General features: G+C 44.7%; 2 protein-coding genes across 2 annotated transcripts; one reads left to right on the forward strand and one right to left on the reverse strand.

Annotated features, from left to right (window-relative positions):
• Positions 1 to 8,911: 8,911 nt before the first annotated feature.
• Positions 8,912 to 67,717, reverse strand: plekhh2 (pleckstrin homology domain containing, family H (with MyTH4 domain) member 2). Its single transcript, XM_014154132.2, is given in 31 exon segments — positions 8,912 to 12,120; positions 12,348 to 12,497; positions 12,608 to 12,694; positions 13,374 to 13,503; positions 13,838 to 13,983; positions 14,352 to 14,493; positions 14,611 to 14,708; positions 15,234 to 15,389; positions 15,989 to 16,166; positions 16,298 to 16,395; positions 17,239 to 17,418; positions 17,611 to 17,723; positions 17,896 to 18,004; positions 19,899 to 20,078; positions 20,186 to 20,266; positions 20,787 to 20,945; positions 21,075 to 21,161; positions 21,682 to 21,795; positions 26,912 to 27,048; positions 28,448 to 28,628; positions 28,811 to 28,905; positions 29,013 to 29,088; positions 29,170 to 29,914; positions 29,916 to 30,057; positions 31,902 to 32,081; positions 32,181 to 32,262; positions 32,502 to 32,585; positions 32,822 to 32,971; positions 33,698 to 33,760; positions 57,503 to 57,646; positions 67,547 to 67,717. Coding segments are annotated over 30 exon segments (4,452 nt in total). The 5' UTR covers positions 57,626 to 57,646; positions 67,547 to 67,717; the 3' UTR covers positions 8,912 to 11,934.
• Positions 67,718 to 67,904: 187 nt separating this feature from the next.
• On the forward strand, positions 67,905 to 110,883 carry LOC106576760 (thyroid adenoma-associated protein homolog). The gene is given in 30 exon segments (XM_014154131.2): positions 67,905 to 68,059; positions 68,884 to 68,963; positions 69,061 to 69,170; positions 76,036 to 76,169; positions 76,496 to 76,650; positions 76,738 to 76,770; positions 76,897 to 76,945; positions 77,175 to 77,368; positions 77,647 to 77,741; positions 77,895 to 78,118; positions 78,285 to 79,003; positions 80,369 to 80,520; positions 81,817 to 81,972; positions 82,152 to 82,259; positions 82,414 to 82,537; positions 82,626 to 82,774; positions 83,083 to 83,314; positions 83,520 to 83,655; positions 83,760 to 83,896; positions 84,060 to 84,212; positions 84,511 to 84,671; positions 91,584 to 91,693; positions 96,858 to 96,990; positions 97,843 to 97,965; positions 98,312 to 98,422; positions 98,424 to 98,435; positions 98,601 to 98,692; positions 103,331 to 103,420; positions 107,103 to 107,234; positions 110,709 to 110,883. Coding segments are annotated over 29 exon segments (4,272 nt in total). The 5' UTR covers positions 67,905 to 68,059; positions 68,884 to 68,890.
• Positions 110,884 to 129,971: the final 19,088 nt, after the last annotated feature.

Below are 129,971 nucleotides of genomic sequence, written 5' to 3' on the forward strand. Positions count from 1 at the left end.
CTGGTCTCTGCTCCATGTGTGTCACGCGTTCAGTATTGGTTATACTCTGTTAGAAATGCCACTGAGTGTCTGGTCTTTATAGACCTTACTATCATGGGATCATTGATACTTTTTGTGGGGGCTTTTGAAAGTATGCCTGTATTTTTACTTACATTTGTATGTTGACTTCTCCATTGATGTTTTTAAGTTTTCGCAGACTTTTCTTAGCGGATGTACGATCGTCGCGAATTGAATTATGGGCAGTTTCGGGCCCCGGAGTGAATATAATCCTACACTCGCAAAGCCGACTAAAAACGAATGCTGAGGGGCTAACGTTGCAAACTTCCCTTGCTTGGCTAATCATTTGGACCGCCCTCCAAGATGGCGATGGGGATTCCCCCAAGGGAATAAGGCGAGGGTAAGTGGACGAGGTTATGTCTTTTAAGTGTTTGGACCGCAGCCCCTGGGACTAAGCACCTCCCTCTGCAAATGGATCCTGGACTTCCTGATGGGCCGACCCCAGGTGGTGAGGGTAGGTAACAACACATTCGCCACGCTGATCCTCAACACAGGGGCCCCTCAGGGGTGCGTGCTCAGTCCCCTCCTGTACTCCCTGTTCACTCTTGACTGCACAGCCAGGCATGACTCCAACACCATCATTAAGTTTGCCGATGACACAACAGTGGTAGGCCTGATCACCGACAACGACGAGACAACCTATAGGGAGGAGGTCAGAGACCTGACCGTGTGGTGCAAGGACAACAACCTCTCCCTCAACGTGATCAAGACAAAGGAGATGATTGTGGACTACAGGAAAAGGAGGACCGAGCACGCCCCCATTCTCATCGAAGGGGCTGTAGTGGAGCAGGTTGAGAGCTTCAAGTTCCTTGGCGTCCACATCACTAAAACTAACATAGTCCAAGCACACCAAGACAGTTGTGAAGAGGGCACGACAAAACCTATTCCCCCTCAGGAGACTGAAAAGATTTGGCATGGGTCCTCAGATCCTCAAAAGGTTCTACAGCTGCACCATTGAGAGCATCCTGACGGGTTGCATCACATCACCGGGGCCAAGCTTTCTGCCATCCAGGACCTCTATACCAGGCAGTGTCAGAGGAAGGCCCTAAAAGTTGTCAAAGACTCCAGCCAACCTAGTCATATACTGTTCTCTCTGCTACTGCACGGCAAGCGGTACCGGAGCGCCAAGTCTAGGTCCAAGAGGCTTCTAAGCAGCTTCTACACCCAAGCCATAAGACTCCTGAACATCTAATCAAATGGCTACCCAGACTATTTGCATTGCCTGCCCCCCCCCCCTTTACGCTGCTGCTACTCTCTGTTATTATCTATGCATAGTCACTTTAATAACTCTACCTACATGTACATATTACCTCAATTACTGCAACTAACCGGTGCCCCCGCACATTGACTCTGCACCCCCTGTAAATAGCCTCGTTATTATTTTACTGCTGCTCTTTAATTATTTGTTAATTTATTTGAATTTTTTGTACTTTTCTTAAAACTGCATTGTTGGTTAAGTAAGTAAGCATTTCACTGTAAGGTCTACACCTGTTGTATTCGTTGCATGTGACAAATAACAATTGATTTGATTTGAATTGAATAGTATAGTATATCTACATCTGAGAGAGAGATTATTAGCCAAATTGCCAAGGGTTACAATTGACCTTCTTAAACAGTGATGCATTTGAAAGGTGCAGGGAAAGAGATCATTTCCACATTATTAACACCAGAAGCTAACTACGGAAAACCTGTCTCAGCTTACTCACATTGTTGGGTTTGGTGTTTGGTTCTGGAGATTCGTCTTTTACTAGCAGTATGGCTACGAATAAGTAGCATTTTAATGTGTTTCCAGGTGTCAACATCGATTAACCAATGAATTGGACACCTGTCTGTAAAACTGTTATAATCATGCATTTGGTACATGACTTATTGACAAAGGACTTCCTTTCTCACTGGAGTTTCTCTTACTCCTTAAAACAAAAACACTACACAAATATACAAAAATAGCCTTAAAAATTAATAATTGCCATTTTCAATAGTCATTACAAATTGCTTTCCCTATGTTTCCCATTAAACTCTTCTTCTACTGTTTTCCTCCTCTCCTAAGCAAACACAAAGTGCCTCTCTAACTAGTTTAGACAGGTTTGGGTGTCATATATTCCCCTTCCGCCCACTGTTCCTGGAATGAGGGTGTGTCAGTTCCCCGAAAGGCCCTATTGAAAGCTCCACAGCATCAGCCACAGAGAGAACAACAGTCAATATTGTATATTTTGGAACAGGTTTTTTGAAATAAGTCTGTTTTAATAGGATAATTACACTGTTTGCGCTGAACAACATTGCTTTAAATGGCTGCAGGCAGTCGGTTAACCCTGGACCATCTCTGTGGGGATTCCAACTTCCCGTCTGAAGCACAACTCCAAGGGTGTCAGTTTGCCAATGGCGTTTATTTAAATATTTGTACAATAATGACAATTTTAAAAGATGAATTCTACATATATTTATATAAAATGTATGGCATATCAAAATAAATAACTAAGTCATACAGTATAAGCTTGTATTTGGGAATGACACGCAGCATGAACAGCAAAACACATTTACGTCATTTAGCAGACGCTCTTATCCAGAGCGACTTACAGTAGTGAATGCATACATTTCATACAATTTCATACATTTCATACATTTTTTATCTGTGCTGGCCCCCCGTGGGAAACGAACCCACAATCCTGGTGTTGCAAACACCATGCTCTACCAACTGAGCTACAGGGAAGGCTGTATGAGAAACACGCATGAGAAACAAGTAACATACAGTTCAAAATGGGTTCAGATTCTAATGAACTATCATACTGATCTAAAAATATGCTTTCCAGTTCATCTTTAAAGTAACGTCATGCAAAATGGAACAAATGGGTCATGCTTTGGTTTAAATTCAATTTATCAACTGTCACACCCTCCCAAACTCCTTCCACTGTAATACAAAAACTGCACTCCTTTACTTTTTCCCCCTCACAGGCCCACAACACATACTGAATACTGGTAAGTAGTTTCCTCATTCTTCATCCTGGCTGTTCTGAAAGGATAAGTGAAAAAAGGATAAGAAAGTATAAGCGAAAACAACATGGTGGTCACTGGTCACCTACCAGTAATCTAGGTTGAGTTTTGGACCGTTTTAGTTTCCCCACACAACCGGCCACTCAGTAACCAAGAAGTAATAGAGTGGTGGTGAGTAGGAGTCGACCGTGTCCGGTAGAAACTTCCACCATTCATTTTCTGTATTCAGGGTTGACTCTAACATTGTTTTAACCGTTGTTTTACTATTGACAGTTACAGCTGATTTCAGGATTGTAATATCGATTCTCTCTCCTTAAATATAAATCATCTGATTTATTCATTTCAGTCTGGTTAAATAAAGGTTAAATGTTAAAAAAATAAAAAAATATGTTTCAGGTCTCTGAACTGTTTAATCAACATTTTAGTGTGCATTGGTGCACATGCACAACTGGCCCGAGCTGGTTTTCCCTGGCTAAACTATACTAGTTTTCATCCTCATTGCCAAGCTTCATAATAAATACATTTTATTTTAACTAGGCAAGTCAGTTAAGAACAAATTCTTATTTACAATGACGGCCTACACCGCCCAAACCTGGACGACGCTGGGCCAATTGTGTGCCGCTCTATGGGACTCCCAATCACGGCCGGTTGTGATACAGCCTGGATTCAAACCAGGGTGTCTGTAGTGACGCCTCTAGCACTGAGATGCAGTGCCGTAGACCGCTGCGCCACTCGGGACTCCATAAATAATGCAACTTCAAAATCCCTTTGCTAGTTATACAATCATTTAACTAAGACATTCGCTGGAATGCAACAACGTTATCCTTCGCCACCGCCATCTTAAGACGGATCTTAAACCAGTCATGACTATTCAACAAAACAATAAATCATTTTGAAGTTACTTTCCAGCAAATATCTTAGTTACATGATTGTATAACGAGCAAGGGAGTTTTGAAGTTGATGCAGTATTTCCTCACCACTTCATATTAACCCAATAAGTTGGGTTAATTTTGGCCCATTCCTCCTGACAGAGCTGGTGTAACAGTAAGGTTTGTAGGTCTTCATTCTCGCACATGCTTTTTCAGTTCTGCCCATTTTTCTATAGGATTGAGGTGAGGGCTTTGTGATGGCCACTCAATACCTTGACTTTGTCCATAAGCCATGTTGCCACAACTTTGGAAGTATGCTTGGGGCATTGTCCATTTGCGACCAAGCTTTAACTTCCTGACTGAACATGCTTCAATATTTTCATGATGCCATCTATTTGGAAGTGCACCAGTCCCTTCTGCAGCAAAGCACCCCCACGCTTCACGGTTGGGATGGTGTTCTTCGGCTTGCAAGCTTCCCCCTTTTTCCTCCAACTGTAACGATGGTCATTATGGCCAAACAGTTCTATTTTTGTTTCATCAGACTAGAGGACATTTCTCAAAAGTGATCTTTGTCCCCATGTGCAATTGCAAACCGTAGTCATAATTTATGGCAGTTTTGGAGCAGTGGTTTCTTCCTTGCTGAGCGTGAGCGGCCTTTAAGGTTGTCTACTTTTGTACACGTTTCCTCCAGCATCTTCACAAGGTCCTTTGCTGTTCTGGGATTGATTTGCACTTCGCACCAAAATACGTTCCTCTCTAAGAGAACGCATCGCCTTGCTGAGCGATATGACGGCTGCGTGGTCCCATGGTGTTTATACTTGCATACTATTGTTGGTACAGATGAACTAGGTACCTTGAGGCATTTGGAAACTGCTCCCAAGGATGAACCAGACTTGTGGAGGTCTACACACTTTTTTTTTTAGGTCTTGGCTGACTTCTTTTGATTTTCCCATGATGTCAAGTGACGAGTCACTGAGTTTGATGGTAGGCCTTGAAATACAGGTACACCTCCAATTGACTCATGTCAGTTATCTATCAGAAGCTTCTAAAGCCATGACATCATTTTCTGGAATTTTCCAAGCTGTTTAAAGGCAGTCAACATGGTGTAGGTAAACTTCTGACCCACTGGAATTGTGATAGTGAAATGTCTAAACAATTGTTGGAATAATTACTTATGCACAAAGTAGATGTCCTAACCAACTTGCCAAAGCTATAGTTACATTTGTGGAGTGGTTGAAATGAGTTTTAATGACTCCAACCTAAGTGTATGTAAACTTCCGACTTCAAATAATGAAGGTGTCTGTCGCTACCCTAGCAATAGGGATTCGTTGTCCAGAGCAGAATGGCGGGCTGTCAAGCGCCTGCCTATTCCTCTTTGGATTGGTGGATACATGTTTCAATATTTGAGGGGTGTTAGCTGCCTGTATTCAGTGGAGAGCTACTATGCTACTAGCCACATGAATATGCATAGCCATCTCGACAACGCTAATCTTTTCAAAGTTGCCAGGATGTTGGGTGTCCTGTATCAGTACACAAGCTAAATATTACAAAACTTCTATTTGATCAAATAAACCTCATGTAGCAAATATGCCATTTTGTCACAACGCAATGCCACATATCTCAAGTTGAGGGAGCGTGCAATTGTTATGCCGACTGTAGGAATGTGCACCAGGGCTGTTGCCAGAGAATTGAATCTTCATTTCTCTACCATAAGCCACCATCGTTTTCGAGAATTTGGCAGTACGTCCAACCGGCCTCACAATCGCAGACCATGTGTATAGCGTCATGGGTGCGAGCGGTTTGCTGATGTCAACATTTTGAACAGAGTGGCCCATGGTGGCGGTTGAGTTATGGTATGGGCAGACAAGCTACAAACACAATTGCATTTTAATCAATGGCAATTTGAATGCACTGAAATGCCATGAGATCCAGAAGTCCATATCTTTCAAGATATCTGTGACAAACAGATGCATATCTGTATTCCTAGTCGTGAAATTCATAGATTAGGGCCTCATGAATTTATTTCAATTGTCTGATTTCCTCATATGAACTGTTACTCACTAAAATTGTAGAATTTGTTGCATGTAGGCATTTATATTATTAAGTATATGTAAACATTGTTACCTCTAAACATAATTGTATGGCTAGTATTGGTCTTTGTAAACATGGCACTTTACTGAACCTCAGCCATGCCCATTCACACACCTCTGACTTGATCCCAGCTGAGCTCAGGCAGTGAAGAAACGGGAACCACTGAGCATGTTTACACACATTGTACAGTGTTCAAACATGTTATCTGAAGTATACAAACTACTTTTCTGGGTGCGTATCTGGATAGGCTGCCAAATAGGACTGTTAATCCATGTTATGTGGAAATTGCTTCCATCTTTCTCTATAGTTTCTCTGTAGTGCCCCCATTTCTCTTTTTGACCCCACTGCCCACAAGTCCTGAGTATGTCAGTCAATCCAGTAGAAAACCTAACTATGGTTTTAGTTAACTTTGTTTACATTCAGAGACAGTTTTGTTATTCTCCCCAGGTGAAAAGACTCAATAGGGCGTGGTAACCTCTGGTCTCTGCTCCATGTGTGTCACGCGTTCAGTATTGGTTATACTCTGTTAGAAATGCCACTGAGTGTCTGGTCTTTATAGACCTTACTATCATGGGATCATTGATACTTTTTGTGGGGGCTTTTGAAAGTATGCCTGTATTTTTACTTACATTTGTATGTTGACTTCTCCATTGATGTTTTTAAGTTTTCGCAGACTTTTCTTAGCGGATGTACGATCGTCGCGAATTGAATTATGGGCAGTTTCGGGCCCCGGAGTGAATATAATCCTACACTCGCAAAGCCGACTAAAAACGAATGCTGAGGGGCTAACGTTGCCAACTTCCCTTGCTTGGCTAATCATTTGGACCGCCCTCCAAGATGGCGATGGGGGATTCCCCCAAGGGAATAAGGCGAGGGTAAGTGGACGAGGTTATGTCTTTTAAGTGTTTGGACCGCAGCCCCTGGGACTAAGCACCTCCCTCTGCAAATGGATCCTGGACTTCCTGATGGGCCGACCCCAGGTGGTGAGGGTAGGTAACAACACATTCGCCACGCTGATCCTCAACACAGGGGCCCCTCAGGGGTGCGTGCTCAGTCCCCTCCTGTACTCCCTGTTCACTCTTGACTGCACAGCCAGGCATGACTCCAACACCATCATTAAGTTTGCCGATGACACAACAGTGGTAGGCCTGATCACCGACAACGACGAGACAACCTATAGGGAGGAGGTCAGAGACCTGACCGTGTGGTGCAAGGACAACAACCTCTCCCTCAACGTGATCAAGACAAAGGAGATGATTGTGGACTACAGGAAAAGGAGGACCGAGCACGCCCCCATTCTCATCGAAGGGGCTGTAGTGGAGCAGGTTGAGAGCTTCAAGTTCCTTGGCGTCCACATCACTAAAACTAACATAGTCCAAGCACACCAAGACAGTTGTGAAGAGGGCACGACAAAACCTATTCCCCCTCAGGAGACTGAAAAGATTTGGCATGGGTCCTCAGATCCTCAAAAGGTTCTACAGCTGCACCATTGAGAGCATCCTGACGGGTTGCATCACATCACCGGGGCCAAGCTTTCTGCCATCCAGGACCTCTATACCAGGCAGTGTCAGAGGAAGGCCCTAAAAGTTGTCAAAGACTCCAGCCAACCTAGTCATATACTGTTCTCTCTGCTACTGCACGGCAAGCGGTACCGGAGCGCCAAGTCTAGGTCCAAGAGGCTTCTAAGCAGCTTCTACACCCAAGCCATAAGACTCCTGAACATCTAATCAAATGGCTACCCAGACTATTTGCATTGCCTGCCCCCCCCCCCTTTACGCTGCTGCTACTCTCTCTTATTATCTATGCATAGTCCCTTTAATAACTCTACCTACATGTACATATTACCTCAATTACTGCAACTAACCGGTGCCCCCGCACATTGACTCTGCACCCCCTGTAAATAGCCTCGTTATTATTTTACTGCTGCTCTTTAATTATTTGTTAATTTATTTGAATTTTTTGTACTTTTCTTAAAACTGCATTGTTGGTTAAGTAAGTAAGCATTTCACTGTAAGGTCTACACCTGTTGTATTTGTTGCATGTGACAAATAACAATTGATTTGATTTGAATTGAATAGTATAGTATATCTACATCTGAGAGAGAGATTATTAGCCAAATTGCCAAGGGTTACAATTGACCTTCTTAAACAGTGATGCATTTGAAAGGTGCAGGGAAAGAGATCATTTCCACATTATTAACACCAGAAGCTAACTACGGAAAACCTGTCTCAGCTTACTCACATTGTTGGGTTTGGTGTTTGGTTCTGGAGATTCGTCTTTTACTAGCAGTATGGCTACGAATAAGTAGCATTTTAATGTGTTTCCAGGTGTCAACATCGATTAACCAATGAATTGGACACCTGTCTGTAAAACTGTTATAATCATGCATTTGGTACATGACTTATTGACAAAGGACTTCCTTTCTCACTGGAGTTTCTCTTACTCCTTAAAACAAAAACTAAAATACTACACAAATATACAAAAATAGCCTTAAAAATTAATAATTGCCATTTTCAATAGTCATTACAAATTGCTTTCCCTATGTTTCCCATTAAACTCTTCTTCTACTGTTTTCCTCCTCTCCTAAGCAAACACAAAGTGCCTCTCTAACTAGTTTAGACAGGTTTGGGTGTCATATATTCCCCTTCCGCCCACTGTTCCTGGAATGAGGGTGTGTCAGTTCCCCGAAAGGCCCTATTGAAAGCTCCACAGCATCAGCCACAGAGAGAACAACAGTCAATATTGTATATTTTGGAACAGGTTTTTTGAAATAAGTCTGTTTTAATAGGATAATTACACTGTTTGCGCTGAACAACATTGCTTTAAATGGCTGCAGGCAGTCGGTTAACCCTGGACCATCTCTGTGGGGATTCCAACTTCCCGTCTGAAGCACAACTCCAAGGGTGTCAGTTTGCCAATGGCGTTTATTTAAATATTTGTACAATAATGACAATTTTAAAAGATGAATTCTACATATATTTATATAAAATGTATGGCATATCAAAATAAATAACTAAGTCATACAGTATAAGCTTGTATTTGGGAATGACACGCAGCATGAACAGCAAAACACGCATGAGAAACAAGTAACATACAGTTCAAAATGGGTTCAGATTCTAATGAACTATCATACTGATCTAAAAATATGCTTTCCAGTTCATCTTTAAAGTAACGTCATGCAAAATGGAACAAATGGGTCATGCTTTGGTTTAAATTCAATTTATCAACTGTCACACCCTCCCAAACTCCTTCCACTGTAATACAAAAACTGCACTCCTTTACTTTTTCCCCCTCACAGGCCCACAACACATACTGAATACTGGTAAGTAGTTTCCTCATTCTTCATCCTGGCTGTTCTGAAAGGATAAGTGAAAAAAGGATAAGAAAGTATAAGCGAAAACAACATGGTGGTCACTGGTCACCTACCAGTAATCTAGGTTGAGTTTTGGACCGTTTTAGTTTCCCCACACAACCGGCCACTCAGTAACCAAGAAGTAATAGAGTGGTGGTGGGTAGGAGTCGACCGTGTCCGGTAGAAACTTCCACCATTCATTTTCTGTATTCAGGGTTGACTCTAACATTGTTTTAACCGTTGTTTTACTATTGACAGTTACAGCTGATTTCAGGATTGTAATATCGATTCTCTCTCCTTAAATATAAATCATCTGATTTATTCATTTCAGTCTGGTTAAATAAAGGTTAAATGTTAAAAAAATAAAAAAATATGTTTCAGGTCTCTGAACTGTTTAATCAACATTTTAGTGTGCATTGGTGCACATGCACAACTGGCCCGAGCTGGTTTTCCCTGGCTAAACTATACTAGTTTTCATCCTCATTGCCAAGCTTCATAATAAATACATTTTATTTTAACTAGGCAAGTCAGTTAAGAACAAATTCTTATTTACAATGACGGCCTACACCGCCCAAACCTGGACGACGCTGGGCCAATTGTGTGCCGCTCTATGGGACTCCCAATCACGGCCGGTTGTGATACAGCCTGGATTCAAACCAGGGTGTCTGTAGTGACGCCTCTAGCACTGAGATGCAGTGCCGTAGACCGCTGCGCCACTCGGGACTCCATAAATAATGCAACTTCAAAATCCCTTTGCTAGTTATACAATCATTTAACTAAGACATTCGCTGGAATGCAACAACGTTATCCTTCGCCACCGCCATCTTAAGACGGATCTTAAACCAGTCATGACTATTCAACAAAACAATAAATCATTTTGAAGTTACTTTCCAGCAAATATCTTAGTTACATGATTGTATAACGAGCAAGGGAGTTTTGAAGTTGATGCAGTATTTCCTCACCACTTCATATGGCTCGACCATCTTTTAAAGGGGCAGTGCAGTCTAAAACATGATTTCCCTGTGTTTATATATATTTCCACACTATAAAGGTTGGAATAATACTGTGAAATTGTGAAAATGCCCTTTTAGTGTAAGGGCTGTTTTAAAAGGATGCCTGACATTTCAGCTTGTTTGACTGGGTGGGATTTTGGACCGCCAAGCGACATCACCAGGCGAGATAAGTTAATAGACCAATAACAAAGAGAGTTTGCCCTCATCTCTGTCAATAAAAGCTGGTTTTAAGGTCCCACATCCCTCCCATTAGGCTCCTCCAATTAGGCCCCTCACTCAGGCCACTCTCAGACAGTCCTAGCAACATTCTTGCTGGAGAAATATCATTTTTCTAAGAATCTGCTGTTGTTCCTTTTTAACCATTTTAATTGAAAACAATCACAGTAAGGTACTTAATTGTTACCCAGAAATGGGTATTGAGATTTTAAAAAAAATGGCTGCATTGGACTTTTAACATACCAACTACTCATAAAGCAGTCTTTCTCAATACTGTACGGTGTCACTTCCACTTACCCAATCATGTGCATCAATCACTTCCATTGCATTCTTTCCAATGTCTCCACAAACTAGCCACTTACACCACTCCCTTTCCTCAATCTCTGTACTGTCCATGCAACCAACTGTGCATGAAGGATGCTCATTCATCTCTCCACTCCAACCATAGTGGGCCAGTTGGCTAAAACAGCAGCCAACCACAACGTCCTACGTTATCCTATATCCTTTCAATAATCCTGTTCTACATGGCACTTGTTTTTAAGGCTATATCATAGGCTGATCGTGTTGGTTTCCTTTACCTTATTTCACACCCAGAAATATGAACAAAAAAAAAAAGGTCCTCTGTTGGAAACTGGCATTATACGTCACCGTAGTAACAGAAGAAAAATATCTAGAGGCGCTATACAATGGCGACCCTGGCCGTGACCCCACTCCTTGTGGGTGTCTAATGGGGAGTTGGGATATGCAACAAACAAAAAACATTTGGAGTACACACTTGTGTGTAACAGGACAAATATAAGCACCCTCCAAATTATTATTATTATTATAATAATAGAGGTACAAAAGTTAAAAGGCAGGAAGTAAACTGTGTACAAAGTTACAAAGAATAGAAAACAAGCAATAGAAAATACTGTAAAGCTTAAACTAGAGAAGGCTTTGGAGTTTAAGGCTGTCTGTCAATAAATAACACTGACCTTGCTCTTTGGTGAGCGAACAGAAGAATCTACAGCTGATTAATTAAAGTGCACCGGGATGAGAAAAAGCTCACTATGGACCATTGTACCATGTACCCACTGTACCATGCCATAAGTCTCTGCACTGGAGTTCGTCAGTCCCCTGTCACGTGATCAGAGACGAGACTGGGTGGCGTCATTACGCCACAATGTAGCAAAACGTTTTGCAATGGGAAAAATAAATGGTTGTTTCTTATTGGACAGGTTAAGATTGAACCCCCCCTGTTTCACTCCATTTCGCACCTACTGAACACAACCCTGATTCCATGTACTCTGCTGATCCCCTGGCCTGATATAAATGTATGTAGCTGTACTTGCAGCTTGTAGAAGGGCGATCACAGGAGAGTAGGTGCCTTGCTAGGTCTGCCCGCCGCTGGTGGTGATTTACTCCTTAGCTCTTTGCTCTTGAGATTGACAGGCTGAGCCACCAGCAAGGCAGGGGCAGAGAGGTGGTGGGTGGCGGCTTTCTGTTGATGGGCACTGTTGATGTAACTGGAGATGAGGAGGGTCATCTCCCTGTTCTGCAAAACAAAACAGAACCTCTTTACATAAGTGCAAATCTACCTGCACATCGTTAACCTGAGCCTCTGAAATCGGAAATGGCTGTTGAGAGAGTAGGAGAGTGAGAGTGCGCAAGGGAGTGAGTGAGAGAGCGAGGGAGAGAGAGAGCGAAAGAAAGAGAGAGAGAGAGAGAGAGAGAGAGAGAGGGGGGATAGGGAGAGTGTGTTCTTGTGTGCCTCACACTAACCTTGGAGGTGGCCATAGTGAACAGGTGTTTCTCTGTGGGCTTGTCTTTGGTAGCATTACTGCCAATGCTCTGGCTTACCACGAGCATAAAGTCCTGCCTGCAGCCTCCAAACGTCATCAGGTTCTTATAAGGGTGGGACACCAGCAGTTTCTACACGGTAAAGGGGAACATGGAGAGTGATGGCGTAGTGAGCAGAGAGACTAGTGGGAAACCACAGGAAACCATGCAAAAAATCTAAAGATGGTAGCAGAAATGCTTACAATGGAGTTGTGCTCCAGCACGCTGATGCCATCCTCGTGCACTGCCAGCCACAGGCGGGCACCCTGCTCTGGAGAGGGTGTGATGGACTGAACGATCACAGGGTCAGAGAGACAAATCAGGGGAGAGCACAGAGAAAGAGTGATAGGTGGTTAACATCTTCATTCAATGCAAGGAACACATATATATGCCTGATTACCGACAACGATGAGACAGCCTATAGGGAGGAGGTCAGAGACCTGGCCGTGTGGTGCCAGGACAACAACCTCTCCCTCAATGTGATCAAGACAAAGGAGATGATTATGGACTATAGGAAAAGGAGGGCCGAACAGGCCCCCCATTAACATCGACGGGGCTGTAGTGGAGCGGGTCAAGAGTTTCAAGTTCCTTGGTGTCCACATCACCAACAAACTATCATGGTCCAAACACACCAAGACAGTCATTAAAAGGGCACGACAACACCTTTTCCCCCTCAGGAGACTGAAAAGATTTGGCATGGGTCCCCAGATCCTCGAAAAGTTCTACAGCTGCACCATCGAGAGCATCCTGACCGGTTGCATCAACGCCTGGTATGGCAACTGCTCGGTATCTGACCATAAGGTGCTACCGAGGGTAGTGCGTACGGCCCAGTACATCACTGGGGCCAAGCTTCCTGCCATTCAGGACCTCTATATACTAGGCGGTGTCAGAGGAAGGCCCAAAGCCTCGTTATTGTGACCGAGTCAGTGTGTGGGGGTACAGGTTTGTCAAGGTAATTTGTACACGCACCTCTGCTTCAAACAGCTTGGCCCCGAAGAAGGGCCACTTCCTGGCCACAGTCAGGTAGATGCGTACACACTCGGATGAACTTCGACCCCTCAGCGATGCCCATCGGGTGGACAGACGCTGGTGCAGTTGCCTGGGGGGGGGGGAGAAAGGGTAGTTTATCAATGACAGAGTGTGTGTGAGGGGGATGAATAAATAACTGAAAGTATGTGAATCAGACCAAGAGAGAATAATAATTACCCATCGAGAGGTGTGTGAAACTTGGGTAAAGAAGGAAATAATAGCATACCTGGATCCAAACACTATTTGAAATCTTTCAAATACGTTTAGCATTTGCTTTAGCGTGCCCCGAGTGGCATATGGGCGGGCTCTGCACTTTTAAAACTATTCTACGGGTTCCATTGTGTCAATCAAGTCCAGACAAACGTTTTTTAATATGTATAATATAACACATTCTAACAGCTTACCTGAGTTGTTCCTCAGTGGATGTCCTGCGGTAGTGTTTTGGGTAGAACCTCTCCAGTACCTGTTTCAGGGTCTGGTTGGACTTGGTCTGGGCTGAGTTTGGGCTGGCTGGGGTGGAGAACGGACGCTCAAAATCTCCAAACTCCACCTGAAACCAAAAACAATGACATTAACATTTGAAAAGGAGACACTAGGCTTTACAGTGCGATACCGTCTAATATCCACTACTGTCAGGGAATACATTAAATGGTTCCCATTAAACCTGTCTATATTTTACAACTCTGAATACACTGTTGACTTTCAAAACAAGGTGAGACAATGACAAGTTGGCAAACTGCTCACACCCGGGCTAAGGCTACTGCAATGGCATTCAATATAATTGCAAATTCCCCATTCAACACATAAACAAAGGCAGCATTGACGATACGTCATTTACAATGGGAGGAGAGAGAAAATACGCCAATGATGTGTAGAACTTGTGTGATTATATACAGTAGGCATATGGACGTCACAGACCTGAGCAAGCAGGGCAGACATCTCCAGGGCGAGCTCCTTGTTGACAGGGAAGTGTCCTGCTGCGATGGCCTCGTTGGCCTGATAAGCCAGGAGCAGCCTCTCTCTCTCGGACTCACCTCTCACCTGAAGAGAGAAGTAGAGCCTGCACACAGACAGACAGAGACACACACGCACGCACGCACCCAGACACAGAGTGTTACAAAACGTTAACTGGTGGCAAACGTACAAACAGTATGCGAATGTAAAGTGTGAAATCTACCTGTTCTTGTAGGTGAGCCTGACAGTCCTGGTGTTCTCAGACTTGCCCGTGTGCTGCTCCTTGGAGGCCTGCTCCCATTTGGAGATGATGTCACAGATCTGCGAGAGAGGAAGACATGCAACTTTTGTGACGAAGGCTTTGTTGAAAACAAATCAATAAAGAACCCGGAAAAGGCACCAATTTCTCCAGCACAATAACAGTGTCTACACGTGAAAACGGTATATTTTTACGTTTTGTACAAACAAATATCAGGTTCAAAATTTCTACCCAATAAAATGATCAAAAGTTGAAACATTGTAAAAACAGTGATTTTCAAACACAATGAGATTCGCGTTGATGTGGGCAGCATGAAAATACCCTCCCTCTGGCTAGAAACTTTGGAAAAATCATTTAGAAGCATTTTATAGGACCTTTATCTGATCTTTTAACCACAGATCATAGAAACACGCCATTTTTACATATGTAGACACTGGTATAGTGCTGGAGATAATGAATATGAGGTTGAATTGGCAGAATTGCCCTTTAAGTGCTTTTCTACTAAACACAGAAGATATTGTCCCAATAAAGTCCTTTATTTTATTTGTGTGTTGATTCTGTGAATGTGGCCAGCTATTCAGTCTGACCTTGATGCCCCCCTGTAGACAGTGCTCCAGCTCTCGTCCAGTAGGGTCGTCCGTGTAGAGGCTGAAGCCTGATTGAGCAGTTTTCCTCATGCCTGTGTCCTGGTTCAGTCTGCACTGAAATTCCTCGACTGTGGTAGAGGCATCAAAGCCCACTACCTGTATGGGGTAAAATACACTGTAAATGTGTGTGTGTGTGTGTGTGTGTGTGTGTGTGTGTGTGTGTGTGTGTGTGTGTGTGTGTGTGTGTGTGTGTGTGTGTGTGTGCGCACTAGGGTTGCATAGGGAGGGTATATTACTTGAAACGTTTTTTTTTTTTATCAGGTGACATCTAGTGGCCTTTTTTGGTACTTCAGATTATCACAGGTGTCTGTAATTATCTCTGGCCCACTGTGTGGCCTTATCACGTGTAGAATATATAAAATAATCAAATAAGATGATTTAGTGAATACCATTGGTGTTTAATATATATTTTATATATTTTACTATGTCAATATTTCTTTGTTGTAAATGTTTTGATACCAAACTGGTGGCAGTTGTGAAAAAAGTAAACAGTTGAAAGTGTTGCAGAGTTAAAAAGTTATTTAAGTATAAATGACCAAAGTTACCATAGACTGCCATATATTACCTGTTAATTCCCAAAATTACAGAAGATTCCGTTACCTTTGGTAAATTACCGGTAGCTTTGCAACCCTAGCATGCACACCTGTGTCTCTCTCCCTGTGTACACCAACTGGTAGAGAGAGTATGTGTTGTACCTGGTATGTATTGTTGAGGAAGTGAACAGGTACACTGAAGGGCAGTGAGTGGTGGTATGGGTTCCTGAGAAGGATGGACAGGATCTCCATACGAGACGCCCTGGCCTGACGCTCACCCTTTTGCTGTGTCCGCTCGACCGACCTCTGACAGTAGATGGCGTATTTACCCACCTCTGTTCTGAGAGAGACACAGGGGGAAAGTACAGTCAAATCGCAGGTAAACACCGGGTTGGGTTAGCGAATGAGCAACTAGGAAGTCAGACTAGGGACAATTTGCATGCGTGCGTGAGTGTGTGTGTGTGTGCTCACCTTGAGTCTCCATGCCTCTTAAGGTGTACCTGCAGCAGCCAAAGGAAGGGGTGCTGGGGCAGAAAGAGACCCACACACAGAGCCAGGAACTGCCAGCCCTGTAGAAGACCATACAAACATACACTCCGATTTGTTAACTCCGTATACCAGACATTAGGAACACCTTCCTAATATTGCGTTGTAAACCCAGCCGCGTTGTAGTTCTTGACACAAATCGGTATGCCTGGCACCTACTACCATACTCAGTTCAAAGGCACGTAAATCCTTTGTCTAGTCCATTCACCCTCTGAATGGCACACATACACAATCCATGTCTCAGTTGTCTCGAGGCCTAAAAATCCTTCTTTAACCTGTCTCCTCCCCTTCATCTCCACTGATTGAAGTGGATGTAATAAGTGCCATCAATAAGGGATCAAAACTTTCACCCGTATTCACCTGGTCAGTCTATGTCATGGAAAGAGCAGATGTTCTTAATGTTTTGTATACTCAGTGGATAAGGGCAAACTCTGTTTAAATCCATTGCAGTTCACTAGTTAATATTCAAATACATACTCTGCATGCTACAGTTTAATGCATTCACAACAATCTATTCATGACCGCCACAAGCCATTGTATTTGTCAGGTGTGGACTGTATGTAGTTTTACATGTACTCCTGCTGCCCCCGGGTGGTGTAAGAGTGTGTATGTGTACCTGTAAGGGCCAGGGCTGCCCCCGGGTGGCGTAAGAGTGTGTATGTGTACCTGTAAGGGCCAGGGCTGCCCCCGGGTGGCGTAAGAGTGTGTATGTGTACCTGTAAGGGCCAGGGCTGCCCCCGGGTGGCGTAAGAGTGTGTATGTGTACCTGTAAGGGCCAGGGCTGTCCCCGGGTGGCGTAAGAGTGTGTATGTGTACCTGTAAGGGCCAGGGCTGCCCCCGGGTGGCGTAAGAGTGTGTATGTGTACCTGTAAGGGCCAGGGCTGCCCTTGGGGCTGTCTCTTGGTTGTCTGTTTGATGAACTGACAGAATAACTCGTTCTGTAGCTCCGGGTGGGTCAGGCACACCTGCAAAGCACTCTGGGCCAGGGACACGTGGTAGTCAATGGCTGGAGCATCGATGGCCACGTTGATGAAGAGCTGGCATGTCTGGAAGAGTGGGAGAGAGGGGGACAGAAAGAGAGAGAGAGAGAAAGAGAAAGGGGGAGAGAGTCATTGGAAAAAACGGACATAGCTCTTTGAATATTATTTGTTGTCAAACGATTGCAATGCTAACTAACTCTCTTTGGCGTGTACATGTCTGTGTGTGTGCGTGAGTGTTTGTGTGCGTGTATATCTTACCTTAAACAACTTGATGGCCTCAGTCTGCAGGGCCTGAGAGGGCAGGGTGGTGAGCGGAGAGGACAGACCCTCTTTACTGAAACACAGCATCGGGTGTCTCCAGATCTGAGAGTCTGAACGAAAGAGCAAGAGAAAAAGAGCAAGTTAGGAAAGCGCAGTCCAAATTATTGACATACTGAAGAGAAGTCTTGCACGCCCGACTTATAGGCTCTTCAGCTGTTGAAAGTGAATAACTGTTGAGATACTAAGTCAGACAAAAGTCAGGAAGAGCAGTATGACACTCACTTGGTTCTCCCTCCACATTGAGCAGTTTGCCCAGCAACTGCTCAAACTCTGTGCCCACCTTTCCCAAAGTGGTGCCCGCTGCCACCGACAGGTGATACAGCCAAGCCTCCTAAAGAAACCAGAAGACAGGACAAAACTTTTACATAGGCACTGTAGCTTTAGCGGTGTGGCTATCAAGTGTTCATCCCCGTTGGATTTTTTCACACTGAAATGGATTTAACTGTGATTTTATGTCACCGATCTACACAAAATACTCCATAACGTCAAAGTGAAAAGAAAATTATATAAATGTTTACAAATGTATAAAAATAAAATGTATTAACCCACTTTGTTATGGCAAACCTAAATAAGTTCAGGAGTAAAAATGTGCTTAACAAATCATTTTTTTGTAATTTTTTTTTTACCTTTATTTAACTAGGCAAGTCCATTAAGAACAAATTCTTATTTACAATGACGGCCTACACCGGCCAAACTCAGACGACGCTGGGCCAATTGTGCGCCGCCCTATCACGGCCGGTTGTGATACAGCCTGGATTCGAACCAGGTTGTCTGTAGTAGTGACGCCTCTAGCACTGAGCTGCAGTGTCTTAGACCACTGCGCCACTTGGGAGCAACATAAGTTGCATGGACTCATTCTGTGTGCAATAATAGTGGTTAACATGATTTCTGAATGACTACCCCATCTCTGTACCCCCCACACATATAATTATCTGTAAGGTCCCTCAGTCGATTCATGAATTTCAAGCACAGAGTAAACCACAAAGAGCCGGGAGCTTTTCCAATGCCTTGCAAAGAAGGGCAACGATTGGTAGACGGGTAAAAAAAAAACAGACGCTGAATATCTCTTTGAGCGTGATGAAGTTATTACACTTTGGATGGTGCATCAATACACCCAGTTACTACAAAGATACAGGAGTCCTTACAAACTGAGTTGCCGGAGAGAAAGAAACCGCTCAGGGTTTTCACCATGAGGTCAATGGTGATTTTAAAACATATACAGAGTTTAACGGCTGTGATGGGAGAAAACTGGATCGATCAACTACATTGTAGTTATTCCACAATACAAATGAAAAAGAAGCCTATACAGAATAAAAATATTCCAAAACATGCATCCTGTTTACAACAAGGCATTATAGTAATACAGCAAAACAATAAAAAAAAGTGGCAAAGGAATTAACTTTCTGTCCTGAATATAAAGCATTATGTTTGGGGCAAATCCAACATAGCACCATAGAGTACCACTCTCCATATTTTCAAGCATGGTGGCTGCATTATGTTATGGGTATGCTTGTCATCGGCAAGGTCTGGAGACAATAACCTAAAACACAAGGTCAAATCTACACTTGCGTTGCTTACCAAGAAGACAGTGAATGTTCCTGAGTGGTCTAGTTACAGTTTTGACTTAAATCCGCTTGAAAATATATGGCAAGACTTGAAGATGGCTGTCTAGCAATAATCAACAACAAACTTGACAGAGCTTGAAGAATTTGAAAAGAACAATGCTCAAATATTGCACAATCCAGGTGTGCAAAGATTTTAGCGACTTAGCGAACCAAAATACTCACAGCTGTAATTGCTGAAAAAGGTGCCTCTAACATGTATTGAATTAGGGGGTGAATACCTATTTAAATGTGTGTTTTATAAAAATAAAAATAAATCCAACTTTGACATTACAGAGTGTTTTGTGTAGATCTTTGACCATTTTGTCCCTATTAAATACATTTAAATCCCACTTTGTAACATAATAAAATGTGAAGAAATCTGAGCGGGGGGGGGGGTACTTATGATAGGCACTGTACAGTATATTGGCTAAATACGGCAGCATTAGCAGTATCTACCAGTTGGGTGAAGCACGGCGCTTGCAAAACCACAGTTGTGGGTTTGATTGATTAAAATGTATTCACTGTAGGTAATATTTGTGTCTGTGTGACCATACTGTATTGGCTTTTTATCATGGGATGTTCTCTACCATGCATCCATACTTATTTTGGCTCCTCTCATACCTTCTCATGTCGGGATTCAATGAGCAGGTAGGTGGGGCCCTGCTCCTGGGGATGGACAGCTATGGTGTGGGGCGTGGCCTGTAAGCCCCTCCCGCATGACTTCAGCTCCTCATCCGAGTCACGTGACCTGTCCACCTCCTCCACCCGAGCCTCCCACAGCTTGATCTGACCTAGGGGGAACTGAGGGGGCACACAAGCACGCACACATGCACACTGCGTGTTAGTATGGTGAACGGGAAGATAGATGAGAGTAGAGCGTGTGAGTATAAGGTGAATGAGTTGCGTACTTTGTCTTCCTGACTGCGGAAGTAGTAGAGGGTTTTACCGATGAGGGCACACCACACCCGCTTGGAGTAGCCATGTTTCACCTGACAGAGATACAAAAAAAAGTTACCTTCACTTCAATGAGGCACTGGTCATTGGTAACCACCACCTTAGTCAACCAAATGTCAACAGTCAACTCATAGAGTCATAGTTCAAATAGAGAGTTTAAGGGTCAATCTGCAGTTCAAACAATAACAAAGCCTTGCACCTGGCCACTGTTTTGGAAAACAGGGCTGCAGAAATGCAACCACTCTAAAATGTATGGACAGAGCTATGGATGCAAGGGCTGATCATCCATGATATCAAAATGCTAGTTTTAACAACGTTTTGAGGCTATACAAGGTTTGTTTACAATCGCATTGTTTATAAACAGAGGAGTAAAAAAAAGCTTATATTTTGGGTTCTGATTGGGTTAGACAGTTGAACTAAGCTCATGAGGCATTTATAAGTTATATTCTTCAAGAACCAATGGATATATATTATGAATTTTAAAAAGTAACAAAATGGATGTAGCCCCTTTAAAGTTCATGGCTATCAGAGATATTTAGTCATGTAAGTCAGAACCTTGATGAGGTGGCCCTTCATCCCGGGTCGTATCTCAGGCTGAGCGAACAGTGGGCTGGCTGTTTTGACCCTCAGAACACTCTGTAGAACCCTCAGCCACTCCTCTAGCAGGTTGGGAGAGTCTGCCTTCAGATAGTATACCCTCTTCCCTGTAACAATCTGAGATAACACACGCACAGCACGCACACAAACACATACAGGAAATGATAGTTAATGCTAAAAATGTGCAGGCAAATATCCACATGAACACACTCTCCTGCTCTCTCGCTCACACACACACAGTAGTACCTGGAGCACTTGCTTCTCGTCACCGCGGGCGATACTACTGGTGGCGTTGACCTCAATCTGACCTTGTGGTCTCCGGATAACATCACTCTGGGAAGACCAATAACATGGGCTTGTTCAGTAAATGACATTAGTGAGTGTTACAGTTCACTGAACCAAATCATCAGAGCAGTCATGAGAGCTACAGACCTAGATCTTCATTTGATCACTCTTTTGTTGATGTGAGTTGTATTCAAGGTTTAAAAAGGCTTCTAAAGTTTATAATTTCCACTTTAAATGTCAGACTTCATTTGGCCTAACAAAAGATGTATAAACCCCGAATTTTTTAAATATTAATTATAATCCACATAATAATTCACATTTCCTGTTGCTACAGGTTTATTTGAGCAAACTGGCTCAAATTAAGATCCGTTTTCTGTAGACCTGAGCCTGTACAAGGAGACATGGCAGAAAAGCACTCACACTAAATATAACCTCAGATATACACAAACCCATAAATAACAGATCCAAACAGTGTCAGTCCACATTAATTGCAAGGCAAACTCTTGAGGACAGTTGGTATACGTGATTTGAGCGAGTGTGTGTGACTGTGTGAGTTTCTTTAACTGACCGGTGACTTGTAATAGAGCAGCTCTCCATCTTTGAGGACAAACCAGCGTCTCTTCCAAGTCTTCTTCCACGTCTTCACCATCTTCAGGAGGTACCCTGACTTCTCCATGGGCTCCTAGAAACCCACGAGGTGTGTGTGTATAGTATCAGCTGTAAGGTATACAGTGCATTCGGAAAGTATTCAAACCCCTTGACTTTTTCCACATTTTGTTACGTTACAGCCTTATTCTAAAATTGATTAAATAATTTTCCCCCCACATCAATCTACACAATACCTCATAAAGACAAAGCAAAAACAGGTGTTTAGAAATAAAAAACAGAAATATTATATTTACATAAGTATACAGACCCCTTACTTAGTACTTTGTTGAAGCATCTTTGGCAGCGATTACAGCCTCGAGTCTTCTTGGGTATGGCGCTACAAGCTTGACACACCTGTATTTGGGGAGTGTCACCCATTCTTCTCTGCATATCCTCTCAATGCTCTGTCAGGTTGAATGTGGAGCGTCGCTGCACAGCTATTTTCAGGTTTCTCCAGAGATGTCCGATCGGGTTCAAGTCCGGGCTCTGGCTGGGCCACTCAAGGACATTCAGAGACTTGTCCTGAAGCCACTCCTGCATTGTCTTGTCTGTGTACTTAGGGTCGTTGACCTGTTGGAAGGTTAACCTTCGCCCCCAGTCGGAGGTCCTGAGTGCTCTGGAGCAGGTTTACATCAAGGATCTCTCTGTACTTTGCTCCGTTCACCTTTCCCTCAATTCTGACTAGTCTCCCAGTCTCTGCCGCTGAAAAACATCCCCACAGCATGATGCTGCCACCACCATGCTTCACTGTAGGGATGGTGCAAGGTTTCCTCCAGACATGACGCTTGGCATTCAGGCCAAAGGCCAATCTTGGTTTCATTAGATCAGAGAATCTTGTTTCTCATAATCTGAAAGTCCATTAGGTGCCTTTTGGCAAACTCCAAGTGGGCTATCATGTGCCTTTTACTGAGGAGTGGCTTCTGTCTGACCACTCTCCGGAAGGTTCTCCCATCTTCACAGAGGAACTCTGGAGCTCTGTGAGAGTGACCATTGGGTTCTTGGTCACCTCCCTGACCAAGGCCCTTCTCCCCCAATTGCTCAGTCTTCCATTTAAGAATGATGGAGGCCACTGTGTTCTTGGGGACCTTCAATGCTGCAGAAATGTTTTGGTACCCTTCTTCAGATTGTCACAGGTCAGGTTTTCTCCCTTGAGTGTACTACCTGTGGTTGCCACTGAAGAGCACCCTTGGGTTTATTCTAGTATCCAACTGGCACAGTCCACAGATGAACTTAAATAGTCATCCAGCAGGTGATCCCAATAAGCCCAATCAGGGTCACCTGGATACTAGAAGAAACCCAAGGGTGCTCTCCAGTGGCAACCACAGGTAGTACACTCAATGGAGAAAACCTGACCTGTGACAGGAGCTTATCGTTCTGGCCATCCGGATTGACAACCGGCTTCGGGAACGTCGTCATGAGCGGACCCGAGTCGGTTCCAGTGTTTCGGGCCCCGCTGAGGTGGATGCCTCTGACGTTCATCCCTGTGCCTTCTTCTCCAGGCGTCTCACGCCAGCGGAGAGGAACTATGATGTCAGCAATCGGGAGCTTCTTGCGGTCAAACTGGCTTTGGAGGAATGGCGGCACTGGTTGGAGGGCTCGGAACATCCCTTTATGGTTTGGACTGACCACAAGAACCTGGCCTACATCCAGGAGGCTAAATGCCTCAACCCCCGACAGGCTCGTTGGGCTGTCTTCTTCACTCGGTTCAGATTCACGTTATCTTACCGTCCGGGGTCTAAGAACGTGAAGCCAGATGCCCTTTCTCGCCAGGTCCCCAACTCCAGTGAGGATTGGCTGCTTGAATCCATCATTCCCAGGTTGCTCATCCTCGCGCCGGTGTCCTGGGGTATAGAGACTGTTGTGAGGGAGGCGCAAGGTAGGGAGGCAGTTCCAGACGGCTGTCCACCTAACCTACTTTTTGTTCCTCTTGGGGCACGGTCCAAGGTACTTCAGTGGGCTCACTCGTCGCGTCTCACCTCTCATCCGGGAGGGCAGCAAATGCTATAATTTTTGAGGAGGAGGTGTTGGTGGCTCTTGGCGGAGGTTGGACACTCAGACCTTTGTGGCTGTCTGTCCGACATGCGCACGGAACAAGACTCCTCGTCAGCAGTCTCTGGGGCTTCTTCAACTGCTGCCAACACCTTCTCGACCTTGGTCCCATCTCTCTATGGATTTCATCACGGGCCTTCCATCCTCAGAGGGACACACGGTCATCCTGGTCATTGTGGACCACTTTTCCAAGGCGGCACATTTCATTCCGCTGCCTAAGCTTCCATTTGCCCGTGAGACTGCTCAGCTAGTCATTCAGCATGTTTTCCGTACTCTTCTGGGGTCATCAGCCAGTCTGTCCTCGGGTTATCACCCTCAGTCCAACGGTCAAACTGAGCAAGTGAACCAGAATCTGGAGACCGTTTTACAGTACTGTGTGTCCACCAACCCCGCCACTTGGAGTCAGCACCTTCCCTGGGTGGAGTATGCACACAACACTCTTCAGTGTTCCTCCACTGGCCTGTCACCATTCCAGGTGTTGTACGGTTACCAGCCCCTCGTTTCCAGATCAGGAGATTGAAGTGACGGTTCCTTCCGCTCAACGCCTCCTCTCTCGTTGCCGCCGGACCTGGAAGAGGGCTCGGTCAGCGCTCCTGAGGTCCTCAGCTTGGGTTCAACGACAGGCCAACCATCATCACCGCCCGAGTCCCCTCCTGCGTCCAGGCCAGATGGTCTGGTTGTCTACTAGGGATCTGCCTCTACACGTGGAATCTAGGAAGTTGGCTCCCCGGTACGTTGGGCCATTCAAGGTTCTACGGCGCATTAATCCAATGGTCTATCGTCTTCGTTTTCCCCAGTCAATGAGGAATCATCCTACCTTCCACATCTCCAGACTCAAGCCTGTGGTGTTCAGTCCTCTGGTTCCGGCCACTCGGTCTCCACCTCCGCCTCATACGATAGCGGGACAGCCAGCCTACACGGTGCGACGAATCCTCTCCAGTCGTCGGTTCTGGCGAGCGACTCAGTATTACGTGGACTGGGAGGGTTACGGGCCTGAGGAACGTTCCTGGGTTCTGGCCCGGGACATTTTGGACCCTGGACTCATTCAGGTCTTCCGTTGACGTTCAGCTACCCCTGGTGGAACGACGGGAGCCGTTCCTTGAGGGGGGGGGGTCCTGTCACAGGTCAGGTTTTCTCCCTTGAGTGTACTACCTGTGGTTGCCACTGGCGAGCACCTTTGGGTTTCTTCTAGTATTCAGGTGACCATGATTGGGCTTAATGGGATCACCTGCTGGATGACTATTTAGGTTCTTCTGTGGACTGGACCAGTTGCTCAGCTCTCATGTTTTGTTCAGTGTTCATGTGTGCCCTTGCTTTGTTGTTTTACCCTTACCTCTGCCTGCTGTGTTTCTCTGCGCCTGGGTCCAAGTTCGTACTAGCACTAATGTCACACAGATCTGTGCCTCGACACAATCCTGTCTCGGAGCTCTACGGACAATTCCTTTGACCTCATGGCTTTGTTTTTGCTCTGACATGCACTGTAAACTGTGTGACCTTATATAGACAGGTGTGTGCCTTTCCAAATTATGTCCAATCAATTGAATTTACCACAGGCGGACTCCAATCAAGTTGTAGAAACATCTCAAGGATGATCAATGGAAACAGGATGCGCCTGAGCTCAATTTCGGGTCTCATAGCAAAGGGTCTGAATACTTATGTAAATAAGGTATCCATTTTTTTTTATATCTATTTTTTATATAAAAAATATTTCTCATCGCTCTAACTCCCCAACGGGCTCGGGAGAGGCGAAGGTTGAGCAATGCGTCCTCCGAAACATGACCCGCCAAGTCGCGCTTCTTAACACCCGCTCGCTTAACCCGGAAGCCAGTTGCACCAATGTTTCCTGACCGAAGACATCCTGCAGGCGCCCGGCCCGCCACAAGGAGTCACTAGAGCGCGATAAGCCAAGTAAAGCCCCCCCCCGGCCAAACCCTCCCTTAACCTGGACGATGTCAATTGTGCGCCACCTTATGGGACTCCCGTTCATGGCCGGTTGTGACATAGCCTGGGATCGAACCCCAGGCTGTAGTGACTCCGCAACACTGCAATGAAGTGCCTTAGACCGCTGCATCTCTGAGGAGGCCCCTATTTCTTTTTTTTATAAAGTTGCTAACATTTCTAAAAACCTGTTTTCGCTTTGTGATTATGGGGTATTGTGTGTAGATTGCTGATTATTTATTTTAATCCATTTTAGAATAAGGCTGTAACGTAACAAAATGTGGAACAAGTCAAGGGGACTGAATACTTTCTGAATGCACTCGGTGTTGGCTACGTCACTGTATTGAAAGAAAAAAAACTGTCACTGTTCTTACATCCAACCATTTCATGCGCATGAATTACCTGACTTGAAATGTCACGACAGGGCTGATGGAAACAGGAAATGTCGGTACAATGTGATAAATGTTAACAGACAATTTGTTCATTTCGACATGGTGGGATCTTTTTGTGTCTGTAAAATGTATTATGTGGAGAGAAATGGAGGTGGAAACACCTTTATTTGCAAATATTGATATAATAACCATCAATTCGAAGTAAACTTGGAGTCACACGATGATATGTCACGGTGTCGGCCTACCACCATGACGTGGAAAAGCATGAAAAGTTTATCAGCGGATGAAATAAGTTACGGACTTTACATGGTGATTAACTATAGGTGATCATACAAATTTCCAATAGGCTAAATATCGAGGGTAGGCTATTATTTGATTGCTGGTGACATGATGATCGGTGCTTGGTTGCCAATAATCAAATAAAATGATTATCCATATTTCATCATATAACCTGTCCACTTTATCAGCAAACTCTTGTCAAGAGAGCATCGGTAGAGTTGAAAATGCAATGGAAACACACATAACTTAGATTTTTTTTATTTGGTACATACATGGGAACTTAACTGCTAAAGTGTTTTCTATGTGCAGTACGTCATCACGCAGTGCCTTTTTATCTGCAACGAGTCAGTTTGATGGAAACACCCCTCTGGTGGCATATTGTTTCATGCAGATTTTAGAATATTGGAATGAAAATCTGTCGCCAGTTGGATGGAAACCTAGCTATAGAGAGAGAAACGTGGTTTGTGTTCAACAAAAAGACAATGTTCTTACACTCTTTCCGTTGTCGAGGGTGCTGGAGCAGGTCTTGGGCAGTTTCTGCTCTGGCTCAGAACACTCTGTGTCAGTAGAGTAGGCATCAGGAGGAATGGCATAGTCACTCTCTGATGTCATGGACGACATGGACACTGCTGGACAAGCAGGGACAACACAGACAGTCATGAGAACATGGTAATAAACATGTATGGATTTGGTTTTAACCTCTCTTGGGTAGGGGGCAGTATTTCCACAGCCGGATGAAAAACGTACCCAAATTAGAGTCTTTAGAACCTAGTTTCAGGCTTTTGCAGTGAACAGAGAGCGAACAAGAAGGCCGGGGAGTTGGTGACTCAGGGAAGGACATGAGTTCATTGGCGCGTTCACGTGATGAGGTAGCTGTGTTCCAAAACGTTTTTCAAGACATTGGAATTGTCTGGTTGGAATATTATTGAAGTTCTATGTTAAAAAGGCTCTAAAGATTGATGCTATACAACGTTTGACATGTTTCACCGAACGTAAATATAACTTTTAAAAAACTTTTCATTGTGAAATTGTGGGCGCGCTTCCTACATTTGGAGTAGCTTACTGACCGCGCAAACAACAAGGAGGTATTTGGACATAAATTATGGACTTTATCGAACAAAACAACATTTATTGTGGACCTGGGATTCCTGGAAGTGCCTTCTGATGAAGATCATCAAAGGTAAGTGAATATTTATAATGCTATTTATGATTTTAGATGACTCCAAAATGGCGGGTATCTGTATTGCCTAGTGTATGTTTCTGAGCGCCGTACTCATATTATTGCAAAGTGTGCTTTCCCCGTGAAGCTTTTTTCAAATCTGTCACAGCGGTTGCATAAAGGAGATGTTCATCTATAATTCTTTGAATAGCAGTTCAATATTTTAATCAACGTTTATGATGAGTATTTTTGTAAATTGTTGTGCTGATTCACCGGCAGTATTGGAGGCAAAATATTTTCTAAACATCAAGCGCCAATGTAAAATGCTGTTTTGGGAAATAAATATGAACTTTATCGAACAAAACATACATGTATTGTCTAACATTGAGTCCTAGGAGTGTCATCTGATGAATATCGTCAAAGGTTAGTGCTTAATTTTAGCTGAATTTCTGGTATTTGTGACCCCTCTCTTGCGTGGAAAATGGCTGTGTGGTTTTTGTTGTGTTGTACCTGTCCTAACATAATCTAACTTTATGCTTTTGCCGTAAAGCCTTTTTGAAATCGGACAATGTGGTTACATTAAGGAGAAGTGTACCTTTGAAATGGTGTAAAATAGTCGTATGTTTGAGAACTTTGAATTATGACATTTTGTTGATTTGAATTTAACGCTCTGATTTTTCACTGGCTGTTGAATAGTGTGAACCGTGGGCTAGCGTCCCACCTGCCCAAGAGAGGTTAATATGAAGCAATGTGAGATGCGTACTCTTGTGTGAGTTTTCTTGTGGTGTGTGTGTGAGGTATCTGACCGTGTGTGTGTGCGTGTGTGTGTGTGAGTCTGTATTTATGAAGTGTCCGTGTGTGTGCAGTACCTCTCTTGAGGGAGCGGGGGCTGCCGGGGTTGCTGTTCTTGCGGGGGCCGGATCTAGAGGGGTGTGAGCTACATTTAGATGCTTCCTCTACTTCTGAGCTGGACGACGACTCTGAGCTGGATGACTCCTCTGAGCTGCACGACTCCTCTGAGAATGGACTACTGCTCAGCAGAGTGGCTTTCTAGAGAAGGTAATACACACCATCAGCTTGACACACACATACACACTAGAGGGTCACATTAAAACAGGACTTCTGTGGGTGACACACACACACACACACACACACACACACACACACACACACACACACACACACACACACAGTATATTTGCACACTCACACGTACATACGCACACACCTACCCCCTTCAGCGTAGTGTAAACAGGCGTGGTCATGTTTTTATAGATGAGGGATGTGTAGAGCACAAAAGCAGGATACGAGGGCTGGAGGGAGGGGTCTGGAACAGAGATGACAGTTCAATCAGCCAATCACAGAGCCTTCTCCAAAACACAGGGCCAATGGCAGAACGGTACTGACCCGGGAATTTCGTCTTCTCTCGCTCACCTTTGCTTGTCTGGTCTGTACATGAGGTCTCTGACAGCCTGATGCCAGACTTAGCCACTGCATATATCCGGCTTTCCTAAAGGAACAGTCGACACAAGTAAAGCATAAAACACTCAAAGTATGTACAATAAAAAGGTAAATAGAACTTAGTGCTCACCCAGGAGGGGAACCTGTGTAAAGGGGGTGTTGGTGGCTTGCTCCCTGGCACAATGGGAGGGGGGTCTGGGCTCTCTGGGGGCTCCTCTTTGTCCGTGGCGAGTGAGGCTGGTGAGGTGCGCAAGGTTGGCTTGGTGGCTGGCTGAGGCAGCGTGTCTCTACTTCTCTCCATGCTGACCTCCTGTTCCTGATCCAGGTCGGTCTCCTGGGGCCTAAGGGGGCGGAGCATGCTGATGGCGTTGCGCGTCCGTCCATGAGCCGCCTCCGTGCTGATTGGCGGCTGGCTCAGGTGTCTCTTGGCCAGGGCCACACTCATCACGCCAAATCCAGCGGGCGTCCGCAGGCGGGGCTGCTTGGGAGATGCAGGGAGGTCTCTGGAGTCCTGGGTGGAGGTGGGGCGCTTGGGGGTGAGGGTGGGGGTGAGGATGGGGCTCGGGGTGTTGGAGGGATCACTGGAGGAGGACGAAGAGTCTAGTCTCTGGGACTGGAAGCGTTTGTTGAGTTCGTCCGAGGAGCAGTCCTCAAGCTTCCTCTCCCTGACCCCGTCCTTCTCCGCCAGCCCCACCTCCCCGGACCCCGGCAGGTGGAAGTGGGGGCACTTAGTACGCTCCATGTCATCGTCGAACAGAGAGCTGCTGTCATCGGACGCCGTGAGGTAGGTATCGCTGCCGGGACGGCTGTACTTCAGCGGACACCCCCCCTCCCTCACTGAAACGTCCACCCTCGCCCTCTGAAGCAGCAACGGAGAGCACAGAGGACACACATCGAAACTCTGGGCCTGCTGCGCTCTCACACACACGCTCAGTCTCCTCCTCTGAGGTAGCGTCCGCTGGTCTGTGGCCTCCACTCTCTGCCCCGGAGGAGACTGATGTCTGGTTAGTGGCATTATCTGTCAAAGTAAACAAACACACTCCATGTAAATATCATGTACCAAATAACATACCAAATCAATGTTCTTCAACCCTGGTACTGGGGACCCACAGACTATGCTGTGCAGGCTTTTGTTTCAGCCCAGTACTAACACGCCTGATTCAACTAATCAAAGGAATTATGATTAGTTAAGCTTCATAAGGCACGTTAGCGCAAAACTATGAAATAACACATATGGAATCATGTAGTAACCAAGAAAGGGTTAAACAAATCAAATATATTTTATATTTGAGATTCTTCAAAGTAGCCATCCTTTCCCTTGATGTCAGCTTTGGTTACTCCATGATTCCATATGTGTTATTTCATAGTTTTGATGTCTTCACTATTATTCTACAATGTAGAAAATAGTAAAAATAAAGAAAAACCCTTGAATGAGTAGGAGTGCCCAAACATTTGACATGAAGCCATTCCAATAGAACCATTTTGAATGGGATGTATGGGACACGATACTAAGGCTACCATTACTTATCATACAAGCACTGTTTTGGTACAAATTATATATATATATATCATTCTAATCCACAGATATCACACAATATCTTTTAATCATTCAAAATATATATAAATCATCAAATTTGATCTTCTCAATTTCCACCACATTTCGGCATACGTTTACAGGACACATACATAAGGGATACTTGGTTCATTTTATTGTGTTCTCCACACCACCTCAAACATTTTAAGCCATCATTGGGCTGTATATGTACTAATTATTATTAAGAGTTTTTTTTCTTCCCTCTGGTTGCACGTGCTGGTAGAAGTGAGGTAAAACGGACGTAAGTTCGCCTGCATTAAAGTCCCCGGCCACTAGGCGCGCCGCTTCCCAATGAGCATTTTCGTGTTTACTTATGGCCTTATACAGCTCCTTGAGTGCGGTCTTAGTGCCAGCGTTGGTTTGTGGTGGTAAATAGATGGCTAAGAAAAATATAGATGAAAACTCTCTTGGTAGATAGAGTACCTCATGATAAGCTGTAGACCATACTACCTCAGGCAAGCAATACCTCGAGACTACCTTAATATTAGACATTGCACACCAGCTGTTATTGACAAATAGACACAAACTCCCACCCCTCGTCTTACCGAACGTAGCTGTTCTGTCCTGCCGATGCATGGAAAACCCAGTCAACTGTATATTATCTATGTCGTCGTTCAGCCACGACTCGATGAAACATAAGATTTTACTGTTTTTAATGTCGGTGCTCATCCAGTTTATTCTCCAGTGATTGCACATTGGCCAATAGAACGGATGGTAGAGGCTTTCTTCTACCAGGAAATCCACATGGCAGTAATTTTATTAAAATGGCCACCCTGAATGACTGACAGGCTTCCCAGATAGCCTCAATCTTTAAAATGTTCCTTAAGGTATCTAGTATTAGTGTAACAAGTTTGATACTTGTATCATAAAATGGAACAATCATTTCACCTATCCACTGGACTAGTGGTTTTCCTGGACCAGAAGTGAAGAACATAAGATGTAGGATCTTAATTTGATCACTCTTTTGTTGCTAAGAATTGTCCTGTAGAGCAGGAAATGCAAACGTGTAGTATATTCAAAGTTTAAAAAGGCTTTTAAAGTTTGTAATTTCCACTTAAATGTCAGACATGATTTGCCTTAACAAACAATGTATCAACCCCTACAAAAATCTCCATGAATTATAATTCACATTTCCTGTTGCTGCAGGACTATTTTTCTGCTGTAGAAAACGGGCTCAAATTAAGATCCTACATCTGTAGTACGACATTGATAGTCATAGAAATTATCAGTGATGGTCATCCAGTAGATATGAGGAGGTAGGGACTGACCAGTGTTGTTACCCCCTTCGGCCTCGGGCTGGGTTCTGAGGGTCCTCTGGACGGGCTCGGGGCCTGTTAGGACCTGGGGGTTCTTCCCTCGTACCTGGAAACAGCCAAATGTCAGGCTGCTGAGACGCTGGGCTTCCCCGGGCTTAGACTGGACACCAACTCCTCGCTTTTGCTCCAGGGCTGGAACACATACATGAAACAGAGACTTTAAAATGTCTAGCCAGGAGACTTGGGTATGTGTGTGTGTGTGTGTGTGCGTGTCTTTCCTGTGGTCCTTACCCTGCATCTGTTTCTGTAACTCCTGGATCTGAGCCTCCTGCTGAATGTTGGTCTCTCTCAGAGCAGCATTCTCCACCTCAAACTAAGAACAGCACAAACTCTTGTAACACCAAAAAGCATCAACACTAATACTATACAAATACACACATGCTTGTTTTACTTTCCTTGTGGTGACCAAACAATTGATTCCCATTGAAAATCCTATTTCCCTAACCCTAATTGCAACCCTAAGCCTAAAATAGCATTATTCCTTGTGGAGACTAGCAATATGCTTTCCTTGTTTTGCTATCCTTGTGAGGACACACACTTCATGTACTGTACCTCACACAGCTTCAGCATCACCCACTCTTTGATCTTCGCTGCTTTCTCCTCCACAGTCTTAGCATCCTGGGCTCGGATCTGTTTCTGGTAAGGGAGAGAGACAGACATCAACACTGATCTAGGATCAGCATACCATCCCCACAATCCTAACCTTAACCATTACGGCGGAAAATAACAAAACTGACCTTAGATCACTGTCTAGTGGCAGCTCTTTACCTACTCCTCCAGCTGTAGTCACAAACACTGTTCTAGGATCAGCTTACCCTCTCACAATCCTAAACCTAATCATTAGGGGAGAAAGTCTAGGGACAACTGTTTACCTGCTCCTCCAGTTGTGTCTCCAGCAGGGCGATGACATCATCCTTCTCCTGTAGGAGAGACTGTAGGTCCTGACAGCGTTTGAACAACCGCACCTCAGAGTCACCTGACTGACCGTCTGGAGCCTTCACCTTCTCCTCCATCCACTGCACCTGAGAGAGACACACACACTGTTATGAAGAGTACGCATGCGCACTCATCACACATAATAGAATGTGCTCAAGAACTATACAGGTAACTTCCCAAATAAAGGAAACACCTAAAGTAAATGAGGGATTCAAAGTATGTCAAAAGCAGGTGCTTCCACACAGGTGTGGCTCCTGAGTTAATTAAGCAATTAAACATCCCATCATGCTTATGGTCATGTATAAAAATGCTGGGCAGGCCAGTATTTTGGCTACCATGGCTATGCCCCCATAGGATGAAAAAGCCCCCATCCACGAGTGGTCACTGAATGGTTTGACGAGCATGAAAACGTGTTAACCATATGCCATGTCTCAGTCACCGGATCTCAACCCAACTGAACACTTATGGGAGATACTGGAGTGGCGCCTGAGACGACGGTTTCCACCACCATCAACAAAACACCAAATGATGGAATTTTTCAGGCAAGAATGGTGTTGCGTCCCTCCAGTAGAGTTCCAGACATGTGTAGAATCTATGTCAAGGTGGATTGAAGCTGTTCTAACACCCTATTAAGACACTTTATGTTGGTGTTGCCTTTATTTTGGCATTTATCTGTACATGTAACACACACACACACACACACACACACACACACACACACACACACACACACACACACACACACACACACACACACACACACACACACACACACACACACACACACACACACACACACACACCTCATTTACCTGCTGGTGAGCTTTGAAGGCACGCTTCTCTGCCTCTATCACCTGTGTCTCCAGCTGCTGAATCTGTAAGAGGGAGAATGATGGACACATCACGTTTATGTTCCATGTTTACATACACAGTCACTGACTACATCCTCAGTCCCACTCCCCTCACTTGCACTGAATGACGTGAACGAGACCATTCATTTCCCTCTTGGTCTAACACATTAAAACAGTCTTAGAGGAGAAAGATCAAACCCAAATGCAACAACTACATCCAAATAAAGAACGGGAGGTGGTGCATACTGGACATAGTGAGTGTCATTACTGATAACACTTCCTGATTTATGTTCCTAAATGGAAAAGGGAACAGTTACATTCCCCAAATGCTCTTGCATTGAGCATCCATTGTCAAATATATTTTGCGTTAGATTTTTAAAATGCGACTAATAAAAAAAAAAAGTTTCGATGTCATCACTTGTAACTACTAAACCTGTATAGTAAAGACTAACTCTTTGCCTACTTATGTGAGACTTGACTCCCGTTGTACTGCCCCTCTTGGTTACGGCTACAGTGTGTTACACGGAAGTCTGGTTGGACGTGAAAGTGCACTGGTGTCAAGTCTCACGGTTACAGCCGGTCCTTTGTGTGCCCTGGCCAGAGAGGACTCTAAGAAAGCTGTCAGGCTCGTGTTAAACCACAGAGACACAGAGAGCGCCATTAATACCAGAGAACACCACTGTTTACACTGCAACGAGACGCCTAACAGATCTAGTGCACTTCGCACGCCACTTGGTCACAGTTACAGTGGAAACACGCACGCACGCACAGGCACGCACGCACACGCATACGCATACATACACACACACAAAGGAAAGAACGCACTGACGCGCACACAGACACAGCTTTGTGGGAACGGGGAATGTGGAAGAATTTATGAGTAACATTCCTCTCAAATGCCTCAGCTCAAAGTGGCGGAAGTGGCAGAGAAACCAATGTCTTCTGAGGAGGCACACGAAGAATCCCAAGCCCTCTGACAAACACGGCCTTTGAATGTGCAGCAACAAGACAACCACCCTTCCACAAAGTTCTATTACAGCAGCGGCATTCTGTCACACACACACACACACACACACACACACACACACACACACACACACACAGTCCAGTATTCTGGGATCATGACATCATGGCGAGGCTATAGTGGAGCCTGTATGGACTGGAGAGCTGGCTCCAGAGTTGCTGTTGGACTCTCATTGCTCTGGCACTGGTTCTACTCAGCAATGTGTTTCCCTTTAGTTCTAGTAACTGGGAAATGGACCCAGCCCAGCCGGACCCAGAGGTTAGCTGATGCTATGCCCTTACACACACACACACACACACACACACACACACAGAGTTTCCATTGCAGGAGAATAATACATTTGGAAGACTCTCTATGTGGATCAAAACTGTATGTATAGGTTTCCGAGCAAGAACCAAGGACGTTGTTTTATGGACATTTCAGTAGACCTAAAAGCCTAGTGAAATATTTTAAAAGGGCAGTCAGTGAAGCCAGTGGTACACAGCAAATCCTGTCTGAACCAGTCGGGTCCACTCTGTCTTCCAACTCCGGCTGAGGGAAGGAAGGCCTGGAGCCTATTCACAGCAGGGGCAGACTGTACACAATTGTACACACACACTACCCTAACTGTGGCCAGTGGTGCGCCAGCTGGACCAAAGGGTGTGTTCAGATCAAAAACACACATGAAACCTGCAGAGGGGTTGGGTTAAATGTGGAAGATACATTTCGGTTGAATGCATTGAGTTGTGCAACTGAACCCTTTCCCCTTTCCAATACATCACCACACACACACACACACACACACACACACACACAGGGCATAAGCGACATCATTTTTTTTGGTACTTATTTTTACTCAGTCAGGGATTCAACTCATTTTCAGATTGATAAATTAGTCTAGCCAGCTATCTAAAAGTAATCATGACAGATTTATAGACCGGGCACGTGCTCAGGGGCCCTGACCTCCAGGGGCCCTGATTTTGTTAGTCATTCTCACTCCGATATTACATTAATATGGTATAAGTTATGGCAAAATTTCAGGAAATTAGCTTTAAAACTTCAACAATTTCTCCCCATCCCATGGCAAAATGTGCAGGAAATTGGATGTAAAACTGCTAATTTATCTCTCCGCGCCATGGCAAAGTATATATAGAGAGTATAATTGCATGAAATTAGTTATACATTTGCTAAATGTTCTCCCACCCCATGGCAAAATATGTAGAACTTCAGAAAACTTGCTTTAAAAGTGCAAAATGTTATCCATGCCCCATGACAAAATATGAAGAACAGCAGGAAATTGAAGCTAAAACTTCGTCAAGAGGGGGGCCACTTAAATGTTTCGCCCACGAGGTGGGGGCCCCCCAACCAAATCTCGCTTATGGTCAGCCTTGCACACACATATAAATGTACACACGCACATGCACACAAAGAGGCAGGCAAGCACTCACGAACACACACACACACACACACACACACACACACACACACACACACACACACACACACACACACACACACACACACACACACACACACACACACACACTTAGCCACATCTTCTTCGGAAGGATTCTCCAGAGCCCAAGGTCGTCCACAAATGACAAACCACAGCTTTCTCTCAATGCACAGATATAGCATCAGGCAGAGAATAGAACTGTAATTACAGGCAGGCAATTCGATGGTGGCATAATGAGGCTGAGACTCCGATTTTTCACTTTAAAAGTATGCCAAACAAAAACCATCGATTGCAAAGTTAACCCTTTATACTCGTGGGAATTGGCCGATATGCATAGGGCTAAATTGAGATGTTCCTTACAGAGGAAATATAAAAAGCATATGCATAAACATGGTAGCGATTGAAAAGGAACAGTTTCGAGATTATAGGAAAATTATTTGACCAAAAGGTGAGAACACAACAGTTCACCTGACACAAGACCGAATCCAAAAATTACACTTTTGATTTTGTTCATTTTACAATTTCACTGTACTTTTCGTTGCATTTGTTGATAAAGAAATCAGAAAATAATCTGGATACATTCAGTTAATGATAAGAATATTCCTGGAAAATGTGGGGTAGGTGCAACAAAAGACAAAATAATTCCAAGGGTTCTCAGTGAGAGGACTAACTGGTGTCTCCCAGTGGTCACACACACCTCTCCAAAAAGCCTGTTCTATTGTCAATTTATAAAATACAATGTCACAGTGTTAAGCTTTCACAATGCAATTCAGGGAAACAGATCAACATTTTGGTGCACATAGAATGGAGTCGTGAGTGCATTCAGCGATTGTCCTTCGCAACAGACGAACATAGGCTCATTCTGTTCAGAACGACCCAGGGTATGACGCCATGTCATCTTGTTACTCTACATCACACGTAGTGATCATAAACGTTGACACTGGATAGGACATCAGTTTTATGATACGGAAATGTGATGTGGACATTTGGACTCACAAATCCTCAATGTCTCATCTTTCTAAATACATAGAGTCCTCTTTATTTACAGCATTTTCCTCTCTCAGACAACAAAACGTGCAAACGTTGCCCAATTAGCGGGAGGGATGGGGGCAATTTGTTGTCCCGCGAGGTGCTCAAGTTCAGAACAGCTGTCAGTCAAAACCCATCCAGCGCTGTGAAGCTCAGTCAGAGCACTGACGTGATGTATAGCATGTTACTGTACAGCCACTGCGCTCCAAATCTGCCATTTTAAACCGTATACTGGTACAAGTGTAAAGGGCTACACAAGCCACACAACTCCATGCACAAGCCACACAACTCCATGCACAAGCCACACAACTCCATGCACAAGCCACACAACTCCATGCACAAGCCACACAACTCCATGCACAAGCCACACAACTCCATGCACAAGCCACACAACTCCATGCACAAGCCACACAACTCCATGCACAAGCCACACAACTCCATGCACAAGCCACACAACTCCATGCACAAGCACTACTTTTAACAATTTCCAATGAAAATCTCCCTCAATTGTGACCATGTCTTCCAAGAACTGTTAAATATCTACACCGAATTAAGATTCAAAGATGTCTGCAGAAAGAATGGGGTGTCAGCTGTGACATGACACCTTAAGTTTCTAAAAATGTATTTTGGTTGAACTACAGTAAGTGAAGTGGATTAACACCCGGTAATAAAATGACATCCCTGATCTATACTATACACAAATGCATAATTATGAACGTCAATTCATGGTGATGTATCCTGAATGGGTACACAAACATAGAAAAATGCAATATCCTCCTTTGCATGTTTTGGTATTATTCTCCCCCAAAACAAGACCAAATCTGGTTGGTCCGGACCGCATCAAATCTGTACCAATCATAGACGTCTATGTTTCACAAGTTTGGACATCACGGTACAGGACAGTAAAGTACAGTACAGCAGAGCAGAGTAGAGTTCAGTTCAGCCTGGTTTTGGTCGGTGCTCAGTGGGTGACAGGGCTGGTTACAGTGAATGGAAAGAGAGAGGGTTCATGGGTAGGTGCCAGTAAGAGCCGGGGGAGGTGACATTAACTGAAGAGAAGAGAGAGAGAGAGGGACGGGTTGTTCAAACTGTTTTCACACACTTTCTTTGACCACCACACGACAGAAAGAGAAAGAAAACCATTATGAGGTGAATATAACAGTATCCCAGTGGAAGGCAGGACAGTAGGATGCAGTGTGTTCGAGACCACCTAAAGCGAGACGATTCAAGACCAAGACCGCAGAGGGGGCGAGAGTGTCAAGACCGAGAACGGAAGGGGGAAGAGAAGTCAGAGACAAGACCGATACCAGAAAAATGCGAGTCCAATTCAAGATCATGACTGTAATTTTGTCAAATTGTTACCATAAAAGTGTTCAAAATGTCCTGTATTTCTGTGTTCATATTTCAGAACAACATATGGATTCTCTAGACATTCAGAACGGTGAAAAAAATGCATGCTGAGGGAAAATACAACCACTCCACAAATTTTTACAAACCCAAACACAGTGGGGAACAATGAGGGCCTTCTACAATTTCAGAGAAAGGCTAAGGATTTATAAAATAATAAAAAATAATTAGAATTATAGATTATTAGTTTCAATTATGTTCTGATTTAATCGCTTCAGTTTTGTTATAAAGGAAAAGGTTAACGTTGAAGACAAACAAATATTTAACCAGAATTTTTCTTTGGTAGTTTCTGGGTAGATACATTTAGTTTCAGGCTGCTTACCACTCTCTCCCAAAATACATCATCCAGGAGGATCCTCTTGATGGGGCAGACTGTGATATGGCCATTTCTTGGAGAGACTCCTTCCCCTCCAGGAGACTGTCAAACATGATGACAACACCACCCCAACGGTTGTTGCTGGGTAGCTTCAATGTGGTGCTCTTATTCTTCTCACTGTGCTTGGTGAGGTAGATTGCTGCTATAACTTGATGACCCTTCAGATACCTAACCATTTCCTTGGCTCTCTTGTAGAATGTATCCATTGTTTTTAGTGCCATGATGTCCTTGAGGAGCAGATTCAATGCATGAGCAGCACAGCCAATGGGTGTAATGTGATGGTAGGACTCCTCCACTTTAGACCAAGCAGCCTTCATGTTCGCAGCATTGTCTGTCACCAGTGCAAATACCTTCTGTGGTCTAAGGTCATTGATGACTGCCTTCAGCTCATCTGCAACGTAGAGACCGGGGTGTCTGTTGTCCCTTGTGTCTGTGCTCTTGTAGAATACTGGTTGAGGGGTAGAGATGTAGTTAATTATTCCTTGCCCAAAAACATTTGACCACCCATCAGAGATGTTTGCAATACAGTCTGCTTTCTCTATGATTTGCTTGACCTTCACTTGAACTCTGCATCCAGCAAATGAGTAGATAAAGCATGTCTGGTTGGAGGGGTGTATGCTGGGAGAAGAACATTCAGAAATCTCTTCCAATACATATTGCCTGTGAGCATCAGAGGTGAACCAGTTGCATACACAGCTAGAGCAAGACATTCATCAGCAGTTATCTGACTACGTTGCTCCATTGAGTCAAAGAAAACTTCCGATTCCAGGAGGACCATGAGCTGTTGCTATCGATAAGGTGTCTGATTCATCATTTTCACCTCGAATAGGAGTAGAGGGACTTTTGTCAGAGGTTGCTTGTTGTGAGCGCTGAGGGAACTTTATGCACTTGGCCAGATGATTCTGCGTCTTTGCATTCTTCACATATGATTTGGCACAGTATTTGCAAATGTACACAGCTTTTCCTTCTACATTAGCGGCAGTGAAATGTCTCCACACATCAGATAATGCCCGTGGCATTTTCCTGTAAAGATTAGAAACTATTTTGTAAAAAAAAAAAAGAAATACAATTCCATGTACAAATAAATCGTTAAGCAGTTAGATTAAACAACTCCTTTGTAAGATAAATGTTTTAAAATTAAACATGTTTGGAAACAGGTGAATTAACACTTCTCAGTTAGCAGGCTCAAGCAAGCTAAAACCAACATGGTAGCAAAAACTAACTAGCTGTCACGCCCTGACCATAGAGAGCCTTTTATTCTCTATGTTGGTTAGGTCAGGGTGTGACTAGGGTTGCCTGGTATGGTTCCCAATCAGAGGCAGCTGTTTATTGTTGTCTCTGATTGGGGATCATATTTATGCAGCTATTTCCCCACTGTGTTTTGTGGGATCTTATTTTGAGTAAGTGCATGTAGCACCTCTGTCGTCACGGTTTGTTGTTTGGAACTCAGAGCACGCTGCGCCTTGGTCCATCTCTACACACAAAGGTGACACTAGCAGAAATTGTTAACAAGTTAGACATTATTTAAACACACTTTGCTGTAGGCTACTACACTGCGTGCACAATTATTAGGCAAGTGAGTATTCTGATCTTATCATTATTTCTATTCACATTTTCGAAGTCCAAACCATATAAACTTCAATGTTTATTGGATTTAATCATTTTCAGGTGATATGTATTTGTGTAATGAGGGAGGGTGTGGCAAAGTGAATAACACCTTATATCAAGGTGTGCATAATTATTAGGCAGCCTCATTAGCTCAGGTAAAATGGGCCAAAAAATAGATTTAACTGACACTGAAAAGCCAAAAATGTAAAATGCCTTTCAGACGGATGCGACACTCTTTAAATAGCTCAACTATTGAGGCGTGAACACCGGACAATCAAACGTTTTGTTGCGAATAGTCAACTGGGGCGCAAAAAACATATGGGGAAGAAAAGGCGCAAATTAACTGCAAAAGACTTGAGAAGAATTAAACGTCAAACTACCAGCAACCCATTATCCTCCAGTGCCACCGTATTCCAGAACTGCAACCTACCTGGAGAGTTCAGAAGTACAAGGTGTCAAGTGCTCAGAGACATGGCCAAGGTCAAGAAGACTGAAACAAGACCCCCACTGAATAAGATTCACAAGTTGAAGCGTCAAGATTGGGCAAAGAAATACCTGAACACAGATTTTTCAAAGGTTTTATGGACAGATGAAATGAAAGTGACTCTTGATGGACCAAATTGATGGGCCCGTGGCTGGATCAGTAATGGACACAGGGCACCACTTTGAGTCAGGTGCCAGCAAGGTGAAGGAGGGGTACTGGTATGGACTGCTATCATTGAGGATGAGGTAGTTGGACCTTTTCGGGTTGAAGATGGACTGAAACTCAACTCCCAAACCTACTGCCAGTTTCTGGAAGATTCTTTCGTCAAACAGTGGTACAGGAAGACGTCCTCAGCACTCTAGAAGGCAATGATCTTTATGCAGGACAATGCTCCATCACATGCATCCAAGTACTCCACTACTTGACTAGCCAGCAAGGGCCTCAGAAATGCCTGAATAACGTCCTGGCCTCCTTCCTTGTGGGCCCTTCTCAAACGTGAGATTTACAGGGAGGGAAGACAATACACCTCTTTGAACAGCATTTGGGAGGCTGTGGTTGCTGCTTCGGCGAAAATTGATCGTGAACAGATCAACAAACTGACAGACTCCATGGATGGAAGGCTCGTGGCAGTTATTGAACATAAGGGTGGCTATATTGGTCACTGAATGTTATATAATTGTCATTTTGTGTTACTTATCTGTTACACTTACTCTAAAAATTGAGAATCAACAAGTGAGTTGAGAGAAATTATTTTTGTAATTTAGTTGCCTAATAATTCTGCACACTAATAGTTGCCTAATAATTGTGAACACTTATATATTTCCCTGAGAAAGACAATACTCACTTTTCCTTTGTTAAACATTCAGGTTTGAGGTTCAATAACATTTTGGATTGACTGAGAGCATTGTGTTTGTTCAACAATAAAATTAATCCTGAGGAATATAATTTGCCTAATAATTGTGTACGCAGTGTATTTACTAGTTAACAAAAAATATTGTCATATAAAATATATTCACCTCACCCAGTATTGTTATCAAATCTTACCAGAAAGAATGTAGTCCTTGGCTCAGACAGTGTAGTAGTGTGGGCTCAATAGCATCTCATTAGTGTGCAAGATCTTGAGAATCAGCTGTATATGTGATGGAAGAGTGCACTGCACATGTGATGGATTAATGCACTGTGCATGCACAGGGTTGCAATTCCATTGAATTGGGGATAGTTTAACCAAAATATGCCACAAAACCTAGAATTGCCATATGTGTATCCCACAAAAAAGGTTCACTGTTATAAGCTAACTTATTTGATGAATTTAAGCAAAATTCCCCAAATTCTAGGGCTTAACTTCCCATGGAAAATCTCCGGAAAAACTCTGTAACCATAAAGTTTCCAACCCCAATTATACTACATAATTAATAAGTTGTATGCCTCCATTACACTACTTTGATACGCAACAGAAGGGATTAAGAAGTGAGTATAGCAATGCCCACTGAAAAAAAGTGGGTATAGGGTGTATACCTGTGTATAGCCTCCACTTCCTTTGTTTTACCAAGAAGTGCACTCTCCTACATCAATCAATCCCATTTCTAAAGCCATTTTTACATCAGCCGATGTCACAAAGTGCTGTACAGAAACCCAGCCTAACAACCCAAACAGCAAGCAATGTAGATGTAGAAGCACGGTGGCTAGGAAAAACTCCCTAGAAAGGCAGGAACCAAGGAAGAAACCTAGAGAGGAACCAGGCTCTGAGGGGTGGCCAGTCCTCACTACATGAGTGCGCTGGTTTTACGGTTGGTGTCCTTTTAGCATCACGAGCCCGTCACACGCTGAAGGCCTATGTCCAAAAGGTTCGCCACAGCACATACATGTCTATAATAGATATAAAGATCTACAATTTCCCTGTTTACTATTAGTAAGCGCGCAACTTTCCCCCACTCTTCCCTACCAGCGAGTCAAGGAAATTCAGACAAAGAGGATATTTTTCAATGAAAGTAAAGGACAGTAATGTTACGAGTAAAGTAGGAATCCCAGGTTTCAATAGGCATCTCTGACACGCAGACATCTTCTTCTTTGATGAGTTTTAACGGCGGTTGGCATCCAATAAATGTTGCATTACCGCCCCCTACTACACTGGAGTATATATATTTTTTACAAATACCCTACCATCTAACAACACACTCACAAAAACATTTAAATAATAGAAAATAACACCACCCTACTCCACTATTTAAATCTACATAGTCCTACCTCAGGCCAACAACCTGAAAGGAAGGGACACCACCACTCAACACACCCTGTAACTATTCTGATGTCAAGTCTCGCACACCCAAATATCTCTCTGCAGCTGTCACCAAAACCTGTTTTTTTGTGACTTACATTCCATCCCTGTGGTAGTTGATAACCATTGCTATAAATGCTAAAAATCTAATCTTATTGAAACATCTATCACTTGTTGGCCTATCCCTCTGTACTGGTACAGATCTACTACTCACACCACTCCTCTCAGGATCCCTCCCCTTGACCCATCATCTACTTTCTTCAATAAACTGGACAGTTTTAGCTCCATCTCTTCATTCAAAGACTTAATCATGGACACTCTTACTGACAGTTGTGGCTGCTTTGTGTGATGTATTGTTGTCTCTACCTTCTTGATCTTTGTGCCCAATAATGTTTGTACCATGTTTTGTGCTGCTACCATGTTGTGTTTCTACCATGGTGTTGTTTTGTTGTGTTGCTACCATGCTGTGTTGTGTTTCTACCATGCTGTGTTGTGTTGCTACCATGCTGTGTTGTCATGTGTTACTGCCATGCTAAGTTGTTGTCTTAGGTCTCTCTTTATGTAGTGTTGTGGTGTCTCTCTTGTCGTGATGTGTGTTTTGTCCTATATTTATATTTTATTGTTTTATTTTTAAACCCAGCCCCCGTCCCCGCAGGAGGCCTTTTGCCTTTTGGTAGGCCGTCATTGTAAATAAGAATTTGTTCTTAACTGACTTGCCTAGTTAAATAAAGGTAAAACATTTTTTTTCATTCACTGCCTCAGCATATGACCACTTCTGCACTACTCTTAACTGTGGAAACCTCAACCTGCCTCTCTTACACAGAACATTTCTGATCACCAGCCACATGGGCACCTCTACAATTAACACAAACCACTACACATTCCTTTGTCTCATGCCCTTCTGCACACTTCTCACACCTAGGAACCTCCCTCCTACATACTGCTGCCACATGCCCATAAGCTTGACACCTGGAACAACGTAATGTATTCGGCACAAAAGCTCGTACGGGATAACTTATACTATATCCTAACAACATCAAAACTCAAAAGAACAGATGATGACTCTTCTGTTTCACCATTCTCGCCACCCTGTCTCTGTCGCACCAAACGACAAACATCACAAACACAGGGAATCCTCCCCTTCAGTTGGTCAACTTTTACATTTACCGCTACCCCAGTAATCACTCCTTTCAATGGCGCCATTTTCTTGAGAGCAAAACAATTCACATCTCTTGTCCCCATTTGTTTAACTCGGAGAGCCGGCTCCCTCTGACCAGCAGAAACACAAACAATTATCACAAGAACACTTCTGGTTACCCTCCCCGATTCCACAGCACCCAACTCTGTTTTCACCCACCCTGAAACCACAAATAGATCAGCCAAAAGGCAAGAGTCCACTTTTTCCAAAAACGTCACTCCTACTGTCACTGACTCATATTTATCCTGACCCTCGGTACAAGCCTCGTGCTCCGAGAACTTCACCACACCTACCACCTCCGATACTTTGACCTCATTCACTTCCATCTCTCCTCCTGTCTTCATCTCACTGCTCACATTTTCTACCATTCCTCTTTAACAAACATCTCCATTTTCCCCCAAAATTTTTAACCGACTCAAGCTCACCCTCTTCCTCCCCCTCTCTCTCTTAGACCTCCTCTGCCTCTCTTTTCCCCTCCATTCCTCCTCTGTATTCCAAGTATACCTCTCCTTCTGATAATACTGCACTTCTCCTGACATCTTGTTCTTGGCTTGTCAAGGGACGCCATTTAACCGGCTGTCACAATCTCCGTCCAATCAGCACGGACCCATCAGGATGTAGCGCTCAACAGTGCATCCCACTTAAAAAGCAGCTGCTTCATCTTGATGTTTTTCTTTTTCCAAAAACTACCGCGACGCTTTTCCATTTTAATTAAGCGCACTCTTCCACCCACCATCTCACCCTAGACTCGAACTTACGATGGTGACTCCATTTTCTCTGTGGGTTGGTTGGGCTGCCACGCCTGGCACCCAGACAAGACCCTCAATATGTGGTCTGGAGACCGGACTCCTACAACCCTGGTAGCAGGTGAACCAACTTTGGCTTATGACTACTATGACTCCCCATTGTAGTCAATTCAGTTGCAGTCATTCTGTTACAGATTTTTGATGGTTGAACAATTTATATATGCCTTAAAAAAAAAGAAGAAAATGGATTCTTAGCTTTCATTTGATTGACACCACATTTGATGTGACCGGGCCATATATCGAGTACAGCTGTGTACACACACACACACACACACACACACACACACACACACACACACACACACACACACACTTGTGTAAGGACACATCACTGTCCATCATTTCCTGAGCAGCTCTGATGGGACTTTGTTACTGGAATTTACACTGTGGTAATCTGTGTTATGGTCCATTACCAAGTCCCTGAAATAAACTTCCAGTCAGACAGCTATAATCACAACGTCTAAATAACATGAACACACAACGTTTACACACTTGAAACACACACAAAAAAAGGGGCTCAACAGAAGCCATGTCAATGCACATAACCCCTAACATCTCTCCATCACGCCACCCTTCAACCTCCTCACTGGATCCAAATTCCAGTTTTCCTAGCATTCCTGGAATTCCGGGCCTGCCTCGTTGTGGCCAGCCAACCAGCACCCCACACACCCTCCCAACACACACACACACACACACACACACACACACACACACACACACACACACACACACACACACACACACACACACACACACACACACACACACACACACACACACACACACACACAACACTCCATCCACAGCCCAGCCAGCTCACAAAGCCTCCCTCTGTAGACACCAGGCCTACATATTTACTCCGTAGTAGCTCAACATCGTAGCAGCTAAACACTACAGTAAAGCGATGGTAATAACTGATTTCCGTGCAGTGGCTCCATCAGATATAGAGTCCTTCCACACAGCAGACACTTGACTACTGGTGTGCTGAGGGGATAGAACTGTAGCTCTCACACATCTCAGTGACTACAGCAGACACAGAGCCCCTTTGAGTCGCCTACACACATGCACAAACACATGCATTCAAGCACACACACACACACACACAGACACATGCATAGATGCAGACACACACACACACACGTCTGTCATGAGGAGAAAACCGGTGGAGAAAGGAGCAAATATCTCAAGGTTAGAGACGTAGGCGGAATCCCATCTTGAGATTGGTGGCGGCTGGGCCTGCTCTGAAATTGGAAGCATATGTCTGTGTGAACAGTGCAGGGGGGTGTGAAGAGGCAGCACAGTCTTACTAAAGAGATACAACTGGCTTTTCTCTCTGAGTGTTTGTGTTAGTGCGTGTGCATGTTTGTTTGTGTGCTTATATGTGTGTGTGTGTGTGTGTGTGTGTGTGTGTGTGTGTGTGTGTGTATATATGTTTACAATAACAGACTACTCTTTTGCCACGGAGTTTGCGGATGCTATTGCCATCCTACTGTAAGTACAACAGTGTGTCCATCGGTAAGGCAAACTATGATGGTCCACTCTACTTACTTCACATCCTTGAGTGTGATTGACATGCCCTTGTCAGAGAGATGATTGGTCCACGTGACATTTAACCCCAACACCCCCACAGGAGGCCACCACCCACATAAATGTGGAATCAATCTGGGAGTGAAAGGCAGGAAGTGGGGGGAATGCTAAAACCAGAGCACATCTCTCCACCCCAAATGTGGTTCCTGTCTTTTAACATGTGTGTGTGGGGATCTGGACCATAAAAGTAGGCCATTGTGAACGTCCAGGTCCCAAATACTTCATCCTCCCTTTCTGTGTCGACTCTACTGCTCAAGGTTCTACTGTAGTGGTGAGTAGACTTACTCGTGCAGTAAGAAGGCGACATCAGAGAGTCATAGTAGTATTAAAAAGGGCCTAGCCTGTGTGAGAGAGAGAGTGAGCTTGAGTATATGAGACAGAGAGTGAGTATAGGAGACAGAGAGAGAGAGAGAGAGAGAGAGAGAGAGAGAGAGAGAGAGAGAGAGAGAGAGAGAGAGAGAGAGAGAGAGAGAGAGAGAGAGAGAGAGAGAGAGAGAGAGAGAGAGAGAGAGAGAGAGAGAGAGAGAGAGAGAGAGCGCGAGACAGAAGCGTGAGAGAGAGACTGAAGGGGGTAGGGAGAGAGGGTGCAAAGCAGCATCCTGGGAAAATAAAACACACATGGTCTCTTTGTCTCCAGTATGAGCTGTGTGGACCACTGTTCCAGCTGGCTAGTTCAGGGGCCAAAACCAACGCCCCACCTAGCCCTCCACTACCTCCCCAAAATACCACAGGCAAGGTGTGGGCGAAAGGAAAGCATTACAGAGAGTGAGAGAAGAAAGGGAGAGAGTGAGGGAAAGTTAGGTCAAAATAGAGTGAGAAGAAAATGTAAGTGTGGGAGGGTGAAGGAGGGTGAGAAAAAAAGACTGCAGAGAGAGACAGACACAGGGAGGAAGAGAGAGAGAGAGAGAGAGAGAGGAGAAAAACTAGTTGTGACCCACATCCCTCCATCGTTCCAAACATGGAGAAGTGTAGACTGTCTCTCTCTCTGCCTCGGTCACTTCCTGTGCAACACGCTCTCTGTTTACAAACCCAGGAATTTCCTCCCCTGGGCCGCCAAATGATTACAAGAGCGTTTATTTCTACTCCGTCTCTCCGTTCCCTCTTTCTTTACCTTCACTCTCCTACTTGACCATCGTTCCAGGTTTTCCTACTAACTTGTACCTTCTCTCTATTCCCTTAGTGAGATACTCAGAGCTTTCTGGTATCGGTGATGACATCAGTATGGCTGGTGGTCTTTCTTTATCTTGATGCTTCATCTCGTTTCACCTTGCCAGCACACCCCTCCGGATCTCAAGTCCTCTATTAACGAGAGAAAAGCTCCACTCCACTCACATCTCGCTAACACAACTGTAGAGCACTGTACCACAAAAAGATACACACCTTCAACCTGGGCCACATTAATACTGCACCCACCCACTGCCCATTCAGCAAACTAGCACACACACCCCCACACAAACTGGTGGCAGGTTGCCTAGCGGTTAGAGCCAGTAAACGAAAGGTCGCAGGATAGAGTCTCCGAGCCGACAAGGTGAAAAATCTGTCGATGTGCTCTTGAGCAAGGCACTTAACCCTAATTGTTCCTGTAAGTCGCTCTGGATAAGAGTGTCTGCTAAATATATAAAATGTAAATCCACACACACACACACACACACACACACACACACACACACACACACACACACACACACACACACACACACACAATTTAGGTGCCTGCAATTCACCAAACAGATGAGAAAGTGGGAGATTAATGAGATTCTTTGAGGTATACGTGCACCCCCACACACTGATGCTTGGTTTAAAACAACAGGCGCTGACGCATCACGAGCCAAGTACAGAGGAACAAAAACACACTGGGATGACTGCATGGGGATTTTCACTTGATGAGCTCATCTCGCTGCAGTAGGAAATCCAGTAGGAGTGAGGTCAAAGGTCACAGGAGGAAAACCAGGCTGACTCCACTCAGGGCCGGACCACAGAGAGAGGGAAGGAGGATAATGAGGTCAGACTCTACTAGTGAGAGTGACCCGTCAGCCCTGACTGGGGCTGATTGAATATTTCCCCGATAATTTACAAAATGTTCCATCCTGAGAATAAATCACTTTTCCCCCTGGAGTATTTCCCGCCAAAACCAGAAGTGTCATTCTAAAGCATATAAATATAACTGGGTTTTGATTTGAGCTTTTATCGGCTTGAAAATTCAACCCTGATGCTACCTGATCTTGATGAGCCATACATTAAATGCCTTTTATGAGCCCTATATTAAAGACATTTTATGAGCCCAAGCCCAAAAAAGCCCAAATGATTGTGCCATTATCCAATAGGCCAACATTGCCTATAATATATAGGCTACCACACTTCACACAAGTTACAACAGAAAAACATAGAAGCCCATAGATGTAGCTATGCTCTCTTGGGTAAATAAATGATACAAGCTCCAGTAGGCTAATCTTTTTGAAGGTGGACTGTATAGACTGTATTAGACTACTTCTTCCTTCTCTCTCCATTGTTGCTTCATTACTTCCTCGCTTTCAACAGTTAAATGAAATATGTTCCGTGGTCCTTATCTTCATCGTTGTAATGACACGCTTGAATAATTAAGGACTAGAACAAGATGCAGACGGCTTTCACTTCTCTTCAGGAAGATCGAATGGTTATGGGTGACGGGTCTAAATAAATAACTGACACAGCCATCACGCATTCGCTCTTCTCCCTATGAGTTCTACTGGCTGCTGAAAACAAGAGCTTGCATCCCTCTTCGAATAGCCTTTTAGTAGTCTATAAGAAATGCACACAAACAAATTCCAGCAAGCTATTCTCGTCTAGCTTTTTGTGGGACTAAGAGCTAAAGAGCATTTTTTTAAAGTCCAGCGGTGTACAGGTGCGGATTGCACAAGAGACAGAGGCTATACACCTATGTATAGCCCATCATTCATTAGATATATGGCTAATACCGCATTGAATGAATTACCTGAAAGGGGTAGGCTAGGACATCTGTATGAAAAGGATGATCTATTTTGGATGCAAATGGAATGGAATTGTTGGAGAGAGAGAAAGACTGCGAGAGCATGCTCCTGTAAATCTACGTAGTTCTGTCCTTGAGCTGTTCTTGTCTATTAATGTTCTGTATTATGTCATGTTTCATGTTTTGTGTGGACCCCGGGAAGAATAGCCGCTGCTTTTGCAACAGCTAATGGGGATCCTAATAAAATACCAAATACCATATGCACTGATTTAAAGCAACTATATTCGAGTGAAATAAATAAAATGTACAATAAAAAAAATAAGGTGGCTCCCAAAAAGCAGATGGAGATGTGTAAATTAGATGCGCATTCAGTCATTATATTACGGTATCATAGGCTATGCTGCAGCAAATATAGGCCTACCTGTCACAAGAAAGAAAGTGACCATGTTGAGATGAAACATGCATTGTGAACGGCGCTCCTCCTGAGATGCGCTGTCTGTCCCCACCCTGAGCGTTGATGATTGATCATGCAGAGAGAAGGCCGTAGAGAAGCCAGATTTAGACGTCTTAAATAATTTAACAGTTCCATTTCACATCATGCTGTTCATATAAATCATTTATTGTAATTTACCCGTTTCTCACAGTTATTTATCCCGGGAAAGGGGAGTGGGTTTGGGCGGGAAATATTGGTATATCTCGTTAACCCGTTATCCGATATTCAACCCTACCCCTGAACCCTGGCGTACGTTTATGGTGTTTTAATTTTAAATTTTTATTTAACCTTTATTTAACTAGGCAAGTCAGTTAAAAACACATTCTTATTTACAATTTAGAAGGAGAGTTACACTGTTATGAGGCCTACATTACACATACAGTGCCTTGCAAAAGTATTTATCCCCCTTGGCATTTTTCATATTTTGTTGCATTACAACCTGTAATTTAAATTGATTTTTATTTGGATTTCATGTAATGGACAAAATAGTCCAAATTGGTGAAGTGAAATGAAAAAAATTACTTGTTTTAAAAAAAAAAAATCTAATGGAAAAGTGGTGCTATGAAGCCCTTAAATAAGATCTGGTGCAACGAATTACCTTCAGAAGTCACATAATTAGTTAAATGAAGTACACCTGTGTGCAATCTCAGTGTCACATGATCTGTCACATGATCTCAGTATATATACACCTGTTCTGAAAGGCCCCAGAGTCTGCAACACCACTAAGCAAGGGGCACCACCAAGCAAGCGGCACCATGAAGACCAAGGAGCTCTCCATATAGGTCAGGGACAAAGCTGTGGAGAAGTACAGATCAGGGTTGGGTTATAAAAAAGTATCAGAAACTTTGAACATCACACGGAGCACCATTAAAACCATTATAAAAAAAATGGAAAGAATATGGCACCACAACAAACCTGCCAAGAGAGGGTCGCCCACCAAAACTCATGGACCAGGCAAGGAGGGCATTAATCAGAGGCAACAAAAAGACCAAATATAACCCTGAAGGAGCTGCAAAGCTCCACAGCGGAGATTGGAGAATCTGTCCATAGGACCACTTTAAGCCGTACACTCCACAGAGCTGGGCTTTACGGAAGAGTGTCCAGAAAAAAGCCATTTCTTAAAGAAAAAAATAAGCAAACATGTTTGCTGTTCACCAAAAGGCATGTGGGAGACTCCCCAAACATATGGAAGAAGGTACTCTGATCAGATGAGACTAAAATTGAGCTTTTGGCAATCAAGGAAAACACTATGTCTGGCACAAACCCAACACCTCTCATCACCCCGAGAAAACCATGCCCAAAGTGAAGCATGGTGGTGGCAGCATCATGCTGTGGGGATGTTTTTCATTGGCAGGGACTGGGAAACTGGTCAGAATTGAAGGAATGATGGATGGTGCTAAATACAGGGAAATTCTTGAGGGAAACCTGTTTCAGTCTTCCAGAGATTTGAGACTGGGACAGAGGTTCACCTTCCAGCAGGACTATGACCCTAAGCATACTGCTAAAGCAACACTCGAGTGGTTTAAGGGGAGTGGTTTGACCCCGTCTAGTCAAAGCCCAGACCTCAATCCAATTGAGAATCTGTGGTATGACTTAAAATTGCTGTATATCACCAGAACTCATCCAACTTGAAGGAGCTGGAGCAGTTTTGCCTTGAAGAATGGGCAAAAATCCCAGTGGCTAGATGTGCCAAGCTTAGAGACTTACCCCAAGAGACTTGCAGCTGTAATTGCTGCAAAAGATGGCTCTACAAAGTATTGACTTTGGGGGTGGGGAGGGGAATAGTTATGAACGATCAAGTTCTGTTTTTTTGTGTGTCTTATTTCTTGTTTGTTTCACAAAGAAAAATATTTTGCATCTTCACAGTGGTAGGCATGTTGTGTAAATCAAATGATACAACCCCCCAAAAAAATCTATTTTAATTCCAGGTTGTAAGGCAACAAAAATCGGAAAAATGCCAAGGGGGGTGAATACTTTCGCAAGCCACTGTATATTACATGGTTAATGATGAAATATGGGAAAGATATCTTTCTTTCAAATAGTTAAATTCTTCAAAATGCACCCAATCAACTTCAATATACCATAGGCCTAAACAAAAGCACAAGCATTTTCCCAAAGATTGTTTGGCTCAACAACTGAGCGGTAACTGTAATTCAATAAAGTCAGTGGCATCCCAGAATGCATTGCGTGATGGAGCCCTGTGGTCAGGCTGCTGTTTACATTAACCTCTAATCAGGCCTCCCTGGAGACCTCAGAACTAGGCCAGCGAACTACAGGGGCCAGGCAGGCCCACCCCACCATGCAGGCCAGACCAGACCATGGCTTGGGCCGTCTCTCTCTCTCTTTCGCTCACTCTGAATCTCTCTCTCTCTCTGGGTCGTTCCACCTCAAAAGCACAAGAAAGAGAATTTCGACATTCACCATCTCAGATTGTTCTGAAAGAGTTCCTGTTCTTAGAAACAGACAAGATTAGCTAGCATTCCTTCAACATTATTTTGTTGAAATATAATTTGATCTCTGAGAAATGAAGCAAATTTGATTGCATCCAAATTGGCCATTTTAATTTACAGGTTATTCAATAAGTACACCTAGTGTCCTAATATTGAGTTGCACCCTCTTTTCCCCTCAGAACAGCCTCAATTCGCCAGTCGTGGACTCTACAAGGTGTCAAAAGCGTTCCACTTGATACACACGGGAAACTGTTGAGTGTGAAAAACCCACACTCAAACCAGTGGGCCTGGCACCTACTACCATTCCCCGTTCAAAAAGGCACTTACAGTACATTCGGAAAGTATTCAGAACAATTCCCTTTTCCCACATTTTGCTACGTTACAGCCTTATTCTTAAATTGATTAAATGAAATGTTTTCCTCATCAATCTACACACAATACCCCATAATGACAAAGCAAAAGCAGGTTTTTAGATTTTTTTTTCAAATAAAAAAACGGATTCCTTATGTAAATAAGTATTTAGACCCTTTGCTATGAGACTCGAAATTGAGCTCAGGTGCATCCTGTTTCCATCCATTTGTCATCCTTGAGATGTTTCTACAACTTGATTGGAGTCCACCTGTGATAAATTCAATTGATTGGACATGATTTGGAAAAGCATCCAGCCAAGACCATGCAGGAGTGGCTTTGGGACAAGTCTCTGAATGTCCTTGAGTGGCCCAGCCAGAGCCCGGACTTGAACCCGATCTAACATATCTGTAGAGACCTGAAAATAGCTATGCAGCGACGTTCCCCATCCAACCTGACAGAGCTTGAGAGGATCTGCAGAGAAGAATGGGAGAAACTCCCCAAATACAGGTGTGCCAAGCTTGTAGCGTCATACCCAAGAAAACGTGAGGCTGTAATCGTTGCCAAAGGTGCTTCAACAAAGTACTGAGTAAAGGGTCTGAATACTTATGTAAATGTGATATTTCAGTTTTTTTAATTTAAAAAAAATATTTTTTAAATATGCCCCAAAAAATAAAAACCTGTTTTTGCTTTGTCATTATGGGGTATTGTGTGGAGATTGATGAGGGGGGAAAAAAATGATTTAATCAATTTTAGAATAAGGCTGTAACGTAAATAAATTACCCTCTGAATGGCACACATACACAACCCATGTCTCAATTGTCTCAAGATTTAAAATTCCTTCTTCAACCTGTCTCCTCCCCTTCATCTACACCAGGGCTGCCCAACCCTCTTCCTGGAGATCTACTGTCCTGTAGGTTTTCAGTTCAACCCTAATTTAGCATATTTGATTCAGCTAGTTAAGGTCTTGTTGAGTAGCTAATTAGTAGAAGCAGGTGAGTTAAATTAGGGTTGGACTGAAAACCCACAGGACGTTAGATCTCCAGGAAGAGGGTTGGACTGAAAACCCACAGAACGGTAGATCTCCAAGAAGAGGACTGGACTGAAAACCCACAGAACGGTAGATCTCCAGGAAGAGGGTTGGACTGAAAACCCACAGGACGGTAGATCTCCAGGAAGAGGGTTGGACTGAAAACCCACAGGACAGTAGATCTCCAGGAAGAGGGTTGGACTGAAAACCCACAGGACAGTAGATCTCCAGGAAGCGGGTTGGACTGAAAACCTACAGGACAGTAGATCTCCACGAAGAGTGTTGGACTGAAAACCTACAGGACAGTAGATCTCCAAGAAGAGGGCTGGACTGAAAACCCACAGGACGGTAGATCTCCAGGAAGAGGGTTGGACTGAAAATCCACAGGACAGTAGATCTCCAGGAAGCGGGTTGGACTGAAAACCTACAGGACGGTAGATCTCCAGGAAGAGGGTTGGACTGAAAACCTACAGGACGGTAGCTCTCCAGGAAGAGGGTTGGGCAACCCTGCTCTATACTGATTGAAGTGGATTCAACAAGTAACATCAATAAGGGACCATAGCTTTCACCTGGATTCAGGTGTTCCTAATGTTCCTAACAATGAGTTAAGACATGAGGAATCCAAAGGAATGGTCAACAACAAAAAAACACGGACCCCCCTACGCATATCCCACCCCAACAACAAGTATATAGTATCAGTTCTCTGTCTGACAAGTAGTATGGAGATGCAGCTCAGAGTATTGTTTCCTTATCCTCTGTAATGTATTCTCAGTGAATTTGGTCATGTTTCTTTCCAGCTGTTCAGAGAAATGACTCAATGAAGTTGATAGGTTTATGTCCTTCTAGGCAGAGCTGCAAAGAAAAAGCCATATCTCAGACTGGCCAATAAAAATAAAAGATTAAGATGGGCAAAGGAACACAGACACTGGACAGAGATATGGCTTTTTCTTTGCAACTCTGCCTAGAAGGCCAGCATCCCGGAGTCGCCTCTTCACTGTTGACGTTGAGACTGGTGTTTTGCGGATACTACTTAATGAAGCTGCCAGTTGAGGACATGTGAGGCGTCTGTTTCTCAAACTAGACACTCTAATGTACTTGTCCTCTTGCTCAGTTGTGCACCGGGGCCTCCCACTCCCATTTTTATTCTGGTTTAGAGCCAGTTTGCGCTGTTCTGTGAAGGGAGTAGTACACAGCATTGTACGAGATCTTCAGTTTCTTGGCAATTTCTCGCATGGAATAGCCTTCATTTCTCAGAACAAGAATAGACTGATGAGTTTCAGAAGAAAGTAATTTGTTTCTGGCCATTTTGAGTCTGTAATCGAACCCACAAATGCTGATGCTCCAGATACTCAACTAGTCTAAAGACTGCCAGTTGTATTGCTTCTTTAATCAGTACAACAGTTTTCAGCTGTGCTAACATAATTGGAAAAAGGTTTTCTAATGATCAATTAGCTTTTTAAAATACTAAACTTGGATTAGCTAACACAACGTGCCATTGGAACACAGGAGTGATGGTTGCTGATAATGGGCCTGTGTAGATATTCCATTAAAAACAAATCTGCCGTTTCCAGCTACAATAGTCATTTACAACATTAACAATGTTTACACTGTATTTCGGATCAATTTGATGTTATTTTTATGGACAAAAAATGTGCTTTTCTTTAAAAAACAAGGACATTTTTAAGTGACCCCAAGCTTTTGAACGGTAATGTATATATATCTTTAACTCTGCATTTTTGGAAAAGGACCAGTAAGTAAACCTTTCACTGTTAGTCTGTTGTTTATGAAGCATGTGACAAATTCAATTAGACTAGATAAAGGCTAAAAACTTAGCATTTGAAGGAAACCAATTTGGGTACACTATCCCTTTAACGTTGAGGGGGGGTTCTTAAAAAAAAAAAAAAATGGTAATATCAGCATGTAGAATGGGACATAAACCTAACAACTTCAATGACAAATTTCTCTGAAAAGGTGGGAAAATAAACATCACCAAATTCACTACATTACATAGGATGAACCAACAATATTCAGAGCCACAGCTCCATACAACTAGTCAGGCATAAAGGACTGATACTGTCGAGTTGCTGTTGGTTTGGGATTGGCGTGGGGGGGTCCGTAGGTGGCTTTCTTTGAATTCCTCATGTCTTACTCATTGTAAGAAAAAGTTTGGTCCAAATCAGATGTTAGTACTATATTTATTGACTATTATATGAATCCTATGAATAAAAAATTGACAATTTGGCTCCAACCAATTGGCTTAATTTCTCAGATATGAAATTATATTTCAACAAAATAATGTCGCAGGAATGCTAATCTTATCTGTTTCTAACTATAGAAACAATCTCAGAACATTCTGAGATGGTGGGTGTCATGGCTTCCTGGAATGAGAGACACACACACACACACACACACACACACACACACACACACACACACACACACACACACACACACACACACACACACACACACACACTTGCTGCGGGCCACATAGGATGATGAAGACTTGTCTATCTCATTCTTGCTCTCTCTCCCTTTCTCACAGTTCTACATTACTGCACACACACAAGCACACACAAACCATACCCCACCACTCCATAACCTAGATAGTAAAACACTATTCCACACCATACATGGACTGGTGTTTAAGAAGATTCTGCACTTCAACACAAAGTGAGAGATGGAGAGAGTGTGTTTGTGTACGAGAGAGAGAGAGCCTAGGAAAGAACAGCTCTCCCAATTGACCTTTCCCCACAGCATATACTCAACAGACGCTTCAAAGTCTGACTGACTTTAATAGAGATGGCAGTTCATTTAGAGCCAGGCTCCAAACAGAGGTCCTCGGGCAACAGGATGTGCCTCTCCAACATGGGAGGAAGCCCGTGGATAAAACCACTTCCTTGTTCTGTAACAGTAACAGTTAATAACAGCTCCAAATGAGGGAATGTGGTTGAGATGGAATATTTTGCTCAGTCAGCATGAGATAAGCTGTGAAACAGCCAGTTAAGAGCGCTAATGAGAAAAGATGAAGGACTGGCTGCTTGGAATGGTAATGGATGATATTCCTGTGACTGTTTTGGGGGGTTTGAGAGTGTTATGGTCTTCTACTTTAGCAGATGCGTTACTGCTGATGTGTTTGCTTTAGTTTGCGTCCTCTAGGAGAGCCTGGGATGTAAGGCTACTTGGGATCATTTAACAACATACAGGTTAGATTTGTTAGAATTTGACACAACTTGTTACTTAGGACCAACCTTGTCTGCTGTTAGCTCTCTGATCTTGATGATCTGCACCCGGAACTTCATGAGCAGGGCTTCCAGGACGAAACACTTCTCCTTCCAGTCCTCCTGTCCCAGGGCCTCCTCTGCCTCAGCCATGGCCCCTGTCCCCTCCAGCCCCTGTGGAACACAGAGAAAGATACATTCATGACAATGGTGCAGTCACCTCTACTTAGTATTGTTACTTGGGAATTCTGATAAGAATGGCAGAATCGTCCTTCCGTTAAGATCCTTTCCCCTACGTCGTGGACTGTGAAAGAGAGGGTAGATGAGATGCATACAGCTGAGGCGGATAGACAGAGAGTAGCCAACACTGACACAGAGTAGCTGTTGTTTTGAAACTGTAACTGTATTTCCCATCTGGCACCCCTCAAATGTTCCAAGGATGGGCTTGACTAGGCTGGACTGGACACAACTGGTAGTCAAAAAGAGCAACGTGAGAGAAACGTGTATGGGCAATTCCACGTTAACAGAATTACACTTTGACTCAGGTTTTTTTAAATGTAAAATGTACGCCAAACAAGGACTACTTTTAACAACAAGAAAACTTGATACAAAGATTAAGGCAGAGACTATTTCATTGTATAGTAGAAAACTCTTTAATAAGGCAGTTGCGAGGGAGATCTACAGTATCTCTGGTTTCACAGGGAAGAACTCCAAGAGTAAATGGTAACATGCCACTTATATAGTGGGAGGTGATAATACAATCATATTGTTATTTTATACAAGCAACAGTTCAGGAACAAAATGCCCTTGTGTTAGGGTACAGACATACCAGGAGTCTATGAAAGGCATAACATCACAGTCCAACACAGAACACATCCCTTAAGAAGTGAAAACAGCTCACCCCAAATTCTGCCACTACAAGATGCAAACTTTGTAATATAGATGGCATCATAAGGGAGGAAAATTTGGTGGATATATTGACGCAACATCTCAAGACATCAGTCAGGAGTTAAGGCTTGGTCACAAATGGGTCTTCCAAATGGACAATGACCCGAAGCATACTTTCAAAGTGGTGGCAAAATGGCTTAAGGACAACAAAGTCAAGGTATTGGAGTGGCCATCACAAAGCCCTGACCTCAATCCCATAGAAAATGTGTGGGCAGAACTGAAAACGTGTGTGGGAGCAAGGAGGCCTACAAACCTGACTCAGTTACACCAGCTCTGTCAGGAGGAATGGGCCAAAAGTCTTCCAACTTATTGTGGAAGCTTGTGGAAGGCTACCCGAAACATTTGACCCAAGTTAAACAATTTAAAGGCAATGATACCAAATACTAATTGAGTGTATGTAAACTTCTGACCCACTGGGAATGTGATGAAAGAAATAAAAGCTGAAATAAATCATTCTCTCTACTATTATTCTAACATTTCACATTCTTACAATAAAGTGACCTAAGACAGAGAATATTTACTAGGATTAAATGTTAGGAATTGTGAAAAACTGAGTTTGAATGTATTTGGCTAAGGTGTATGTAAACTTCCGACTTCAACTGTATATATTAAGTAAAGAAGTGGCCCAAGGCAGTTACTCCGCAGTATTCCAAGGTTTAAACATGAGGGGAAGAAAACAACCCATTGATATAGGTTCACTGTTTCCTGTCAGTTAGATATGACTGTTCCCAATTTAATGCTACCTCCTTAAACCCATAATGCAATAATTGTGTCAACATTATTTAAACGACCCATTAAATCAAATGCTGCACTAAAATAAAAAAAATAATACACCCACAAACCTGCCGTTATCCATAGTACTGAGCCACTGGTCAGTAATGTAAACCTATTTAGTGGTAGTAGAATGTTTTTTGCGATAAGCATGCTGATTGGCTGTGATCAGACTGTTCTTTTCCATGTACTCCCATATTTGTCTACTCACAATACCATCCAATATCTTACTGAGTGAAGGGAGTAGACTAATTGGTCGACTATCGGCAGGAGTAATGGGTTCTTTGCTCTCTTTCGGGATTGGACACAGTTTAGCATGCTTCCCTACATTTGGAAATGTCCCATTTTCCAGTGACCAATTAAATATTCAGTGGAGCTGCAATCTGGGGAGCAGCATAGCGAAGTAAAAACACTGTCCATAAGATCATAACCTGTAGATTTACCATCGGGTAATGCCTTCAATAGGTTTAACACCTCCTCTACTGACACCATATGTAGACTAAAAGAGCAGGTTTTTTGGCTCATAATATGATCATCAATCTATTGGACAATAGCTTGTTTGGAAGAATGGGTGTTTACATTATCGCTCAGTAAATTAATTTTCTTTGTAAAAAGAAAAATCAGCAAAACGATTGGCAATATCAGCTGGTTTTGTTATTGTTCTCCCGTCAACCTTCACACTAGATGGGCATGATGAAATAGATGTCCCAAGTAAACCCTTGACAATCAATAAAAGCATTTAGTAAAATAACGTTTTTTTTCTTACGATTTAATTTAACTGCCTGATTACATAGTGTTCAACAATTCTGTCAATCAATTTCTGGTTTAGATTTGGCTGCTAAGACTTCTTTGACAAAATGCCTCACCCATGCAGTTGATCGTCAATCCATGGAGATGGACGAGCCCCAACGGTACTCTTTTTTACGGGTGCATGATGGTCCATTACCTCAGTGAGCATATCAATAAAACATTCTGTAGCGTGATTTAAATCATCCTCTAGATAAATCCGCTCCCAGGGTACAGCAGCCAAATCATTTTGAAATAGCTCATGATTAAATGTATCTTGACCACAATCCTTGGGGGTTTCTTTGGAACCTTTGTGTTCATGGCTATGGTCACAATATTATGGTCTGTCCAGCCCACTGGCATTGATCTGGCTTTTAAGCATTGCAATGGTATACTAGGACACCTTAGAGCTAGGAGGTCTATACACTCATCCTACCAATATGGCTGCCTGGTGAGGCAGATGTACTTGAGCCCATAGTGCCTCTATTTGACATACATTAAGGTCATCCCTCCTCTTACAAGGTATATGATTCCACCATTCCTATTCCTGTCCCTTCTCAGTAGACTATATTCATGGATGTTCATTTGTCCATCATTTACAGATGCATCCAAATGCGTTTCGGTCAAAGCTAAAATATGAATATTATTTCTGTTGACCAAGTTAAAAACCTCACGTCTTTTGTTAGGAAGGCTACATACATTAACCTGAGCTATATGCAGCCCTTTCCTTGTCAAGTGGAGAACAATTGAACAAATGTATTCGTTATAGTTGAAGTTGTCATGACACACTACAACACACAAACTCAGATTTGAACATGAGATTAAAATAGCCAGGGAGTTACTCTAGAGTCCCGATACAGTTGCCCGTTGATGTAAAGTTTATCCATCACCAAAGAGACTCGTTGGTTCAGGCAACACTTTTCTTTCATGATGGGATACAGTTTTTTTTCTCCTTTCATTGATCTCCGTGAGGAAGTGATCATTCATTCCAAAATCCGTGTTCCTGAGTTCCCTGCCACTGCTCTTCGCCATTTCCTTTGCTTAAAATGTTCAAAACATGGAATAATAGCCCATGGCCTATTCCCAGAGGCATTACCCATTCTATGGACTCTATGGTTCTATGAATGATGATTCTATGGACTCTGGAGAAAGTGACATTACGCACAACATCTGTGGGCAGTTTCAGCTGAGTTGATAAAGTCTCGGGCAGTGTCCTCACAGCTTCTGCTGTTGTCATTCTCCGGTATCCCTGATTGATCGACTGTACATCAAGCAAGGTTTCTTTAAGTTGTTTGTTCTCCCTTTGCACCACCTCCACCTTGCCTTGAATAGTCTACAGTACCTTTCAGCACTGTGTTCTCTGTGTGTTCTCTGGCTGAATTCTCTCTGACATTGGCTGAATTCTAGACTGGCACATAATGCATTGATGTCCTCTCGTAGTATATCCAAGATATCAAGTTTGGCAAGCCTTTCATTGATGGATTTCAACAAGTCAACATCCATATCCGTAAACCTCTCCCCACGCGCGCCCTCTTGCTTGGGGAAGGTTTGATGCCATCGTTGATACCGCTTGGCCAACTTGGCTTTGGTTTGTTTTGTTGATTGGGTTTGTTGACCTTAACAGTGCTTGAATCCTCCAAAACCAGTGACATGTTTCTTTGAGCTCGTATCTCTCGTCAATGAATCGTTCATGCCCTTCAATGGATTCTGAATCATCCAGAATGTTTGCAGACTCTACTCACTTTATAGTACTGTGTACTCACTTTACAGTATTGTGCTGTAGTGTACTGTGCTCTATTCACTGTTCTGTATTATACTGTCCAAACAAGGGCTGGGCGGTATACCGTATTTTACTATATACCGGTATATACGCACTGACCGGTTTGGGTTTTTAACTTTACCTTCTATAACGGTATTTGAATGTGTTAGGGTTGAAGTGGCTATTTGTATGCATAACCTTTATAATATACTGGGGAAGCTACGCTAAGTACATAAACTACGAGTAAATCAACTGTTGAAGACAAGAAGAACTACAACCGGCAACAGGAAGTGCGTCACGACGCTGGGATCAGCCTACACGCCGACGACAGGAGGAGCAAGTTTAAACCACGCTCCTCCTCCCTCGGACAGGCCAGCATTGAGCGGGAAATATCTCTCAGTATAAAAGAGAGAATAGGAGGTGTCACAGAGAGACCGTATACGAACGACATATTTACCATACACGTGTTTGCATTAATTAAAGTACAGATAAATTAGAAGTTACTATGTGCTGACTATTTTGTTCTGATACCAAAAACGAACTGTCGCAACATTAACAAATGTTTGGCTTGTTAAAATGTGAGACGCCGTGTGTAATGTCCATTTGTATAGTTTACTCCGCTACTTGAGGCATCCCTCTCCGCTCTCTCTCTCCATGCCGCTTTCAACACAGACCTAGTCCACCCCGTCACACAAGAGCATTTGTTGTTGCTTGACCACGAGACATTATCCTTCAGTCTGCATGGTCAATGCAGCACATGCAACAATGTTGATGACAACGATGTTGTTTCTATTTTGATGTTAATATCAATCCACAAGCGTTCTATAATTACACTATTAGTTTGTGTTTCTTACATCTGCAAAAAGCTAGTTTGCATTTTCTTAGCAAGGTAAGCTAAATTGTGTTAGCCACTAATACTAATCGCTAACTAACTAGCTAATAAAAGTACTGAGTCAGAGCAAATGTCGCTATCTAATACAGCCTAATACCAATACTGGTGGAGGCTTAAATCTGCATGTTGGTTGTGCAACAGTATCTTCTAAATCAAAGAGGAATAGCCGAAGCATCAACATTTTGTCTACATGGATATAGATTTAATGTAGCCAACGATTATAGGGTCCCCTAGGAAACCCTGAACATCACTTTGGTTCCTACCCAGTCACAATAACTCGTCCATGGCATTTTCATTCGTTGTCATGTCAAATAACACTGTATTCAAAGAGCCCTCTATTATTTATATTCTAACTATAGAATTAGAATATACATTCTATTTCAATGATTCCAAAAGTTCATCCAAGTGTTTTGATCTAAATCGCAATTGCAACATTTGGTTAAAAATAAGGCCTAGTTTTTTTTGCCCATATCGTGGCAGTGTGGAAATGATCTCAAATGAGTGCAGGAAATGCAAGAAATTGATGGAAAAGGAGGAAATTATTTTAGGTTGAAGTTGAATTGAACAGTATAAAACAATCAGAATGGAGAAAGACCAATTGAAATAATGTAGATTATATGTGTTGCCACCCTAGGGTCACTAATTGGTAGGTGTACCACTATGTGTTACTTCTGTGAACTTTCCTTATCCTCCCTCCCTCATGAGGGAGAGAAACAAAATAACATCTTCAAGATTTGTGGGTTTTTGGTAACGGAATTACAAAGCACAAGGCAATCTTTTTTAAACTTACAGAAGGTAAACAACTTCTCCAAAAATAAAATATCCATTTTGATATTAGTTGGCAGGGGTCTTTAAGTCAACATTATTGTGTTTTGATGTATTTCTGATACCTTTTAAGACCTTTTCCATCTACAGCGTTTATCCAGAAATCAAAGCCTTTACGTACGTCAAATTTTTAAGATGGGAAATGATTGAAAAATGTTCCAAAAAACATTGATTCTTAGCTTTAATTTGACACCCGATATGACATGCACCTATGAACTTCACGTGTTGGTGCTCATGGGTCCTTTTCCATGGAAATACCCTTATCATGAAAAACACATGTTTTTCTAACATGTTAGTGGGGCAAACAAGAGAGAGGGAAAGAGAGGATTGAGAGAGAGAGAGAGAGAGAGAGAGAGAGTGAGCAAGAGAGGGAAGCAGAGAGATAGAATGGGAAAGAGAAGAAAAAAACAATAAAGAAAAAGAGATAGTGAGTAAGAAAGACTAAGTAACTTTTATACTATAATAACCTCTCATTATAGCCTTGGGCTCCACACAAAGGGAGCACAAACATGTGTGGAAGGCAATTAACTCATTTCCGCTGGCTGTTTTTGTTGGGTGTATGTTGTGGTAAACAATGACTAAGACCCGGACTTTGGGTCTGTATCAGTCTGAAAGAAAACAACGTAATGTGCCAGTGAAAGAAGAATAACATACCATTTCTGTTATTCTGTATCAAAGAAGAACAATTAGTGTGTATTACCAACATCTAAAAACTCATTATCCTAAAAGCCCTTATAGAAAACCCTAAATCCTATTCTCTCATAGGTCTGCACCTCTTAAAACAATCCATAATAATCCTTGGCCTCCACATGGCTCTCGCTTGGTAATACTTTCTGATGAGCCTGATAAGCCCATTTCTCCAAAGAGCTATGACGTTTCCCATATCTTCTTCCTATATCTGGCCTCACATCACAAATCTGTCTTCCATGTGTCTGCCTCCTCTCCATCACTCTTACCACGTCTCACTGATTCTGCCTCTCCTTCACTCCCTGGCGCTCTCTCATTTACTCCTTCCCTCTCTCCTTCACTCCTTCCCTCTCTCCTTCACTCCCTGGTGCTCTCTCCTTTACTCCTTCCCTCTCTCCTTCACTCCCTGGTGCTCTCTCCTTTACTCCTTCCCTCTCTCCTTCACTCCCTGGCGCTCTCTCATTTACTCCTTCCCTCTCTCCTTCACTCCTTCCCTCTCTCCTTCACTCCCTGGCGCTCTCTCATTTACTCCTTCCCTCTCTCCTTCACTCCTTCCCTCTCTCCTTCACTCCCTGGTGCTCTCTCCTTTACTCCTTCCCTCTCTCCTTCACTCCCTGGTGCTCTCTCCTTTACTCCTTCCCTCTCTCCTTCACTCCCTGCTGCTCTCTCCTTTACTCCTTCCCTCTCTCCTTCACTCCTTGGTGCTCTCTCCTTTACTCCTTCCCTCTCTCCTTCACTCCCTGCTGCTCTCTCCTTTACTCCTTCCCTCTCTCCTTCACTCCTTGGTGCTCTCTCCTTTACTCCTTCCCTCTATCCTTCACTCCTTCCCTCTCTCCATCACTCCCTGCTGCTCTCTCCTTTACTCCTTCCCTCCCTCCTTCACTCCTTGGTGCTCTCTCCTTTACTCCTTCCCTCTATCCTTCACTCCTTCCCTCTCTCCTTCACTCCCTGCTGCTCTCTCCTTTACTCCTTCCCTCTCTCCTTCACTCCCTGCTGCTCTCTCCTTTACTCCTTCCCTCTCTCCTTCCCACTCTGCTTCCCTCCCGTGCGTTCTCTCGTTCACTCCCTCGTTCAATTCCACATTGCGTGTCTGTACATGTGCATGTGTGTGTGATGAGGTGATGTGGGGAGCGGAGGACATCAAAGGACAGTTGACCCTCGGCCCCCAGGGAAAGGGAGGAGAGCTGTCTCTCTATCTCCACTCGCTTCCTGTGAGGAAAGCCAGAGCAGCCCAGAGAGAGACAAGTGATGATGTAGTACACCATTAGTGACATCGGTGCACATACTGAGATCTTGTTCGTAGTTTTCAGTTAAAGATCTGGTGCTTACATTGATCCAAGATGTCATTGAAGAACGTTCTCTGTACGGCAACGTTTTTTATTTTAAGTATCATGTAATAATATTTACTGAAATAACATTAGTCTCTATGACACTGTGTTGACTATTTAATGATTGTGTACAATCATTTTGTATTGGATTGTGTATTGTATATGGATTGTGTATTATTATATTGAATCCATAGGGCATCCTACAGTAAGTCAGAAAACACTAACAAAACCCATTTAAAAACGATGTTTTAAAAAAAAGTTACTTAGTTAGTTACTCTCATACATTCACAGATCATGTCAAATCACTTCTGTTTTAGGGTATTTAAACAAACACATTTCGGCAGTTTTAGTGCTATACATAGCCTTCAGAAAGTATTCACACGCCTTTACTTTTTCCATATTATGTTGTGTTACAGCCTGAATTTGTAATTGATTAAATTGCGATTTTTTTGTCACTGATGGAATTTCGCTTGTCGAACATTTTTGAAATTAATACAAAATGTAAAGCTGAAATGTCTTAGGTCAATAAGTATTCAACCCATTTGTTATGGCAAGTCTAAATAAGTTCAGGAATAAAAATGTGCTTAACAAATTACATAAGTTGCATGGATTCAGTGTTCAATAACAATGTTTAACATGATTTGTGAATGACTACTCCATCTCTGTACTGCAGACATACAATTATCTGTAACGACTACCAATCGAGTAGTGAAATTCAAGCACAGATTCAACCACAAAGACCAGGGAGGTTTTTCAATGCCTCACAAATAAGGGCACCAGCGATTGGTAGATTTGTAAAAATAGAAAAAGATGCTGAATATCCCTTTGAGCATGATGAAGTTATTAATTAAGCTTAAGTGTAACGTACCAATACACCCAGTCACTACAAAAATACAGGCGTCCTTCCTAAGTCAGTTGCCGGAGAGAAAGGAAACTGCTCAGGGATTTCACCATGAGGCCAATTGGGATTTTAAAACAGCTACAGAGTTTAATGGCAGTGATATGAGAAAACTGATGGATCAACAACATTGTAGTTACTCCAGAATACTAACCTAAATGACAGAGTGAAAAGAAGGAAGCCTGTACATAATAAAAAAAATATTCCAAAACATAAATCCTGTTTGCAACAAGGCACTAAAGTAATTCTACAACAAACGTGGCAAAGAAATTAACTTTTTGTCCTGAATACAAAGCGTTATGTTTGGGGCAAATCCAACACAACACATCACTGAGTACCACTCTTCATATTTTCAAGCATGGTGGTGGCTGCATCATGTTATGGTTATGCTTGTCATCGGCAAGGACTAGGGAGTTTTGGGGGGGATACAAATAAATGGAATACAGCTATAAGCACAGGCAAAATCCTAGAGGAAAACCTAGTTCAGTCTGTTTTCCACCAGACACTGGGAGATGAATTCACCTTTCAGCAGGACAATAACCTAAAACACAAGGACAAATCTACACTGGAGTTGCTTACCAAGATGACATTGAATGTTCCTCAGTGGCCTAATTACAGTTTTGGCTTGAAAATCTATGGCAAGACTTGAAAATGGCTTTTTAAAGAATAATGGGCAAATATTGTATAATCCAGGTGTGCAAAGCTCTTACCCAAAAGATTCACAGATGTAATCACCCCCAAAGGTGCTTCTACAAAGTATTGACTCAGGGGTGTGAATACTTATATAAATTACATATTTCTGTACTTCATTTTCAATACATTTGCAAACATTTCTAAAAACATGTTGTTTTCACTTTGTCACTATGGGATATTGTTTGTAGATGGGTGAGGAAAAAAAGTATTTGATCCTTTTAGAATTCAGGCTGTAAAACAATGAAATGTGTAATAAGTGAAGAGTTATGAATACTTTCTGAAGGCAGTGTATAATTCTCTCATTATGCTAGTCTATACACAAGATTGTTATCATTAAAATAAATGTATGTCAAAACTTAATTCCTACAGTACAGTTCTACAACGCCAGATATAGCTAGCGAGCAAATGACACTCAGATTGATAGCTCTCCTCCATCTCTCCAATAAAGAGAAAAAAGCATCAATATTCTTCTACATTCTTGTCTTACCCTGAAAATGGTTGACGAAAGACAGACGGTGAGAGAGATGTTACTCCATATCAGCTATTCCATCCATATTCCCCTTGTTGTTCATGTCGTATTATCCTAATAACGAAATAAAATCGAAGAGTTTTCTTCCTTTCCAAGTTTTCATTTCATCACTAAGTTGAAAGAGGGTTGGCTCTGGCTCCAAGGCGTGTTTTCCAACAGTTTCGTCCAATCGAATGTTGTAAAAGCGTGGTCATGTAAATTTAAACAAGTAACGTATCCAATATGATCGACATATTTTTCAACCAATGAACGCTGTCAATTTTGTTCTAACAAAATTATTGACCAATAAGGAATCCTCAGGTCGGGGTTATGGAAACTCCGGAATTGACGTTATACACGTGTAGCATGATGGTGGCTAGCAGCAGCTGAGAGAAGCCACATAAAATATTATTTGTGATATCAGGTTGTTAGTTGCAATTTTGCATGTTTATTAAAAAGTCCTTCCCTAAACGTGAAATCACTCAAGTTCTGGTGAGTGGGTATTTTACGCTACGTTAGCTTTAGTAGCTCCCTCTCTTTTTGCATGCTAACGTGTAACGTTAACGTTACCTCTAGCTCATGGGTAAAGTGAACTTACATGTATGTTTCATTGAGCATAATTTAGCTAGCTATTCATGATATCTAAGATTTTTTTTTTTAAGTTATCAAATATAATATGTTACCGAAAAGTATAGCTATAGTATAAGTATAGTCTTGCAATTAAGAAGACCTAGCTAGCTAGTTGTGCTGCGTTCCTAACCTTGTGGGAAGGTGGTAATTCCAAGTTGTGAAGCGTTAAATACCAGTTTAATGCATTCACCTGTTTTGTTTGTTTTGGTTGAGAAACGCCGATTGTCTTATAGTCAACAAGCTGCGTCAACCATAATAAAAGTACAGCTATCATGCTTGTAAACAAATGATAGTGCTCAGAAACCGTTTTAATAGATACATTTTTATAAATGTTTTGTTGCATTTAACTGCCGATAATGCTGTTATTGAGGTCATTCCCTTAGTAGTTGAGGTCAGAGGTCAGCATGTGGGAGAAGTCTGGGCTCAGGGAGTTATAGATTAGTTTCCCACTAATAATTACCAGTTGGAGGGGCGTGAATGAGGATTTCCCATTTGTATGAGGTAAATACCAACTTCCCACTTGGTTATGAACACCGCATTATTCACTAGGATAGTCGCTCTCTAGAAAGTGTCTGGGTGTATTTTCAATGTATGGCAGTGGTCACCAATCCTGTCCCTGGAGAGCTACATCCAGAGTGTGCACTGTGCTGGCTGTTGTTTCACTCTTCACCTGGTTGTCCTGTCAGGGGAGTCATGGTGACAAAGAAGAAAACGATGAAAGTGGAGGCTGTGGTATTGGACAAGGACAGACTTGACAAGTTGATAGGTGAGAGGATGGAATTGGTGTTAGCTACTGATTATTGTAACTGTGGTAGTGTTTTTTTCTGCTGTGTAAAGTGATTTTCTGTATGTGTGTTTTTCAGTGTCGCTCTCTGTGGATGGAGGAGATGAGTGGATCAGACAGCTTGCCCAGACCTTGCAGGACTGTCTGGCATTGACTGACCCAATGCAGCAGATCCAACTGGTCAAGAAGGTTGGTGTCCATTCTCCCTCATTACCTCAACTAACTGATAGTGTTTGGTATTTTAGATTTGGGTCACACCTAGTGCCGGGACGATACCAATATGGCGATGCTCGTTAGTTTCGTGGCAAGGAAACAAAACACAAAGCGGATTTAACTTGTTATGGAAAACAGGCCAAATGTTGGAAACGGACATCATTATCCAGTCACATTTCTTAAATCAAATTGTGTTTGACACATGCTTCGTAAACAACAGGTGTAAACCTACGGGCCCTTCCTAACAATGCAGAGGAAAAAAATATGAATAATTGAAGAATAAATACACAGTGTGCGACGATAACTTGTCTATATAAACGGGGTATGTCGATGTGCAGGGGTACAAGGTAATGGAGGTTGATATGTACAGTGCATTTGGAAAGTAATCAGCCCCATTGACTTGACTTTTAACACATTTTGTTACGTTACATCCTTATTATAAAATGTATTAAATAAATGTTTTCCCTCATCAATCTACACACAATACCCCATAATGAAAAAGCGAAAAAAGGTTTTTAGAAATTGTTGCAAATATGAAAAAAGTTATTTCAGTTTTTTATTCAAGTATTCAGACCCTTTGCTATGAGACTTGAAATTGAGCTCAGGTGCAGCCTGTTTCCATTGATCATCCTTAGGATATTTCAATAACTTGACTGGAGTCTACCTGTGATAAATTAAATTGATTGGACATGATTAGGAAAGGCACACAGACAGAAGCCACTCCTCAGTAAAAGGCACATGACAGCCCACACAGAGTGAGTCCATGCAACTTATTATGGCACACACCTGTCTATGTAAGGTCCAACAGTTGACAGTGCATGTCAGAGCAAAAGCCAAGCCATGAGGTTGAAGGAATTGTCCTTAGAGATCCGAGACAGGATTGTGTCGAGACACAGATCTCAGATCTGGGGAAGGGTACCAAAACATTTCTGCAGCATTGAAGGTCCCCAAGAACACATTGACCTCCATCATTCTTAAATGGAAGAAGTTTGTAACCACCAAGACTCTTCCCAAGCTGGCTGCCTGGACAAACTGAGCAATCAGGGGAGAAGGGCCTTGGTCAGGGAGGTGACCAAGAACCCAATGGTCACTCTGAGGAGATAGGAAACTTTCCACAAGGACAACCATCTTTGCACCACTCCACCAATCAGGCCTTTTATGGTAGAGTGGCCAGACAGAAGCCATTCATCAGTAAAAGGCACATGACAGCCCGATTGGAGTGTGCCAAAAAGCACGTAAAAGACTCTGACCATGAGAAACAAGATTATTTGTCAGAGGAAGGCCCTAAAAATTGTCAGACTCCAGCCACCTTAGTCATAGACTGTTCTCTCTGCTACCACACGGCAAGCAGTACCGGAGCGCAAGTCTAGGTCCAAAAGGCTTTTTAACAGCTTCTACCCCCAAGCCATAAGACTGCTGAACAGCTAACCAAATGGCTACCTGGGCTATTTGCATTGACACCCCCCTTTTTTACACTGCTGCTACTTGCTGTTTATTATCTGTGCATAGTCACTTTACCCCTACCTACATGTACAAATTACCTCAGGTACCTTGACTGACCTGTACTCCCACACATTGACTCTGTACCGGTACCCCCTGTATATAGCCTCGTTATTGTTATTTTATTGTTGCTCTTACATTTTTTTTTTTACTTTAGTTTATTTAGTTTCTTAACAAAAATTATTCTGCATGTGACAAATATAATTTGATTTGATGAAACCAAGATTGAACTCTTTGGCCTGAATGCCAAGCATCACGTCTGGAAGAAACCTGGCAACATCCCTACGGTGAAGCATGTTTTTCAGCGGCAGGGACTGGGAGACTAGTCAGGATTAGAGGTCGACCGATTATGATTTTTCAATGCCGATACCGATTGTTTGGAGGACCCAAAAAAGCCGATGCCGATTTTTATTTATTTGTAATAATGACAATTACAACAATACTGAATGAACACTTATTTTAACTGAATATAATACATCAATAAAATCAATTTAGCCTCAAATAAATAATGAAACATGTTCAATTTGGTTTAAATAATGCAAAAACTAAATGTTGGAGAAGAAAGTAAAAGTGCAATATGTGCCATGTAAAAACGTTTAAGTTCCTTGCTCAGAACATGGGAACATATGAAAGCTGGTGGTTCCTTTTTAACATGAGTCTTCAATATTCCCAGGTAAGATGTTTTAGGTTGTAGATATTATAGGAATTAAAGGACTATTTCTCTCTATATGATTTGTATTTCATATACCTTTGACTATTGGATGTTCTTATAGGCACTTTAGTCTTGCCAGTGTAACAGTATAGCTTCCGTCCCTCTCCTCGCTCCTACCTGGGCTTGAACCAGGAACACATCGACAACAGCCACCCTCGAAGCAGCCTTACCCACGTAGAGGAAGGGAAACAACCACTCCCAAGTCTCAGAGCGAGTGACGTTTGAAACGCTATTAGCGCCCACCCCGCTAACTAGCTAGCCATTTCACATCGGTTACACCAGCCTAATCTTGGGAGTTGACAGGCTTGAAGTCATAAACAGCACAATGCATTGCGAAGAGCTGCTGGCAAAACGCATGAAAGTGCTATTTTGAATGAATGCTTATGAGTCTGCTGCTGCCTACCACCGCTCAGTCAGACTGCTCTATCAAATCATAGACTTAATTATAACATAATAACACACAGAAATACGAGCCTTAGGTCATTAATATGGTCGAATCCGGAAACTATCATCTTGAAAACAAAACGTTATTCCTGTTACATTGCACAATCTTCCAACGTTATCTCATAATTGCGAACTAATTTGCCAGAATTTTACGTAACGAGCCATGCGACCCAAACTGTTGCATATACACTGACTGCGTGCAATGAATGCAAAATGACACAATTTCACCTGGTTAATATTGCCTGCTAACCTGGATTTCTTTTAGCTAAATATGCAGGTTTAAAAATATATACTTGTGTATTGATTTTAAGAAAGGCATTGATGTTTATGGTTGGAGCAACGTGTACCTAAGCGATTACATGCAACGCAGGACTAGTAATATCATCAACCATCAACTAGTGATTATGATTGATTGATTGTTTTTTATAAGATAAGTTTAATGCTAGCTAGCAACTTACCTTAGCTTACTGCATTCGCGTAACCTCGTGGAGTGCAATGTAAAGCAGGTGGTTAGAGCGTTGGACTAGTTAACCATAAGGTTGCAAGATTGAATCCCTGTGCTGACAAGGTAAAGATCTCGTTCTGCCCCTGAACAAGGCAGTTAACCCACCGTTCCTAGGCCGTCATTGAAAATAAGAATGTGTTCTTAACTGACTTGCCTAGTTAAATAAAGGTCTAAAAAAACAAACAAAAAAAATGGCCAAATCGACGTCCAAAAATACCGTTTTCCGATTGTTATGAAAACTTGAAATCGGCCCTAATTAATCGGCCATTCCGATTAATCGGTCGACCTCTAGTCAGGATTGTGGGAAAGATGAATGGAGCAAAGTACAGAGAGATCCTTGATGAAAACCTGCTCCAGAGCGCTCAGGACCTGAGACTGGGGAGAAGGTTCACCTTCCAACAGGACAACGACCCTAAGCACACAGCCAAGACAATGCAGCAGTGGCTTCGGGACAAGTCTCTGAATGTCCTTGAGTGGCCCAGACTTGAATACGATCGAACATCTCTAGAGAGACCTGAAAAAAGCTGTGCAGTATCACTCCCCATCCAACCTGACAGAGCTTGAGAGGATCTGCAGAGAAGAATACAGGTGTGCCAAGCATGTGTCATATCCAGTAAGACTCGAGGCTGTAATCGCTGTCAGAGGTGCTTCAACAAAGTACTGAGTAAAGGGTCTGAATACTTATGTAAATATGATATTTTTAAAATTTTTATAAATTAGCTAAAATTTCAAAAAATATGTTTTGCTTTGTCATTACTCTGTCAATTAGTTTACTAATGTAGAGTAATTATAATGTTGATCGAACTGCAGATAATTGTATGTGTGGAGTATGGAGATGAGGTTGTTATTAAAAAATCATGTTAAACACTTGCTCACAGTGAGTCCATGCAACTTATGTGACTTGTAAACTACATTGAATACTTGACTCGACATTTCAGCTTTTCCTTTTTTATTAATTTGTAAACATTTCTAAAAAGAGAATTCCACATTATGGGATATTATGTTTAGGACAGTGACAAACAAACCTCAATTTAATAGATTTTACATTCAGGCTGTAACAAAAAGTCAAGGGGTGTGAATACTTTCTTTAGGCACGAACTATACTGAACAAAAATATAAACGCAACATGTAAAGTGTGCGTGTGTGTCACGTTTCATGAGCTGAAATAAAAGATCCCAGAAATGTTCCATTAGCACAAAAAGCTTATTTCTCTAAAATGTCGTGCACAAATTTGTTTACATCCCTGTTTAGTGAGTATTTCTCCATTGCCAAGATAATCCATCACCTGACAGGTGTTGCATATCAAGAAGCTGATTAAACAGCATGATCATTACACAGGTGCACCTTGTGCTGGGGACAATTTAAAGGCCACTTTAAAAATTGCAGTTTTGTTAAACAATGCAATGCCACAGATGTCTCAATTTTTGAGGGAGCATGCAATTGACATGCTGACTGCAGGAATGTCCACCAGAGCTGTTGCCAGAGAATTGAATGTTCATTTCTCTACCATAAGCCGCCTCCGTTTTACAGAATTTGGCAGTATGTCCAACCGACCTCACAACCGCAGACCACGTGTATGGCGTGGTGTGGGCGAGCGCTTTGCTGATGTCAACATTGTGAACAGAGTTCCCCATGGTGGGGTTATGGTATGGGTAGGCATAAGCTACAGACAACAAACGCAATTGCATTTTATCGATGGCAATTTGAATGGACAGAGATGCAGTGACGAGATCTGAGGCCCATTGTCGTGCCATTCATCCGTCGCCATCACCTCATGTTTCAGCATGATAATTCACAGCCCTATGTAGCAAGGTTCTGTACACAATTCCTGGAAACTGAACATTTCCCAGTTCTTCCATGGCCTGCATACTCACCAGACATGTCACCCGTTGAGCACGTTTGGGATGCTCTGGATCGACATGTACGACAGCATGTTCCAGTTCCCGCCAATATCCAGGAACTTCACATAACCATTGAAGAGGAGTGGGGCAACATTCCACAGGCCACAATCAACAGCCTGATCAACTCTATGAGAAGGGGATGTGTCACACTGCATGAGGCAAATGGTGGTCACACCAGATGCTGACTGGTTTTCTGATCCACTCCCCTACCTTCTTTTTTTGTTTAGGTATCTGTGACCAACAGATGCATATCTGTATTCCCAGTCATGTGAAATCCATCGATAAGGGCCTAATGAATTTATTTCAGTTGACTGATTTCCTTGTATGAACTGTAACTCAATTAAATATTTTACATTTTAGTTTTTATATATTTTTATTCAGTATATTTAGCAGTCTTATGGCTTGGGGCTAGATGCTGTTCAGGGTCCTTTTTGTTCCAGACTTGGTGCATCAGTAGCGTTATGACTGAAGTGGCTGGAGTCTGACAATTTTTAAGGCCTTCCTCTGACACCGCCTAGTATAGAGTTCCTGGATGGCAGGGAGCTCGGCCCCAGTGATGTATGCACTACCGTCTTTAGTGCCTTGTGGTCTGCTGCCAAGCAGTTGCCATACCAAGCGATGATGCAGCTCGTCAAGATGCTCTCAATTGTGCAGCTGTGGAACTTTTTGAGGATCTGAGGGCCCATGCCAAATCTTTTTAGCCTCCTGAAGGGGAAGAGGCGTTGTCGTGTTTTCTTCACGACTGTGTTGGTGTGTGTCGACCATGATAGATCCTTAGTGATGTGGACACCAAGGACCTTGAAGCTCTTGACCCGCTCCACGACAGCCCCGTCGATGTGGATGGGGGCGTGGCTCTGTTTCCTGTAGTCCACGATCAGCTCCTTTTCTGTTTTTTTGTCTCGCTGACGTTGAGGTCACTGCCAGGTCACCACCTACCTACAGGCTGTCTCATGGTCGTCGGTGATCAGGCCAACCACCGTCAGCAAACTTAATGATGGTGTTGGAGTCGTGCACTGCCACGCAGTCGTGGGTGAACAGGTGGGGACTAAGCATGCACCCCTGTGTTGAGGGTTAGTGTGGCAGGTGTGTTGTGGCCTACCCTCACCACCTGAGGGCTTCCCGTCAGGATGTCCAGGATCCAGTTGCATAGGGAGGTGTTCAGTCCCAAGGTCCTGAGTTTAGCGAGGAACTTGGAGGGGCACTGTGGTGTTGAACGCTGAGCTGTAGTCAATGAACAGCATTCTCACATAGGTGTTCCTCTTGTCCAGGTGGGAGAGGGCAGTGTGGAGTGGAATAGAGATTGCGTCATCTGTGAATCTTTTGGGGCGGTATTTCTTTATTTTACAAGATATAGCACATAATATTTTACACACAGCTGGTTTTTAAAGGGTCGAGTAGTTTGGTCTGCTTTGTTTTCATTTTTGCCATGAATTCTTTTTGTTGTAATAGTGGTGTCTTCACAGGCCTAGTCACACCTCTGGTTGTCTGTGGGTTGGGTTGACATAAACAGGCAGAGATGAGAGAACTGGCTCAGAAGCACGTCAACTCAACCTGCACTGCAACAGAGAAGACACCAATATTGAGATGACTGTCAACCTTTAAGTCCTACATGATGCAGAACATTAGGCGTACAATACTGTAGCTCTATGCCGGGCCAAAAAACAACAACAATACTGTCATCCAATTAACTCCTGCACATGCGTTTTCATCTCTGCATGTTTGTCCACCCCTCCCAGGTTTTCCTGGCTGGTCTAATCATGTCCGTGTGTCTCTCTCCAGGCAGGATCTCAGTTGGAGCTGCTGAGTGAGGAGGAAACTTCCCGTGGGCCTCTCCTCCAGGCCTGTCTGCACACCATGGCCCTCATCTACACCTCCCTGCTGGCCAAGAACCCCCTCCGTAGGGCCAGCGCCAGGTACACCTCTCCTCAGCACATCTTCCTCTCCCTCAGTCTCTGGCCCTGGAGAGCTACAGGGTGTGCAGGCTTTTGTTCCAGCCCAGCGCACCCACAACCGATTCAACTACGCAGCTGCTGATCGACACCTTAATGAGTTGAACAGGTGTGTTAGTGCTGGGTTGGAAGTGGAACAAAAGCCCACACATCCAGGACCAAGGATTGTGAACACAGCTCTACTCTTTAAAAAAAAAAAAGTAAAATGTATTTTAAAAGTAGATTAGCAAACAAGGTATAGAATCGCTACAATAACGTAAACACTGAATCTGCTTGTTCTCTCTCGGCAGTGCCCTAAGCTCTGTACCGGACTGGCTGCAGGAGCAGACTGTCAGCTGTCTGTCCGCGTGCCTGTCGGACAGACTGTCCACTGTGGGCTCAGACCACACGTCGTACTCACACCTAATAGACTCTATCACAGCTTGTCTAGATGCCTTTCCTCTTGGTACGTATGGAATCCCCTCGTTTAGACTCTCTTGTGTTTGGTATCGTTTGAGTAAGATACACGTTTTAATGCTCTATTGCCTTTCAGGTGAGAGGTGTATACACAGGCTGCTAGCAGAGGGTGAGTGCTTTGTTGATCTGTTTTTAGGTTTTTATCAAGCCTGCTCAGGATGGTGAGCTCAAACACAGAAACATAGTTCATTGATGTCTTTGGATAATAGGCCTCTCCTTCTGTTCTTCTCCCCAGTGTTACCGTTCCTCCATAAGGCCTTGAGTGAATACCTCCAACTGAACAGGTAAGACAGCCTGTGCTGCTAAATCCCACAGGACAGCAGGCCTTTCTTCCAGACCGGTACTAAAACACCCGATTCAACTAATAAAGGACTTCATTTGTTGATTAGTTCAATTAGCTGGGTTAGTGCTGGGCTAAAACAAAAGCCTGCACCCCCCCAAGTATCAGGATTGAAAAACGTGTAGTGTGTCGCCACTGACTGACTGTGTGTTTGTCGCCCCCTGCTGTCTCAGTGGTCTAGCAGGTCGCCATGTGGTCCAGGCCCAGCTCATGCACTCGTGTCTGGCTGCGGTCAAGGCCTCCATGCTGGTGGTGCAGAGGTCCCAGGAGCTCATCAGCGCCGTCCTACAGGCCGTTCATCCTCACTGCACCCTGCAGCTCACCCTCAGTGGCCTACTGGACTGCTACACACACATCCTCACAGATGGTGAGGACCGTGTTACACCAGGGGTTTATTCACTAGGAACCAAACGGAAGTCAACAGAACGAAACGTGGAGGGACCTACCTGAATTTTTCCAATAGAAACTCTCGTTTCCGTTGCAAAACGTTTTGCAACTGTTTGCTGTGGCTTGGTCTGAATGAATACAGCCCTGGTGACTCAACATCAGCTCATAAAGTCTGGGAACTGAGCATCCGACTCTTTCCATATATCTCTCTCCTTATCTCCCCTCTCTCTCTCATCTGTTCTCTCTCCCCCCCGCCAGAGGACTTCCTGCAGTCGGTCCAGAGCACGGCTGGCATGGCAGTGGTCCTCCTGACCCGGTCTGTCATGGGGAGTGGAGATGGAGTGGCCGCGGTGGTGAGTGACCCCTACACCCGATACACAAGTACCCCGAATGAATTATTTTTGGTTGTTCATTTATACTAGTAATGGCCATGATGTTGAATGATGGAACTTTTTGTCTTGTCTATTTCTGTATGTTTTTCTGTCTCTGTCCATCTGCCTGTCCAGGTGGCAGGTCTCCTGCAAGGTTCAGAGCAGAGTGGCGAGTGCGCCCCCATGTGGCTGAGACAGAGCTGTACGGGGCTGTATGACAGTGGCCGTCCCGCGGGGGTGTCCCTCTACCTGTGTCATGGGGCCCTGGCTATGCTAAACTGGAGAGGGGCAACCCAGGGGCCACAGAGGGAACAGCTACTGCTGCTGGTTCCCCACACACTGCTGGCGCTGGACACCAGGTTAGACAGGAGCTAGCACGCAGACACGCCACACAGACACACGTATGCAAACATACACACACTTGTGCGATTGCTACCACCCAAATGGTTGTCATTTTGGTTGACTATTGTTCTGTCTGTCTCTCTGTGCGCGCGCGTCTGCATGCGTACATGTATGTGTTTGTAGTGTGAAGGAGTCCAGCACAGCCATGGTGGTAGCCCGCGTGCTGACCCTGTGGAGCGGAGCCGCCTTGGACAGCCTGCAGGGTGGGCTGTCGTCTCCCCCAGGCCTGCTTCAAGACTCCCTCCGCGGGGGCTCAGAGCTCCAGGGGCAGCTGCTGGAGCACGTCTACACCCACTGGGAGCACCCCTTGGATGGGGTCCGCCACCAGACCCGCGCCCTCTTCAAGAACCTCCTCCTCCTGCACCAGCACAGCAGCCCTCTAGCCTTTTCTGACCCCTACAGGGACCCATACTTTACCCAGCTAACCCACAACCTGCTGGGCCTGGAGTGGCACCAGAGAGGGAAGTATGGCTCTTTGGCCTGCCTGGTGGAGCTCCTAGGGGCAGGGTACCTGTTGGCTCTGGACCCCCAGCTGCCCTCACGTCTCCTGGGCTTGATGGGGGACCAGACCCTGGCACCTTACGCTAGCGACCTGCTAGAGAGGCTGTTTGTCAGTCACAAGGCCCAGCTGGTTGAGGAAGGTGGCACAGGGGGCACAGAGGCGGGCATGGAGAGGTGGCACCAGACCTGGGTGACCCCATTGCTTCAGGTGCTGTGTAGAGCCAGGCTGGACCAGACCACCTATATCCTGGACTATTTCCTTCCCAAGTTGCTGCGCTGTTCCCCCTCCAGTCTGGCCCACATGGTACAGGCCCTACAGGACACCCCACCCTGCAGCTCAGGTAGATGTAAATGTACACACACATGCACACATACCAGCGGTCGTGATAACGCAGGATTCTGTGTTTTTCACGCAGAAAGGGAAAGATATATGTTGCTGTGTTTTTATAAACGCAAATATAAAATGTTTCTTGTTGTAAATTCTGTTCGGCTTCAGTCAGAGTTCACTCCAAATCATACATGTAGAAGGACTAATTTCGTGCTTCAGTTGCACTTCTCCACAGAGATTAAATATATTTATTTTATTTATTTTTATTTAACCTTTATTTAACCAGGTAGGCCAGTTGAGAACAAGTTCTCATTTACAACTGCGTCCTGGCCAAGATAAAGCAAAGCAGTGCGACACAAACAACAGAGTTACACATGGAATGAACAAGCGTACAGTCAATAACACAATAGAGAAAAAAAGTCTATATACAGTGTGTGCAAATGGAGTGAGGTAAGGCAATAAATAGGCCATATTAGCGAAGTAATTACAATTTATCAAATTAACACTGGAATGAATGATGTGCAGATGATGATGTGCAAGTAGAAATACTGGTGTGCAAAAGAGCAGAAAAGTAAATAAAAACAATATGGGGATGAGGTAGGTAGATTGGATGGGCTATTTACAGATGGGCTGTGTACAGCTGCAGTGATCGGTAAGCTGCTCAGATAGCTGATGTTTAAAGTTAGTGAGGGAAATAGAAGTCTCCAGCTTCAGCGATTTTTGAAATTCGTTCCAGTGATTGGCAGCAGAGAACTGGAAGGAAAGGCAGCCAAAAGAGGTCTCATCACGTGATCATTTTCTATGCTACTTTTCTCCGGTGTAGTTTTTCTCGGGTAGAAAAGTTAAAATGCAGGTAACTTCAACCAAAACATTAGGAAATGTAACTGGCTAAATTCTTTCTATGATAAACATTAGAAATATGATGGCCATTAATCGTTTTTGCAAAAAATACCTTGCTTTTTCATCGTAAGTACATTTATGTGTGGCTGCTAGCCAAATGGCTTTGCACTTACATTTACGTCATTTAGCAGACGCTCTTATCCAGAGCGACTTACAAATTGGTGCATTCACCTCATCTGATGAAAACGATTTTCTGCCGAATGTGTTGCGCTTAATGTATTTTGTGTGAAGGAAAACTGGAGCTGCACACCCGTTATTACTCTATTTAAGCCAAAAAACACTGACTGTCAATATGAAATGCAGGTGAAATAGTTTAAAACAAAGATTCTTTTGTTGGTCTGTGTTTTGAAAATGCACATTTCTGAAAGCTAATGTGACCCATGCATACACGTCCCTATATATATATATATATATATACACACAAAATGTCAATATTTTCTGAAACATTGATAGAATTTTTGTCATGGTGTATGTTTAGGACCTCCGGGCAGTAGGGGTGCTTTGGGTGCTCTGATGACATGTCTGCGTGCAGCACGGTCCCAGGGGGTGGTCCAGTCAGAGGAGGGGCTGTGGGGGGGACTTGTACCCCTGTTTCTGCTGCGTCAGGCTCTGGTTCACAAACACGACCAGGTGAGGAGAGAGCTGTGTCTGTGTATATCAAACTATAGTTTTGGCAAGTCCGTTAGGACATCTACTTTGTGCATGACAAGTAATTTTTCCAACAATTGTTTACAAACAGATTATTTCACTTACAATTCACTGTATCACAATTCCAGTGGGTCAGAAGTTTACATAAACTAAGTTGACTGTGCCTTTAAACAACTTGGAAAATTCCAGAAAATGATGTCATGGCTTTAGAAGCTTCTGATAGGCTAATTGACATAATTTGAGTCAATTGGAGGGTACCTGTGGATGTATTTCAAGGCCTACCATTAAACTCAGTACCTCTTTGCTTGACATCATGGGAAAATCAAAAGAAATCAGCCAAGACCTCAGAAAACAATTTGTAGACCACAAGTCTGGTTCATCCTTGGGAGCAATTTCCAAATGCCTGAAGGTACCACGTTCATCTGTACAAACAATAGCACGCAAGTATAAACACCATGGGACCACGTAGCCGTCATACCGCTCAGGAAGGAGACGTGTTCTGTCTCCTAGAGATGAACGTACTTTGGTGAGAAAAGTGCAAATCAATCCCAGAACAACAGCAAAGGACATTGTGAAGATTCTGGAGGAAACGAGTACAAAAGTATCTATATCCACAGTAAAACGAGTCCTATATCGACAACCTGAAAGGCCGCTCAGCAAGGAAGAAACCGCTGCTCCAAAACCACCATAAAAAAGCCGGACTACGGTTTGCAACTGCACATGGGGACGAAGATCGTACTTTTTGTAGAAATGTCCTCTGGTCTGATGAAACAAAAATATAACTTTTTGGCCATAATGACCATCGTTACTTTACGTGGTACCTTCAGGCACTGAGTTTGAAGGTAGGCCTTTAAATACATCCACAGGTACACCTCCAATAGGCTAATTGACATCATTTGAGTCAATCAGAAGCTTCTAAAGCCATGACATAATTTTCTGGAATTTTCCAAGCTGTTTAAAGGCACAGTCAACTTAGTGTATATAAACTTCTGACCTGCTGGAATTGTGATACAGTGAAATAATCTGTCTGTAAACAATTGTTAGAAAAATTACTTGTCATGCACAAAGTAGATGTCTTAACCGACTTGCCAAAACTTTAGTTGAACAAGAAATTTGTACAGTGGTTGATACAGTTAGTTTGGAGTCATTAAAACTCGTTTATGTAAACTTCTGACTTCAACTTTACATACATACATACATACATACATACATGCATACATACATACATACATACATATACACTGTGTGTGTGAGTAACGTCATTCTTTGTCTTCTCAGGTGCGAATGGACGCTCTTGGGTTATTGTGCGAGAGTCATCGTCGCACAGAGGTTCTGACCTCGCAGGAAATGGAGCTGCTTCAACACTTCCTGCCCTCCAGTCTGAACAGCCAATCACCAGGAGTCAGGCAGCTGACCGTCAGCCTGCTCAAAAAGGTCAGACACTGCTTTTTAATCCAGCATTGTGTTCTGCATGAATGGGCATTGCAGAGACACAGATTGAGATGAAGCCTGCTCCTGGACTAAAGCACTTCCAATGAATTTCCCATTAAAAGTCATTTTTAGTCTAGGTGTAGACTGACAAGTAGATTTGATCTATTGATTTGTGTGTGTAGCTGCTGTGCAGAGTGAAGGATAGTGGTCAGTCATTGCAGCGGAGGCTGGTCCAGGAGAGAGGCCAGGGACAGAAGGACAGAGACCGACACATCCTGGACACGTACAAGGTACACTATGATCATGGGTTGAGTTATATAGGGCTCAAAGATCTGTACCATGTATCCTAAGCGGGGAAGACACTGATGGGAATGTTTGTGGAGATGGGAGGGAGAGTTTCAACCTAAAATGCTCTGTGTACAACGTGTGTGAATGTGTGCTCAGGAGTTCCTGTGCTGGCTGTGTGAGAGTCTGTTCGGTGTGCTTCTCCCCGGGGCCTCCTTCTCCACCTGTCTGACAGCCCTCCACCTGCTGTGTCAGCTGGCCCACCTCTTCACCTTCAACACCGGTACTGTATACACACCACACACACACACACTTACTTTCCATCATTATCATTCTTATCACTGTAATCATACACCTCGTCTCTGTCTCAGGGTCTGATGATGTGTTTGCTCTGGGAGAGATGGTGACCCCTGCACACGCGCAGAATGTCCTCTACTGCATCGCCAGCAACTTCCTGGAGGTCAAGCAGCTGGCCTCTGCGTTGCTACGGCAACTCCCTCCATCTGCCGTGGGGCTGCAGGTCAGTGAGACGAGCTTCGATGGTTCCGTAGACCCGCCCTTGGTCACTCTGCATACAGAGTCGTGTACTCTATGCTATATCTCACTTTAGGTACACACAACACATACACCTTCACATTGCAGTGAACTTGGTAGTGGGACATTAACCTGTACCTCTAAACTCAAGTCTGGATTGAAACTTAGAGATCCTGGTTTAATCAAAGAGTTGGCCGACTGGAGAGCTTGAATGTGTGTGTCAGATTGAAGTTGTGGTGTAATGATGGCTGCTTTATCCATTACCCCCCCCCCCCCCCCCCTCTTCCCCCATAGGAGCCAGGTAGGATGCTGTCTCTGCTCCAGGCAGCTCTGGACCTCAGCACCAGCACCAAGCCTTTTGACAGTGTCACGGCTGCCCACCTCTTCAACCTATTCCTCCACCAGCCTGCCCTGCCCCAGGCCCTGTTGCTCTGTGCCCAGGAGCAGGGCCTCTCCTTCCAGCCTCCTGCTCTAACCCAGCCCCAGGCTTTTGAGGCCCTCACCCTGGAGACGAACACTCTGGCAGGTAATGCTGATATTGATTTGGTTTATTTTCTTAAACGCAAAGCAATTTACATTGTATGGGGTTGCATTTAAGTTATTTCTGCGCCAAACGCTAACTGCACCGGCTGTCATTTTCCTCATCTCACAGATAATGCTCAGTGCTTGCAGTAATTGACATGACCATGCTATACTGCTGTGTGTGGTGTGATTGTGTGTGTGTGTTTCAGTGGTGCAGTTCTTGTTGCTGTGTCTGAAGGCTGAGGTGGTGAAGGCAGAGTCGTCTCTCCTGCTGGCGGCAGCCTCCTACCCTCTCTACGGCCGAGCCCACTGTATCACTGCTGCCTTACAGCAACTCAACACCGGGTGAGGACACACACACACACACACACACACACACACACACACACATTTGTCTTAGCCAGTCTGTGTGTATTGTTTATCCTGTTTGTTGCTGTGTGTGTGTCCAGGTGTCTGACTCTGACAGGCCAGTGGAGGAGTGTGGTGTCAGAGCTCATCACAGTGTCCTATAGGATGTCTGACGTGGTGTCACCTGTCGTCCAGAGCTCCTCCCCCGAAGGCCTCATCCCCATGGATACCGACTCAGGTCAGCACCTCTGGTTTAGATTAGCGAGTGACGATGCCTCATAACTAGTGCCCGGAGTTGGTTTTTGGTAAGGGGAAAAACACCTGACCCTGCACAAGGCAGATGGTGTGTTTTTAAAAGAAGTGTGTTAAAAGTGTGTGTGTGTGTGTGTACCTCTTCTCAGAAACGTCCGCTGGTCTGCAGAGGATCCTGCAGGAGATCCAGCCTCGCGACACCAACGACTTTTTCACCAGCGCTAGAGAGCTGGACACCGAGCCGCCTGGACAGGAGAACGGACCGGCGGCCCCCACAGACAGACCACAGCATGACAGCACAGGTCAGCAAATACACATTTCCACTCATATATCATGTTGTGCTGCTGCCGTGTCTTGTGTGTTCTATCAGACACAGCCGATGAGGGGTGAAACACTGACCCCACCAGGACAGAACCGGTACTACAGCCATCTGTGTTTCACCACCCCTCACCTGCTGGGACAGGTGTTATGCACTAATAGTGGATACAACACACAGTGAAAATACAATTCGTTTGGCATTACCCATTCCAGAAAGCTTTTGGTTGGGCCGTGTGTTGTGGTGTTCAGTGTGTTTTCAGTGCGCATCTGCGTGTGTTGTAGGTGGTAGTGGTGAGGGCTACAGGGTGACAGCTCAGATGGTGTTGGTGTGCTGCTGGAGGAGTATGAAGGAGGTGTCCATGGTGCTGGGTCAAGTGTGTCAGAGCCTCCCCTTGCGGACCTCCAGCAAACACTCTGACCAGGGGCTCATCACCGAGGAGCAGGTGAGACACACACACACACTTAAACGTGAACTCAATGGCATCTCTTTTACCCTAGTATGTAAAGACAGCCTGACACCCAGCGAATACCTGCTTGAACAAAATACCAGTAAAACACACAATCCCAGTTGACTGTATGTTGTTTATATCCAGACATACACACTCTGGTTTTCCCAGCATGGATGTGGGCCTGGAGGTGGTGTTTGGGGATGGCAACCCGTGTTTACTGTAGTGAAAATCTTCAATTAGCATCCGCCCTCATTAGCGGAACGCTTTCATTTTAGGACGACCTGCTGTTTAACGGCCACGATTGCCTCGGTTCCCAACTTCCCTCGCATTCTTTCCAAATCACTTCCACTACCGCCCGACCCTCCCCTGAATAGATAAACGCTAACAACACGCCCCGCCCCCCGTTCTCTCTGGCCACATAGCAAAACACGAACAGACAGCCTGCTCAGTGCTCAGACACCCCCTACCTCACTCCCTTACCCCAGGCCAGCGCTGTCAAATAGGCTGTAGCGTTTATGTCCGCTTGATCTCATGTTGTCTCTTTTTGGTCTCGTCTCCTCCTGTGCTGTGTGCACCTTCCCATTTACACCAGAGATCTGAATATAACGAAGAGATGCTCATGTCTCCGCCCTAACAATGGGAGTCATCCCAAAGGCTTTGGTCCAAAACCATAGAAACACATTGGGCTTGTTTTGGGCAGATTTTGGCGAGGGTGAAACTTCTCGCTTTGCTTTTTCCTCTCAGTTTATATTCACACCAAGTCCCTCCCGCTGCCACTCACGCCAACAAAGTTGAGAGATCACGTCTTCCTCTCTGACGTGCGGTTTCAACTCGCTACTTGCATTTGAGGCTTGGTCCAACAGAATCGGTCACATGGACTCCGAAACACATTGAGGCGTTATTTTACTGTTATAGATGAGAGGACAACCTTTCTAATGATAAACTGTTTGTCTCAACCACTCAAATAGTAGCGTCTACTCTGCGCGCTAAAACAAGAGTATTAATGAACATTGATTCTGGAAAATGAATGCTCAGGTTGTGGCCCGCAGCATTGCGATTCCATCTACCGCTAGCAGCATTTTAGCCAAATACTGTTATACTAGTTGTCTAGTATGTGTTTTATAAATGTGCAGTAAGTGTAAAATACATTTATATAAGGATTTGGCACCTCCACATTCTGAGAAAAAATGTATTCATCTTGATTTGTGGACAGGTTAGCATGCTGTTCAAACAGTTGGAGAAAGACAGTCTTGAAGGAGTTCCCACATATGCTGAGCCCTTGTTTGCTGCTTTTCCTTAACTCTGCGGTCCAACTTATCCTAAACCATCTCAATTGGGTTGAGGTCGGGTGATTGTGGGGGCCAGGTCATCTGATTCAGGACTCCACATTGCGTTGTGCATAAGAACAGCCCTTAGCCGTGGTATATTGGCCATATACCACACCCCCTCGTGCCTTATTGCTTAAATATACAGTACGAGTCAAAAGTTTGGTCACAACTACTCATTCAAGGGTTTTTCTTTATTTTTACTATTTTCTACATTGTAGAATAATAGTGAAGACATCAAAACTATGAAATAACACATGGAATCATGTAGTAACCCAAAAAAGAGTTAAACAAGTCAAAATATATTTGAGATTCTTCAAAGTAGCCACCCTTTGCCTTGATGACAACGTTGCACACTCTTGGCATTCTCTCAACCAGCTTCATGAGGTAGTCACCTGGAATGCGTTTCAATTAACAGGTGTGCCTTGTTAACAGTTCATTTGTGGACTTTCTTTCCTTAATGTGTTTGAGCCAATCAGTTGTGTTGTGACAAGGTAGGGGTGGTATACAGAAGATAGCCCTATTTGTTCAAAGACCAAGTCCATATTATGGCAAGAACAGCTCAAATAAGCAAAGAGAAACGGCAGTCCATTATTACTTTAAGACATGAAGGTCATTCGTTATCATTAGTAGGCTTGGTATAGTATCCTTGTATAACCACCCTCAAGCTGTAGGCCTAAGAGCGCGTCCTGTTTAGTCTTAATACCGTGACTTACTTAGGCCTATTTCAATCAATCATTCATTCGTTCATGCCATCACACAGCATAGTAGACATTCATGCTTTGAAATGAAATCAAGCATTTAAGCGAAATTAAATAACAGATTTGAATAATTATCCTAAACAATAAATGAACCGCAAGTCATGCAAATGTGTTTCATGTTAAGAGAGCAAGGCTTGAGGGAGTAGGGAATGTTTTTCCTTAACAAATGAGGATTTCAGAAACAGAACTTCAGTCGGAAACAAGTAAGAAAGGAAATGGCTGAAATGAAGTAGCAGCTTCAGCATGGACAGAGTAATAAACACTAGCTGTGGTGCCTTTTTGTTGCAGTAGGGAGGAGAGGGCGACAACATGTGCCAGTCACACAGGCACTCGCTGTCAAGAACAGGACGACTCTTGGTGGACCAAGATATTTTTAGTCGAGGACAGCCGAGAGAGCGAATATTGCCAATAAGTTTGAAAAAAATCTAGATTTTTTTTTTTGGACATCGCCTAGTTCAATCCAGTTTTCTGTGTTTGTAGAATGGGTCTTGTCTGCGCAGACATAGACCCTGTCTAACCTGCCACAGAGGTTGGCACGCTCAGGCAATACTACTGTGTGTGTGATACATCTTTCTAACACTCGTGTAGTCAACCTCCCCTGGCCTACGGCAGCGCGCTGTTTTGAGTTCTGGTTGCCATGGCGACGTGGCAGATGTTTCTGTGCCTGGTCGGCGCCATAGCAACTTAAACGTTAGTCATAGTGGCTGGCCGATGGTGTTTAATCCTTCATATTCATGGCACTGCCTGGGCTTCAAATGGTAGACAGAGCCAGGAGGACAGTTTCCACCCTGGGAGGCATTCTGGGATATGTCTCCTCCATCTTGGGAGGCCCCCGTAGTCTGTAGAGATGTGTGTTCTGTGAGACGGGAGTAGAATGGGACCCTGGTGGCGATGTGACTGCTCGTCTTTCTGTGTGCTTGGTGCCGGTGTGAATCACAGCTGTACTGTTTGTTTGGTCTGGCCTGGAATAGATGGACAGTTTGGTCTTCAGTGGAGACACAGCCATCAGTGTGGCCTCTCGGGACTGTGACACTTCCCCTCATTCTCTCTTTTAGCATTTTACTATTTCTGATAACATCTGTTATTGTGTGGCTCATGTTTCCCCAAACACCATTTTTATAAGAAACAGGAACAAGGGTAAGGGTGGGAGTATGGATCATTGCTTTCCTGGAAGTGTTGTTGGTGGGATTTTATCCACACTAAAACATTGGTGTGAAGCATTGCATATACTCCATGTGCAGTCATTGAACCGTTTTTTTTTTTTACCCAACCCAGGAATGACAAATCAACCCATCTGACCTCATTGTCCCAAACTGTGATCCTACACCCTGCTGTATAGCAGTGCATTACCAACGTAACCACTGCAGTACCAACCCAATGAGTGTCCCATCAGACCTACTCATTCACAACCCTGAGTCTAGAGTGCAACCTGAGGACAGAGCTGACCTCACTGCAGTAAATTTCTAGTGAAAGCCACTCGGGGAGGGCAGTGACCTAACCGCCGTGCAGTGCTGAGCTGGGCCCTCGCTGTGGCCGAGAGTGGGGCAGCTATTTAAGGTTTAAGGCGTTTGTGTAATCGTTAAATTTCCACAGGGGTTCCTGGTTGGTGGGGGAACTTTAATTTAGATGGGACACTTCCTGTTTGCAACGCTCCCACTTCTCAGAAAAGCTTCCTTGTTTCCCAACGTCCTAATTACACAGAGCCGTGTCAGTGACCCAAAATAGCTGCTCTTCCTCCTGACGACTGGGCATGCTGCCGGGCCTGGACTGGCGGTGGGTATGAGAGCCTTAAGGAGGGAAACGTGTTGCTGATGTGCTACTGTTGTTGATCTGATGCCATTGACTGGAGGGCCCGTGGGGATTATGCAACAGGCTAAGAGAGCAGGGCAATCAAGGAAGTAAGACCATAGAAATACTCAACATTGACATTGGCTGTAGCGCTACACATATTCATACTGAATCGTTCGGTACGGGGACCTCTGTTCTCACTGTGAACCCGAATGAATATATAACACTAGGCCTATGGGCTCTGCCTACGCTGCGTTTGTGTGCTATTGCCTCGTGAGTAAATCTGAGCTGAAAAAAAACCTTCCGTGTGAATTCCGTTGAAACAACTACAGCCTACGCACACAATGTAATCAAAATTCTAATCTTAACTGGCGCATTTCAAACTGTCCTTTTGTGAGACTCAGCCCGGGAACTTGGTAGGTGGCGAGTGGCGGGATCGATTTAAACCATCGTTTAAATCTCCCGTTTGGAAACATTTTGGCTTCACAGTTGATTGCAACTGCGGATGGACAGAGATTGCGGATTAAAAGTTGACAGTATGTTTGCTTAACGAGAATAGCCTCTGCAGAGTGCCGCGTGGAGCTTGTTGTTGGCCTCCGTGTGTGGCAAAGCAAGGTAGAAGATAAAAAAATATATATATATAAAAATAGAAGACTAAAAATTCTGGAATATAATGTTTTATGAGAACTGTAGGCTACAACGAACAAGAGCCAACAGTTAGGCTGCTATTTAAAAATCTGAAAAAAGGTATTGTTATTTAACTGTAGGAGAGGAAGAAAGTGCATGCAGACTCAATTTGGCTAGCTAACGTAGCTAGCTGTTTCAGCCAGCTCGCTTCTCTAGGTTTGATGCAGTCAAGACGGGTGTACTACTACATCATATTGGATGATAAATAACCGAGCTATGACAAGCTCGAAGTTAGTCTACCTGTGCAAGTCGGATCGGTTGCTGCCTCTCCCTCCCTTTTGGCTCCCGTTTCACTCGCTCACAGTACACATACCGCAAGGCAACCTCCCTCGTGCTGTATCGGCTGTGGTTAATCGAATATCTTACAAATGGACTTTTCTGCTGCTTCCCTCAATCTTATCCGACCACGTCCATATGGAACTGGTCGTCCTCGAGCCCGTTCGGAACGGGTCTCTATATTGAAAAAAGTATATGTGCATATTTTTCCCGGTTCAGAAAGCCCCAGGTCCATTTCGGAATGGGTCCACATTTTTAAACCTCTACTTGAGGCCCAACATGAGTCCCTGTCACAACAAACAATGCCAGGAACATTATTCACAATGTCACAGAAACTGGTTTTGGGCCGCAAATAGTATGCTTTTAAATTTGTCTTATTTGCCAAATAAACGAAATATTACAGTAACTGTTGGAATTAAAATTTTCCACTTTACCGTAACCAAACCGCCACCCCAAAACCACAATATGTACCGAACCGTGGGTTTGGCGAACTGCTACACCACATACAATGTTGACCGCAGCACAACTTAAGTCAGGGTCAAGGTTCAGGGAAAGTCCATAGGGGCTGTTGTGTAGATGACCAACACCAAGTCACAGAGCTTCCATCCCAGAGAAAGAGCAGAATTCGTACTATTCATTCCATTAAACTAGGATGTATAATATGTGTGAAACGGAGGACGCATGAAAATTGACCGTGGGAAAAGCGTCCTCCGTTCGCTATTCAAGTGCATACAGATGCCAAGTCTTTTATACCACCTGCCCCTGTTCTGACCGGTGCATGATCAAAACAAATTTCACCCACATCATTTAGTATATGTAAAGAGGAGATTACATTGAGAATAGTCTGATGGGTGAGAATATTAGCACTTGTGAGTGATGCCCAGCGTGTGCCCTGAGCACACCTCTGCAGCGTCGTTGCGTTTTGGTACACCGGAAGTACATTCATTTCCAATGGACAGCTGTGTTTGCCTTGCAGCACTGCGTTGCAGAGGCGGATGCGTTCTGTGTGGTGCACACGTTGGATTTATCAAACGAGTGCTTCAAACTGTATGTGTAGACGGCTTGACAGAAATGGCAGCAGAAGGTGATTGTTGAACTTGTGTTGCACACATCCAGATGCTGCGTACCATTTTTTGCGCAATGACGCTGTTGGTGTGATCGAGGCGTAAGGTAAGAAACCGCATGGATTTTTTTTGGGTGTAGCCCACAGCCGTATGGCATAGCCAGATCAGGGCCTAACATAAGGACAACTCAGTATGCTATTCTGTTCTTCTGAAATGGGCTACATTTTCTTCATATCATAATGTTTATTTAGATTTGCCTAAAATAAAGAATAGATAATTTTGTGATGGTGTAGGCTATATTAAATGGTTTAATTTGACTTATTTTAAATGTAGTTTTCCAAAGGACCCAGAAAGTGCTAGACGTATTCATGCTAAAGGTCAATTGCTGTGAGTACTGGCAGTTATTTGCGTGACAGGTACCGGCTGACAAAATGTCATGACCGTCACAGCCCCCCCCCCCCACCCCTCCCTGTGCCCTCTGTGCCACCCCAGGCTGGCGTAGCGCCTGGGTCCAGCCTGTGGTAGAGATGCCACAGTGTAATGACAGGGCGAGGAGGCCTCAGCCTGCTCCACCCTGCTCTACCTCACCTGGTTTACCCCCACATGTTGACTAACTACAGCAACACGTGTGGGCTGTGTTCATATGCTGTAACGTTATGAGGGTTTAGTTAATTACATGACCACGTCATTTTATGTTGTAGCTAATGACTGACTTATCTGTTTTAATGCTATTGAAATATGTCAATCAAGACCAATTTCTGTATGTTTGTTTACCTAACCACTTGTAAATCATCCAGAGGAATGAACAACTGTCTTATGTTCCCATACGCCACACCCTCTCTTTCTCTCTTCTCATGCCTCTTCCCTTCTACACTCTCTCTACCTCTCTCTGCCTCTCTCTACACCTCTCTCTCTACCTCTCTCTACACCTCTCTCTCTACCTCTCTCTCTACCTCTCTCTACACCTCTCTCTCTCTACCTCTCTATACCGCTCTCCTATCCCAGGTGGAGGGGGTGGGCATGTACTTCCGTCAGCAGCTCCTCCAGTCTCGTCACCGAGGGGCCTTTGAGCTGGCCTACGTGGGCTTTGTACGCCTCACCGACATGCTGTGCAGGTGAGTTAGAGAGACAGATTGTGTGCGCATGCTCTATCTATATCAATGCCAAAGCGCACACTTGGGAGGTGCAGCTGGGGAGGAATGTGCCCTCCTGTTGTGAAAAGGGCTGCTGTTTTTCCAGGGGCAGTGGACCAAGCTGGCCAGATCAAACAATCCACTGTGTAGGATGGGCAGAGGACAAGGCACACACACCACACACACACACACACACACACCCTGCCATATCCCAGAGCCCAGTTGAACATACCACCCCAGAAACAAAACCGAGCTTCAAAAGGTGGGCAGTGAGGCACCCCATAACCAACAACCCCAAAACCCTACTCCGTGTATTTAATCCAGACTACTGTTTCCACCCTAGCGCTCTGGCTCACAACACACACACACACACACACACACACCCTAGTTCCGACACCAACCTACAAGAACATTCCCCTCATCAAATCACTCAGGCATTTAGATGTATTTATTCAGCATATACGCTTCGCTTTTGAAAGGGCAAGATGTTCTCCAAAGCTTTTCAGGTTCAGTGCTTCGATCTATGGCACAAAATCAATCCGATAGGAGATCTGGTCTGGGAGCAGTTTTTAAACGAATAGAGCTGGGACGATAAACTTCAAATGACCGACACTGACATTGCCTTCCTCTTTCCGAAGCATCTTGCTTACGTCTGTAATTTCCAGTGATTTAGCTACACAACGGTCCTGTAGATTGTTCTAAAACCATAATTTGGTCAACAGTAATAGACTATACCTTGTTCATTCCTTCCATGAAAGTATCTGCCTGTCCCCGTTTTGCTTTCGGCTGCTGATTCATTCTCTTGCTGCAGGTGATTCTCTGATCCACCTCTACGCAGTCGACACCATTCTGTATACATCTGGCCCTTCTTTGGACACTGTTAACAAACCTCCAAACGAGCTTCAACGCCATACAACTCTCCTTCCGTGGCCTCCAACTGCTCTTAAACGCTAGTAAAACTAAGTGCATGCTTTTCAACCATTCGCTGCCCGCATCCTCCCGTCTGACTAGTATCACTACTCTGGACGGTTCTGACTTAGAATATGTGGACAACTACAAATACCTAGGTGTCTGGCTAGACTATAAACTCTCCTTCCAGACTCATATTAAACATCTCCAATCCAAATTTAAATCTAGAATCGGCTTCCTATTTCGCAACAAAGCCTCCTTCACTCATGTCGCCAAACATACCCTCCTAAACTGACCATCCTACCGATCCTCGACTTTGGCGACGTCATTTACAAAATAGCTTCAAACACTCTACTCAGCAAATTGGATGCAGTCTATCACAGTGCCATCCGTTTTGTCACCATAGCCCCATACACCACCCACCACTGCGACCTTTATGCTCTCGCTCGCTACATATTCGTCGCCAGACCCACTGGCTCCAGGTCATCTACAAGTATTTGCTAGGTAAAGCTCCGCCTTATCTCAGCTCACTGGTAACCATAACAACACCCACCCGTAGCACGTGCTCCAGTAGGTATATCTCACTGGTCATCCCCAAAGCCAACACCTCCTTTGGCCGCCTTTCCTTTCAGTTCTCTGCTGCCAATGACTGGAACGAATTGCAAAAATCGCTGAAGTTGGGGACTTATCCCTCACTAACTTTAAACATCAGCTATCTGAGCAGCTAACCGATCGCTGCAGCTGTACACAGCCCATCTGTAAATAGCCCACCCAATCTACCTACCTCATCCCCATATTGATTTGATTTACTTTTTGTACACCAGTATTTCTACTTGCACATCATCATCTGCACATCTATCACTCCAGTGTTAATTTGGTAAATTGTAATTACTTCGCTACTATGGTCTATTTATTGCCTTACCTCCTCACGCCATTTGCACACACTGTATATAGACTTTTTAAAATGTTATATTATTGACTGTATGTTTGTTCATTCCATGCTTTCTTGGCCAGGACGCAGTTGTAAATGAGAACTTATTCTCAACTGGCCTACCTGGTTAAATAAAGGTGGAGTAAAAAGAAAGAAAAATCCCTCTCCTCACTGTGCGCACGGAGGAGGGAGAGATGCGTTCTGAGAAGCAGAAGCATATTGTTTAAAATGCTAAAAAGACCGTTTTCAAAGCAACTACTACTCTAGTTACAGAAGAGTCGCACACTGTCTGTGAGTATGTCATGCGTTTCTCACCTCTTAATATTGAGTTCATGGCACCACTTAACAACCAGACTAGGCTGTAGTAAGTATGGTTTCGATGCGCCCGCGGAGCCCAGCGGAGCGCGCCATTTGCTGTGAATAGGCCTACATCAAGTAGCCTTGGCCAAGCGCTGGGAAGTTTTTGTAGGACATTGGCCTACGTTTACTGATCGATTTAATCAATTAGCCTACATGGCTAGCAACAATGTATTTAGCGTTTGAAATCTAGTGAATTGTTTTGAGTTCGCACTTCCTCAGGTGGTGAATAATATAGCCTATACCCAGTGGTCTCCCAACAGGTCGATCACTAGCTACGACTAGCTCGCAGCCCACCTGAGTAGCTCGGAAAACATGATTTATTTCCCGTGTTCCACCGCAAACTGTCATGAACAAATATAAGTATCAGAGCGCTTAAGCTCCCGCCTACTATCCAATCAAATCCACGTTGCCATTATCGCACCCCTAGTTAAGCACAATTGGATTAAAAAGTAAAACATCTGGCAATTAATTTCTAGCAATGTTTCCCTTGTATGTCTGTGTCGAGTTTGTCTATCATTTACTTTGTGTAGGCTGTTAGCGATAATGATAACTGTCTTCAGGGTAGACAGACTTTCCCCAAAACCTTCTCAATTTAAATGTCAACTGCAAAGTACCTGGCAGAATAATATCATGTTTGTTTGTATCAGTCGGGTGGGCTTTTGTTTGCGAACTCTTGCAAAATGCACAATTTAAAGGTTTATTTTTTTATTTTTCTATTTTTCCCTCAAATTGTCTTCTGATGTTATTTAAGCATTGACATGGGCTTAGAAATGGAATTGTTCCTCTATAAATAATTGTCATGTTTAGAGTGATAAACGAAAACATCCAAAACCAGGAGAAATACAACCGAGAAAACGTAATCTCGGGAAATACAAAGAGTGCCTATTTGAAAGCTAGGGAAAAATGAATAAGTAGCTTAGGGCATGTTTCCTCATTTAAAAGTAGCTCTCTAGCTAGGAAAGGTTGGAGACCCCTGCTATAGGCCAGTATGCACAAAGATGTCGGCAAATTCTCTGACGAGTCGAGGCTAAATCGTGTCATTCTGGATACTGTTTTGACAGGTGGAGCATCAAAATATCAATCATGCATTCCCTGGATGTGTTGGATGCAATAGCTTACTTTTTGAATCATAGGCTACCATTTGAATTGTGTAACTTGTCACTGGAAACATGTCTAGAGCCCTGCCGCAAATATTAACTGTCTGTTAACCTCTCTTGGGTATGTGGGACGTGACCGTCCCACCTGCCGTACACACTATCAACAGCCAGTGAAATAGCAGGGCGGCAAATTCAAAACAACAAAAATCTCATAATTCAAAGTTCTCAAACACACAAGTATTATACACCATTTTAAAGATAAGATCCTCCTTAATCCAACCATATTGTCTGGTTTCAAAAAGGCTTTACGGCGAAAGCATAAAATTAGATTATGTTAGGACAGCGCCTAAACAAGAAAAACCACACAGCCATTTTCCAAGCAAGGAGAGGTGTCACAAAAAACAGAAATACAGCTAAAATGAATCACTAACCTTTGATCTTCATCAGATGACACTCCCAGGACTCAATGTTACAAAATACATGTATGTTTTGTTCGATAAAGTTCATATTTATATCCATAAACCCCATTTTACATTGGCGCATGATGTTAAGAAAATGTATTCCCACCAAAACCACCGGTGAATGAGCACATCAATTTACAAAAATACTCATCATAAACATTGATAAAATTTACAACAGTTATTGAAAGAATTATAGATATACTTCTCCTTAATGCAACCGCTTTGTCAGATTTTAAAATAGCTTTACGGCGAAAGCACATTGTTCAATATTCTGAGTACAGAGCTCAGCCATCAAAGCAAGCTATACAGTTATCCGCCAAGTTCTGGAGTCAACTAAACTCAGAATTAGTATTATAAATCTTCCCTTACCTTTGCTGATCTTCGTCGGAATGCACTCCCAGGACTCCCACTTCCACAAGAAATGTTCTTTTTATTCGAAAGACTCCATATTTCTGTCCAAATACCTCCTTTTGTTCGCGCGTTCAGATCACTAATCCAAAGGCATAACGCGTGAGCGTAAAACCAGAGACGAAAAGTCAAATAGTTCCATTACAGTACGTAGAAACATGTCAAACGATGTTTACAATCAATCCTTAGGGTCTTTTTAACATAAAACGTCAATAATATTCCAACCGGACAATAGCGTATTCATTAGAGGAAAAAGAAGGAGCGGCGGGCCAGCGTGCCCGCGCAGTAAACAACTCACTAGTCCCAGGCAGTCCACTGATTGACTGAGCTCCTATTCTCTGCCCAGTAACAGTAGACGGATGAAACAAGTTTCTAAAGACTGTTGACAGCCAATGGAAGCCTTAGGAAGTGCAAAATGACCCCACAGACACTGTAGTTTCGATAGGGATTAGATAGAAAAACTACAAGTCACTTCCTGGTTGGATTTTTCTCTCAGGTTTTTGCCTGCCATATGAGTTCTGTTTTACTCACAGACATCATTCAAACAGTTTTAGAAACTTCAGAGTGTTTTCTATCCAAATCTACTAATAATATGCATATCCTACCTTCTGGGCCCGAGAAGCAGGCAGTTCAATTTGGGCACGTTATTCTTCTGAATTTCTGAATACTGCCCCCTACCCTAGAGAAGTTAAACGTTTTTTGTTGTTGTTGTGTTTTGTTATCATACAAAATAATGACATTTATCGCGATATGACTTCATGTTTGGTCTGCTAAACTTTTCTGTAACAGCAATACACTCTGTTGTCAGAGAGAGTTACATGACTAAACAACCGCAACGTAGTCGCTGTTAGGAATTTATTGAAGCAATGTTTTTGAGTGAGTATTATACAGCTTAATGCCACATTCAGGATATTTGCAAAATATTATGTCCGTTCAGCCGTGGCTAATTAAGAGCCTCTAATGAGTTTTTTTTTTTTTAGGAGTGGAAGCAGAACCCTGCAGCAGCTGCCTGGTCGCTGGCTCACGGAGGTCCTACAGGAGGTCAAGTCCAGCGACCCCTCCTCCAAACTGTGTGCCACGCGACGCAGCGCAGGCATCCCATTCTACATCCAGGTGTGGGTTTATGTATGGAAAGGAAATTATTGGCATGCCTCTAAAGCACTCATGCCGCTAAAGCAGTTACCTCTCTGTCTCTCTCTCTGTCTGTTTGTCTGTCTGTCATTATCACATATTAGAGGCGGGAGAGGGCAACTTTAGGGAGAGCGGTGGTTGGGACGGAGGGAATGAGATTGCGGGAGAGGAAGGGAGAGAGAAAAGATTAAGTAGGTACTGTGAGGTAGCTAGAGAAGAGAGCGATATTAGGAGAGGGTAAAGAGAGGAGGCTGATCTCTGCACCTTGGCAGGCTTGTGCATTCCATTCCTGCGGTGAAATCCGGAAAGGGCTGGCCGGTGTGCTGCTGGTCCTGCTGGCTTGGGACAGACGTCACAGGAACCAGCCCAGACCCTCTGCCCCCAGGCCAGAGACACAGCTGTCTCTCATCAGCACCCACAGCCGGCCAGCACGCGGATGACGTCACCACGCCAGAGGTGTTTGTACAAAGGCTTGTGTTACTTAATGACAGTCTAGTGGCAGTGGTCCCAATTCTGATCCTTTGCCTAATTTAAGGGTAAAAGAGCAGATCTGTTGGTCAAAAGACCAATTAGTGCTACAAAAGTTCAGAATTGGGCTGCCTGTGTAAACTCAGCCCAAGTGACTTATTTTTCTTGTCTCTTTTCCCTCTTCTGCACCGATGGCAACATAGTGGAGATCTGTCAGAGGGCTGCTATTCCATGAACCAGTTACTTACTGATTAGTGCCGCTGCTGAAGGAAAGGATGCTTTTAGAGTCCAGACTATTGGCATGCAGGCTGACGCACCATCTGTGGCCTGTCTGACCTCATTGTGTCGGTCTTGTCTCCTGTCCAGGCCCTGTTGTCATCCGAGCCCAAGTCGTCCAGCTGCAGCCTGCTGAAGATGACCATGAGAGAGCTGACCGCCCTGGCCATGCCCTCTCCTGACGGAGCCACTGACCAGACCACTGTCCCTCAGGTACTGAACACTACTACTGAACACAGTTTGTCACCTGAGGCAACAATTACTGGAGGGATCACACGTTACAATGGGCGGGGGAAGTGGTTGTAACTGAGTTCGGCTCTACCTGAGCTTGTCGAATTTGGAATCCTCCCTGGGTGACATTTGAACCGTTTTGAGATTCTGGGCCTAGGGCTCCCTCGGTACAGTAACTATAGGCTAAGTGCCTGAGCTGTAACACAAGGGTTGTGGGTTTCGATTCCCCCTGGGGCCACCCACACGAAAAATGTATGTAATATATATTATAGCGGTTACATGTATGATTGCATGTGCTGTATAGTGACGTCCCTGTTTGTCTCTCTAGGTTCATGCTCTCAACATCCTGAGGGCTCTGTACAGAGACACCCGTCTGGGGGAGAACATCATTCCCTTCGTCTCTGAGGGAATGCAGGCTGCTGTCTTGGGCTTCACCTCCCCCCGTCTGGGCTGTGAGTCCTCCCCCCCCCCTTTCTCTCCACTCGTCTGAATCTGTCCAAGACGATACCACCCACTCCTCTTCGTCATCCCTCTGGCTCTTTGTTCGTCCGACTGTCCTGCAAGATGATAGTGTTATGAATGTTATCTCTCCTCTTCCTCTTCTCTCTCCGTCTCAGGTGAGGAACTCCTCCACCCTACTCTTCAGCACTCTGATCACGAGGATCTTTGGAGTGAAGAAAGGGAAGGACGAGCACTCCAAAGAGAACAGGTCTGGACCCCTCCCGAGTCTCCTAGACAACATTTCTGACTGCCATAGTAAAGCAGCAGTATCCCACAGCTACTTGCTCACCCTCAGTCCTTCTCTATTGGACCTTAGCTAACGTATTTCAGTGCAAATCTCCCATTGGCAATTATGCACGGTTTATACACAAAAGCCAAAGGGTATGTGAGTTATGATTTGACCTTTGATCTCTACCGGTATGTTGTGCTCTGCCCTGTGGGTTCTCTCCCATACCAGCAGGGGGCAGTGTGTCCACACCAGCCAAGCCTCCCCTCAGCCCCAGCCTAAAGTCATCAGTCCTACTCTACTCTCTCGTTCTCTCTTTGCTTGAAGGGTATGGCAGGAACATAGTCGAACGCTGCTATTCCCTGCAAGGCACTCGCACTGTCTTGCTCTGTACTCTCCAACTCCCCTTCTGCTTTCCTTCTCTTCTTCTACCCCCGTTCTGCTCTTTCACTCTCTCATACTTTTCCTCACTGTGATATCCAAGACTCTTGGCTCTGGAATGATTTTGACATTTTGTTTCAATCAAGTCTAGTGCATGTAGGCTACATTGTACACCCATCTACAAATGGACATGCACGAACAGTGGCACGCAATCACACAAAACAGACATGCTGTCTCACTCACTCACTCACTCACTCACTCACTCACTCACTCACTCACTCACTCACTCACTCACTCACTCACTCACTCACTCACTCACTCACTCACTCACTCTCTCACTCCCCCCAGCCCCACACCTCCACCAGTTGACAGCAAAGCTCCTGTTGTCTTGCACTGACCTCCCGCACCCCTACGTGCTCTCCAGTCATTGCTCCACTGGCCTTCACCTCTGACCTGTGTGTTTGTTACTGTGTGGGGGGTGGGGGGGGTTGTCTTTGACAGGACCCCCTGCAGCGCTCACTCCGTTCACCCTCCGCCCTACTCAACTGTCATCAATCCCCACTCACTCCAGATGTGACCTCTCTGTCCATACCCACAATGCAGAGCTTGGACGGGGGGGTGGGGGCGCTCGCTCGACTCTGTCCCACGAAGGGCGAGATAAGCCGCCAAGGACAGCGCCGAGCGAGCGCCCCGTCAGAACACTGCATTGTGGATATGGACAGAGAGGTCACATCTGGAGTGAGTGGGGATTGGGGGGGAGAGAGAGGGAGAGGGAGAGGGGGGGGGAGCTAAAGGGTGGGTAGAGACTTGCTGAGGCTTAGAGGAAAGGGTTTGATTGCTTGTTTACAGTGATAGTCTTACAGTCCCGGGTTAAAAGCCCGTTCCTGTGTAGATGCTGTGTGTGTGATAGGGTTATTTTTAGCTCTTATCCACAGTGGCGGGTACCCATGGGGGCAGAGGAGTTGATCTGAATACATTTTCTTCCTTCTCATGATGAAGTCCAATCAAGGTCGTTTTGGCCCGTCCAACCGCACAGTCTGTTTTCATTTAGTTTAATTTGCTTGTGTGGCAAGAAGCCTTCTGATCCCTCCGGGCCAAGTCAATTGTTTTGGAGTTTTTAATAATTTTTCTTTTCTTTTTCGTTGTATGTTAGTCTGTCTCATGATGTTTCTGTGTGCAGGCGTGTGTGTGGGAGCGTGATAGACGTGTGTGTGTGTGTGTGTGTGTGTGTGTGTTTCCTGGTCTGTACTGCTGGTGTGTTCTGGGTCTGGCTCGTGTTATTACTGTGATTATTTGGCTGTGTGTTCTGGCTACAGTCGATGCGTTGTGACAGGCTGTCCACTCCAATGGCTGGCTGGTTGCTGGTCTGTTTGGTCAGACTGCTGTGTGCGTTTTGCCTGTGATGTCTGTGTGTGTGTGTTGGGTTGGCTCCCATGGCTCCAGTGGAGGTGAAGTGTATTGGACCCGTCAGGCCAGCTGACCACTGGCCTGTGTGTGTGTTTGTGTGATTTATTTGTACGAGGTTTGAATCTGAAGGTGATTGTTTGTTGTTTATAATATGGTTATTTCTTTGGTTTTTTTTCTCTTATATCCGTTCTGCGTCTGGATTTTATTTGGATAACACTCCTCAAAGTTCAGTAAGAGACTATTGCTCTGCAAACCCAAGCCAACAGCTACAGTATATCTGTGTTCTCAGTCTTCACCCTCCCTCTCTCCTGCTTTTGTTATGTCATCATCATCGTTGTTATTTTGCGAGGCCTGCTGGCCCCGGCAGGCAGACGAGACGGGGCTTGTCCTCAGACACCTTCACCCCCCTCACTGACCCTGACCTGGCTAAGCTGCCCGACATGACCTCTAACCTCTGACCCCATGGAAGGGTCGAATGGAGGAGTGAGACGTCCCACTGCGAGGGCCTCATTATGGATGGATGGAGGGAGGGAGGGAGGAGAGGAGAGGCCTGTCTGCCTAGTTTTACAGTCCTCTGCCGTCTCTAAGGCCCTCTTCTTCGAATTCTTAGAAGTGCAAGTCAATCTTGTAGGTACTCGGGGTTTAATCTACCTGTGAGATAGCTGACATCTTAGAAAAGCCTCAAGGGTTTACAGAAGGAAGGCGAGTCGTACCGTGGCGAGGGGTTAGTGTGTGTGTGTTTAGCGGTCATAGGTCAGAGGCCTGTAATGGACAGGTCTGTATGCATGCCCTCCTCGGCTCTGCCGTTTTTATCTGTGTTCAAGCCGTTTAGCCTGGCTGGAAGACTACGTTAACCCTAAGTGAAAGAATAGTGGTATTTGCAACATGAAACTGCTACCCCGTTGGCCCACCTCAGTTCCATTCGGGGGAGCGTTTTCCGTGTCGCGCGTTGACGCCGCCACATGCGGGCCCCACCGACAGAACAGACACACCTCGTTACCTTGACGGTGCCCCGGCTCTCATTCGGAACAGGCCTGGGACGGGATGGTTAGTGGTGGGGAGGGAGGGAAGAAAGGAAGAAAGGAGAGGGAGGGAGGGAAGAAAGGAGAGGGAGGGAGGGAAGAAAGGAGGGAGGGAGGGAAGAAAGGAGAGAGGGAGGGAGGGAAGAAAGGAGAGAGGGAGGGAGGGAAGAAAGGAGGAGAGGGAGGGAGGGAAGAAAGGAGAGGGAGGGAGGGAAGAAAGGAGAGGGAGGGAGGGAAGAAAGGAGAGGGAGGGAGAGGAGAGAGGGAGGGAGGGAAGAAAGGAGAGAGGGAGGGAGGGAAGAAAGGAGAGAGGGAGGGAGGGAAGAAAGGAGAGGGAGGGAGGGAAGAAAGGAGAGAGGGAGGGAGGGAAGAAAGGAGGGAGAGGAGAGAGGGAGGGAGGGAAGAAAGGAGAGAGGGAGAGGGAGGGAGGGAGGGAAGAAAGGAGAGAGGGGGGAGGGAAGAGAGGGAGGGAGGGAAGAAAGGAGAGAGGGAGGGAGGGAAGAAAGGAGAGAGGGAGGGAGGGAAGAAAGGAGAGAGGGAGGGAGGGAAGAAAGGAGAGAGAGAAGAAAGGAGGGAGGGAGGGAGGGAGGGAGAAGAAAGGAGAGAGGGAAGAAAGGAGAGAGAGAGGGAGGGAAGAAAGGAGAGAGAGAGGGAGGGAGGGAGAAGAAAGGAGAGAGGGAGAAGAAAGGAGAGAGAGAGGGAGGGAAGAAAGGAGAGAGGGAGGGAGGGAGGAAAGGAGAGAGAGAGGGAGGGAGGGAGAAGAAAGGAGAGAGAGGGAGAAGAAAGGAGAGAGAGAGGGAGGGAAGAAAGGAGAGAGAGAGGGAGGGAGGGAAGAAAGGAGAGAGAGAGAGAGGGAGGGAGGGAGGAAAGGAGAGAGAGAGGGAGGGAGGGAGAAGAAAGGAGAGAGAGGGAGAAGAAAGGAGAGAGAGAGGGAGGGAAGAAAGGAGAGAGGGAGGGAGAGAGGAAAGGAGAGAGGGGTGGATGGGACGTATCCCTTTCAGAGGGAAAAGTATTTGTCGCAGTTTTGGCAGAAGTTTATGTGAGCTCCGCTCTTTACGTTGTTGGGTTACGCTGTTTGGCTTTGCAGGCTAACCTAGCTGTTCTGTCCCCTTACGTTTCAGGGCACTTGATTTAGACATTAGGAATTAAAAAACAAAAGAAATATTGGCTTAATGTGAATGGTGGCATTTAGCTTTTGGAGATTACACTGCCGAAGTTCAATGTTGTCAGTTTATGCATGGAATGCCGTTCACACGCAGGCACACACACTTTTTCCTTCAAACACACACACACACTACCCCCCCTCCAAACACGCACATAAAGTGACCAAGTCAGACTAGTGTCCACAGTACATCATTTATTTCCAGACACGCTGCTTGCCTTGCCCGTCTTGGGGATAAACAAACGATGCAGGCTGAAGTGAAGTGTTTCCCTCTGGGTCTGGGGTGGTTGCTAGTTGGCATGAGCCTCCTGAGAAGCCGACCCTGCCGGCCGGCTCCTAATTAGCTTTTTATTGGCTTGTAATGCTTTGAAATGGAAGGAAGTGGTTTAGAAGCCAGACAGCGCTGGAGAGGTTGTTTTCGTTCTCTATACAAGTGTTTCTCTCTCTCTCTCCTTTGCTTTTCTCTGCACAGGGAACTTGTGTAATTATCAAATGGCTTACAGAGCTGGGTAGAGTGCTGATGTTACGTAACTGTTCAAATAGATGTATCTAGTATGTGGCTGCAGATGTTGTACTGTACACAGATGCATCAGTTGAAATACTCCTGTACAACTTCTCTCCTCCTCATCCCTCTCTCCTTCTCCCTAGGATGACGGGCCGGGAGTTCTTCACTCGTTTCCCGGCGCTCTATCCCTTCCTCCTGAGCCAGCTGGAGGGGGCTGCAGCATCAGTGGACAGGTGACAGTTAGGGTTCAAGCCACACCGAGAGGGACGCTCATGTCTGATTCACACTACAGGGCCATGCCGGGAGGACAATCTGAGCTGTACTGGGCTGGCCTGGTTCCACATCCACCAGAAAGTTACTTGAATCTGATGGAAAGGAAATCCAATATACAAGCCAGCATAGTATACTGTGAGCTCCACATTATTTACCATTCATATCTATTAGGCAGTAAATAATCTGAAACAACCAAAACAAACAGAAAATGACTCCAACAAATGTGTGGAGTCACAAACTTGATGAAATCCTTGCATGCTATGAATATGGGACCAAATACTTAACTTTGTACTACTTTAATACACATAAGTGAACTTTTGGTCCCCTAAAATTGATGTACTGTGTAGTGTGCTGCAATTTCTAAACAGTTCACCCGATATGGATGAAAATACCCTCAAATTAAAGCTGACAGTCTGAACTTTAACCTTATAGTCATTGTATCAAATCCAAAGTGCTGGAGTACAGAACCAAAACAACCAAACGTGTCATTGTCCCAATACTTTTGGAGCTTGCTGTAGTCCAGGTATAGTGTGAATCAGGCATCAGAGGTGAAGGTGGAATCCCCCCCCCCTGGATAGCACAGCAGCCTTGTCTTCTCCTCTTCTCACCCTCCTCTGGTTTCTGTGGGACCCTAAATGAAACCCTTGCTTCATTAGGCCCGTTAAGCTCGTTAAGGTTATTGGCCGGGCTGATGGACAGTTTCCTGGGAGAGATGGAGAGATACGGAGGAGGACTGGGCAGACTCCTCCACTCTCTCTGGAAGAGTCTTGGCCTTCATATCTCCTCTACTAGTTAGCTTCCCCCTAAAAGCTTTTGGACTGTGAACAGGCCCTCCAGTCAATGTTATCTTAATATGGATCAAATGAATTGGATGCGTTTTCAGACTCTCTCCATCTCTTCCTCCCTCTATATTGTTCTCTCTTGTTCTATCACTCTCACCTTTCACTCCCAGTCCCTCCACCGCCTCTCGTAGAAGTCATTAAGTTTCCCATGAAACTAAACCTCGGCCCCCTCAACCTCCAAATAGAAAGACTGGGACTGTAAACTTCTCTCAGATGTGTAACGTCTGTTTAGATCATATAATACAGTCGGTGATGGCGCAGAGCTGGGTCGTGTGCTCTGTGGAGCCCGTACAGGGCGTGGTACAGTGCTTCACAGTAAGAGGCGAGACAAACCAGAGCTTCCCAGGCCCAACTCCATCCAGACACATCTCTTCTCTTCTGTTAACCTGCCCGCTTGTCAGTCCTAATCGTTTACCCCCCTCTACCCTCACTCTCTCTTTCCTCTCATCTCCTGTTACCCTTCCTTTTTTTAATCATCCCCCTTACCTTTCATCTCCATCACTCCCTCTCTCTCTGTCCCTCTCAATCCCTCCATCTCTTGTAGTGTTGTCACGACGCCAGAATTTTGACTTCCATACCAGGTTTAGTATCACAATACTAGATACCACGACAATGCTGGATAGCAAAAAGATACCACAGCGACAAAAAAAAGAAGCCATTTTAGCCAAAGTCACAGAATGGCACTTGATTCAGACAGAAACTCTGCTGTTGCTCTGTTCAATCGTTTGGCTTTTTAGTTCAATATCACTACATTTCAATTGTCTTACGTCAACATTTTTCAGACAGCTGTTTATGCATTAATGAATCAATTATACATTCATACGATCAATGTGTTTTTACCAATCTAACTACACAACAACAAAATCTCTAAATCTCTTGTTGATCAATTGAGGTTGTTTTTTTTGGCTGATTTTCATGAGGCTACAGATGACAAACAATCTGTTTCCCTTCCATTTGGGACTTTAAAAAAATAAATAAAAACGCTGTCTCTAACAATTAATGACGTCGTTCACGTCGGAGCGCAGTCAGTTCGCTAAGACAATAGATAGTCTTTGGGAGAGACTTGAGAGAGACCGAACAAGTGGAGTAATAACGTTTTTGGTGGCAATCGGCATGTTTTACGTTATGGTTTGAAAGTACAAGGGTGGTGAATTGGTATTAGCTTTAGCAGTCAGCTAGCAAGGGAAGTTAGCCTGCAAAGCTGGAAGCCACCAGTATCTTCTGGCGTTGTGAAGTTTTCTAGCCTGAATGGCCATGTACGTTTTGCGAACAGTAATTTAACGGTTTCAACATTTCCTAGCGATGTGCCGTGTCACGTTATTCAAGCGTGCTAACTTAGTTCCCCACTCATGCTGCACAAACGTGATGCAGCCCAGAATCCCAGTGCAGGCCAGCAATGAGTAAGGGGTCGGCAGCGCTGGTAGACAGGCTTGCTCTGTGAGACACATTAGCACCGAAATGTAAAAAGAATTCTAGTACTAAACCACTCTTTCTCTAGATTCAATTCAAATGGCATTATTGGGAAGCGTTTGTTTGCATTGCCAAAGCAAGTGAAATAGATTAACATAAAGTAAAACGAAGAGTAAACATTACCCTCACAAAAGTTCCAAAGGAATAGAGTCATTTCATATGTCTATATACAGTGTTGTAACGACGTGCAAGTAGTTAAAGTACAAAAGGGAACTTAAATCGACATAAAATATGGGTTGTATTTACAATGGTGTTTGTTCTTCACTGGTTGCCCTTTTTCTTGTGGCAGCAGGTCTCTCTCTTTCTCCCTGCGTCTCCGGCAGAGCCTCATATGTTAACAATCTTTCTCTGGTGCTACGTGCCATCACTCGTGGCTGTGCCTGACTGAAATCGGATGCTAAACACATTACGTGGGGCCGTAATTAGTGGACTGTAACATTTCCTAATGCATGGCCAGGCCATCCCAGAGGAGATGGGGGGGGGTTGTATTGTTGAATGGAATAATGAAAAGCATAAGGCCCAGCTGGCAGAGTGGGGTGGAAGGGGTTCTGGTTTGGGACCTTCTATGGCCTTTGCTTTCTTTCATCCATCTCTCGCTCTCTCTCGGTGTTTCCGATTGACATTGCCAACCATGAAACCGTTACCACTGTCTCACAGGGACGGTTTTTATTCGGAGTCAGGGTGAGCATCGGGGGGTGTGGAGTGAGGGAGATGTAGGATTAGGGTGGAAGAGATACAGGGGCTAGTGAGAGAGATGAATTGAAATGGGAAGAAACTACAATAGATGTGTATAAAGGTGGTCGGAATACAATAGCATGCTTGCACAATGAGCCCGTCACTCCAGATGGGTCATTGATAAGTTAAGCATTACAATGAAGCTCACTGACTCCCACTTTCTGCCCCCCCCCCTTATTCTAGGGGATCCTTTCCTTGTTTTTCCTCGCTCTCTTTTTTAAAATGACCCACCCCGTCCATTTTCTTGCATGAAGGTGAAGTCGAAGGTTTAATCTCAGCAAGCCAAAACCAAACCTCGCGTCTGGATACTGGATTTGCTTCTGGGACAGGAGGACGTTACTTTGGGACTAATGCCAGTGACGACAACAACAAAAAAGCCCTACCCCTTCCAAACATGCCAAGGTTACCAACTGTGAGATCTCAAACCAGCTCAAAACCAGCACACCTGAATCATCTTTGTGACGATCAGAGCCCGATAAGACGTAACATTTTTGTGTTTCAGTCTGTCACGAGAGACTAAATGCCGTTAAATCCGTGTACCCCAAGTATTACAGATGGCGGATAATAACTGAAACTCTCTGTATGTCTGTTCCAGTGACAGTGGTCAGGTGATTCTGCACCCCAGCCTGTTCCTGTTGCTGCTGGTGTTGGGGCGTCTCTTCCCCTCGCCCATGGACGGGTCTTCTTCCCCCCTGGGCCTAGCCCCCTTCATGCCTTTCATCATCAGGTAAGGACACACACAACTACTGGATGCATGTTATAACTCACATGAGGTGCTGTCATTCACTGTCCTCATCCCACTGTGATGAGCTAAAGTCATACTCTTTTTGGATCACACTTGGGCCACTGTGTTTCTTTGGTACTGTACAGGTCACCCAGTATGTTTTGGCATATGTGAGTAGACGGTACCACATCGGAACAATGTCTTATCTACATCTAACCAAACATGGCTGTCCCCAACCATAACGGTGCCAAGAATAGACCTCATTTCTGGTCTATAAAGGACAGTATTTTGCCGGGTGTGGAGGCTGCGTGCGTGTCTGTGAGAGTGTGTGTGTGTGTGCGCGCGTGCCAAAGGATGCATGTGTGAGGGTACTCGTGTACTCGCCACGTCTCACGGCGTTCCCAGATTCCCACTCCCTTATCGCTGCTGCTCTGACCGTGTCGGGGGGGCGGGCAGACTCATGGGAAACTGCGGATCGGCTCGCACATTCTTCTCATTTCTTAGAGCTGGAAGAAAAGGTGTATAAATATTATTGGAACATGTTCCCCCGCAGCACCTGCAAACCGCCCAGGAGCCGAAGGCCACGCCCATCCGCATCAGTCGTATGAAGTATTTTTCCGCCAATAAAGTAGTACTCAGCAAAATCTGTGCTAGTATGAAAAGACAAGTGCAAGTCGATGGTTTTATGGGGGGGGGGGATAAGACAGATGTCTTATTTAAGATGCTCTTTTGAAGAGGTACTCCCTTAGACCAGTGTACCCCCAAGAGTACTCTTATTCAACTTCTCCTTCAGCCCTAAATGAGTTGAATGAGGTATGTTTGTCCCAGGCTCCAACAGAAATGTGTGCTGTTGGGGCTACTCCAGGACTGGAGCTGGGAAACACTGCCATAGACCATAACTAGGCAGGGAGGACGAGGAGAGGAGGGCTGTGTGTGTTCGGTGCCTGGGACAGAGGGAGGATGGGGTCAGGGAGGACGGGGTCAGGGAGGACAGGGTCAGGGAGGACAGGGCCTTGAGGCTGGAATGCTCTGTGACCGGCCAGATAACGTTCAGCGGAGGAGCTGATACACACAGACACACACACACACACACTCAGTGCACACAGTTCCACTGTAATAACCAGTGAATGAGAAAAAGCTGGCTGAAGACATAATGATACCCTCTGAGATGTTATGCAACCGTACCCTGACCAAGCTGCTTTACTCTGCTAGTAGGGTCTCTGCTAGTAGGGTCTCTGTTCTACTATGTTTTATGGTGTTTGTCCTGAAAGATTTGAACCCCTTTTTTAATTTTTTTCCCCCGATGTAATGTCTGCTTTGTGCTCAGTCACCTCTCTGGCTCAACTCCCTATGTTGCCTGATGGATAGAGGATTGCTGGTCTGGTACAGTGGGGGTTAACCGCTCCAGGGCCAGAGAGCTGGCTGGCTGGTTCTTGTCAGTGGAGGTATGCAGTGCACATCCCCCTCAAATGAAACCCACATGTTGAGGATGTTAAATATAGCAGGGCCCTGGCTGCTCTTGCTCAGGCCTTGTGTCTCTCTCTCTCTCTCTCTCTCTCTCTCTCTCTCTCTCGCTCTCCCCCCCCAGGCGCGTGTGGATGTGTCTGGGAGGGTGATAACGATCTGCCACCTCCTCCCCTACCCCCAGGACTTATCCCCGCTCTTATCCCAGCAGTCTCGATCCACCTTCCCATCCCTGTCTCCCGCCATCCGTCTCATCCCCAGCTCTCCCTTCCTCTGATTTGCCTCTCTCTGACCGATCTCACCACCTCTTGCGTTTCTCCATCGGCTCAGCCTTGCCCTCGTCAGTAAGGGTGATTGGGTCGCAATGTTTTCCCCCGTCCCTCCCTACCGTGACTCCCTCCATCTGTGGAAGATGAACAGACTGTTTTCGTTATCTCTCCCTCTCTCTCCCTCTCTTTGTGCCCCTGGCTGACTGGCACTGCTTCTGACTAACCTGATACCGTTTATCGTTTTTCCACTATCCAGACCAAGCGTCTCTGACTCTGTGCATGTCTTCCTCCCTCCCTCTGTTTCTCGCTGTGGTCTCGTCTCCTCTGCCTATCTCATTTCACTGTAACAGTATCCATTCCTCCCTAACGGCTCCATTACGGCTCAGAGTGGAGCTAGTTTAGTGTTAACAGAGACAGTCGCTAGGGAGGAAACTGGACTGCCAGGACCCAAATGAGCCCCAGATGCCCCCACTAGCCTTCCTCTCCTCTGGGCTGGCGTTTAGAGCAGATCCCCCTCTCTCCCCGTCCCCAGTCTGTGTCCTGACCCCCTGGAGACTGCTTCGGACGGCCCAGTTTCTAAAATTACACCCCTCCAAACGGTCATTTCCTCTACAAAGAGTTTTAATGGGACAAATTAGCACTGATAGTTAACATATGGGGCCCAAATGGGGCTGGGCGGTGGATGAGGCAGGGGGCAGGCAGAGGGATTGTTCATTAGGGTGTGGGTGTGTGTGTGTGAGAGAGACAGTTCAGAGCAGAGGAATGATAACTGTTGTATCTGTTTGACACAGGCCCTCTTCTGTGTCGGTCTGCGAGTTATGACACAGCAGGTGGAGGGCCGTTTGTTGACAGTGTATGTGTGTGTCAGGGAGAAGGGGTGTGTGGGTAGAGAAGGGGGAGGGGCAGTTGGTAATGTCTCTTCCAGGCCAAGATAACTCTCAGAGCAGCAGAACGTCTTAATTGAGACATTTGGTTCCGTAAGCCGCCCCGGTGATGGATGGACGCTCCTCTGGAGTTTCCAGAGCGGCATGGCGGAAGGCTGTTTGTTTGGCTTGAGCCGCTCGTAAAGCACTCGGCTCCTCTGCGGCCCCATAAACACACACACACACGCACACACACACGCACGCAGTGCGACACAGCAGGCCCCGGCTGCAAACAGTCAAAGTCGTAGCAGCTCCCTGTCTCCTCACCCTTAAATTCCCTTACCCCTAACTCTCCTACCACTCACCTCTTAATTCCCCCTCCCTCCTCAGTGTTGGCTGGGGAAAGAGATGCTGAAAAAGCCCCAGTGAGACTTGCTTCTCACTTTCAGACAATGCATGGAGGGGCCATGTCTCTCTGTTAATGTAGGTCAATCAGTCTGTCAATCAGTCTGATTCCCACCTCCCTCACACGTCTCACCCCTGTCCAGCCCACGCCGCCTCCTCCAATGTCAGAGCTTGCATGAGGGACGTGCGGGCAGTCACTAGTAAACAAGGCTAATTTTAGCAGGTGTTAAGGGTGACTGAACAGGGACCACATTCCCCGACACCTCCATGTACGGTACAGCAGAGGACCGTGTGTGTGATAGAGGGTCATCCTGAGAGCTAGGTAACTATTTGAATAGGGTCGGATGTTTATTCAGTCTCCGACATCAATCCACTCATTTGTTTGGAGTTATTCTCATACAGTAGACTGTTCACCCAAACACAGGGGGGGGGTTTATAGAATCCTTCTTCTCTAACCTGTCCTGTCTGTGTTCCAGGTGTGGTCGTTCTGCCGTCTACCGGACCCGTGAGATGGCCGCCCGGGCCCTGGTCCCGTTCGTCATGGTAACCCAGGTCCCCTCCACCATTCAGACTCTACTAGAGGATCTGCCTCTGGAACCCGGGCCTAGAACCCAGCAGAACCACATCCACGGAACCCTGCTCCAGGTCTAGAACCAATTCTGTTCTCTGATACTGGCAACACACTGAAAAAAGACACACACACACACAGCTCTCAACACATCCTGTCAACACACAGTGCACATCCCATCAGCCCCATTATCACACTGTGACAGTCCAGGGTAAATACATATTTAGTACTATCAACACATTCTGACAACACAACCAAACACTCACACAGTAATATCAACACACACTGATGAGTCATTGGCGCTGGGCTCACTCCTAATGGGACATGGGGGACAGTGTGGCCCAAATCAGGGGTGGTGCAGAGTCAGGGGGAGGAATGAACAGCTTTGTTAGTATTTTCTTTCCGTCATCTGACAGTTACGATTTGATAGTGGTTTCTTCTCTTCAATACTGGCTGGGTTTCATGGAGGTCTGTGGGATAGAGGGAGAGGAATGGGGAGAGAGCGATGGAAACGGTTAGAGGGGGTGAGCGGGAGATGGATAGAGGGAGGGAGGGAGCGAGGGAGGGAGGGAGCCAGAAAGAGAGCGATGGAAAGTGAGGGATGGCAGGGGAAGTGCACTCCCAGAGGCTTATGTGAGGCTTTGGAGGAGCAGGGTTTGTTTTCTTTCCTGTCATGGTGGTCATATGTGGAGCTTCCACAGATCTCTCTGTGTATCTCTCTCTCTGTGTATCTCTGTGTCTGTGCATCTCTGTCTCTCTCTCTCTCTCTCTCTCTCTCTGTGTCTCTCTCTCTCTCTCTCTCTCTCTCTGTCTCTCTCTCTCTCTCTCTCTCTCTCTCTCTCTCTGTCCTCTCTCTCTCTCTCTGTTCTCTCTCTCTCTCTCTCTCTCTCTCTGTCTCTCTCTCTCTGTCTCTCTCTCTCTCTCTCTCTCTCTCTCTCTCTCTCTCTCTCTCTCTCTGTCTCTCTCTCTCTCTCTCTGTCTCTCTCTGTCTCTCTCTCTCTCTCTCTCTCTCTCTCTCTCTCTCTCTCTCTGTGTCTCTGTCTGTGGAGGATGACAGGGAGCCCTGTCTCTGTGGCCAGGGAGGCGAGAGAGAGGCGATGGGCTACATACATGCATCTATCTGTTTGCATGCGTGCCTGCTCTTGCCTCTGTGCAGCCGGGCACTTCACTTCAGACGATGCACCACAGATATAGACTGGGCAGGAAGCAGCGTGTCGGGTCCCGCTCGGTATATCTGAATGCGGAGGGGTGTCTTTCCCGTGATGCGCCCCAGATAAACTGGAGTGTTTGGATATGCTGGGTCGTGTTTGGCTGGGAGGGAGGGGAGAGGAGGGCCGGGGTTGTATGCAGGCGTAAACACTGTGGAGGAGCGAGGTAGAGATAGACGGAGCGTACGTGTGGACCGGAGCATCACCCAGGGCCCACTAGATAGAGGGGATAGTGTGTGTGTGCTCACGGCATACTGCGGGCCTGTTTTTACTGAAACGACGAGGACGGTGCGTTCAGCTGCAGGGGATGGCTAATTCATGTTAATGTGTTCTGGCCACTGTCAGAGAGTCAGTTGGTGTGTGTAGCAGATGTGGCGGTCTCTTCTTCCCTATTGGAAAAACCTTTAACAGAGCTTCTGTTGCTATCCAGAATGCCCCTTCTCACCTCCATCGACAGTGCACAAGCACACAGCATACCTGCCGAGACCCGTCTATACCCGCTACTAGTACATTGACCCACTCTTGCCGGCTCTCTCTCCCACACCCCTAGCCTGTGTGACCTGCAGTGTCCTCAGGAGACCATCCCCTAGAGAATCGTGCATCAGCAGGCAGGTTAGTTATTCGAGAGATGGGTATTTGATTAAAGCACCACAGAACACCGTGTTCGCCAGCACCGCTCCGGTCTACCCAGTAAGTTTCTGTTGACGCAACCTCCCGGGTTCCCCTGGACCTGCCTAGCGAGGGAACAGGCGGACCAGCACTAACAGAACACGACGTCCTCCTCGGCACGCTCCAGCGACGCCACATAGGCCTGTCTACCCAGTACGCCTGGCGCGGTCAGTAGTGTTTTGAGGTTGTGCGGTGGGGAATTAATCCTTTGTGTATTTTCACAACACAAATCCGGAGTTGAACTGTAGACTCTCCCATGGCCTTTTTATTTTTTTTAAAATATTTTTGTAGCCTCAGCGCTATTCTGTAGGAGACGGAAATCTGTTCCCAGACCTGTTTGTGCTGTCTTACCAAGTCCTATGGTTGACCATGGAGTTGGTTAGTTGGCAAGACAGAACAAACAGATCTGGGACCAGGCTATAGCTAGAAAGGGTCTGTAGGGAGTAGTACTAGTTCAGCACAAACAGATCTGGGACCAGGCTGTACTGTCGCTGGACAGCGTCTGTAGTGAGTAGTACATGTATGTATGCTTGGGCGGTATACCGTATATACCGGGGTATTTGGAAATAGTCACTGGATGGTTTTTCAATACCTTTTGAAACTGTTTATTTGCAGTTTGTTAATACATTTGAATATTTGTAGCTACTTTTTAAGTAAATACTTGCGGTTAACTTGCGCAATAAGTTTCAGCTGTCGAAATGTTTCATTCCGAACCTTCCCGGTCGTATCCAATCACGTGGTGTTTGTTTACAAGCACACAACGACGAGAGATAGGCGCCTTGTGAGTCACTCACCGTTGTGCAGCCCTCTCCAGACGATCTAGTTACAGAATGGAATTCGCAACTAAATGTTTGCCAGCTGGATATCTTAGAACTTAAGTCTAAAATGTGCTCTATGCTCTGCAGTTGTACTTTTTGGTTTGCTAATTTAGTACAGCGGCAAGAAAAAGTGTGTGAACCCTTTGGCATTACCTGGATTTCAGCATAAAGTTGGTCATGTAATTTGATCTGATCTTAATCTAAGTCACAACAATAGACAATCATGGTCTGCTTCAACTAAAAACACACAAGCTATACGTTTTCATGTCTTTATTGAACACACCGTGTAAACATTCACACTGCAGGGTGGGAAAAGTATGTGAACCCTTGGATTTAATAACTGGTTGACCCTCCTTTGGCAGCAATAACAACCAAACGTTTTCTGTAGTGTGGAACAGACCTGCGTAATTTAGGACCATTCCTCTTTACAAAACTGTTTCAATTAAGCAATACTCTTGGGATGTCTGGTGTGAACCGCTCTCTTGAGGTCATGCCACAGCATCTCAATCGGGTTGAGGTCAGGACTGACTGGGCCACTCCAGAAGGTGTATTTTCTTCGGTTCAAGCCATTCTGTTGTTGATTTACTTCTCTGTTTTGGGTCATTGTCCTGTTGCATCAACCAACTTCAACTGGGGGACATGCTCTCCGCAGCCGATGTGACAGGTCAACATTCACAAGGCTGCAGGGCCAGACGGATTACCAGGGCGTGTACTGCGAGCATGCGCTTACCAACTAGCAAGTGTCTTCACTGACATTTTCAACCTCTCCCTGTCCGAGTCTGTAATACCAACATGTTTTAAGCCGACCACCATACTCCCTGTGCCCAAGAACACTAAGGTAACTTGCCTAAATGACTACCGACCCGTAGCACTCACGTCTGTAGCCATGAAGTGCTTTGAAAGGCTGGTCATGGCTCACATCAACACCATTTTCCCAGAAACCCGAGACCCACTCCAATTTGCATACTGCCCCAACAGATCCACAGATGCAATCTCTGTTGCACTCCACACTGCCCTTTCCCACCTGGACAAAAGGAACACTTACGTGAGAATGCTATTCATTGACTACAGCTCAGCGTTCAACACCATAGTGCCCACAAAGCTCATCACTAAGCTAAGGACCCTGGGACTAAACAGCTCCCTCTGCAACTGGATCCTGGACTTCCTGACGGGCCGCCCCCAGGTGGTAAGGGTAGGTAACAACACATCCGCCACGCTGATCCTCAACACAGGGGCCCCTCGGGTGTGTGCTGAGCCCGCTCCTGTACTCCCTGCTCACTCATGACTGTACGGCCAGGCACAACTCCAACACCATCATTAAGTTTGCCGATGACAACAGTGGTAGGCCTGATCACTGACAACAACGAGACAGCCTATAGGGAGGAGGTCAGAGACCTGACCGTGTGGTGCCAGGACAACAACCTCTCCCTCAACATGATCAAGACAAAGGAGATGATTGTGGACTACAGGAAAAGGAGGACAGAGCACGCCACCATTCTCATCAACGGGGCTGTAGTGGAGCAGGTTGAGAGCTTCAAGTTCCTTGGTGTCCACATACCAACAAACTAACATGGTCCAAGCACACCATGACAGTCGTGAAGCGGGCATGACAAAACCTATTCCCCCTCAGGAGACTGAAAAGATTTGGCATGGGTCCTCAGATCCTCAAAAGGTTCTACAGCTGCACCATCGAGAGCATCCTGACTGGTTGCATCACTGCCTGGTATGGCAACTGCTCAGCCAATGACCGCAAGGCACTACAGAGGGTATTGCGAACGGCCCAGTACATCACTGGGGCCAAGCTTCCTGCCATCCAGGACCTCTATACCAGGCGGTGTCAGAGGAAGGCCATGAAAATTGTTTAAAACTCCAGCCACCCTAGTCATAGACTTTTTTTCTCTCTGCTACCGCACGGCAAGCGGTACTGGAGCGACAAGTCAAGGTCCAAGAGGCTTCTAAACAGCTTCTACCCCCAAGCCATAAGACTCCTGAACATCTAGTCAAATGGCTACCCAGACTATTCACATTGCCCCTCCCCTCACCACTGCCATTCTCTGTTGTCATCTATGCATAGTCACTTTAAATAACTACTTACATGTGTATATACTACCTCAACTAACCGGTGCCCCCGCACATTGTGTACCAGCACCCCCTTGTATATATAGTTTTTTTTACTGCTCTTTAATTATTTGTTACTTTTATCTCTTATTCTTATCCATATTTTTGGAAAATGCGCACACATCTAAACTGCGTCGGTTAGGGGCTCGTAAGTAAGCATTTCACTCTAAGGTCTATACCTGTTGTTTTCGGCGCATGTGACTAATAAAATTTGATTTGAAAGCCTTACATTTTCCTGTCGATGATAGCAAGCTGTCCAGGCCCTGAGGCAGCCCCAAACCATGATGCCCCACCGTACTTTACAGTTGGGTTGAGGTTTTGATGTTGCTGTGCCTTTTTTTTTCTTCTCCACATTATGTTATGTTGTTCCTTTCAAACAACTCAACTGTAGTTTAAACTGTCCACAGAATATTTTTCCACTTGAGCTGTGGAACATCCAAGTGCTTTTTTGTGAACTTCAGACGTGCAGCAATGTTTTTTTTGGACAGCAGTGGCTTCTTCCATGGTGTCCTCCCATGAACACCATTATTGTTTAGTGTTTTATGTGTCATAGACTCGTCAACAGAGATGTTAGCATGTTCATGAGATTTCTGTAAGTCTTTAGCTGACACTAGGATTCTTCTTAAGAGCACAGCGCAGAATGCTCAATGAGATTATCTTTTTTAATTGAACCTTTTTAACTAGGCAAGTTAAGAACAAATTCTTATTTACAATGACGGCCTAGGAACAGTGGGTTAACTGCCTTGTTCAGGGGCAGAATGACAGCTTTTTACGTTGTCAGCTCGGGGATTCGATCTAGCAACCTTTCGGTTACTGGCACAGCGCTCTAACCACTAGGCTACCTGCCGCCCCTTGCAGTCATCTTTGCAGGACGGCCACTCCTAGAGAGAGTAGCAACAGTGCTGAACTTTATTCATTTATAGACACTTTGTCTTAATGTGGACTGATGAAAATCAAGGCTTTTTGAGATACTTTTGTAACCCTTTCCAGCTTTATGCAAGTCAACAATTCTTAATCTTAGATCTTCTGAGATCTCTTTTGTTCGAGGCATAGTTCACATCAGCCAATGCTTCTTTTGAATAGCAAACTCAAATTTTGTGAGTTTTTTTTTATAGTGCAGGGCAGCTCTAACCAACATCTCCAATCTCATCTCATTGATTGGAATCCAGGTTAGCTGACTCTTGACTCCAATTGGCTTTTGGAGAAGTCATTAGCCTAGGGGTTCACATACTTTTCCCAACCTACACTGTGGATGTTAAAATTATCTATTCAATATAGCCAAGAAAAATACGATCATTTGTGTGTTATTAGTTTAAGCACTGTGTCTATTGTGACTTAGATGATCAGATCAAATTTGATGACCAATTTATGCATATATCAGGTAATTCCAAAGGGTTCACATATGTTTACATATACTTGTTAGCATTACTAACCTTGATATTACAAAGATTCAGTGGGGTTTGAAAATAGCCCCTGTGTTCAGTGCCGGTATTACCGAATGTCCCGGTATTGTGTAATGCACACTATATATACAGAAGTATGTGGACACCCCTTCAAATTAGTTTGTTCGGCCATTTCAGCCACACTCGTTGTTGACAGGTGTATAAAATTGAGCGCAAAGCCATGCAATCTCCATAGACAAACATTGGCCGTAGAATGGCCTTACTGAAGCACATAGTGACTTTCAACGTGGCACCTTCATAGGATGCCACCTTTTTAACAAGTCAGTTAGTCAAATGTTTGACCTGCTAGAACTGCCCCGGTCAACTGTAAGTGGTGTTATGGTGAAGTGGAAATGTCTAGGAGCAACAACGGCTCAGCCGTGAAGTGGTAGGCCACACAAGCTCTCAAAACGGGACCGCTGAAGTGTGTAGCGCGTAGAAATAGTCTGTCCTCACTACAGAGTTCCAACACTCACTATCAAGTTCCAAACCTGCTTCTGGAAGCAATGTCTGCACAAGAACTGTTCGTTGGGAAATGGGTTTGGGTTTCCATGGCCGAGCAGCTACACACAAGCTTAAGATCACAATGCCAAGCATTGGCTGGAGTGGTGTAAAGCTCGCTGCAATTGGACTCTGGAGCAGTGGAAACAAGGAATCACGCTTCACCATCTGGCAGCCCGACGGACGAATCTGGGTTTGGCGAATGCCAGGAGAACGCTACCTGCCCCAATGCATAGTGCCAACTGTAAAGTTTGGTGGAGGAGTAACAATGATCTGGGGATGTTTTTCATGGTTCGGACTAGGCCCCTTAGTTCCAGTGAAGGGAAATCTTAACTCTACAGCATACAATGACATTCTAGATGATTCTGTGCTTCCAACTTTGTGGCAACAGTTTGGGGAAGGCCCTTTCCTGTTTCAGCATGACAATGCCCCCATGCACAAAGCGAGGTCCATACAGAAATGGTTTAGTTGAGATCGGTGTGGAAGAACTTGCCTGGCCTGCACAGAACCCTGACCTCAACCCCATCGAGGACCTTTGGGATGAATTGGAATGCTGACTGCGAGCCAGGCCTAATCGCCCAACATCAGTGTCTGACCTCGTTTATGCTCTTGTGGTTGAATGGAATCAAGTCCTCCCAGCAATGTTTCAACATCTAGTAGAAAGCTTTCCCAAAAGAGTGGAGGCTGTTCTAGCAGCAAAGGGGGGACCAACTCAATATTAATGCCCATGATTTTGGAATGAGATGTTCGACCATCAGGTGTCCACGTGGAGTATTTATAAAGGTATGACAATCTAGATACCGCCCAAGCCTACTTGCGTGACTAATGAACGAGAACACAGGTCACCACTCCATGCTCACTGTTCTAATACAATGAGCCCAGCTGCACGGGTCTGCTCCGACCCTTCAAAACACACGCACACACATACTGCTCATGTGTCTCTCCACCGTCTGCACAAAGGGAAATAACCAACACGTCCCCGGGGTGCAGTTGACCTCCAACTCATCACGATTAAAGATTGAAGATGTCGGTGCTCACACACCACAGGGCTTGTTTGTCTCAGAACGTGTGTGTGTGTGTGTCGGTGGTGTCATGTTTATTATTGGTTTTGAGTTTTGTTTGTGTGTCCTTTTGGATGCTTGTGTGTGAATGTGACAAAATTAATACTGAGGGTATGCTCATTTTTGTTTGTTTTTTGTAAGCATCTTATTCAGTAAATTTTTGTGTGTGGTTTGTGTTTTCTGGTGGGTCCTTGCGTAAGGCTGTACTTTTTGTGTGTGTGTGTGTGTGTGTGTGTGTGTGTCTAGCCGTGCCCTGTGGTCAGTCCCTGGTTGTGGATGTAGGAGGGACTGCAGCCTGATAACAGGCTCTGAAGAGTCCTCCTACACCACCACTATTTTTACCGGGCTAAAAGTGACACACACACTCAACACTGACTGTAAAACGCCTCACAAAAACAAACCTTACAAAGAGGGTTTGATTTTGTTTTGTATTCATCTCAAACGTTGCCAAAACCATTCCCATAAAATTTCCCCAAAGAGGTGGTGTCCCTCGTCAAAACGACAGGTCAAACGCTGGTCCCCCTCCGCCCCGGTTCCATCTCCAGGCAGGGACACAACAGTGACCTCTCACATCTCCCTTCTCCCTGGGCTAAAACATCGGACCATGACCCTTCTGCTTTATGGATCTCATCTGACTGGGGCTTCTTTATTTTAGCTCCGTCTCATCCCATCTCCCTTCTCGTCCCGCCTCTGGTTTTTGCTCAGTCTCATGCTTTTTACAGGACGGTTTGGGTTCTATAAATATTCCTGTTTCCTCGGATCGAGTCCGGATTAATCCGGCTGAGACTCCCACTAGGGACTTCCCAGTCCAGAGTTTGGAGGGGGCAGGGAACGACGGCGACAGGGAGAAAAGAGGGGTGTGGTGGGGGCTGTTTGTGAAAGCCAGTGGGTGTTGGCTGGGAGCCAGGTCTGGTGCTACGTGGTCTGCCTGGTTTTCCCCCGTTGCCTTCCTTGCATGGTGTAATGAATGGCTTCCTCCCCTGTGGCTGTGGCCCAGCTAAAGAGTATACTTACTAGGGCCCAGAATACACCGAGTACACAGAGGACCGAGGATGCCGAGTACACAGGCAATGCGTCAGAATACAGCCTATACAGACTACACATCATCTGACCTAGCCTCAGAATATCGGTCTCTCCATTGTCACATCGGCAATATCTCAACTAGGGTTTGCAAGGGTCGAACATTTTCCAGTAAATTTCCAGAATTTTTCTGGAAATTTCAATGAGAAGTTAAGCCCGGGAATTTGGGGAATGTTGCTTAAATTCATCCAAAAAAGTTTGCTTTTAACATTGAACCTTTTTTGTGTGACACACAAGGCAATTCTAGGTCTTGTGGCATATTTTGGTTAAACTATCCCCAATTCAATGGAATTGCAACTCTCTACATGCACAGTGCATTCTTCCATCACATGTGCAGTGCACTCTTCCAACACATGTACAGCTGATTCTCAAAATCTTGCACACTAATGAGATGCCACACTACTACACTGTCTAAGCCAAGGACTACATGCTTTCTGGTAAGTTTTGATTACAATACTGGGTGGGGTGAATATATTTTATGACATACTGTTCATGATTTTTGTTAACTAGTAAATAGTAGCCTAGAGCAAAGTGTGTTTAAATAATTTCTAACTTGTTAACAATTTCTGCTAGTTAGTGTTTGCTACCATGTGGGTTTTAGCTTGCTTGAGCCTGCTAACTGAGTGTTAATTCACCTGTTTCCACATGTTTCATTTTAAAACATTTATCTTACAAAGGAGTTGTTTAAACTGCTGAACTATTTATCTGTAAATGGACTTGTATTTTACTTTTTTACTCATTTTTTTCTAGTCTTTACAGAAATGCTACGGGCGCTATCTGATGTGTGGAGACATTTCACTGCAGCTAATGTAGAAGGAAAAGCTGTGTACATTTGCAAAACCTTATCCAAATCATATGTGAAGAATGCAGCAAAGATGCAGAATCATCTGGCCAAGTGCATAAAGTTCCCTCAGCGCTCACAACAAGCAACCTCTGACAAAAGTGAATCAGACACCTTATCGATAGCAATACCTCATTGTCCTCCTGGAATCAGTCGTTTTTTTGACTCAATGGAGGAACATAGTCAGAGAAATGCTGATGAATGTCTTGCTCGAGCTGTGTATGCAACTGGTTCACCTCTGATGCTCACAGGCAATGTGTATTGGAAGAGATTTCTGAATGTTCTTCGCCCAGCATACACCCCTCTAACCAGACATGCTTTATCTACTCATTTGCTGGATGCAGAGTTCAACAGAGTTCAAGTGAAGGTCAAGCAAATCATAGAGATGGCAGACTGTATTGCAATCATCTCTGATGGGTGGTCGAATGTTTGTGGGCAAAGAATAATTAACTACGTCTCCACCCCTCAGCCAGTATTCTACAAGAGCACAGACACAAGGGACAACAGACATTGCAGATGAGCTGAAGGCAGTCATCAATGACCTTAGACCACAGAAGATATTTGCACTGGTGACAGACAATGCCGCGAACATGAAGGCTGCTTGGTCTAAAGTGGAGGAGTCCTACCATCACATTACACCCATTGGCTATGCTGCTCATGCATTGAATCTGCTCCTCAAGGACATCATGGCACTGAAAACAATGGATACACTCTACAAGAGAGCCAAGGAAATGGTTAGGTATGTGAAGGGTCATCAAGTCATAGCAGCAATCTACCTCACCAAGCACAGTGAGAAGAATAAGAGCACCACATTGAAGCTGCCCAGCAACACCCGTTGGGGTGGTGTTGTCATCATGTTTGACAGTCTCCTGGAGGGGAAGGAGTCTCTCCAAGAAATGGCCATGTCACAGTCTGCCGATATGGACAAGATGGCGCTGACAGAGATGGTCGCCTCGCTTCAGGTCCTTTTTTTATGTATTTTATTATTTCTTACATTGTTAGCCCAGGAATTCTCAAGTCTTATTACATACAGCCGGGAAGAACTATTTGATATAAAAGACATGACAACTTACCATCATTACGACCAGGAATACGTCTTTCCCGAAGCGGATCCTTTGTTCGGACTTCCACCCTGGACATGTGATCTTATTCCAGAGGCCGACCCAAAACAACGCGGTCGCCGCAGGTTAACAGATGTTATTGTGAGAGTAGTGAAATGCTTGTGCTTCTAGTTCCAACAATGCGGTTCCTAGGCCGTCATTGAAAATAAGAATTTGTTCTTAACTGACTTGCCTAGTTAAATAAAGGTAAAATAAATATGAAATACAATGTGATTTGATTTGACAGCCCCATCAAGAGGATCCTCCTGGATGATGTATTTTGGGGGAGAGTGGTAGGCAGCCTGAAACTCCTGAAACCTATAGCAGTAGCCATTGCACGGATTGAGGGAGACAATGCCATCCTGTCTGATGTTCAGACTCTGCTTGCAGATGTAAGAGAAGAAATCCGTACTACCCTGCCCACTTCACTGTTGCTCCAAGCAGAGGAAACTGCAGTTCTGAAATACATCAAAAAGCGTGAAGAGTTCTGTCTGAAGCCCATACATGCTGCAGCGTACATGTTGGACCCCAAGTAAGCTGGCAAGAGCATCCTGTCTGGAGCAGAGATCAACAAGGCCTATGGTGTCATCACTACCGTGTCTCATCACCTTGGCCTGGATGAGGGCAAGGTTCTTGGCAGTCTGGTGAAGTACACTTCCAAGCAAGGGCTTTGGGACGGAGATGAGATATGTTGGCACGACTGCCATATTGCATCAGCCACCTGGTGGAAGGGACTTTGTGGATCTGAGGCTCTTTCCCTTGTTGCCTCCATCATCCTCCAAATCCCACCAACATCAGCCGCCTCAGAGCGCAACTGGTCCTTGTTTGGGAACACACACACCAAAGCACGCAACAGGCTGACCAATACAAAGGTTGAAAAATTGGTGGCCACCTGGGAAATTTGAGGCTTTTTGAGCCTGACAACGAGCCATCCTCAACAAGGTTGGAAAGTGACAGTGAAGATGAGGCCTCAGAGTCTGATGTTCAAGAGGTGGACATTGAGGAGGTCCAGGGAGAAGACATGGAAGCCTGAGAGGAAGACAACCCAAGCTTTAGTTTCTAGACTATCATTTTACAGATCTATGTTGAAAAGGTTTTTGAGAGATGCGATCGATCATTCAATATTCCCTTTATTTTGTTCAGTGAAATTATCCCATGTGAAGAGTCAACTCATTTAATTAAGGTTCAATTCGTAACTACATTTTTATATTTTTATTTCTATTGGAAGGATTTAATAATTAGCAATTATGTCTACTTATGACAAGGTAAAAGTGTTATGTTTCTGTCTCCATATGATATGTTAAATATATCCAATGCTGGAAACATCTACATTTAAATGGTATTAATATTAATTCCCATATATTTCTGTTAATTCCCATGGAAAGTTTCCACCTCTGAATATTCCTCAAAATGTGCAACCCTAATCTCAACTGAGTAATATTATCATTAGGCCATTTTGTAATGCACGTAACAAAACGTTGTTATGTCTTTCTTGGTCCCAAACAGCCACTTGGTAACTGCACACAACGTTTTTCAGACCAATGTAAACTACTTTGACTTTGTTTGTGAATGTCTCCGAACCTCAGCGATTGTTTGCCTAGTCGAACGCACGGCACTTCACGCCTCGGTCGTTTAGCTACACACACTGTTATTACTTAACCAGGTGAAATGACGTGGTGTGTGTGTGTGTGTGTGTGTGTGTGTGTGTGTGTGTGTGTGTGTGTGTGGTCTAGGTGCTGTTCCTGCTGCGCTCCTACCAGACGGATACACACAGACCCCAGGCGGCAGGAAGTGACATCAGCCAAGCCCTGCGCCCACGACTGTGGCTCGCCTCCAGGTCACCACTCATTTGCTCGCTCGCTCTCTCACGCACACACACACCGCAACACAGATAACCATCCGTTCCTGATATTAAGAATAGCTTATTTTTCCACTGCCCATACCCTCTTTGGCTGAGTTCCCTTCACACCCCACACAGGCTTCCATTTCAAAGGAAGCAACCCCCCCACCACAACCACCAATCTTTCTGCCCCAAACCAGGGCCTGACCAGGTAAGCAGGAGATAGCACAGAGGGGTGTGGAGGGGATTAGCTAGCTTGCTGCGCTTGGTCCCAGTGACTCCTTATTAAGATGCCGAGGTGGATTCTTGTTCGCTCAGGCGCTACACCATCTGTCCGTTTGATCACTTGCCGCTTCACAACCTCCTGCAGAGATCCAGGACGCACACGCTGGCGGTGGGGCAGCCTAGTGGAAACAGTCCTAGGGGCAGTCTACAACTGAGCTCATTTGAAGCATCCTTTACCTAACACTAGCGAATACAATGTTGGCATTGTCAAATAGGAATTCAAACTTTGCAAACAACTCTTCTAAGGGCGTTTTCACACACACGGTTTTGAGCTATAGTTGGAATCAGTTTGACTATTTGTAGCGTTGTATTTTTTTCATTTCGTCTGGTTGGTTTCACATTGCCAAATGTCAAACAAACAACAATTCCTAGACAAAACCACTTGTCCATGGAAGTCATTTATTTATTGGACAAAAATGCTCACCCTCACATTAAATCCATTTATGATTATCATGAAGCATCACTTTGTGTCCCAATCTTCATTTTACTTTCACTTTGGTCTTCCAACAACATGCAGAAGGAAACAGTGCAATAACTGCGACGTGAATAGGGCATAGGGCCTGTATCTCTGGTATAGCCCCCGTCTCCCGTAATGAACTCATAAATGCCCTGCTACTCACAGAATGTCTCAAGTTATGATGCTGCGTGCATTTCATAAAGTGCTTGCAGTTAAACAAGCAATATTAATGCGCGACTCTGGTTCATTTCCTGTGTTTGGTCCAGACTGCTTTCTTACCTGCCACGAACCGCACCACAGTACCAATTGAATCGGACCGAGACAACCCTTTTTGAGCGAACCACGTTAAGTGCGTCAATCCAAACTAAGGTGTGAAAGCCTACAGATTTTTTTTTTGTTTATTTTGGCAATGTGAAACCAATTGGACCAAATGGGGGGGAAATACAATGTAACAAATAACTTATAGAGCCAAATTATAGCTCAAAACTATGTGTGAAAACGCCTGAAGTGCACACAAAGTTAAACAATTCCATGGGATGTCAATGTATGAGTGCATAACCATTTGAATTCTAGCTTGAGTCAGTTGTTACCCTCCAATTTTTTATGCTTGCGGTCACTAAAGTTTTCATATGCTAGAATGAGTCAGCATTAGGCTACTGACCGTCAAAATGGCTGCCTGCTCTCCCAGTGTATTCAACGTTGACTACAGAGGCCCATACTAACACACGTTTTAATGGTTCACCATACCAGTGTCTTCGTACAGGTAACTGCCAAAGAATGGAAACACTTAAATGAGGGATACAAAGTATATTGAAAGCAGGTGCTTCCACACAGGTTTGGTTCCTGAAGTTAACATCCCATCATGCTTAGGGTCATGTATATTAATGCTGGGCATGCCATTATTTTGGCTACCATGGCTATGGCCCCATAGGATGACAATGTCCCCATCCACAGGGCACGAGTGGCAACTCAATGGTTTGATGAGCGTGAAAACAATGTTAACCATATGTCATGGCCGTCTGTCACCGGATCTCAACCCAACTGAACACTTATGGGAGATTCTGGAGTGGCGCCTGAGACGACGGTTTCCACCACCATCAACAAAACACCAAATGATGGAATTTTTCAGCCAACAATGGTGTTGCATCCCTCCAGTAGAGTTCCAGACATGTGTAGAATCTATGTCAAGGTGGATTGAAGCTGTTCTAACACCCTATTAAGACACTTTATGTTGGTGTTGCCTTTATTTTGGCAGTTACCTGGATGTGGCCATTACTAATGCCTAAGGATCATATGGAGTGCATTGTTTGGCTTGACATCTGACCCTTTACTAGGCCCGACCCTGAGCAAGCGTGTTCAGTTGGGTATTGCCACAAGCGTATCTTCCTGAATTAGGTCCCTTGGCACACCTCTGCATCTCCTCAATGGGCTCGGGAGAGGCGAAGGTCGAGTCACGTGTCCTCTGAAACATGACCCACCTAGCCTCCTACTTTTTATTTTACTGCTCGCTTAATCCCGGATGTCAGCTGTACCAATGTGTCAGAGGAAATACCATTCGACTGACTACCTGAGTCAGCTTGCAGGCACCCGACCCTGGCACAAAGAGTCGCTAGAGCATGATGAGCCAAGGAAAGCCACGGGCCAAACCCTCCCCTACCCCGGGTGGTGCTGGGCCAATTGTTTGCCATCCTATGGGGGCTCCCGGTCCCGTTGGTTGTGCCCCAGTACTGCAGTGCTTTTGACCGCTGCCCCACCCAGGACCCTGACACTTCAGGATCTTAAATACAGCTTCACAGTGCTGGAACAGCCAGGTTGGGATGAGGCTCATCCCTTTACAAATCTATTCACTTAAACCTCACTCTTCTCTTCGTGTGTGTGTGTGTGTGTGTGTAACATCCGAGTGCTAAAAATGTGACGTCAACATCACACACTGGCCCCCTTGTTCTCACACGCGCTTGTGGGCTTTCGCAGCGCTGAGGTCGAACGCTGTGGTCACACGCTTGACGAGCACACACGTATACACCCCCTGTCTCTCTCTCTCACACACACACACACACACACACACACACACACACGAGCTGCTCTGGTGTCTGTTGGACATACACACAGTTACGTTCATGTATATTTACAGAAGTCTCTCTGGTGACTCACGGACATATTACACACACACACACACCATGGAGACGATGGGACTGTGTATGCCCTTTGGCATTCCATGTGACCGCCTCTATCCTAGGATTTCATCATCTTCATGAATAGGGATGTGGCGGTCACAAAGTTTCATCAGCCGGTGATTGTCAAGCAAATCATTTAATTGACTGTTAATCAACATAAACACATTTAGCATCTCCTGGTTTACAGGTATAACCTACAAGCCACTGACGTTCCATTTTTAAAAGTCTAATAAATCCATGTAATATAGACCGGTCTCAGACTACATTTTCTTCATGTTTCCTATTTCAGAAGAACAGAATAGCATACTGAGTTGTCCTTATGTTAGGCCCTGATCTGGCTATGCCATACGGCTGTGGGCCACACTAGTTCATTTAGCAGACAAGATTTGCTTAGAATTCCGTGGCATTATTTTATATTGTTTTGTAGTATGACGAATACAAATGAACGAAGCTGAATAAAATCGACAGGATATTTTCTCCAAAACAATTTGAGGGAGTTGGCACGTGTGGCTGTTCTGTGTTGAGAGATTAAAACCTCTTAGGGATCGGACCCTTTTTTTCAGGTTTCGCCTAAAATGACCAAAATCTAACTGCCTGTAGCTCAGGACCTGAAGCAAGGATATGCATTTTCTTGATTCCATTTGAAATTAAACACCTTTTGAAGTTTGTGGACATATGAAATTAATGTAGGATAATATAACACAATAGATCAGGTTAAAGATAATACGAATAAAAAAAACATGTTTTCTTTTTTTATCATCTTTGAAATGCAACAGAGCCATTATAAACTCGGCAAAAAAAGAAACGTACTCACTGTCAACTGTTTATTTTCGGCAAACTTAACATGTGTAAATATTTGTATGAACGTAACAAGATTCAACAACTGAGACATAAACTGAACAAGCGCCACAGATGTGACTAACAGAAATTGAATAATGTGTCCCTGAACAAAGGGGGGGTCAAAAGTAAGTCAGTATCTGGTGTGGCCACCAGCTGCATTAAGTACTGCAGTGCATCTCTTCATGGACTGCACCAGATTTGCCAGTTCTTGCTGTGAGATGTTACCCCACTCTTCCACCAAGGCACCTGCAAGTTCCCGGACATTTCTGGGGGGGATGGCCCTAGCCCTCACCCTCCAATCCAACAGGTCCCAGACGTGCTCAATGGGATTGAGATCCGGGCTCTTCGCTGGCCATGGCAGAACACTGACATTCCTGTCTTGCAGGAAATCACGCACAGAACCAGCTGTATGGCTGGTGGCATTGTCATGCTGGAGGGTCATGTCAGGATGAGCCTGCAGGAAGGGTACCACATGAGGGAGGAGGATGTCTTCCCTGTAACGCCCAGCATTGAGATTGCCTGCAATGACAACAAGCTCAGTCCGATGATGCTGTGACACACCGCCCCAGACCATGACAGACCCTCCACCTCCACATCGATCCCGCTCCAGAGTACAGGCCTCGGTGTAAAGCTCATTCCTTCGACGATAAACGCAAATCCGACCATCACCCCTGGTGAGACAAAACCGCGACTTGTCAGTGAAGAGCACTTTTTGCCAGTCCTGTCTGGTCCAGCGACGGTTGGTTTGTGCCCATAGGCGACGTTGTTGCCGATGAGGACCTGTTTAAACCGTTTACAATGAAGATCTGTGAAGCTATTTGGATTTTTACTAATTATCTTTGAAAGACGGGGTTCTGAAATGGGGACGTTTCTTTTTTTTCTGAGTTTATCACTTAGGAGTCCAGGCGCAATGTAGATTTTGGCCACTAGATGGCAGCAGTGTACACGCACATTTTAGACTGATCCAATGAACTATTGCATTACTGTTCAAAATGTTGTATGAAGTTTGCCCAAATGTGCTGAATTGGTCAATTGATACATTTTTGAATGGAGAACATAAAAAAATTATATGGTAATAAAAAATGTAAAGTTGACACTCCCAGCAATGTCATAAATGAGCTTAAAGTAACCATTTTGGGTGTTTTATCCAAATAACAGTGACTCGCATCTAGCGCAATGCTCAGTGCTAACTCTCACCTTGGTACAGACAACTGACTGAGAATTCGATTTTGTCAACAGATGACTATCTTGTATTGTTATGGGTATCTTTTGAATAAAGCAGAAAATACGCCTCAAGTCAAAGAACAGCGAAACCTGATTGTTCGGTCTCTTCTCTCCTCCTTCCTCCCTCCATCCTCTCGCACATCCTCTTCCTCCTCAATATCTCCCTCCTGTTTCCAGGCAGAACCTGTGTTTAGTGACCCGAGCTGTGTTTGTGGACGTGCTGGGGGCCGTGTGTGGACCCCTGGCTGCTCCTGTTGGAGGTAAGTGAACCAGACAAGACAACTGATGTGTTGCACTGCCTCCCACTTCCTTCATTAGGCAAGACAGTGGAGAAAATGGAAAAGTGCTTATTTGATTGATTTGAAGTTCAGGTTTTAGTGTTGCCACCTTTTTCAAACTGATTCTGACCCTTCCAAACAAGTTTTGTTTGAGGTGGAGGGAGGGACATAAGAAACCCCTGGAGTAAAAATAGCGGTAAAATGCGGTTTACTTCCCACATTTTTGGCCAAGCCTTTTCTGAAGGTGATTTCTATGCCCTGGTGAATGTTGTGCCATAACAAACGTCTGGCTTGTCTCTCTGGTCTGGAGAGTTGACTTCGATCACTTAGCATGACCTCTCCATTTTCTTAATAATAATGATGATAACTGACGTGTGTTGGCATGGCCTGTCCAACTGTCCTCCATTTTGACCGATTCACAGAACTGTTGGTTGGTTTGTGGCCTGGGTGATTTAGGGAAGTGTCTGAAGTGTGTGTGTGTGTGTGTGTGTGTGTGTGTGTGTGTGTGTTCGTCTGCGTGATCAGGGTCTCCACAAAGGAAGAATGTGAAACCGAAGGCGAGCCTCTGACAGATGGCAGGATTGTGCCTGTGACCCAGTTAAAGGAGGAGGGGTTTTGTGTGTGTGTTTTTGGTCCATGTGCTCAACACATGTCCCGTCCAGTGGAAACGTTTACGGCTGTTTTAAAACAAGTCTGCATTCAGCCTGGTCCGCTGGACCCTTGCATAACAAATACACCGCAGCCTCCAAACCCCTCTCAGCCCAACTTTGCCCCATCCCTGTGTCCTTCTCTACCTAATTAGCATAATGATTAAAAAAATCCATGAAATCCTTTAGATTTTTTGTAGGGGACGATCTGTTGGTTCATGTAGTGAATCTGTTATTCAGTGCGTTTTTATGGGCTAATAGCAGTAAGGCCCAAAATATTCAAAATCATCCTTTTTCACTTTTACTGGCATCATCCACTAAGTAGGAACTGGAAATGTATTGGGCAGTTCCTGCAGACAGTCACATCGCTGTGTAACCAACACATCTCTGAGGGGTGAAGGAGGGGGGGGGGCTCTCTGCGGCGGCACAGTTGATCCCTCCCTCCCTCCACCTCCCCCTCTGTTCCAACCAAGCCAGTAAAAACAGCAGCAGCAGTAGGAGCTCTCTCTCTCTCTCTGGCTCTGTCTGTAGGAGCTCTCTCTCTCTCTCTCTCTGGCTCTGTCTGTAGGAGCTCTCTCTCTCTCTCTC

Source organism: Salmo salar, chromosome ssa18 (assembly GCF_905237065.1).
Source record: "Salmo salar chromosome ssa18, Ssal_v3.1, whole genome shotgun sequence".
NCBI lineage: Eukaryota > Metazoa > Chordata > Actinopteri > Salmoniformes > Salmonidae > Salmo > Salmo salar.